The sequence below is a fragment of the Dendrobates tinctorius genome, unplaced genomic scaffold (genome assembly GCF_039654945.1).
Source record: "Dendrobates tinctorius isolate UK_male_01 unplaced genomic scaffold, ASM3965494v1 ptg000107l, whole genome shotgun sequence".
NCBI lineage: Eukaryota > Metazoa > Chordata > Amphibia > Anura > Dendrobatidae > Dendrobates > Dendrobates tinctorius.
Genome location: NW_027361775.1, coordinates 26,945,470 through 27,089,648, shown reverse-complemented (window position 1 = coordinate 27,089,648; position 144,179 = coordinate 26,945,470).

The window sequence follows — 144,179 nt, the reverse complement described above, 5'->3', positions numbered from 1 at the left end:
ATTCGGCGCACACAGGCGCACCTTCAAAAGTGCGCAGCGCACGCTAAAATCCTACTAGCGCACAGTCTGCGCACGGTCTGCGCACCCTATGCTAAAGATAGGGTGCGTAGATCGCATGCAGCCGTGTGCGATAGTAGGCGGCGATGACCGGATGGGGCGGGCAGGGAGCCAGCAAGGGGCGGGGCTTAGCGGCACCGAGCGCTGCGTGGAAAATAAGCTAGTGTTAAACTAGCCTAAGGGCTATCTTGAGTAACCAACAAACTTACAGCAGGGATCAAAACAAGAATACACTGGTAACACGAACACGACTACCCGCTCGAGATCGGTAACTATAGGGCCATGGTATGGCCGACTACAGGTCCAGAGAAACTGTAGGGTATTAATGACAACGTGTCACTTATCCTCCTCTGACGTCCGGCAGAGTGGTGGTCGGTGCTGCTTCGGCGTTTCAGCTGCTGGGCCCAGCCGGCGAGGATCTGGTGGAGACTTCGGGTGTCCTTACGCCCAGGCGAAGCGGGGGCACAGCAGGTCCCTGAAGAGTTCCTCTGCATTGCGCCTCCTGGCGGAGGCTGGACGGCATTGCCCGGGGACCGGGGGGGGTGTAGGCCACAGCCACAAGCTGGGGACGCGAGTGGCAGCGAACAAGCCGCGGGCCGGAGCCAAGCCGCGGGGGCTGCGGGCGTCAGCGGGCAGGCCGCATCCATGGACCGGAGTCGGGCTGTGGCAGCCGCAAGAAGCGCGGTCGGTGTCTCTATGCTGGACGGCCCGGTGCCATCTCTCTCCTGTCTGCGGTGAGTCTCTCTCCTGTCCCTCCAGTCGCTGCTCTCTTCTTCTCGTTCTGGCTCTGACTCTCACTCTGGCGCCCTCTAGCCTTCCTGATCCTTCAATTCTGCTCGGTCGAGTGCCCCCTGCTGGCGTCCTCAGCTCCTTTTATACTTGCTCCACCCTCATCCCTTCTAGCACTCGCTCTGATCTGTCACCTAATTATGTCCCCCGGTAACAGTCCCCCTAGGAACCTTGGTGACAGTCCCCTTGGTTCCGGCCCGGCCACACAGCGGGGATTCCTCCTCCTACAACAGCCCCGATAGTTCCTGCCCAGGCACGCAAGAAGCTGCCCTAGCCTGGTCCATCCTCCTACATACCATCGTTGTCAATTGAACATAGAGTGCAGGTAGAACTACCTATTAATGAGCAACTGAAAGGGGCATTTAATTTTTTTTCTTTTTTGTTGCAGTCACAGTGTTAAGGGCTGCATACATCTCCTCCAAACTTTTGCGGTATATGTATGACAAAGGTCAGAACAATTAAATTGATTGCAGCACTGGGTCCTTTACATATCCAACGCAGCAGTACATAATGAATGAAATACTGCATATCTAGCAGTTCTCTGAATGCTGAGCTCTGTATAACCCCACCCACGCTAGTGACTGACAGCTTTCTATGAGCTCTGTAGGTAGGCAGAATCAGTGGTGGAGGCGGGATTATACAGAGCTAATGAATATGGCGGACTCCGGCTGATAAAACATTGGTTTGATAAAAACCGCTTCAAACAGCCCAGTAAATGACACATTGCTGAAATCAGGGTCTTTGTCTCTACATTATCCTGCTCACAGATTAGGTGGCAAAAACCTGATGACAGATTCCCTTTACTGTATACACAAATACTTATGCACCTTGTTCTACTGCTCTTGTGAAATTGATTATGTGACGCTCCTTTGTGTCTAAAGCATGCATATGCCCTTTTTACTGATAAGTTAAAGCCCAATCCTGTCTAGGAGTGGCACTGATTGAAAGGAAGAAATGAAGTGCATAGGTGACCAGTCACACAGTCCAAGCTATGAGAGTCAGATACAATTCTATTATTGGATATCATCACATGAACGTGTCATGCTCATTGAGAATTAAATTACAACCACAAAGAAAAACGACATGCAAAGACCTTTGAAAGAATGCATATTATTTGCCTTCGGTGTGGCTTTAGGTCATTTTGCTTGGCCTGAGTTCTATGTACCTTTCCAACATATTTGGAGCTTTAACACTTTTAATGCCATGTGCCCACGTTAGCGTTTTTAAACGCTCAGAAAACCGGACTCCTACCCAGAAACCGCGCGTTTTATTTCCGGGCGTTTTTTGCACGAAAAAGCGCGCTTTTGATGCATTTTTTTCCGCGCGGTTTCTGGGAACATTGGAAATGGCTAAAAACGCACGGCTATGCAGAAAATAATGAGCATGCTGCGTTTTTAGCCGCTAAGCGTTTTCTAAGCGTTTAAAAACGCATGCATTGGCACAAAAAAGCCAAAAATGCATTAAATTTAATAGGAAGCTTCTTTTAAGCATTTCTGCAGCATCTGATCCGGCTAAAACGCTGCGGAAACGCTTACAAAAACGCAACGTGTGCAGCCTAAAGGTTACATGTGTATTAAAGACATTTCTGGCACAGTTAACCTATAAAATTCAGTACAAAAACTGATACGTATATTTCCAGTGTGATTTTCAACTAGGATTAGTGTTTATGCTGTACAGCCTTAAAGGGAACCTGTCACCAGATTTTCCCATTATAAACTAAAGTCACCACCGTTCACTCGCCTATTGCAGCAGTCAAACAACTTGTCTATAAGTCCCCAAGCAAATCGACATATTGCAAACAAAATATTTTATAAGTCTTCAAATTATATTCTAATCATCACAGTCCGGTCTGATGGGCAACGTTGGTCTGGGGTCCTCTATCTGCAAGTTTACCATCCTCCTGAGTTCTGCCTTGATTGATATGGATGATGTATCCTATGTCATCCACAGATCCCTGCGTTGTTGAAGTGCCAGATTGTTCAGGTGCTCTTTGCTCTGCCCTACTAATAGAGGAGGCTCAGACCGCAGAGCATTGGGAGCAGGAAACTTATAAAAGCTATTTTTTAAGCGCAGGGAGTTTCTTATTGAAAGAACAGTGCAAATTGTACTCAAAGTTAGCATTCTTTTTAACCCTAAAAGGAACCTGTCACCATGAAAATGTCACTCAATCATCAGGCATCTTGATATCGAGTAGCAAAAGCTGCTAGATTTTTCAGTCCTGTGGACAGTCCTATTAGGGACTGACAGCTTTCTTTGTATAAGGTCTCCTTCATACATCCATATAAAACACATACATAAAAAACGGTACTGGTGTCATCAGTGTTTTTCATCAGTTTGTCATCAATATGTCCATTTTTACTATCAGAAAGTCATCAGTGTTTTTCCATAGGAAAGAGCACAATAGGGTCTTTTACGATGATAAAGAACAATATGGTGCAGGGAATTGCTCACCTGGTATACTAGTATATCACGCAACAAAGATCATACTTAAATTTGTCAGCTACTGGTCGCCTGCGCTGCTGTTGGAAATTCGAAAGACAGGTCCAGGATACAAAGTAGACGTGATGTGGTTATATTATTTATTATTTTGAAATCTTCAGACTTCTTCACCAGTAAATAGCCACATAAATTAGTGTTTTTCTAGTATGGGTAAAGAAAGAAAAAACATTGCAAAGCTTCTCCTATGCTTTGCAATCTGTGTGCTGTACATGTTATTCACTGAACCATAGTATTGGCCATTGTATTGGCCCTTGTCATTTGTGCTGCTGGAAAAAACAGATACCACACGTACTGGAAACACGGACGAGTTAAGGAGGCCTTAATGTGCATGTAGGGGAATTGGACTGACCCATGGACCTGTCTGCAGCAGGAGGGCAAGTGTACAATGTGCTTGACATGGACTGCTGTATATGAAGGTAGGAGACAGCTGGAAACAGTAAGGGATGGTGGAGTACTGGGTTTGGCCACTAGGGGCAGACCAAGGACAGCAGAAACAGATGAAGGTGTAGTACTGTAGGTTGGCCACAAGATGGAAGCAGGGAGCAGTGAGGAAAGGGCTTAACATCAGCTTAAGGCTACGAAACCGCAGAGTCATGGGGGGCAGAGTTACAGGAGCTCTAGAGGGGAATTCCCGGAGAGAAGCATATAAGAAGGGGTAGAGAGTTCCAGAAGCAAGCCAGTCCAGGAAGAGGAGCTTAAGAGAAGAAGAGACTGAAAGGAGGAGATGGACAGAGAAGAAGCTCCAGCAGGGACTGAGGAGGAAGACAGTCGGGGGGGTGGCCCTGACAGGAGAGCCGCAGGACAGAGAAGGCACGGGGTACCAGACGGACGGACTCAGACAGGTGAAGCGCTGTGGTGGTAGGCCTAGGGCAGCCACAGTGAAAGAGCCACGAGGGACGTCAATTAGGAAAAACTAAGAAAGTGAAGGTAACCCGGGTGTGTGTGCGGAAGTTGTCGTGCAGCTGCTGTGTGGTGCTGCGGTCGTCGAGAGGACGGCCAATAAAGAGGACCTGTTGAACGCACATCGGTGTCTGTCTCAAGTCTGTTCGCAGCGGGAAAAAGGACCACCCCCCCAGTCAGCGCACGTACCTACATTTGGTGTAGTCGGCAGGATCATCACCGCCAATACTCCAACTTCAGCGGTAAGCCTGCACCGAAGATCCAAAGGACCCAAGCTGAATGGGTGGAAGATTTTCCCTTGTGGATTACAAAATTCGACTGTGTTCCGGATTGCTGGCTTTCATCAGGTGGATCCGGAGAGGAAAAGGACTTTGCAGGATGGCTGTGGCGTACAAGCGCCTGAAAGAATCACAGGAGTTTGCTGCCAAATTGGACTGTCAGGGGCAGCTAAGCCGAGCTTGCCCCTGGAACACTGCTGGGAAAGCTGGGTGCTGCTGCTGGAAAGCTGGGTACCCTCCCACGTTAATGGACTACAGCAAGAGCTGGGAGCAGTTGCCAGCACAGCAAGCCCTCACCTGTCCTGGAGATCTGCAGCAGATGGATTCCCGGACCCGCGGAGCTGGAGCCGGAGGAGAAAACAGAGGAGCGCTCGCCCATGGCTCAGGCTGTGTCGGAAGAGCCGCTGGAGGAACTGTTGCTGATCCTCCCTGCAGAACCATCGGGCCTGGAGGCTGGCCTTGCCGGATGGCAGGGTGAAGAACATCGGCTGCTGGAGGAGCTGCGGGATGGCCTGACGGGAGCCGCGGAGTCGGGGAAGGTGAGCGTTCCCCTGGCCAAGCCGGCAGCACCGCAGGCAGTTCCCACCCCCACTGTCACGGCCACGCGCGACTGGACACAGCGCCTCCAGCAGGGCGGATTTAGATGACACACGTGACCCTGGATACACCGCCTCCAGTTGGGCAAATTTAAATAATAAAACGTGCAGCTGGATACGCCGCCTCCAACAGGCGAATTTCGGAAATACACGTATGTCTGGAAACCCCGCCTCCAGTAAGGCAAATTTAAACAATAAAAGGGAAAACCTGGGTAACAATAACAATGGTGGCCCTGCGATAGGGAAACAGGGAAGTGAAGACCTCCTGCACTCCCCTGAGTCAGTGTCTCTACACTCCTAACGTTCCCTAGGCCGGTTCCGCACCGGGCGATGATCAGGAACCTAAAAACCCTGACTCGCCCTGCACCTAAACCCTCACTAGTGAAGTGGAAGGTGCGGAAACTAATCCCACCACTGCACTAAAACACACATAAGGAAAAGAGACAAAACAGGGGAGCACCACTTAGCTTTGCTCTGTTGCTTACGCTCGCAGCAACAGAGCCCACCACCTGCGTGCATCTTTTCCTCCGATCGGATCCAACACCATAGTGCAGCCTTGGAGCAAACAGAGTCACCACCTGCATGCAGCTGTTCAGAAACAGAGTCCAGCATATGAGTCCAGCTTACCAGAAAAAGAGTCCAGCATCTTGAGTCCAGCTTTCCAGTAACCGAGTCCAGCATCATGAGTGCAGCTCTACACCATAGCTGCCACTCCACCATGCCATGCAAGAACTCCTTGCTGACACCATAGCTGCAACTCCACCAAGCCATGCCAGCCCTCGCAGACACCATAGCTGCCACTCCAGGACTCTCACTGAGCTGCCCGGGTCTCTCCTTCAGCTCCATCCTTCACCCAGGCTTGCTTGTAACTGAGGACTATCACCAACAGTGATTACCACACCTGACACACTTTTATAGAGCAATCACACCTGTTTTATAATTACGTGCACAAAACTAAAGTAACCCAAGTGAAATGACCCTAATGGCCACCGGGGGGGAAACTGGAACTGAAACCACCACAGTGCAATGACCCTAATGGCCACCGGGGGAAACTAGAACTGAAACACACAGCCAAAGGAAAAAAGGTTACTTGTGCATTTTCTCTGTCATATCCAACCTGGATCATGACACCCACGCTCTGTCTGAGGCCCCTGTTCATGTGACCACCTGACTCACCTCCTGTGACCTGATCACAGGTCCTGTGCACACAGCCCTCAGTGTGCAGGACTCTGCTGTGCTGGTTGTCATGGTGCACTGCTGGATGAGGATAAGAGTATGTGTGGGGTGAGGGGTTTACAGGGTGGATGTAGCAGAGCCGTGTGTGTATGATGTGTGGGGAGCAGTGTGTATGAAGTGTATGGAGCGCAGCTGTGTGTGTACGAGGTGTATGGAGCAGAGCCGTGTGTGTATGGAGCGCAGCCGAGGGTGTATGGAGCGCAGCCGTGTGTGTACGAGGTGTAAGGAGCGGAGCCGTGTGTGTACGAGGTGAGCAGAGCCGTGTGTGTACGAGGTGTACGGAGCAGAGCCGGGTGTGTACGTTGTGCAGCCGTGTCTGTACGAGGTGTGCAGAGCGCAGCCGTGTGTGTACGAGGTGTACGGAGTGGAGCCGTTTGTGTATGGAGTGCAGCTGTGTGTGTACGAAGTAGAGCCGTGTGTGTACGAAGTGTAAGGAGCGGAGCCGTGTGTGTACGAGGTGAGCGGAGCGGTGTGTGTACGAGGTGTACGGAGCAGAGCCATGTGTGTATGTTGTGCAGCCGTGTCTGTACGAGGTGTGCAGAGCGCAGCCGTGTGTGTACGAGGTGTACGGAGCGGAGCCGTGTGTGTACGGAGTGCAGCTGTGTGTGTACGGAGCGAAGCCGTGTGTGTACGAGGTGAGCAGAGCGTGTACGAGGTGTATGGAGCCGCGCATGTACTAGGTGTACAGAGTGGAGATGTGCGTGTATTTTGGCATTGGGGGGGCCCATTTGAAAGTTCGCACCGGGGCCCATAACTTTGTAGTTATGTCACTGCTGCCAGCTCTAGTAACATAAGATGTGTCACTGTTTACATCTGGTAGTTCTTCTGATTCTGGTAATATGCCTTCTGATATTGCGGGTCTCTGGCCAGAATCCTCACCCTGATGGTCAGCTGTCACTGTTGGTACTTGACTTGTACTTGCTGCCTCATTGTCTTGGGTATCAGGATACTGTTCAAAAGGCCATGAATCATCTCTTTCTTGCGTTTTCCTCAGATATCTCCGATTTCTTCTTAGTCTTCTTCCTTCCTCTGTTAGAATTTCGTAGGACCGAGGTCCTAGTTTCTTGACAACCTTTGCCTTTTGCCTGTGTTTGCCAATTATGCTGCTTGGCTGCAGCCGAATGTTGTCATTTCTCTGCAGTTCAGGCAGATCCTTTGCAGATTTATTGTGATAGAAAGGTTGCCTATCTTGATTCTTCTGTAATTTAGCTTTGATGTTTCCCAGAAACTTTGAATTTAACAGATGACTAGCAGTTGGTAAGAGTGCCTTTGTACGCCTACTCATGAACCTCTGTGCCGGACTGCTGTCTAGGCCTTGGGTGGGTGTGTTTCTGTATTAAACGTGCAGGTACTGGTAAGTCACCATGGAACCGAGACAGATCAAAAGTTAAAGGGTTTTATTTACAGGGATATGATACTCCTCGCAGGGAGAAAGCAGTGGGGGTTAAACTGGTTTTAAAGTAGTATATCAAAGAGTCAAAAGAAAAGAACAGTTAGGAACGGGTGTTCTTGGAACTTATCAGTCTGATGAGAACTTGCTTGTAGGGTCGTATTCTCCCGCGTCGGTGCCGACAGCAGCGGCACTTGTCGTATCTATAGTTGCTGTAGGCTCTGCAGGCTCTATGGACCCACAACAGGGGTCTCGGGGGTTAATGAGGACAGGCAGGGGGAACACAAGGCATTCAGAGTGTCCCCTGCTCCGAGTGTATGCTCCAAAACTTAACAGTTCTCTCCGCAGGAATTAAGAACTCTGTGTCTCTATATGTCTCTCAGCAGGAATCAGGGGCTATGTGTCTCTCAGCAGAAATCAGGGGCTCTGTGTCTCTATAAGTCTCTGCACGGTCTGCAGGACACACTTCACTACTCACTGAAGACCCCGCTTTCAGGTACTCACAGGCGACAATATCTGTGTCCCGTCTGCCTCTCTTAGATCTCTGGCTGTGAGCTCTCTCTCCTCTGTGGCGTGCAGCTGCATCCTGCTCTCCCCTGCACAAGCTGATCTGAGCCCTGCGCGCCCATCTTTCCCGCCCTCAGCCTGTACTGTTTCCTGTCTCCCACTGAAAAAGTGTCCCCCCCGGGGAACCTGATGTACAGCTCAATGGTTCCAGACATGGAGCAGAGGAGGCAACCCCCCTCATACTCTTCCTGTGCTTCACCTCCTTATATTCCCCCTCTCTTTTCGCTCACCATTCCACAGGCGAGAATTTCTGAAGTTCCCGTTGACAATCTTCCAATCCCTGCACAATCTGCTGCCAGATTAACTCATCCTGACTGTATCAAACGGGGGGTACACCAGCCGTAGAACGTTCAGAGCATCTCAATTCAGCAGGGGCCGTGGTGTCAGCTGCTGTGGGAGGAATGGGAGTCAGGGCCACTCCCGGCACATTGGTAGTTTCAGGCACCAGCCCTGTTTCTGGATTCCCTGGGGGAAATTGGATATCTTCCTCGTCTTCAACATCAACATTAACCACTGATACGGCTGGTGGAAGCACTGGAGCCAATTGAACTGATTCAGGATCTCGAGACAAACAAGGACGCAGCATATTCCGATGCAGCGTGCGAGTGGGGGCCCCTTCGTCTGTTTCTGGCTGGACCTCGTAGACGGGACCCTTGTTGCCAAGTCTCCGCCTCACCCTGTAGGGTCTTTTCTCCCACCAGCACTCCAATTTGTTGTGTGGACGCTTTTCCCTCACCAGGACTCGATCTCCAGGACACAGAGCTGTCCCCCTTTGAGGAGTGACTTGAGAATGCTCCAACTCCCGCAGCCGATTCTGCACTAGCCGATGGAAAGTCCATAGCCAACGACAGTGTTCTTGGACCCAGGAGTACACCCCCATCCATGGGCAGTCCTCTGCCAACTCCTTCCCGGACCGCCCAAAGAACAAAGAGTAGGGTGTGAAGCCAGTCGTGCTGTGTTTTCGATTGTTATATAACCACACCAATTCAGGGATGTACTCGGTCCATCAGGCCTTCTGGTCCTCTTCCAGAGTCCTCAGCATTTGGATCAGGGTGCGGATAAATCTCTCACAAGCTCCGTTTCCCTGTGGATGATAGAGAGTTGTCCGGGAATTATTGATCTTGTACAGCTAGTGTATCTCCTCCATCACCTTTCAAAGGAAGCAGGCTCCCTGATGGGAATGGTTACGTTTGGGGCACCCGTACACCTGAATGAAGTGTTTGCAGATTGCATGAGCAGCAGACTCTGCAGTCTGGTCCTGTGTAGGTATCACTACAGCAAACTTGGAAAAAGTGGTCTATCATCACTAAACAGTGCTCATAGCCTTAGTGCACGGGTCCAATTGTCAGGTAATCTATGGCCAGCAGGTGCATAGGGTCAGAGGACTTCGTCTCTGTGGGGGCCCATTGTTCCGGTGGTTTGACCAGTTCACAACTCCGGCATTGTTGGCAGACCCTTTCCACGACGTTCCTCAGATTGGGATGATAAAACAGGTGCTGCAACCACTGGAAGGTTTTTTCGAGCCCAAAGTGCGCTCCTTTTTCATGCGCTTCTGTAGCCACCTGGTCTACCAGGGACGAGGGAATAACCGTCTGCCAGGCAAGGCAGAGTTCTGACTGGAGGAACATTTTTCTGTACAGGATACCATCCCGCAACCGTAGTCTTTCCCACTGATGCAGCATCTTCAGCATCTCAGGTGAGGCAGACCTTCTCTCGCTTTGGCTAGGCCCCTGTCTAGACACAACCCACCGTCTTAACTGGGCTATCTCCTGATCCTCCTGCTGTATTCAGACCCATTCATCGTGGGGCTGTTCCAGCAAATTCACACGGACTTCTTCCTGACCAGTTTCCCACGTAACTGCCACCGTCCTGGCAGGCTCTCCAAAATCCAGGACTTCCACAGCCTCCAGCTCTTCATCCCGACTGGGCGCTGGTTTGCGATAATTCACTCGAGAAAGGGCATCAGCATGAACATTCTCTGATCCTCTCTTGTAGGAGATTCTGTATCAGAACTTGGCCATCCGGGCTAACCAACGTTGTTCTAGAGCCCCTAACTTGGCGGTCTCTAGATGAGCCAACGTATTGTTATCCGTACGTACATGAACTTCTGAGCCAGCCAGATACTCCGCAAACTTCTCAGTCATTGCCCACACCAGTGCCAACAGCTCCAGCTTGAACGAACTGTAGTTTTCTGGATTTTTCGCCGAGCCATGTAAAGACCGACTGGCATAGGCTATGACACGCTCTTTTCCGTCATGCATCTGGGATAGCACTGCGCCGAGCCCTGTAAACTCCTATCAGTGTGTAAGATGAACGGCTGCGAAAAGTTAGCATAAGCCAGCACAGGGGCCTCCGTCAAAGCCTTCTTCAGGGCTAGGAATGCTTCTTCCTGATGCTTTCCCCACTGCATGTTCCTGCTTTTGGCACACGAGGGTACTCCCCTCAACAGCTCCAGAAGGGGATTTGCAATGTGGGTAAAGTCTTTTACGAAGCGTCGAAAGTATCCAGTGAGTCCCAAGAATGCACGCACATCTTTCACAGTTTTTGGGGTCGGCCACTCTTGTACCGCAGAAATATTCTCCTGAGAAGGCCTCACTCCCTCAGCGGAAACAACGTGCCCCAAGTATTCAATCTCAGTCTGGAAGAGGTGACACTTTTGAGGTCTCACTTTCAACCCGTACCTCTGTAGCCGACTCAGGACCTGCTCCAGCCTCTGCAGATGTTCTTCAAAGGTGGGGGCAAAGACGATGATATTGTCCAAGTAGATCAAAGTGGCTTCAAAGTTCAGGTCTCCCAGACATCTCTCCATGAGGCGTTGAAACGCTCCTGAGACACTGGCTAGGCCGAAGGGCATGCGGTCGAACTCATACAATCCCATCGGAAGGATGAAAGCTGTCTTAGCTCGATCTCGTTCGGATAATGGTACTTGCCAGTAACCGCTGGCCAGATCTAATGTGGAAAAGTACCTTGCATTCCCTAGCACCGACAGGGACTTCTCTACCCATGGCAGTGGATACGAGTCTCGCACTGTCCAAGAGTTGAGCCGGCGGCAGTCCACACAGCGTATGGACCCGTCCTTCTTCCTCACCAAGACTATGGGGGCAGCCCACGGGCTCTGACTCTCACGTATAACCCCTTTCTTCAACATCTGCGACAGCATCCCCATTACCTCTTGGTACACCTGTGGAAGTATCTGGCGGTACCGCTCCCGGATTGGTGCCGCATCCCCAGTGGGTATCTCATGGGTGATGGCCATGGTGTGCCCGAAGTCATCTTCGTTCTTCGTGAACACTTCCTGGTATTTTCCCAACAAGGCTTCCACCTGGGGAACCTGCTGAGGAGTCAGTTCTGTGAGCTCTGCCCTCATGTGTTCCAGTATCTGTCACCCCTCCTGCAGTAATCTGCGGTCTGGGGCTGCCTCCGCCTTGACGGTCACTAGCCACGGATCTTCTGACCTTGTAGTCAGCTGTACTGTCTCAGTCGGGATCAGCTCGTCTGGGAGACCCAGGATGTGGGCGACTTCACTCTTGGGGGGTAAAGTTACATCACGTTAGCCAGTGTCCGTGCGACCATTACTCCTGACGGCAACTGGTCGACTCCACTGGGTTCAATTTGAACCTCCACCTCCTCCAGAGGAATACCAGCTCAAATAGGCAGGGGCATCACAGTCTGTCCAGGGGGCAACACTGGACAACACACGATTAACGGAGGTGGGTGCGATGACTTTGCCGAGTTCCTTTCCGTCACCCTATGCTTCCAGGACCTGAGCTGTCCGTATCAATTGCTGAAAGACCCTCCTCTGAGGGGTTTGGTCACTCAATTGCTGCAGGAACTGCTCTGGGGACTCGTTAAACAGGAGTGTTATGAATGAGTCACCGTAGGAGGCAAAAACAGAAATACTAGCTAAGTCGAGAAAACCAGAGAAGTTGGCAGCTATCGGATTGCAGACCCCTGAACCTATCAACAACAACTAGCAGTAGCCGTGGGGGGTTCCTACGGTGCCCTAGACCCCTCGATCACAGCCGGAGAACTACATAGCCTAAAGACAGAAAGGGAAATGTAAACTGCCCCAGAGCAGACCCCAAAGCAATAGGCAGCCCCCAACATATAATGACGGTGAAGCAAGATGAAAAAACACTCACACAGATAGAAAGATAGGCTGAGCAAATTATGGGGCCCAAGCTAACTAAATAGGACAGGATAGGAAAGCTGCTGTCTGCAATCCTCCAAAAACCCTATCAAAACAAGGGCCAACAGGCTGATAGGGAAAAAGGCCCTGAAGACGCTAGGCTTCAAAAAGACTATATCAGCACTCAGGTATTTTCTGAAGACAGAGCAAAAAGGAATTCAACTCACCCCAGCAGGGAATGGCAGAAATTCAGAAAAACAAGGCAAAACAAACAAAACACAAATGCAAAAAGCAGTGCAGAAAACTTAGCTTTTGAGGAGCAGGAATCAGACTGGTCTCCTAGAATCCCTCAGAGAGATCACCAGCAAGGCAGAAGGGCGTCGGCTGCCTTATATCCAGTCAGCAATTCCCATCACCCAGTCATCATCATCATACCCAGGTGCTTGGTAATCAGCCTCACTACCTTCCTTCACCAGAAGAGGGAGTTCATCAGACCTCAATGGTGAAGGGGAAAATGAACTCACAACAGTACCTCCCCCTTGAGGAGGGGTCACCGAACCCTCATCCACGCCACCAGGGCGATCAGGGTGAGCCCGATGAAAGGCACGCACCAATCTTTTGGCATGAATATCAGAGGCAGAGACCCAGGAATTATCCTCCTGGCCATAACCCTTCCACTTAACCAAATACTGGAGTCTCCGTCTAGCCAGACGGGAATCCAGTATCTTCTCTACCTCATATTCCATGTTACCTTCAACCAATACAGGGTCCGGAGGTGCCACCCCAGGAACTACTGGTTCAACAAACCTCTTCAACAAGGACTTATGAAACACATTATGGATTTTAAATGTGACAGGAAGAGCCAAACGAAAAGAGACCGGATTAATAATCTCCAAAATCTTGTAAGGTCCAATAAATCTAGGCTTAAACTTAGGAGAAGCCACCTTCATAGCGATATCTTTTGATGATAACCAAACCATATCACCAACCATAAACTGGGGACCAATGGTCCTATGTCGGTTGGAAAACCGCTGGGCCTTTTCCTGGGAGAGAGAACTTATCCACCACTTGGTCCCAGATCTGGTGCATTCTCTCCACCACAGTGTCAACACCTGGGCAGGCAGAAGGCTCCACCTGCCCTGAAGAAAATCGAGGATGAAACGCAAAGTTACAAAAAAAAGGTGACATCAAAGTGGCAGAACTAGCTCTATTATTTAAAGCAAATTCGGCCAAGGGCAAAAATGAAACCCAATCATCCTGATCAGCGGAAATAAAACATCTCAAATACGACTCCAAGGTCTGGTTTGTTCTCTCCTTCCGCCCATTGGTCTGAGGGTGAAAAGCAGAGGAGAAGGACAACTGAATTCCCAGCTTGGAACAGAAAGTCCTCCAAAATCTAGACACAAACTGAATTCCTCTGTCAGATAAAATGTTCTCAGGAATCCCGTGCAAGCGAACCACCTGTTGCAAAAACAGGGGCACCAACTCAGAGGAAGATGGCAACTTAGGGAGTGGTACAAGATGAACCATCTTAGAGAACCTATCACAAATCACCCAAATAACAGTCATTCTCTGAGAGACAGGCATATCAGAGATGAAATCCATTAAAATATGGGTCTATGGCCTCCTGGAGACCGGCAAAGGCATCAACAACCCACTAGAGCGAGAACAAGGTTTAGACCGGGAGCAAGTCCCACAGGACTGCACAAAATTCCTGACATCACGAGACAAGGCGGGCCACCAAAAAGACCGACTCACCAGATCTCTAGTACCAAAAATACCTGGATGACCAGCCAATGCAGAGCAATGAACTTCAGACATCACCCTCTTCTTCCACTGGTCAGGAACATACAACGTTCCCCTGAGACAACGCTCAGGTTTGTCCTCCTGGAACTCTTCCAGAGCACGTCTCAAATCGGGCGAGATGGCAGAAAGAACTACCCCTCCACCTAAGATGGTAGCAGGCTTGGTCACCACAGGAGAATCAGCAAAGAAGCTCCTAGAGAGAGCGTCAGCCTTGACATTCTTAGTGCCAGGAAGAAAAGAGACCACAAAATCAAAACGTGTAAAAAAACAAGGCCCACCTAGCCTGTCTAGGGTTCAAGTGTTTGGCCGACTCCAGGTAAATCAAATTCTTGTGGTCAGTGAGGAACACGACTTGATGTTTAGCTCCCTCCAACCAATGTCTCCACTCCTCAAATGCCCATTTCATGGCTAACAGTTCCCGATTCCCCACATCATAGTTACGTTCAGATGGAGAGAACTTTCGGGAAAAGAAAGCACAGGGATTCATTTTAGATGTTACAGGATCCTTTTGGGACAAAACAGCTCCTGCACCAATCTCAGAAGCGTCCACCTCTACCTGGAACGGGAGTGAGACATCAGGTTGCCGCAAAACCGGGGCAGAAGTGAATCTTCGCTTAAGCTCCTGAAAGGAAGAAACAGCCTCCGGAGACCAATTTAACACATCAGCACCCTTCTTAGTCAGATCAGTCAATGGCTTGGCAATACTAGAAAATCTTGCTATAAATTTCTGATAAAAATTAGCAAAACCCAAAAACTTCTGGAGGGCCTTCAAAGAAGTGGGCTGAACCCAATCATAAATGGCCTGTACCTTGGCCGGGTCCATTTCAATAGTTGACGGAGACAAAATAAATCCCAAAAAAGAAATCCTCTGTACCCCAAAAAGGCATTTCGATCCTTTGACATACAGGGAATTCTCCCTCAAGATCCGGAACACAGACCGAACATGTTCCACATGAGAATCCCAATCCTTGGAGAAGATGAAAATATCATCCAGATAGATAATCAAAAATTTATCCACAAAGTCTCGGAAAATGTCGTTCATGAAGCACTGGAAGACAGAAGGGGCATTAGTGAGCCCAAAAGGCATCACGAGGTACTCAAAATGTCCCTCCGGTGTATTAAACACCGTCTTCCATTTATCCCCATGCTTAATGCGGATAAGATTATACGCCCCCCTGAGGTCAAGCTTGGTAAACCAGCAAGCACCTTTAACTCTGGAGAATAGATCCGAAATCAGGGGTAACGGATACTGATATTTAATAGTAATTTTGTTGAGGGCACGATAATCAATACAAGTCCTTAATGAACCATCCTTTTTGGCCACGAAAAAAAACCCAGCACCTAAGGGTGAAGAGGATGGTCTAATATGACCCTTTTCCAACGCCTCCTTAATATAGGATCGCATAGCCTCGTGCTCGGGTACAGATAAATTGAAGAGCCGACCCTTGGAAAATTTACACCCCGGGCTCAGTTCAATTGCACAGTCATATCTCCTATGAGGAGGCAAAGACGCAGACTCATTCTCACTAAATACATCATAAAAGTCCGCCAATAGTCAGGAACATCATGCGACTGAGGAGAGGTGGAAAAAACCGGAGCCTCACTAAGGGCACACCGACAACCCCAACTCACCACAGACACAGATTTCCAATCCAAAACTGGATTATGAATTTGCAACCAGGGAAACCCCAGAACAATGGTATCATGCAAATTATGCAACGCCAAAAATTGCAATTTTCTTGATGGTCTGGGGCGACCCGCATTACCACCTGGGTCCAAAACCGAGGTTTATTTTTCGCCAAAGGAGTGGCATCAATCCCCCTCAAAGGGATAGGCATCTGCAGAGGTGTCATCGGAAATCCACAACGTTTAGCAAAATCCAAGTCCATTAGGTTCAGGGCTGCTCCCGAATCCACAAAAGCCTTGGCGGAAAATGTGGACAGGGAGCAGATCAGAGTAATTGCCAGAAGAAACTTAGGTTAAACACCATCCACAGAAAACGTGTGTGCAAAACGTTTCTCTCGTTTAGGACAGACAGAAATAATATGCGAGGCATCGCAACAAAAAAAAACACAGCTTATTAAGCCTTCTGAACTCCTGACATTGCTCCCTGGACAAAACTCTATCACATTGCATAGGTTCAGATACTTGTTCAACAGGTGGCAACACCTCTCGTGTAGTCCTGCGTTCACGTAAACGCCGATCAACCTGAATGGCTAATGACATAGAATCGTCAAGACCAGAGGGAACAGGAAATCCCACCATAGTATCTTTTACGGCTTCTGACAAACCCTTCCGAAAGAGAGCTGCCAAGGCATTATCATTCCAGGTAGTAAGGACCGCCCACTTTTGGAATTTTTAACAGTACAATTCTGCAGAATCTCGACCCTGGCTCAATGCCAACAGGGTCTTTTCAGCCTGATCAATAGCATTAGGTTCGTCATACAACAACCCCAAGGCTTGAAAAAATGCGTTCACATTAGTCAGAATAGGATCATCTGGTTTCAAAGAAAACGCCCAATCCTGGGGATCGCCACGCAGCAAAGAGATGACAATTTTAACCTGCTGCGCGGAGCTCCCTGACGAGTTAGGCTTCAAGGCAAAAAATAATTTGCAATTATTTTTGAAATTTAAAAATTTAGACCGATCCCCAAAAAACACATCAGGAGTAGGAATCTTTGGTTCAGCAGCATGTGAATGAGCAAGGTAGGCGGAAATTCCCCGCACTTCCGCAGCAAGCTGCTCCACACGATCAGACAATTGCTTTATCTCCATTGAGAGAAAAAAAAAATTCCCCCTACGGCCTCAGAGATATAGAGGAAAAAATATACACACTTTTTTTTTTCTTTTTTTCTACAATTCTTTCCTGCTATTGAGTACCCTAGGATCTGCAGTATGGCTGGTGATTCTGTTATGAATGAGTCACCGTAGAAGGCAAAAACAGAAATACTAGCTAAGTCGAGAAAATCGGAGAAGTTGGCAGCTATCGGATTGCAGACTCCTGAACCTATCAACAACAACTAGCAGTAGCCGTGGGGGGTTCCTACGGTGCCCTAGACCCCTCGATCACAGCCGGAGAACTACATAGCCTAAAGACAGAAAGGGAAATCTAAACTGCCCCAGAGCAGACCCCAAAGCAATAGGCAGCCCCCAACATATAATGACGGTGAAGCAAGATGAAAAAACACTCACACAGATATTAAGATAGGCTGAGCAAATGATGGGGCCCAAGCTAACTAAATAGGACAGGATAGGAAAGCTGCTGTCTGCAATCCTCCAAAAACCCTATCAAAACAATGGCCAACAGGCTGATAGGGAAAAAGGCCCTGAAGATGTTAGGCTTCAAAAAGACTATATCAGCACTCAGGTATTTTCTGAAGACAGCAAAAAGGAATTCAACTCACCCCAGCAGGGAATGGCAGAAATTCAGAAAAACAAGGCAAAACAAACCACAAATGCAAAAAGCAGTGCAGAAAACTTAGCTTTTGAGGAGCAGGAATCAGACTGGTCTCCTAGAATCCCTGAGAGATCACCAGCAAGGCAGAAGGGCGTCGGCTGCCTTATATCCAGTCAGCAATTCCCGTCACCCAGTCATCATCATCATTCCTAGGTGCTTGGTAATCAGCCTCACTACCTTCCTTCACCAGAAGAGGGAGTTCATCAGACCTCAATGCTGAAGGGGAAAATGAACTCACAACACAGGAGGTTCCTGAGATCTTTAAGCACATTCATGCCCAGGGTCACGGTATGGTCCTTAGCTGCTTCTCCATCCACCAGTACTATGCCTCTTCTCCCTACATCCTTACTGCAGACTTCTATGTTCATCCATACCACCCCTGCTACTGGGATGGGTAAGTGATTAGCTGCCATAAGTTTGATCACTGGGCCCCATTCTGGCCGTAGTGACTCCGTGAAATGACGGTGAAAATATCCTTCAGGCATGATGGTCACTTGTGAGCCAGTGTTTACCAGGCACCGCACTGCTTTTCCATTGATTTCTCCCCAGACCAGGGGGTACGTGGAAACAAGGCTAGTGGGACTTCTGCTACTCTACCTTCAATCTTCACGCTCTGGGCGGCGTCCCTTGGGCTCGGAGACACCTAGTTTAATGGATGGGGCGGGGATGGTCGGCTCCACTGGGGACACTACCGGGCGATGTGGCCGGGCTCTCCACAGGTATTAAACGTTCAAGGGCTTCTTCTCCGGGTAGTATCAATCTCTCGTCGGGGGGCAGATTCTCTGTCCCGTACCAAAGGGAAGGGTTTTATCACCTGACTTCTTCTTGAGGCCGTCATTTCTGCATGAACCTGTCTAATCTCCGTCTTCAGGTCTAATACCCATTGAGGGATAGTGTCCGTGAGGGTGGTTACCTCCCCGCTCCACATCTTCCCCACTAGACCTGTCACTCCCTGCTCTTGCTCTCCCACACGTGCCTCACTGCCAATTTCAGAGAAAGTTATTTCTGGCTTTACCCGCATGCGCTCTCGCAGGGCCTATTTCATCAATATGTCGTTCAAACTCATCACCAGCTGGTCCCGGAGCACAACGTCAACTGACCCTACACCTACACCGTCCTTCCGTTTGATGGTAATATGGAGCTCTTGCAGGGCGTTCATAAATTGTGTCACAGTCTCCCCCTCTCTTTGCACCCGGTGAAACAGTCACATGCACAGTTCTCCTACGTCAGTGCGATCCCCATACTTCTCCTCAAGTATGCGCAGCACTTTGTCCAGGGTATCTCTTTCTCGGGGGGACCTAAGCATAACAGAATCCCATGCCTAACCCTCCAGGGCCATTAATGCAATCTCTGCCTCCAGGGCCGGCATCATGGGATGCATCCGCATCAGTCACCGGATGTGCTCTGTCCAACTCCACAACATCACATTACTCCCAATAAACTTTGGCAGATTATTCAACATGGCTCCCAGGGAAATGCTAGACCTGGGGCTTCCCCCTACTGCTTGATCTGCCCCGTCCACGCTACCGTGTGACATCCTGCCGACTACGCCAAATGAAATAAACGTGCAGGCAATGGTATGTCACCACGGAACCGAAACAGATCAAAAGTTAAAGGGTTTTATTTACAGGGATATGATACTCCTCACAGGGAGAAAGCAGTGGGGGGTTAAACTGGTTTTAAAGCAGTATATCAAATAGTCAGAAAGAAGAACAGTTAGGAACGGGTGTTCTTGGAACTTATCAGTCTGATGAGAACTTGCTTGTAGGGTCGTCTTCTCCCGCGTTGGTGCCGTCAGCTGTAGGCTCTGCAGTCTCTATTGACCCACAACAGAGGTCTCGGGGGTTAATGAGGACAGGCAGGGGGAACACAAGGAATTCCGGGTGTCCCCTGTTCTGAGTCTGTGCTCCAAAACTAAACAGTCTCTCAGCAGGAATCAAGAGCTCTGTGTCTCTATAAGTCTCTCAGCAGGAATCAGGGGCTCTGTATCTATAAGAATCTCAGCAGGAATCAGGGGCTCTGAGTCTCTATAAGTCTCTGCACGGTCTGCAGGACGCTCTTCGCTATTCACTGAAGACCCCGCTTTCAGGTACTCACAGGCGGCAATATCTGTGTCCTGTCCTCCTGTCTTAGCTCTCTGGCCATGAGCTCTCTCTCCTGTGCGGTGTGCAGCTGCGTCCTACTCTCTCCCCTGCACAAGCTGATCTGAGCCCTGCGCGCCCATCTTTCCCGCCCTCAGCCCGTACTGTTTTCTGTCTCACACTGAAGTCTCCCCCCCCTCCCCCGGGGAACCTGCTGTACAGCTCAATGCTTCCAGACGGAGCAGAGGAGGCAACCCCCCCCCCCTCCGACTCTTCCTGTGCTTCACCCTCTTACATTTCTATGATCCACTAAAGACAGATATACATCAGTACCCGCCTGTTTTGCTTTCTGCATGAGTCTTTTGGCCATTTTTACTGCTGACTCTGCTTTCCCATTACTCTGAGGATATCTTGGAGAAGACGTCTGGTGTTCAAATTCCCATTTCTTGCTGAAGGCTTAGAACTTTCTGAAGTAAACTACGCCGCATTGTCAGAGAAAATGATATCTGGAATGCCATACCTGGGAAAATGGACCTTGAGTTTTTTAATCACTGTTCTTGCCCTTGAGTCCTGCAACAAATCAACCTCCCAGAAGTTAGAGAAATAGTCCACTGTAATCAGGTATTCTTTGTCATTAAAGGTAAAAAAGTCTGTTCCTATTTTTGACCATGGCCTATATGGAATTTCATGAGGTTGCAATGTCTCCTTTGGTTGCTTATCACTACAGGATGCACATATTTCACGTTGTGCTACATAATTTTTTTATGTAGTCATTCATTCCTGGCCAATAAACCGATTCTCGTGCTCGACGTAGTCATCCTTCCATGCCTAAGTGAGTGGAGTGCAATGTTTTCAGTATGTCTCTTCTGAGAACTTCTGGTAAAACAGCCCTGTCTCCTTTAACCCCTTTACCCCCGAGGGTGGTTTGCACATTCATGACTGGGCCAATTTTTACAACTGACCATTGTCCCTTTATGAGGTAATAACTCTGGAACGCTTCCATGGATACTGGTAATTCTGACATCGTTTTCTCGTGACATATTGTACTTCATGTTAGTGGTAAAATTTCATTGATATAACTTGCGTTTATCTGTGAAAAAATGGAAATTTGGCGAAAATTTAGAAAATTTCACAATTTTCCAAATTTGAATTTTTTTGCCCTTAATTCACAGAGATATGGCACACAAAAAACTTAATAAATAACATTTCCCACATGTTTACTTTACATAAGCACAATTTGGGAACCAAATTTTTTTTCGTTAGGAAGTTAATAAGGGTTAAAAGTTGACCAGCGATTTATCATTTTTACAACACCATTTTATTTTTAGGGACCACATCACATTTGAAGTCACTTTGAGGGGTTTATATAATAGAAAATAAGTAATAAGTGACACCATTCTAAAAACTGCACCCCTCAAGGTGCTCAAAACCACATTCAAGAAGCTTATTAACTCTTCAGGTGCTTCACAGGAATTTTTTTAATGTTTAAAAATGAACATTTAACTTTTTTTCACAAAAAAATTACTTCAGGTCCAATTTTTATTTTACCAAGGGTAACAGGAGAAATTGAACTGCAAAAGTTATTGTGCAATTTGTCATGAGTACACTGATACCTGATATGTGGGGGGAACCACTGTTTCGGCGCATGGCAGAGCTCAGAAGGGAACGTGCGCCGTATGACTTTTTCACTGCAAAATTGGCTGGAATTCAGATCAGATGCCATGTCACGTTTGGAGAGCCCCTGATGTGCTAAAACAGTGGAAACCCCCCACAATGACCCCATTTTGGAAACTAGACTCCCCAAGGAACTTATCTAGATATGTGGTGAGAACTTTGAACCCCCATGGGCTTCAAAGAAGTTTATAATGTACAATTAAAAATCATATTTTTTCCACAAAAATGATCTTTTCACCCCCAATTTTTATTCTCCCAAGGGTAACAGGACCCCAAAAGTTATTGTGCAATTTGTCCTGAGTACGCTGGTACCCCATATGTGGGGGTAAACGACTATTTGGGCGCATGGCAGAGCTTGAAAGGTAAGCAGTTCCATTTGACTTTTTTGGCTGGAATTGAGATCGGACGCTGTTATGAATGAGTCACCGAGGAGGAAAAAACAAAAAGTAAGCTAAGCCCAGAAAACCGGAGAGGTTGGTAACTAGCAGATTGCAGACCCCTGATCCTATCCACAACAACTAGCAGTAGCCGTGGAGCGTGCCTACGGTGGTCCTAGATACCTCGTCACGGCTGGAGAACTAAATAAGCCTAAAGAAAGGGAAAATCTAAACTGCCCCAGAGCAGACACCAAAGCAATAGACAGCCCCCAACATGTATTGTCGGTGAAACAAGATGAAAACACAGACACAGGTAGAAAGATAGGCTGAGCAAATAATGGGGCCCTCGCTAACTACAAAGGACAGGAAAGAAAAGCTACTGTCTGCAATCACGCAAAAAACCCTGCCAAAAAGAATTTCCAAAACGTCTAACAGAAAAAGGCCCAGAAGACTTCAAATCACTATATCAGCACTCAGGTATATTCTGAAGACAGAGCAAAAGCGATCAACTGATCAGAGACAAAAATGGGGATTCAGCCCAGTCCCAGCCAGGGCTGGCTGAACGCAAAAACTAAGTAAACCAGACAAAAACTCATATGAACAATAGCAGAGAAAACTTAGCTTTAGGAAGGCAGGAACCCAACTAGAAACCAGGAGCCACAGTCAGGAAAAATCACCAGAAAGAAACTAGGGAGTCGGCTGCCTTAAATCCAATCAGAAACTCCTGATGTCCAATCGCAGTCCTCTTCCTCAGGTGGCCGGTCTCTGCCATTTAGATCAGCTTCATTACCTCCCTTCACCAACAGAGGGAGTCCAGATAGAGAACTCACTACTCCTCTGTCAGCACAGCCAGCTCCATAACCCTCACCAGAAGCAAACCTGAAAATGAGTTCACAACAGTACCTCCCCTTGAGGAGGGGTCACTGAACCCTCATCCACGCCACCGGGCTGATCAGGATGGGCCCGATGAAAAGCATGAACCAATCTATCGGCATGAATATCAGAGGCAGAGACCCAAGAATTGTCCTCCTGGCCATAACCCTTCCACTTGACCAAATACTGGAGTCTCCGTCTAGCCAGATGAGAATCCAGTATTTTCTCTACCTCATATTCCACATTACCTTCAACCAATACAGGGTCAGAAGGTGCAGCCATAGGAACTACTGGCTCAACATATCTCTTCAACAGCAACTTATGAAACACATTATGGATCTTAAACGTAACAGGAAGAGCCAATCGAAAAGAAACCGGATTAAGAATCTCCAAAATCTTGTAAGGTCCAATAAATCTTGGCTTGAACTTTGGAGAAGCCACCTTCATAGAGATATTCTTTGATGGCAACCAAACCATATCACCCACTTTAAACAGGGGACCAATGGTCCTATGCCGGTTAGAAAACCACTGGCCTTGTCCTGGGAGAGAGACAACTTATCCACTACTTGGTCCCAAATCTGCTGCATTCTCTCCACCACAGTGTCAACACCTGGGCAGGCTGAAGATTCCACTTGCCCTGAAGAAAATAGAGGATGAAACCCAAAGCTACAGAAAAAGGGCGACATCAAGGTGGCAGAACTAGCTCTATTATTAGAAGTGAATTCGGCCAAGGGCAAAAATGAAACCCAATCATCCTGATCAGCAGATATAAAACATCTCAAATAGGACTCCAAAGTCTGGTTTGTTCTCTCCGTCTGCCCATTGGTCTGAGGGTGAAACGCAGAGGAGAAGGACAACTGAATTCCCAGCTTAGAACAAAAGGATTTCCAGAATCTGGAAACAAACTGAACTCCTCTGTCCGATACAATGTTCTCAGGAATCCCATGCAACCAAACCACCTGTTGTAAAAACAAGGGTACCAACTCTGAGGAAGATGGCAACTTTGGGAGTGGTACAAGATGGACCATCTTAGAGAATCTATCACAAATCACCCAGATAACAGTCATTCTCTGAGAGACAGGAAGATCAGAAATAAAATCCATTGAAATATGGGTCCATGGCCTCTTAGGCACCGGCAAGGCATCAACAACCCACTAGAGCAAGAACAGGGTTTAGACCGGGAACAAGTCCCACAGGACTGCACAAAATTCCTGACATCACGAGATAAGTCGGGCCACCAAAAAGACCGACTCACCAAATCTCTGGTACCAAAAATACCTTGATGACCAGCCAATGAGGAGCAATGAACTTCAGACATCACTCTCTTCCTCCACTGGTCAGGAACATACAATTTTCCCATAGGACAACGCTCAGGTTTGTCCTCCTGGAATTCTTCCAGAGCATGTCTCAAATCGGGTGAGATGGCAGAAAACACTACCCCCTCATCTAGGATGGTAGTAGGCTTGGTCACAATAGGAGAATCAGCAAAGAAACTCCTAGAAAGGGCGTCTGCCTTAACATTCTTAGTGCCTGGAAGAAAGGAGACCACAAAATCAAAACGCGTAAAAAACAAGGCCCACCTAGCCTGTCTACGATTCAAGCATTTGGCCGACTCAAGGTAAATCAAATTCATGTGGTCAGTGAGGACCACAACTTGATGTCTAGCTCCCTCCAACCAATGTCTAAACTCCTCAAATGGCCATTTCATGGCTAACAATTCCCGATTCCCCACATCATAGTTGCGTTCAGATGGGGAGAACTTTCGGGAAAAGAAGGCACAGGGATTCATTTTAGACGTCACCGGATCTTTTTGGGACAAAACAGCTCCTGCACCAATCTCTGAAGCGTCTACCTCCACCTGAAAAGGAAATGAGACATCAGGTTGCCGCAAAACCGGAGCAGAAGTGAACCTCCGCTTCAGCTCCTGAAAGGCTGAAACAGCCTCTGAAGACCAATTCAGCACATCAGCACACTTCTTAGTTAAATCAGTCAGTGGTTTAGCAATACCAGAAAAATTAGCTATAAATTTACGATAAAAATTAGCAAAACCCAAAAACTTCTGGAGAGCCTTCAAAGAAGTGGGTTGAACCCAATCAAAAATGGCCTGTACCTTGGCCGGGTCCATTTCAATAGTTGACGGAGACAAAACAAATCCCAAAAATGAAATCCTCTATACACCAAAAAGGCACTTCGATCCCTTAACATACAAGGAATTCTCCCTCAAAATCCGGAACACAGTCCGAACATGTTCCACATGAGAATCCCAATCCCTGGAAAAGATCAAAATATCATCCAGATAGATGATCAAAAACTTATCCACAAAGTCCCAGAAAATATCATTCATGAAGGATTGGAAGACAGAAGGGGCATTAGTGAGCCCAAAAGGCATCACCAGGTACTCAAAATGTCCCTCCGGAGTATTAAACGCTGTCTTCCATTCATCCCCATGCTTGATGCGAATAAGATTATACGCCCCCCTGAGGTCAAGCTTAGTAAACCAGCAAGCACCTTTAACTCTGGAGCATAAATCAGAAACCAGGGGTAATGGATACTGAAATTTAACCGTAATTTTGTTGAGGGAACGATAGTCAATACAAGGCCTTAATGAACCATCCTTCTTGGCCACGAAAAAAAAACCCAGCACCTAATGGCGAAGAGGATGGTCTAATATGACCCTTCTCCAACGACTCCTTAATATAAGAACGCATAGCCTCATGTTCGGGTACAGATAAATTGAAAAGTCGACCCTTAGGAAATTTACACACAGGTCTCAACTCAATTGCACAGTCAAAACTCCTATGAGGAGGCAAAGACGCAGACTTGCTCTCACTAAATACATCATAAAAATCAGCCAAATAGTCAGGAACATCATGCGACTGGGGAGAGGTGGAGAAAACAGGAGTGTCACCAAGAGCACACCGACAACCCCAACTCACCACAGACACAGATTTACAATCCAAAACCGGATTATGGATTTGCAACCAGGGACAACCCAGAACAATGGTATCATGTAAATTATGCAACACCAAAAATTGCAATATTCTTGGTGGTCTGGGGTGACCCGCATTATCACCTGGGTCCAAAACTGAGGTTTATTCTTCGCCAAAGGAGTAGCATCAATACCCCTCAAAGGAATAGGCGTCCGCAGAGGTGTCATAGGAGAACCACAATGTTTAGCAAAATCAAAGTCCATTAGATTCAAGGCCGCTCCTGAATCCACAAAAGCCTTCGCGGAAAATGTGTTTAAGGAGCAGATCAGAGTAATTGCCAAAATAAACTTAGGTTGTACACCACCCACAGCAAATGTGTGTGCAAAACGTTTCTCTCGTTTAGGGCAGAGAGAAATAACATGAGAGGCATCTCCACAGAAAAAACACAGCTTTTACGCCTTCTAAACTCCTGACGTTGCGCCCTAGACAAAACTCCATCACATTGCATAGGTTCAGACATCTCTTCAACATGTGGCAGCGCCTTCCGTGTAGTCTTGCGTTCACGTAAACGCTGATCAACTTGAATGGCTAATGACATAGAATCATCAAGACCAGAGGGAACAGGAAATCCCACCATAGTATCTTTTAAAGTCTCAGACAAACCCTTCCGAAAGAGAGCTGCCAATGCACTATCATTCCATGTAGTAAGGACCGCCCACTTTCGGAATTTCTGACAGTATAACTCTGCAGGATTCCGACCCTGGTTCAATGCCAATAGGGCTCTCTCAGCTTGATCAATAGCATTAGGTTCATCATATAACCCCAAGGCTTGAAAAAAATGCATCCACATTAGTCAAAACAGGATCTTCAGGTGTCAAAGAAAACGCCCAATCCTGGGGATCGGCGCGCAGCAAGGAGATGACAATTTTAACCTGCAGTGCAGAGCTCCGCGATGAGTTAGGCTTCAAGGCAAGAAATAATTTACAATAGACAGCCCCCAACATGTATTGTCGGTAGTGTTGAGCTTTCAGATACCGCAAGTATCGGGTATCGGCCGATATTAGCTGTATCGGAATTCCGATACTGACTTCCGATACTTTTTTCGTATCAGATACCGGAATCTGAAGTTCCCATAAAGCTCGATTTGATTCAGCCAATGGGAATCCTCAGAAGTGTGGGCACATCCTGTTAGGCATGTTAACTACTGGCATGACTGTGATTGTCTGCTGAAATGACGTCATCATGATGCGCGGTCTGTGCGCATCATGATGCGCGGTCTGTGCCGACTGCGGGGGGCCTGTGCCGACTGCCGGTGGTCTGTACGGGCCTGTTGGGGGCCTGTGCCGGCTGCCGGTGGTCTGTACGGGCCTGTTGGGGGCCTGTGCCGGCTGCCGGTGGTCTGTACGGGCCAGCCGGGTGCCTGTGCTGGCTGTCGGCAGTCTGTGCGGGCCTGCCGGGGGTCTTGTGTGTGTGCAGGCATCGTCCGATGGGACTACAAGTCCCATCGGGCGATGCCTGCTACACTGACAGTGATTGACACATTAGCCAATGATGGGACAGTAGTAGTCCCATCATCCGGCTAATGTGTTGAATGTAAAAAAAAAGAAAACCATACTACATACATACTACATATACATGCTACATACATGCTACATATACTGTATACTACATTCATACAGCATACATACATATATACTACATACATGCTACATATATACTACATTCATACAGCATACATACTACATATATACTACATTCATACAACATACATACATACTACATTCATACATACACACTACATACATGCTACATATATACTACATTCATACAACATACATACATACTACATACATGCTACATATATACTACATTCATACAACATACATGTTGCATATATACTACATTCATACATACAAACTACATATATACTACATTCATACAACATACAGTCATGGCCAAAAGTTTTGAGAATGACACAAATATTAATTTTTACAAAGTCTACTGCTTCATTTTTTCTAATGGCAATTTGCATATACTCCAGAATGTTATAAAGAGTGATCAGCTTAACAGCAATTACTTGCAAAGTCAATATTTGCCTAGAAAATTAACTTTATCCCCCAAAACACATTTCAACATCATTGCAACCCTGCCTTAAAAGGACCAGCTAACATCGTTTCAGTGATTGCTCCATTAACACAGGTGTGGGTGTTGATGAGGACAGGGCTGGAGATCAATCTGTCATGATTAAGTAAGAATGACACCACTGGACACTTTAAAAGGAGGCTGGTGCTTGGCATCATTGTTTCTCTTCTGTTAACCATGGTTATCTCTAAAGAAACACGTGCAGTCATCATTGCACTGCACAAAAATGGCCTAACAGGGAAGAGTATCGCAGCTAGAAAGATGGCACCTCAGTCAACAATCTATCGCATCATCAAGAACTTCAAGGAGAGAGGTTCCCTTGTTGCCAAAAAGGCTCCAGGGCGCCCAAGAAAGACCAGCAAGCGCCAGGACCCTCTCTTAAAAGTGTTTCAGCTGCGGGATCGGGCTACCAGCAGTGCAGAGCTTGCTCAGGAATGGTAGCAGGCAGGTGTGAGTGCATCTGCACGCACTGTGAGGCGGAGACTCTTGGAGCAAGGCCTGGTCTCAAGGAGGGCAGCAAAGAAGCCACTTCTCTCCAGAAAAAACATCATGGACAGACTGATATTCTGCAAGAGGTACAGGGAGTGGACTGCTGAGGACTGGGGTAAAGTCATTTTCTCTGATGAATCCCCTTTTCGATTGTTTGGGACATCTGGAAAACGGCTTATTCGGAGAAGACCAGGTGAGCGCTACCACCAGTCTTGTCTCATGCCAACTGTCAAGCATCCTGAAACCATTCATGTGTGGGGTTGCTTCTCAGCCAAGGGAATGGGCTCTCTCTCAGTCTTGCCTAAAAACACAGCCATGAATACAGAATGGTACCAGAATGTCCTCCAAGAGCAACTTCTCCCAACCGTCCAAGAGCAGTTTGGAGATCAACAATGCCTTTTTCAACATGATGGAACACCTTGCCATAAAGCAAAGGTGATAACTAAATGGCTCAGGGAACAAAACATAGAGATTTTGGGACCATGGCCTGGAAACTCCCCAGATCTTAATCCCATTGAGAACTTGTGGTCAATCATCAAGAGACGGGTGGACAAACAAAAACCTTCAAATTCAGACAAAATAAAAGCTTTGATTTTGCAAGAATGGACTGCTATCAGTCAGGATTTGATCCAGAAGTTGATTGAGAGCATGCCAGGGAGAATTGCTGAGGTCCTGAAGAAGAAGGGTCAACACTGCAAATATTGACTTGCTGCATTAACTCATTCTAACTGTCAATATAACCTTTTGTTACTCATAATATGATTGCAATTATATTTCTGTATGTGATAAAAACATCTGACAAACACACATAAAAACCAGAGGCCTGCAGATCATGTGAAAATATAATATTTGTGTCATTCTCAAGACTTTTGGCCATGACTGTACATACTACATACATGCTACATTCATACAACATACATACATATATACTACATACGTGCTACATATATACTACATTCATACATACTACATAGATACTACATTCATACAACATACATACTACATATATACTACATTCATACAACATACATGCTACATATATACTACATTCATACAACATACATACTACATGTTTACTACATACATGCTACATATATACTACATTCATACAACAAACATACTACATACATGCTACATATATACTACATTCATACAACATACATAGATACTACATACATGCTATATATATACTACATTCATACAACATACATATATACTACATACATGCTACATACATACTACATACATACAACATGCTACAGACATACAACATACTACATACATACTACATACATTCATACAATACATACAGTACATATAACAGAGTACATACTCACCAATACTTGTCACATTGTTCCCCAAAGCCAGTGTCATCTAAGGAAAAATATGAAAATAGCAAACAAGCCATATACTCCCTGATCCACAGAAATCCACGCGTGTCCCACGCCGATCTCCCGTGGAGAGCAGCAGCATCAGCTGATGCAACCGCTCTCTAGGGGCTCAAGGAATCCAGTGTCGGGAGGTAGGTATCCTTCCGCACTGTATTCCTCCGCCACTGTAAAAAAAAATAGTCCCTAGTCTCACTTTTGGCATTGCTGTGTGAAAAAGTTCCCACGCAGCATTTGCCATAAAGTGAGACCAGGGACTTTTTTTTTACAGTGGCGGAGGAATACAGTGCGGAAGGATACCTACCTCCCGACACTGGATTCCTGAGCCCCATAGAGAGCGGTCGCATCAGCTGATGCTCTCCACGGGAGATCAGCGTGGGACACTCACTCGTGGATTTCTGCAGATCAGGGAGTATTTGGTGGTTTGTTATTTTCATATTTTTCCTTAGATGACACTGGCTTCGGGGATCAAAGTGACAAGTATTGGTGAGTATGTACTCTGTGTTATATGTTCTGTATGTCTATATGTATGTATTGTATGAATGTATTGTATGCATGTTGTATGTCTGTAGCATGTTGTATGTATGTATGTATGTAGTATATATGTATGTTGTATGAATGTAGCATATATGTAGCATGTATGTAGTATATATGTATGTTGTATGAATGTAGTATATATGTAGTATGTATGTACTATGTATGTATGTTGTATGTAGTATGTATGTATGTTGCATGTAGTATATATGTAGTGTATATGTATGTTGTATGAATGTAGTATATATGTAGCATGTACTATGTATGAATGTAGTATGTATGTACTATGTATGTATGTAGTATGTACTATGTATGTAGTATGTATGTTGTATGAATGTAGTAAATATGAAACATGTATGTAGTATGTATGTATGTAGTATATATGAAGCATGTATGTAGTATGTATGTTGTATGTAGTATATATGTAGTATACATGCATGTTGTATGAATGTAGTATATATGTAGTATGTAGTATATATGTATGTTGTATATATGTAGCATGTATGTATGTTGTATATATGTATGTTGTATGAATGTAGTATATATGTAGCATGTATGTAGTATATATGTATGTTGTATGAATGTAGTATATATGAAGCATGTATGTAGTATATATGCAGTATATATGTATGTTGTATGAATGTAGTATATATGTAGTATGTATGTATGCATGTTGTATATATGTATGTTGTATGAATGTAGTATATATGTAGCATGTATGTAGTATATATGCATGTTGTATGAATGTAGTATATATGAAGCATGTAGTATGTATGTTGTATGTAGTATATATGGATGTTGTATGAATGTAGTATATGTAGTATGTAGTATATATGTATGCTGTATATATGTAGCATGTATATATTGTAAGGTAGCGCTGTCCTTCAGGGTTAGGGGACACTCGCTTGGCAGCGAATAAGTCACATACGGCACGGGTTTTCATAAAGCAGTATAATCCATGCGGTGTATTTCAGCTTCATAAACCGTCACAGCAACAGAAAACAGCATATAGCCAGCATTGCGTCCATTACAGAGTTCAGCTGTTATCCTTGCATCACCCAAGATATGCACTGTTAAATGCGCAGGCTTTCTAGCCACCAAGTTATCTCACCCACATCAGGGTTGCCTCGTGCTGTTTCACCATGCTGCACGTTCATTCCCTCCAGGGAACTAACAGGCACACACCGCCATTACACACAGCGTCCAGACGTGCTGTTAGTGAGGAGCTCCTTCTCCTCTCGGGACCTTCCAAACTGGACCAATCAGGTCCCAGCATTCACCCCTTGTGACCAGACCTCAGGTACCTTATATGGTCCATAACCACACCCACAGGTGATCACATGACTATGACCTCACACAAGGTCCTATTGCATACAGCCCCACACAGGCTTCCCTGACACATTGTAACAGAGCGTACTACTCAGCTGTACCTCTGCTGATCATTATGATCTTTCAGTATCCTACACCTATCAGGGTAATGGAAATGCTTATACTGCTGTCCTGGGACACCCACACAGCGCCCCCTAGCGGACACAGCGGTCACTGCACCACATACCTCCCCCCTATGTTCAAACCTGTGGGGTTGAACACACAGCATAACCCCCGGCTCTCGAGACTGGGCACTCACTACACCTTGCCCACCAGGTCGAGAGAACCGTCTCCATTTGTCATACGGCCTCATCTCTAGGTTAGGCCTCCCCCGCTCCCAGCGGTCATGATACCGGTCATTGTCTTTGACCCCCCCGTCATGGTTTGTCTGCGTCATCAGACACTCTCTAGTCTCCACCTGTCTGCATTACGCTTCGTCACCTGATCTTTCTCTCCCTGACCGTCTCTCTCGGTTGGTGCGGTGAAAAGTCTTAGTAGAGCCTGCTGTCTGGTCTGAGTCTGACTCAGTCAGCATCTCACAGGAACTATGGTCTTTCAACGTCATCCTGCCAGTCGAACTACCCCTTGCTGACACTCTTCTGCCACCTGCCATGTCACTTCATGGAGGAACTGTTCGGGTCCTTACATTCTGGGTTGGAGGCGGCCGCCACCTGGTATTCTGTATTTCTTTATTAATTCGCTGATGGTCCAGCCTCAACTGCTCAATTTCTTGCAGGTACTCCACTCGATACTCCACGAGCATCCGAAAGTCTCTCAGGCTTTCCACGGAGCCAACCACCATGATGGAAATCCTATCCACTTCCCTGGATACCTGGTCTTCATCATCAGGAGGGATCCTCACCCTCACCACACCGGAGATATTCACAAGGTCTTGCATTACCTTCCCGGACCTTCCAATGATTCTCCCAATCAGAGCTTTGGGTACCGAACCACATCTTTCCTCAAACCCAACCGATCCATAGCCTCTCTTGCTATCTCTAGGCGTCGAGCAGCCTTCATATTACTCTGCCTAACCAATTGTTTGACACGTAGACACTGCAAATGCATCTCTTTCAGGACAGCTACTCGGTTTGATGTATCTTCCCTGGCTGATACTATCACAAACTGCTGAGTCTCAGGTGCCCAGTGCACCTCACACGCTTTGACCGCCTCTTTGAAAGCCTCATGTACACCTTCCTCCGCACAGGCTTCTTGCCTGTCTTCGGGTACTTCGATCACAGATTTGAAGGTCGTGGTCTTGCTCTCTTCCTGGACAGAAGACTCTCGCTTTACCACGGACACTTCCCTCACCACAGTTGACCTGACCGGGTGACTGTCTTCTTCGGCTCTTTGCTCACCAACTTCAGGAGATTTTATCTCCTCGTGAGCCTTTGCCAAGATAGGTACCGGCAGTTCCGTCTTGTTATCACTCAGACCCAGCTGTTGCACATCTCCATCCAAGCTCTTCTCCCGCAGAAGACGTTCTATTACTCCTCTGAGTTCCTCCATCTCTTCCTTAAGGCTCTTGTTCACACTTTGCCAGGTGGACAGGTGACCTCTGAGCTCCAAGACTTCTTTCTCAAGCCCCTCCACCTTGTGCTCGGCCAATTGTCTCAAGATTCTCTCTTGTTTGACATGTTCTTCCACTGTCTCTTTTATTAGTTGTATCTCCTGATCTTGTTCTCTTTTGGCCAGCACGTGTCGCACCACTAATTCTTTAATTTTATCGTCAAAGGGTACCACTGAGTCAGTCCTATCAGTCGAGTGAACCCCCCGGTTACCCTCTGACTGTGTTTCTATTCCCGTTATCTTCTCGATCAGGTTACCACCAGTCCTGTCACGAGTTTCAGTCAGCACAGCATTAGATTTTGTCCTAGTGGTGGCTACTGGCAATAACACGTCACAGTCACACCACACCGTATGGTGAACCCCCAAGACACTCTCTATCCGTGTGTCAGCTCCGCTCTTTTTGTTTACTACACTATTCTCATTCACACTGTGGTACGCTTCAGGTGACGTCAGGTCAGTAAATTCGTCTGACGCAATTCTTTCTCTGGTCGCCCTTACGTCTGGCCTGTCCACGTTAGGAGGCGTCAGCGTCTCAGTGTCTGCTAGCCCTACAGTAGAAACGTCTCTATCCTCCTGCCCCACATCTTTAAATATGACAAAGTCCCGGCGCCTCTCAAAGGTATGCACTAAGTTTGGTGGCATACTACCACCTTGGCACTCCCCCTTTGTCATCTCAATCAGGACTCTGTCTACCTTATAATTCACAACGACCCCGTGGACGCAGCGAACTCTGACGTTTTTCTCGGTCAGAGCTAAAACGAGCGGAGTTCCTGTGAGAGTCACCTGACTCTTTGAGTCCAGCCTACCAGGGACTCCTTCCCGATGCAGCATCACGGTACACACCTGCGGCCCATCATCACTATCCGGAAAGGATATCCCACTTTCTGACCAAGTCATACACACACACTGCGGTACTCCAGACATACCCACTGAGTCATCTAGTGCTGTCATTTCTTCAAACTTGGCCCTTTTCTGGACCACTACCCCACTTTGGGTTGCCGCCCCCTCCCAGGACTCCACCCCTTTTTGGGTTACCGTGCCAATTTGGGACTCCACCCCCTTTTGGGTTACCACCCCGATTTGGGTCACCGCCCCCTTGCGAGATTTCCCCATGTCCGTTCTGCAGAACTTCTTATGCCACAGTTCACACAGTACAGTTTGTCCTTTTTTTTTTTTTTTTTTTTACGATACCACACAAGTCTGTTGGCACCACCACAGCTCCTGCTGTCACTGATCACCAGCACCACCGGCTGCTGTTCACACACACACAGCGGCTGGTGTCACTGCAGCTCCTGCTGCGCCATCTTCTTGGACCTGCCGATCCACCGGAAGCCGCTTGTCCCCTTCGTAACCCCGCCGGGTTACCGGAAGCATCTTGTCACCCTCGAAGATAAAAGAAACCACAAAAGCGCGCCCATAGGGCCTTACCAGTGCAGGTATAATGGGTATAACGACATAATACAGGGTACTCACCCTTAATAGTTGTGTAAAGCCACAACTATTGTATCCGCTTAGACATATGTAATAAAGCTGCAGCAGGACGGTGTAGACAGACAGCGTCTGCTACCAATGCTCAAAGAGGAAAAATACCAGGTTCCTGTGCTGCGAGACCTTCGTGACCCCACTGAGCCACAGCAAGCACCTTCAGGTTTTGCAGAGGAAAAAAGAAAAAACATGCACGAAAAACTCCAAAAAACTCACGTATCTTGTCTGTGCGCTATTCAGGATGTACCGTCTCCACCTGAGACCATCCAACACACAGGGCACACCAGGTGCAATTCAGGGAGCCGACCCTCCTCCCAGGGTCTCCCAACACACCGGCCTCACCAGGTCCAAGGTCATATCACGTGTTCCAGGGATCTGATTCCTCTCCCAGAACCTCCCAACACTGACCCTCCAGGACCTTGCTCACTGATCCAGGTCAGTACAACAACGAACACCTGTCGTTACTTGTGTCGGCCACACAGGTCCTCGGGTACCTCTTATCCGCAGAGGCACCCTAGCAATCACCAGTCTCTTTCACTGAGCTGCTGTCAGTATACGGCTTTCACAACAGTCAGCCCTTCTGGCTCAGCGTTGCCAGCACTGCAACATGTGCTGTTGGAACCGCAGCCCTTAGCAACAAAGTTTTTTTTTTTTTTTGGCAGTCCTTTTCCGTTGCCCCCAGCAACAAGGCTACTATATTGCCCTTAGCAATTTCCACCATTTGTGAGGTAGCGCTGTCCTTCAGGGTTAGGGGACACTCGCTTGGCAGCGAATAAATCACATCCGGCACGGGTTTTCATAAAGCAGTATAATCCATGCGGTTTATTTCAGCTTCATAAACCGTCACAGCAACAGAAAACAGCATATAGCCAGCATTGCGTCCATTACAGAGTTCAGCTGTTATCCTTGCATCACCCAAGATATGCACTGTTAAATGCGCAGGCTTTCTAGCCACCAAGTTATCTCGCCCACGTCAGGGTTGCCTCGTGCTGTTTCACCATGCTGCACGTTCATTCCCTCCAGGGAACTAACAGGCACACACCGCCATTACACACAGCGTCCAGACGTGCTGTTAGTGAGGAGCTCCTTCTCCTCACGGGACCTTCCAAACTGGACCAATCAGGTCCCAGCATTCACCCCTTGTGACCAGACCTCAGGTACCTTATATGGTCCATAACCACACCCACAGGTGATCACATGACTATGACCTCACACAAGGTCCTATTGCATACAGCCCCACACAGGCTTCCCTGACACATTGTAACGGAACGTACTACTCAGCAGTACCTCTGCTGATCATTATGATCTTTCAGTATCCTACACCTATCCGGGTAATGGAAATGCTTATACTGCTGTCCTGGGACACCCACACAGCGCCCCCTAGCCGACACAGCGGTCACTGCACCACAGTATGTATGTTGTATGAATGTTGTATATATGTAGTATGTATGTAGCATGTATGTAGTATGTATATATGTAGTATGTATGTAGTATGTATGTTGTATGAATGTAGTATATATGTAGTATGTAGTATATATGTATGTTGCATATATGTAGCATGTATGTATGTATGTTGTATGAATGTTGTATATATGTAGTATGTATGTAGTATGTATATATGTAGTATGTATATAGTATGTATGTAGTATGTATATATGCTGTATGAATGTAGTATGTATGTTTTTTTTTTTTACATTCAACACATTAGCTGGATGATGGGACTACTACTGTCCCATCATTGGCTAATGTGTCAATCACTGTCAGTGTAGCAGGCATCGCTCGATGGGACTTGTAGTCCCATCGGACGATGCCTGCACACACACAAGACCCCCGGCAGGCCCGTACAGACCACCGACAGCTGGCACCGGCCCCCTGCAGGCCGGCACAGGCCCCCGAGAGGCCCATACAGACCACCGACAGCCGGCACAGGCCCCCGGCAGGCCGGATCAGGCCCCCGAGAGGCCCATACAGACCACAGACAGCTGCTCAGGCCCCCGACAGGCCAGCACAGGCCCCCGAGAGGCCCATACAGACCCCGCCTGCACACACAGACACGCACAGTGTCTGCCCACGCACCGCCCACACTCTTCCCCCCTCCCGAACAGGCTGTACAAGACAAGAAAGGGGTTTTTTCAATTCCGATATTTCTGTCCCATTGACTTGAATGGGACTTCGGGATCGGAATCGGCGATACCCGATACTTTTTTTTAGATCGGCCGATCCATTCCAATCCGATATTTTTCTGTATCGGGTGGTATCGTTCAACACTAATTGTCGGTGAAACAAGATGAAAACACAGACACAGGTAGAAAGATAGGCTGAGCAAACGATGGGGCCCTCGCTAACTAGAAAGGACAGGAAAGAAAAGCTGCTGTCTGCAAGCACGCAAAAAACCCTGGCAAAAAGAATGTCCAACACGTCTGATAGAAAAAGGCCCTGAAGTCGCTAGACTTCAAATCACTATATCAGCACTGAGGTATATTCTGAAGACAGAGCAAAAGAGATCAACTGATCAGAGACAAAATGGGGATTCAGCTCAGTCCCAGCCAGGGCTGGCTGAACACAAAAACTAAGTAAACCAGACAAAAACTCATATGAACAATAGCAGAGAAAACTTAGCTTTAGGAAGGCAGGAACCTAACTGGAAACCAGGAGCCACAGTCAGGAAAAATCACCAGCAAGAAACTAGGGAGTCGGCTGCCTGAAATTCAATCAGAAACTCCTGATGTCCAATCGCAGTCCTCTTCCTCAGGTGGCCGGTCTCTGCCATTTAGATCAGCTTCATTACCTCCCTTCACCAACAGAGGGAGTCCAGATAGAGAACTCACTACTCCTCTGTCAGCACAGCCAGCTCCATAACCCTCACCAGAAGCCAGAGGCAAACCCGAAAATGAGCTCACAACACCTGGGGGTCCAGAGGCCCCCCGTTGAGAGGGGGGTACTGTCATGATCCCAGTGCAGGTTTTTGAGCTGCACACCTAGGGTTAATGTCTGCAGCTCGGTGCAGGTTTTGACCTGCACTCCTGGGGTTAATGATTGTGGCCTCTTTCTGGTTCTGGGAGAGCTTCTTAAACCCCTGGGAAGCTTCAATCCCTGCCAGTTATACTTTTGCCTTTGGCCTAGTGTGCTGTCCCCTGTGTGCCTGTTTGTTGCTATAGCTTGTTTATATGGTTCTGACCCAGTTCTGTTTCCCGTTGTGAGTTTGCCTGTTGATTTTGTACTGTGTACTGCGTTATTATCTCTGTGTATGATTCATTGCCTGTGACCTGACTACTCTCTGCTCGCCCCTCTTGTACCTTTGCAGCTATCTCTGTGTATGACTCATTGGCTACGTCTTGACTATTCTCCCTGTCTATGCCCCCTGGTAACTTTATCTCGCAGTTACCCTGCTAGGAGTTATCTTGCAGCTCCTAGCTCTGTGGAGTTTAGGCCACGCCCCTAGCAGTCACATGCTTCAGGTCCTGCGGCTCTGAAGTACGCATCTACTTGGCTGCTGCCTGCTCCACAGGTATCTTTGAGCACTGTTCTCTTTACTCAGGACACGCGCACTGGCTCAGTGAGCAAATTCAGTGCGGTGTTCCTGACACTTGCCTTGTTTAGTCAATCTTATTTTTGAAGTGTGTGGCAAAGTCCTCAGCATAGATGAGGGAGGTTGGAGGGGGCAGTGGTGGGTGGAGGAGGGAGTTGACAGGAGGGGATGGAGGAAGCAAGCTTGAGTGTTACCTCACCACCAACACACCATGGACTTGGACCTCATATAAGCACCTGACACTTGAGCGCCTTCTTGCTGCACTATCTGCAACATGATGCTCATATTGTTAGGATTAGAAATAGTGCTGTCTACTGAGTTGCCAATCTATTAGATCCATGGTGCAAGAGTAAATTTTGCCAGATCCTCCCTTCCCTGGAAAAGGATGCGCACATGCTGGAGTATCGAAACATGCTTGTAGACAATCTTAAGAGTGGTTTTCCCCAAGACAGCAGTGAGGCACACAGCGTGCATCACAATTATAGACTTCCAACCCTGGGAACATCAAGTCATCAACGCAAAAACATTAGCAGGAGCAGCAGTGTAAGTAGCAGAAGCAATTTCTGTGAGTCATTTCACACACTTTTTAGGGCAGTCCGTGCACTAGCAGAACATAGTACAAGTCTGACTGGTTGTGAGCGACTAGTGAGCATGGTGCAGGAGTATTTCAAGCTCAATATCAAAGCCACAACGTTTGGACACTTTTACAGTTTGGTCTTCAAAAATGGAAGAGTGGCCAGAGTTTGCCTGTCATGCCTTGGAGGTTTTTTCATGCCCGGCAGCCAGAGTTCTCTCAGACTGTGTCTTCAGCGCTGCTGATGGTGTTCTTATGAATAAGCACATCTGGCTGTCCCCTGAAAGTGTAGACTGCCTAACTTTCATCAAGATGAACAAGTCATCATGGCAGATTGGGCAGACTAGTCAATGGTGTAGTTGTTAGTGTGCTGCATTAATCTCATGTTATTTCAGTCTGTGACATCTTTGTCGTGGCTTCTGTGCCTGCTGATGCTACTGCTGCTGATGTTACAAACAATGTTTTGAAATGTGGAGACTACAAATTGAATCTCCATCTGGTGGGTTGCCTGTAGTGGAAGGTGTGACAAAGCCCCATTATACTAGTTCTACTCTGGAGAAATTGATGCCACTTTAGTGATGTGTGGCAATAATTTTTGGAAATGTGGAGACTCCAAGTTGTGTCTCCATCTGGTGGGTTGCCTGTAGTAGAAGGGATATCAGAGCCCCATGATACTATTTCTGCTCTGGGGAAATCTATGCCATTTTAGTGGAGTCTGCCCCTAATATTTGAAAATGCTTGGACTCAACATTGGGTCTCCTTCATGTGTGTTGCCTGAATTTGGCAGGGCTCTCAGAGCACCAGGCATACACCTGTCACTCATCCACCTGTTTCTGATCAATGTTTAAGCTAGAAATGCTGATCCAAGCCCTGTCCCATGCATCCATGCAGCACAATTATACTATTTGTACTCTGGGTCAGTTGGGCGGTTGGAGAGTTGTGACACGGGCAAAACAAGGGTAATTGGGGTGCCACCTCTGAGGACTGTACTATGTGTGATGTTAAGGTGAAGAAAGAGGAGGAGAGGCCATTTTATGCAGCGTCTGCCATCCACTCGAGCACATGCTATTTATGGCCCTCATTTACAAGGCATACCACTGTGTGACTGACAAAGAAAGATAGTCGAGTTGCCCATCCAGTAACAGAAGTCATCAGTTGTCTTTGGATAGGATGAGCCGATGTTTGTTCAGTAGAGCTTTCAGGTACATTACCACCGACCTCATGTACACCTCAAACACCAAGCCTATTCCCCCTTCCACCACGACCTTGCTTTTTTCCCCTCATGTTGGATGTACCCTTACACTCTTAACCAGGTGTTTCACAATCCTAGGCACACACCTGTCAGTAAAATAACAAACTGCATTTATTTCCTGTGATGGTGTGGCTTGTGGACAGAATTAGCACAAAGGATTTAGATGCTGAAATGTATACTGCAGGCTGGACCACACAATTTGCAGAAAGGATTTAGATTCTGAAATGTGGACTCCTGGCTGGACCACAATATTAGCACAAACAATTTAGATTAGGAAATGTGGCCTTCTGCTTACACCATGATATTAGCACAAACGAGTTAGATTAGGAATTGTGGCCTGGGTCCTGTACCACAATATAAGCCCAAACAATTGTGATCATAAAATGTGGACTGGTGCCTGCACTATAGTATTAGCCCAAACAATTTTGATTATGAAATGTGGCCTGGTTCCTGCACCAGAGTATTAGCCCAAACAATTTTGATTATGAAATGTGGCCTGGTGCCTGCACCACAGTATTAGCCAAGACGATTTTGATTATGAAATGTGGCCTGCTGCTTGCACCAGGGTATTAGCCCAAACGATTTTGATTATGAAATGTGGCCTGGTGCCTGATCAACAGTATTAGCCCAGATGATTTTGATTATAAAGTATGGTGTAATGCCTGCACCAGAGTATTAGCCCAAATGGCTTTGATTATGAAATGTGTCCTGGAGCCTGCACCACTGTATTAGCACAATGGATTTATATTATGAAATGTAGCCTGGTGCCTGCACTAGAGTATTAGCCCAAATGATTTAGATTATGAAATGTGGCCTGGTGCCTCCACCACAATATTGCCACAAACTATTTTGATTAGGAAATGCAGCCTCCTGGCTGCAACACACTAGGTCGATTTCACACAGGATCCTATTTAGCTGAACTAACTGCCTATCTAATTATTATCTGACTACTTGCAGGAGCAGCTTCTCTGCGCTGTTACACTGATAAAATGGCACAGAAACAACATGCTTGCTTCTTATATGGAGAGGGATATGTGATTTTGGCAGCCAATGACAGAAGCTCTTGTGTCTGGACATTGTGGATGGTTTCTGCGCCCTGATTGGCTGTTGAAATCTCCACACATTAAATTAACAAAATAAAATAAAGTCTGCAGCTCCCCTCATCAAACACATCCTCCCACTCATCATACAGCACCACTATCCTAGCCAAAGTGCTAACAAAATCATTAGTGGAAACGCGATTATTTACCGAACTGCACCCTAATTTTACCGATTTTGAGGAAAAATGCTCGGGATTATGAACACGAATCCAAATGAGCTACATTCATGCCAAATTTGAGATTGGCGAATATTTTTCGAACAAGTACGCTCATCTGTATTAACCAGTTAAATAAAAAGAAAACAATACGTGTTTAGTATCTGCAAAATCATAATGAGCTAGAGAATTATATTGCCTGGTCAGTTTTACCGTATAGTGAACATGGTAAATAAAAAAAATGAAAAAAAAAACAATTGTGAAATTGAACTTTTATGCAATTTCAACACACTTGGATTTTTTTTCCCGCATTCCAATACATCACATGATAAAATAAATGATATCATTCAAACATACAACTTGTCTCGCAAGAGACATGCAATCATATGATTATATGGATGGGAAAATAAAAAAGTTAAGGCTCTTGGACGAAGGGGAGGAAAAAACAAAAATGACAAAACGGAAAATAACATGGTGGTGAAGAGGTTAAAAGAACTAGCTAAACCAGAGATTCACGCTAGATTAGGAGTCTGAGTTTCATCAGCATTGGTCATTCTGTCCAACCAGTCTTTATATAGTCATTTGCTTTCTAAATGTCTCAAACTAAATAAACACATGCCTGTCAAAAAGACAGCTATTCACACTGTGATAATACTTTTATTTGCTTTCTCATTTTTTATTTTCAAACACTTGCCTGGAATTTGTTAACTAGTTCTTAAAATGTTTGGAACGCCAGTAAATCATCCAGGATACTTTGATTTAGAAAATGCAGATGAATATTATCTCATAATTAGGAGTTTGAGCCAGATAAATATTCAGGAGTAATTTAGATATTTATTCCTGTTGTTTATTCCCTAAAGTTTCCATCAAGTCTAAATTAAAAAGATAAAGATCCTTAATTAAGTTCGTCAGTCTTGTGGTGACTTGCCGATTTAGCGGTCACAAGTTGTACAAGTTGTTTTGGGTGCCATTTTTATTTCAGTCCAACATTTTTATATGATTATTATTTTTGTGTATTTTTAAGTCCTAAAGAGAAGCATAAACCACAATTCCACCTACTATGGAGGTGATAGTGGACTCCTTTATCTCTTGGGAAAATTGTCTGCCCCTAGAGATAGCGTGGAGCTGTGCCCTGGCAGAGCTTACGTGAACGCTCCAGTAAGTCAGTGAGTGTGCAGAGCGCCGCACGCCTGGCTAAGCAGAGTTCAGTGCTCGCACGGAGGAGTGGGTGCCAGGTACAGGACCCTGAGGTGCGTTCCCCATTGATGACAAATGCGCAGCAGCACACGTGTTGGATAGACTCCTGCTGCGATCACCACTTTTGCTGCACAGAGTTATGGACTAGGGGCTCAGGAGGCAAAACCGGTGACCGCCCGTTACCGGCAGAAGCCGGACTGCGATTTGTGGATTTCACCTGAGGACACCGCGCCAGCAGTTGCCAGTATTCCAACTCCCATCAGACTGTATGTGGATGAGGACCATAGAAGACTATGATAAGTGCCCTTTAAATATCAGACTGTTGCATTAACCCTTTACTCTCCTTTTTTTATTGTTCATTGGTTATTGTTTATTAACTCCCTGCTATGAGATGACTGCCATCCTTTTTGTTAACAAATTAAATAACATTGTTATACAGCTTTGTTCTGCAATCCCTGCGTTACTGCATTCCCGCACCTGCTTACATATCAACACTATGTTATGGTTACCATATGTACTCGAGTATAAGCCGAGATTTTCAGCCCATTTTTTTAAGGCTAAAAGTGCCCCTCTCGGCTTATACTTGAGTCATATATGCCAGGGGGTCGGCGGGGGAGGGGAAGCGGGGGTGTCAGATAATACTTACCGCTCCTGCTTCTCCCAAGGTCTCCAGCGCCTGTGTTCAGCGGTCACGTGGTACCGCTCATTAAAGTCATGAATATGCGCATATTCATGACTTTAATGAGTGGTACCACGTGACCGCTGAAGGAAGGAAGAGCTGCCGGAGACCGTGGGAGAAGCAGGGGCTACAGAGACCGCACCAGGAGGAGGTAAGAATATGCGATATTCACATTTTCCTGTTCTACCGCCGCGCGCTGCTCTGTCCTCCGCATCCTCCGGCTGTAACATTCAGGTCAGAGGGAGCGATGACGTGGTTAGTGCGTGTCCTCTGTCTGAACAGTCACTGGCAGAGGACCCGGAAGACAGAGCGGCACACGGCATTATATCGATAATTCACAGTGTCCCTCACGAGATGACCCCAACTTTGACCGTCTGTTCAAAGTTCGGCCGGTCATTGAACACTTCAACAAAAAGTTTGCTGAAGTGTACGTGCCCCAAAGGGTCATCTGCGTGGATGAGTCCTTAATTCATTTTAAGCGGAGGCTCAAATTCCATCAGTAGCTGCCCAGTAAGAGGACCTGGTACGGAATTAAACTCTATAAGCTGTGTGAGAGTACCTCAGGACACACCCACAGGTTTAGAGTTTATGAAGTGAAGGACACCCGAATTGAACCCCCTGAATGCCCCCCTATCTTGGGAGTGAGTGGAAAAATTGTGTGGCATTTGGTTCACCCACTGCTGGATAAAGGTTATCACCTCTACACGGATAACTTTTTTATACCAGTATCTCACTCTTCAAAGCCCTCTATGCGTGAGGTACCACAGCCTGTGGTACTGTCTGCAAAAATCAGAGAGGTCTCCCGAAAATGCTAATTGAGCAGATACTCAGAAGGGGTGACAGCAGGGCCCAATGTAGCGTCCACCTACTGATGGCCAAGTACAAGGACAAGAATGATGTATTTTTCTTGACCACCATACATGGTGATGGCAGCACCCTCGGCACTGTACAAGGTTCCTCTGCATAGGTCAGCAAACCGGACTGTGTACTGGGGTACAACAAAAACATCGGGGGCGTTGATCTCTCTGATCAACTCCAGTCGTACAGTGCTTTGATAAAGGCCAAAGTGTGGTAAAAGAAGCTGGCCGTGCACATCGTACAGATGTGCTCAACGCTTTCTTGCTGTCATGATGTGCAGGCCACACTGATATGTCGTACCTTCAGTTCCAGGAGGTAGTGATCAATGCTCTGATATTTGGCACTCAGGAAGGAGCGGGTCCCAGTACTTCCGGAATTGAAGGTGCTCGTATCGTAGCAGGTAAACATTTCCCGGGGGAGGTCCCTCAAAGTGGAAAAAAGGGTAAGTCGCAAAAGAGGTGCCCAGTGTGTTACAAAAGGGGAATACGCAAGGACGCCATTTATCAGTGCGACACCTGTTTCAAAAATGGGGTCACTTGTGCTGGGTTTCAACTATTTAGGCACATCAGGGGCTCTGCAAACACAATATGACGCCCGCAGACCATTCCCTCAAAGTCTGCATTCCAAAATGTCACTACTTGCCTTCCGAGCCCCGACGTGTGCTCAAACAGTAGTTTTCTCCCACATATGGGTACCAGCGTACTCAGGAAAAATTGGACAATAACTTTTGGGGCCTAATTTCTCTTGTTACCCTTGTGAAAATAATAGAAAAAAAATCTACAATTAAGTTTTAGTGAAAAAAGTTAAATGTTCATTTTTTCCTTTCACATTCCATTTATTTTTATGTGAAGCACCTGAAGGGTTAATAAGCTTTTTGAATGTGGTTTTGATCAGCTTGAAAGGTGCAGTTTTTAGAATGGTGTCACTTTTGGGTATTTTCTGTCATATAGATCCCTCAAAGTGACTTCATATGTGAGGTGGTCCCTAAAAAAACGGTTTTGTAAATTTTGCTGTAAAAATGAGAAATCGCTGGTCAACTTTTAACCCTTATAACTTCATAACGAAAAAAACTTTGCATCAAAAATTGTGCTGATGTAAAATAGACATGTGGGAAATGTTATTTATTAACTATTTTGTGTGATGTATTACTCTGATTTAAGGTCATAAATATTCAAAGTTAGAAAATTGCAAAATTTTCCAAATTTTTGCCAAATTTCCATTTTTTTACACAAATAAACACAAGCTATATCAAAAACATTTTACCACTAGCGTGAAGTACAATATGTCACGAAAAAACTTTCTCAGAATCGCCAAGATCCATTGAAGCGTTCCAGAGTTATTACCTCATAAAGGGACAGTGGTCAGAATTGTAAAAATTGGCCCGATTATTAACATGCAAACCACCCTCTGGGGTAAAGGGGTTGTTCTGTCTCCGACATAATCAATGACTCGTAACTGCCTGTTCTGTTAACATATAATTATTGCTGTATGTTTAGAATGCTCAGTTTTCCATACAGTTTAATGTTTATTGTTCTCTTAGTTCCATCTAGTGGCCAAAAGATATAACTGCAGTGTTATTTTAGTTTCATTTTCGTTCCTGTATTTTCCCTCCAATCCACAATGTATTCTGGGTAACTTTGCAAGGGATCATGGTCTATGCCAGCCCCCTTCCTCTCTTGAGTCGGCCATTTCTTTCAAGTCTGCTTATTGGAAGCACCTCATCGCTTGTTTCCCCTTGTGTTAGCATCGGTGGTATGTAATCATTCCCTCTGTATATTCTGCCTTGTATTAGCTAGCTTAGTTACATCCCCTGCTCAGCTAGTAGTTCAGATTGTATGTTATATACACTCACTGGCCACTTTATTAGGTACACCATGCTAGTAACGGGTTGGACCCCCTTTTGCCTTCAGAACTGCCTCAATTCTTCGTGGCAGAGATTCAACAAGGTGCTGGAAGCATTCCTCAGAGATTTTGGACCATATTGACATGATGGCATCACACAGTTGGCGCAGATTTGTCGGCTGCACATCCCTGATGCGAATCTCCCGTTCCACCACATCCCAAAGATGCTCTATTGGATTGAGATCTGGTGACTGAGGAGGCCATTTGAGTACAGTGAACTCATTGTCATGTTCAAGAAACCAATCTGAGATGATTCGAGCTTTATGACATGGCGCATTATCCTGCTGAAAGTAGCCATCAGATGTTGGGTACATTGTGGTCATAAAGGGATGGACATGGTCAGCAACAATACTCAGGTAGGCTGTGGCGTTGCAACGATGCTCAATTGGTACCAAGGGGCCCAAAGAGTGCCAAGAAAAAATTCCCCACACCATGACACCACCACCACCAGCCTGAACCGTTGATACAAGGCAGGATGGATCCATGCTTTCATGTTGTTTACGCCAAATTCTGACCCTACCATCCGAATGTCGCAGCAGAAATCGAGACTCATCAGACCAGGCAACGTTTTTCCAATCTTCTACTGTCCAATTTCGATGAGCTTGTGCAAATTGTAGCCTCAGTTTCCTGTTCTTAGCTGAGAGGAGTGGTACCCGGTGTGGTCTTCTGCTGCTGTAGCCCATCTGCCTCAAAGTTCGACGCACTGTGCGTTCAGAGATGCTCTTCTGCCTACCTTGGTTGTAACGGGTGGCAATTTGAGTCACTGTTGCCTTTTTATCAGCTCGAACCAGTCTGCCCATTCCTCTGGCATCAACAAGGCATTTCCGGCCACAGAACTGCCGCTCACTGGATTTTTTTTCTTTTTCGGACCATTCTCTGTAAACCCTAGAGATGGTTGTGCGTGAAAATCCCAGTAGATCAGCAGTTTCTGAAATACTCAGACCAGCCCTTCTGGCACCAACAATCATGCCACGTTCAAAGGCACTCAAATCACCTTTCTTCCCCATACTGATGCTCGGTTTGAACTGCAGGAGATTGTCTTGACCATGTCTACATGCCTAAATGCACTGAGTTGCTGCCATGTGATTGGCTGATTAGAAATTAAGTCTTAACACACAGTTGGACAGGTGTACCTAATAAAGTGGCCAGTGAGTGTATAATGTATATTTCCATGAATCCTATACTGATCCTATGTATCTGTTTCTATTTGTAGTTTTACCATACACATCTATATCAACGTTCAATAAACCACAGATTCAACTACAGTCTCCTTATTGGACCCTGGTATAGCGGTTTAGCTGCTTGTTAAGCTATATGAATCCCGTTCATTTAGTGAGTACATGATAGTAAAACACCGGCTCTCCAGCTAGTGGGAATACAGAGAACAGCCTTCCATCCTGCAGAGGCCAGTTACACAGCGCTATCCAGCTAGTGCAATTCAGGGAAAAGACACCCTTCATCCAGCTTGCAGAAACTAGTGATGCTGCAGAAATTCATCTAGGGAGATTTAAGTCACCGGCTACACAGAGACTGATACAGCTACAGCAATCTCTACACAGCCAAACATCCCTCTAAGACACCATGTCCCACAAATGACACAGGACAAAATCTGCTACAGCCGTCTCCTCAAAGACTGTATCTATCAGCAGCGCAGTCGCCATTGCCCGCACAAATGCTGAGGCCGCCAAAATGTGAGCAAGGTATGCTGAAGAAGAGATGCAACTTAAACTAGAGAAAGCACGCATAGATAATGAGAAGGTGCGTGTAGATGCCGCCTTAGAGAGCCTAGATGCAAAAAAGGAAGCGGCTGCAGCACTCGCAGAGGTAGAAGCACTGGAAGCCGCACACAACCCTGAACTGCATAGTCGCAGCAGTGCGTCAAGTCTGAAGTTGCCGCTGCAAGATTCACCACAACGCACATCTCAATATGATAATGAACTTCCTGATCCAAACTATAACTAAGATCATGACACATCCAGTGAAACGAGTGAGAGTCATCATGAGACTCAGCTCCAGGAAAACATGAAGCAAAGCAACTCTCCTGTCTTCCTTGCCCCTCACCAAGTAACCAACGTGAATCACCTTGCTGACACACCGCATGTCAGACCGAAGCAATATGACACCGGCTGGCGCCACCCTGAGGATACTAACAGGTATGAACGCACCTCACATCACTATCAGGGTGACACATCACCAGCATACTCTGCTGACAACCAGTTCACATCAGAACTTGCTAGGATCTTCACACGACGTGATCTAGTTGCCAAGGGACTCATGAAATTTACTGACCACGCTGAAGGTTACAGAGCTTGGAAAGCTTCCTTCCAAAATGTTACCAGAGACTTGGGGTTAAAAAACAGGGAAGAGATAGACCTCTTAGTCAAATACCTGGGAGAAGAGTCAGTCAAACACGCAGTAAGGATCAGAGACATTAATATACACTACCCTCAAATAGGCCTTAAAGAGATCTGGAAGAGGCTAGATGAGTGTTACGGCTCTGCAGAGAGAGCCTTGTTCAAAAGAATCGATGACTTTCCTAAAATATCTAACAAAGGTCTCCCAAAACTTAGAGAGCTAGGTGACTTGCTACAAGAGGTCCTAGTTGCCAAATGTGAAGGAGACCTACCGGGACATGCAAACCTCGACACAGCCAAAGGTGTTAACCCTATAGTCCAAAAGTTGCCCTACAATGTACAGGAGAGGTGGCTCACACGTGGCTCCACGTACAAATACAAACACAGTATTTCATTCCCTCCCTTCTCCGTTTTTGTAGACTTTATACACGAACAAGCGGCAATCAGAAATGATCCCAGCTTTGACTTTGCAATGTCATATGCCGCACCACCACCAGCTGCAAACCCACGCAGAACATCTGTGGCAGTGCACAAGACTAATGTTTCTTCTCCAAGTTCCAATTACAGGTCTGCTGGCTGCTCTCAATCAGAGACAAAGGTACAAGAACCTGACAAGCAGTGCCCGCTTCATCAGAAGCCTCATCCTCTCCTGAAATGCAGAGCCTTCAGAGGAAAATCTATGCCGGATCGCAGAAGCTTCCTGAAAGAGAACGGTATCTGCTACAAGTGCTGCTCATCCACCACTCATCTCGCCAAGGATTGTAAGGTCAGTGTAAAATGCACAGAATGTGGTACCACGGATCATAACACTGCCCTACACCCTGGCCCAGCTCCATGAAGTGCACAGAACACACCAGCTGATAGTGAGCATGGCGGGGAGGAAAAGAGCACCGATGCAGCTACGCCAGAGATCACTACACAATGTACTGAAGTCTGTAAAGGGACAATAGACAGTAGGTCTTGTTAAAAAATATGCCTCGTCAGGAGTGTACCCAAAGGGCCATAGAGACAAAGCTGTGAGACTGTATGCTATCTTGGATGATCAAATTAATCGATCCCTGGCCAGATCAACATTCTTTGACCTATTCAACATTAAAGGACCAAGCACTCCTTACTCATTAAAGACATGTGCAGGTACTGTGACAACAGTGGGCAGGAAAGGCACTGACTACCAAATTGAGTCCTTAGATGGACAATTCTGCCTGCCACTACCTACAATCATCGAGTGTAGTCAGATCCCAGACAACAGGTCTGAAATCCCTACACTAGATGTGGCAATCCATCATGCTCACTTAAAACGCATAGCACACCTCATACCGGAACTCGACCCTCAGGCACAGATAATACTGCTATTGGGAAGAGATATCCTGCAGGTTCATAAAGTGAGAAGTCATATCAATGGACTCAACAATGCTCCCTATGCCCAAAAGCTAGACCTAGGATGGGTCATAATAGGAAATGTATGCTTGGGACACATGCACGCCCCATCTTCTGTGACAAGCATATTAACAAATACGCTGGAGAAAGGGCGCCCATCTCTGTTTCAACCTTGCAACAATGAGTTCCATGTCAAGGAACTACCACACAGCATCCAACTACCCAATCACTAAATAGACTTTACTCATGACAGCAGTATGGTGTCAGGAAGCTATGAGGATCAGCTGGGGTGCACAGTCTTCCAGAGAACTAAGCAAGACAACCAAGTAGCAATGTCGGTAGAGGATAAGCTGTTCTTAGAGGTAATGGACAAAGGGCTCATAAAAGATGAGACCAACAGCTGGGTCGCACCTCTTCCCTTCAGAACCCACAGACCACGTCTACCAAACAACAGAGATCAGGCATTCAAATGTTTCTCCTCTCTCAAACACAATCTGCAAAAGAAGCCAGAGATGAGAGATCACTTCTTCTCCTTCATGTCAAAGATATTTGAGAACTGCCATGCAGAACTAGCTCCCACTCTCAAAGACTCTGAAGAATGCTGGTTCCTACCCATGTTTGGAGTATACCACCCTAAGAAACCAGGCCAGATTAGAGTGGTGTTCGACTCCAGTGCTAAGTTTGATGATGTCTCCCTGAATGATGTTCTACTGACAGGACCAGATCTCAATAACAAACTACTGGGAGTACTTATGCGCTTCCGTAAGGATTCCGTTGCCTTCATCGCTGACATCCAGCAAATGTTCCATTGTTTCCTTGTGAGAGAGAGAGACAGGAACTTCCTAAGATTCTTCTGGTACAGAGACAATGATCCTACTAAAGAAGTCACAGAGTACCGCATGAGAGTGCACATCTTTGGCAATAGCCCTTCTCCTGCAGTCGCCATCTATGGACTCAAAAGGTCAGCTCTAGAAGGAGAAACAGAATATGGGTCAGATGTCAGACAATTCATAGAGAAAGACTTTTATGTTGATGACTGTCTGAAAGCCATGCCTTAAAATGAGACTGCCATCAGTCTTCTCAGGTGAGCACAGGAGATGCTTGCTTGCTCTAATCTCAGGCTTCACAAAATAGCCTCAAACAGCCAAGAACTCATGAAAGCATTCCCTTCACAAGACTTGTGTAATGGTCTCAGAGACCTGGACCTAGGGTCAGACTCCACACCAAAGCAACACAGCCTAGGGCTTCTCTGGAATCTACAGTCAGACACTTTTACCTTTCAGGTCAGGCAGGAAGAAAAGCCTTTCACACGCAGAGGTGTCCTGTCTACCATCAACAGCCTGTACGATCCCTTAGGTTTCGCGCAGCTCCTGTTACTATACAAGGCAAAGCCATACTAAGAGACTTAACCAAGGAGACATCTGACTGGGATGCACCTCTGCCACCTGACAAGAGAATACATTGGGAAGCATGGAAGAACTCTTTAGCAGCTCTCTCCAATCTAAATGTGCCAAGGCCATACACCCATGTGCCGTCTACAGAGATACAGAGCCAAAGACTGTATGTATTTGCAGATGCTTCTGTCAAAGCAATTGCTGCTGTTGCCTATCTCAAAACGGTGGACTCCAAATGTCAGAGCCACATTGGATTCGTCATGGGGAAAGCCAAACTTGCTCCACAACCAGAGCACACCATACCAAGGTTAGAACTTTGTGCTGCAGTCTTAGCCGTCGAGTTAGCAGAGTTCATCACATCCGAGATGGATATCGACCTGACACAAGCTAAGTACTATTCAGACAGCAAAGTAGTCTTGGGATACATCCACCATCCAAAACAATGGCATTACATCCCCACGGACCAAAACACTGCAGATCATGCAACTAGAGCAGTTGACGCAAGTCGACTAGAGAGCACAACATGGCTCTCAGGACCAAAACTATTGTACACTGAGGAACGTTGTCCAGACACCTTTGAACTTGTGAGAGAGGTCTCAAGTGCTTAAATCCACCCTCAGGTATCTACACTTCATACATTGACTCCAGCTACTCTCCTAACCCAGAAAACAGGACTATCCAGTGCCCCTCCAGGAGGATTCGATGCTAAGGACCTCTACAAGCGCCAATAGAGGCAGGTAAAAAGTCTTGCCAATACATTCTGGGACAGGTGGCGCAAACAATATTTGTCTACCTTGCAGCCACGGACAAAGTGGCAATCTACCAGGCCTAATCTTTGGATTGGTGACCTCGTCCTTGTTAAAGACTGCCAGGCCCATCGGAACCAGTGGTCACTTGGACTGGTTACTGCTACGTTCCCGAGTAAAGATGGCCATGTCTGCAAAGTCGAACTCAGGATGGCTAAAGGAGATGGACCTAAGACATTCTCCAGACCAGTGACTGAGCTGGTCCTATTGTTGTTTTCAGAGGATAGTAATGGAGGCATCCGTTCTGTCCCCGACATAATCAATGACTCGTAACTGATTGTTCTGATAACATATAATTATTGCTGTATGTTTAGAATGCTCAGTTTTCCATACAGTTTAATGTTTATTGTTCTCTTAGCTCCATCTAGTGGCCAAAAGATATAACTGCAATGTTATCTTAGTTTCATTTTCGTTCCTGTATTTTCCCTCCAATCCACAATGTATTCTGGGTAACTTTGCAAGGGATCATGGTCTATCCCAGCCCCCTTCTTCTCTTCAGTCAGCCATTTCTTTCAAGTCTGCTTATTGGAAGCACCTCATCGCTTGTTTCCCCTTGTGTTAGCATCGGTGGTATGTAATCATTCCCTCTGTATATTCTGCCTTGTATTAGCTAGCTTAGTTACATCGCCTGCTCAGCTAGTAGTTCAGATTGTATGTTATGTATAATGTATATTTCCATGACTCCTATACTGATCCTATGTATCTGTTTCTATTTGTAGTTTTACCATATACATCTATATCTACGTTCAATAAACCACAGATTCAACTACAGTCTCCTTATTGGACCCCGGTATAGCGGTTTAGCTGCTTGTTAAGCTATATGAATCCCGTTCATTTAGTGAGGACATGACAGGGGTTAAGACAGCTAGTACACTTCATTGTCTGATTACACTGATCGACTGTAATACCATCAGCAAGTTGCTTTTATTTTTACTAACATTCTTATTGCGTCTGGGTCTCCATGTGCAAGACACCTGTGCCATATATGGATACAATTCTTGTGCTGTTCATGTTTAGCAGTGTATACACTTTACTTGAATCTTACCTGGCACAACTCAGCTTTTTTTTATTTCCTTCTGAATTAATATAATGATCATAGGCTAAGATCACTTAATCTTACTTACTTTGGCCTAGATTAGAGAAGCCTCTGTCCTTAGTCATATGACTAGTTGCCAAAGAGTTTATACACCATGCATGCTTTGATGTACTTGCATTAACAATAAACGTAGCTTCAGTACTTGAAATGTCAAATTCTTCAGCAATGGCACTTTTAACCTTTTGATGATTATTTTGCTTTTTCAGCTGATTCATTTTAGCTTTCCACACTCTGCAGTCAGCCTTTAGGTGCCCTGATTTCTTGTAAACAAAACACTCACGTATTTCCTTGAAATTACTTTTATTTTTGGTAAGATCTTGGGTTTTTAAAGTGGATTCTGCTTTGGATATCTCACCGCTTCTTACACTTTCTGTCTTTCACTTATACTCATCTACAAGCTTCCTCTGACATACTCCAATAGTCTAGGCGCACATCTAGTGCAGTTAAAAGTGTGTCATTACTTTCTAGTAGACTGCTTAGTAGTAGAGCAGCAAAATGGAAAGCATGATGGAATTCCTTTATATCTTCGCCAAAGCACCGTGGTGCTCCACAATTTCCAGAGACTTTCTTAATATATACAATAATAAGCATTAGTCCAACATTTAACAAAACATCTATCCCATGCATGATTGCTATTCTTATGAGTACTAACCCAACATGGCTTCCAGAGTCTTGACAAATGAAATAGAAAGAATAGGTGACCACTCAAGGAAAATCCTTATTAGTAGTGTACACAACTTTGTTCTTAATATATTCAAATATTATTTCTATATTTAATAGAAATATTTATTTAGAATAGCGGCCCCATTGTGGAGATGACACTTTACGACATAAGTGGGAAATTCCAGAAAGTCTATTAACAAATGGAATTTCTACTTCCTTCTGTAAACCTGAGACACAGAAATAAACAATAGATCCATTGTTGTTACCATAGTTGCTGGAAAATCCAGTTTCTGTTTATTACCTTCCTAAACAATAAACATTCAACAATTTTTACAGAAACAAGCAAATTACAAAAATTCTGATGTGGTTGGATTTATTGTAACTTGCTAGTCACCGTAAGAGTAAACTAGGGGCAGAGCCGGACTGGGATAAAAATACAGCCCTGGCACACAAACCTCAACAGCTCACAAATAATATTGCATAACCATTTCTTCTATCAAGGAAAATTAGTTACAACAAATCTACTTGGTCATTCCCCTCATCACTCACTTCAAAAGTCTGAGTGAAAATAAATGTAAATATAGAACCAATAAAAACGTCAACTCGTCTTGCAAAAAACAAACCATCACATGACTCTGTCTGCTGAAATATGGAAAATTATAGCTGCTTAAATATGGGATGCAAAAACTAGTTTTTGCAATAAAAAAAGCACATTTTATTGTGTGACAGCAGCCAAACATAAAAACCCAATATAAATCTGATATCGATGTAATCGCACCGACCCAAAGAATAAAGTCGCCATATCACTTATACCGCATGAGGAACGGCATAAAAAATAAATAAAACCAATTCTTCACCTGCTGTTTTTTCATTCTGCCTCCCAAACATCGCAGTAAGGCTCGGCTCACATTTATCCTGTGTACTACGCTGAGCGCTTACATCGGGGTTTCCATGTAAATCTCTGAAATACATGATTCAGATGGAACCTCCAGCAGATTTCCTGTAATGTGGCAGATGGAGACATTGTGGATGCCATAGGACCTGTTATCCGGTGGTGTCCGTCTTTAAAGGAGTGCATAAAAAGCGTGGTCAACCACAGTTTTGTGCACTTGTGAAAAGAAGGACACCACTGAACAAAGGCCAGACAGACAATTCCAAAGCGAAGGAAAAAGCGATCGGCACTAGGTAGCACAAATCACCACTTGACAGACACGGATCCACATAGGGTGAACACCGTGATAAAAATAGCTGGTATTGGTGCTTAACTGAAATCAGACAAATCCAGGGAACAATGAAAAAAACATAGCACTCACCAGCAGGAATACAATCCATAAGTCCTTTATTCACATAAGTGCCATGGACAGCAAGTGGACAAGCAGGACATGAGAGACGTGCGGGGAAGAGGGGAGGACGATGGTCGTTTCCACGGGTCCAGGTGCAATAATCAAGCAAAGGTCAATTCCTTTATAGGGAGCAAGACCGTCACAAATTAAAACAAGCTGTGCAAAAATACACCATTCAAATATATAAAAAGCATATCATAATTATTACCATATATAGAGTACAAGAATTATCAGAATATATAACATTTAAATAATATATCAGCAAAGCTAAATAGCATATTCACAGAAAAACCGAGAGATCAATTCTGTCATTCAGACCTAGTGGACCTTGTGCATTAGCTTTTAAAATCCAGCGTGCTTCCTGTCTCAATAAAATGTTATCACAATTACCTCCTTGCGGTGGATAATCAATTTTCTCAAAACCTGCAAAACTTAAAGTTTCAGGATTAGCATTATGCTTTTCATGAATGTGTTTAATGAGACGTAGTGACCCTTTACCTGTACTAATGGAGCGATAATGTTCACTTAATCGAATGGTCAACGGTCGAATTGTCTTACCAAAATAGAAATAGCGGCATGGACAGAATAAAATATAAACTATTTCTTCTGCACTGGTGTACCACACGGCCAATCCCTGATTGTAGGCTGGCTGTTTCATTTGGTATTTATGCATCTGTGCAGCTTCCATTTTACTTGGGTCCGCTGCACCCTGTGTTAGTGCAGATGCATTTAGGCCTGTCTGGTTTGTATCTGAATTTTTTGGAGGATTTTTTCCTCTTTTTGAGGTTTTCATGTTAGAGTAGGACTGGCAAGTGTAAGGAACTTTGACGCAGTTTGCCAGCTTTCATATTAAGGCCTTAATATCAACCAATACCTTACATATATTGATATGTTTTTTGTGCACTTTTATATTTCTTTTGGGGTGCAGTTGGGCTCAAATGGTTCTGCAAACTTGTGGCTTCTGTTCACACGGGATGTATTCTAGTTGGCACTGGACAGCCCCCCTATATGGTGTTACTAAGAGGCTGTGAACCAGAAGCCCTGCATTCCCTGTGTGAACACTGCCACATGCGGAAAATTTTTCTGCACTGGTGTGCCACACGGCCAATCCCTGATTGTAGGCTGGCTGTTTCATTTGATGTTATTGCATCTGTGCAGCTGCCATTTTACTTGGGTCCGCTGCACCCTGGTGAGTGCAGATGTATTTAGGCCTGTCTGGTTTGTATCTGAATTTTTTGGAGGATTTTTTCCTCTTTTTGAGGTTTTCATGTTAGAGTAAGACTGGCAAGTGTAAGGAACATTGACGCAGTTTGCCAGCTTCTGTATTAAGGCCTTAATATCAACCAATACCTTACATATATTGATATGTTTTTTGTGCACTTTTTATATTTCTTTTGGGGTGCAGTTGGGCCCAAATGGTTCTGCAAACTTGTGGCCTCTGTTCACACGGGATGCATTCTAGTTGGCACTGGGCAGCCCCCCTAAATGGTGTTACTAAGAGGTTGTGAACCAGAAGCCCTGCATTCCCTGTGTGAACACTGCCACATGCGGATTATTTCTTCTGCACTGGTGTACCACACGGCCAATCCCTGATTGTAGGCTGGCTGGTTCATTTGGTACTTATGCACCTGTGCAGCTGCCATTTTACTTGGGTCCGCTGCACCTTGTATTAGTGCAGATGCATTTAGGACTGTCTGGTTTGTATCTGAGGTTTTTATGTTTGGCAGCTGTCATACGCTAAAAGACACTTTTCATTGTAAAAATAGTTTTTACATCACCACATTTTGAGATCTATAATTTTTCCAGATTTTGTCCCACCGAGTCATATGAGGTCTTTTTTTTTTGCGTGACGAGTTGACGTTTTTATTGGTACCATTTTCGGGCACGTGACATTTTTTGATTGCTTTTTATTCCGATTTTTGGTACTCAGAATGAACAAAAACCAGCATTTCATGAATTTCTTTTGGGGGGTGCGTTTACACCGTTCCGCGTGTGGTAAAATTGATAAAGATAAAGCGGTTTTAGTCTTCGGGTCAGTACGATTACAGCGATACCTCTTTATGTCTTTTTTTATGTTCTTCCGCTTTTATGCAATGAAAACAATTTTATATAAAAAATAATTATTTTTGCATTGCTTTATTCTGCAAGCTATAAGTTTTTTATTTTTTTGCTGATGATGCTGCATTGTGGCTCGTTTTTTGCGGGACAAGAAGACGTTTTCATCGGTACCATGATTATTTATATACATATTTTTGATCGCATGTTATTGCACTTTTTGTTCGGTGGTATAATGAGCATTGTATTTTGCTTTGTTTTTTATCTTTATTTTTTAAGGGGTTCACTAAAGGGGTTAACTAGTGGGACAGTTTTATAGGGCGGGTCGTTACGGATGCGGCGATACTAAATATGTGTACTTTTATTGTTTGGGGGTTTTTTTATTTCCAAAAAACAAATTTATTAGGGAATATTTTTATTATTTTTAAAATTTACTTAGGGAGTTTTTATACATTTTTACACTTTTTTTTACTTTATTTTATTGTCCCGGGGGGGCATCACTGTCTAGTGTCATATCACTGATCTGACATTTTGCACAGTGCTGTGTCAGATCAGCGATCTGACAGGCGCTGCTGCAGGCTTTTCCAGAGCCTGCTCTCAGCAGGCACTGAGAAAGACGCCTCCCTGCAGGCCCCCAAAGGCCCCCGCGGCCATCTTGGATCCGGGGGTCTTCAGGGAAGGAGACCCTTGGAGCAGCGCAGCACTTCGCCCTGCTCCGGGGATCTCAGAGAAGCTCACAGGGAGCCCCCTCCCTGCGCAATGCTTCCCTATGCCCCCGGTACACTGAGATCATGTTTGATCGCAGCATGCCAGAGGTTAATGTGCCGGGGACGGTCTGTGACCGCCCCTGACACATAGTGCCGGGTGTCAGCTGTGATAATCAACTGACATCTGGCCGAGATCAGCGGCACTCCCCCACGGGGGCGCCGATGATCGCTCTGACGTACTATCCCGTCCCCGGTCATACGGGCCCGGGTACCGTGGATGGGATAGTACGTCTGATGTCAGAAAGGGGTTAATGTAGATAAGCGGGCACTACTAAAATGAAAAAGACAGGGATCTACCATGTGTATAGGACCATGGAATGCAAAGACTTAAGAGAAAATTATACACAGTACATGGGATCAACCTGTGCAAAAATATTTATTCAAAAGATATATAATACAATGTTAATTCACACATAGGCATGGACAAAACAAGTAAAAACATTTAAAAAGCCAAACAGGCAAAAAGAAAAACACAAGCACTGACCAATAGGATATATACCCGGGACATAAAGGCACAAAAAGCACTTAGAAGATATAAAGTATGTATTCCTTGTCAAAATCCAGGTCACAAATCGATAATAAATTTAAACAGATATTTAATAGGCATGTAGACATATACCTAAAATAGAGAACAGCAGGGAATAACACCAAAAACTTTTAAATAAGGTGATTACTGACAGAACCAAGTTCAAGAAAAATATATAGAAAGGCATAGGCATAGCTACTACATAGCACCTAAATTATGCATAGAAAATACAAAAGGTCATGATACCACATGAGCAGCAGTAGTCACATATGAAGCCCTGCCAACAATTGTGAGCCTGGAATGTCCAAATGGTCCAACGGACATAAAGATAAGAAGTGCTAAGTGCAGTCCCTGGGAGAGGTCAGACCCCACGAGTATCGGCAACAAGTGTCTTCATCAGGGGCATAAGTAGTGTGGAAGTTTAGACATATGGATCACCCCCAGGGCTGTGGGATTATTCGGTACCGGGCCGGTGTCTTAAAAGGATGTGTCGTGGTGGCGGTGACCCAGTCCGTGTCCCTGGGTTTCCATGTAAAATAGGTGGAATGAAGCTGAATAAAGTTTATAGGTAGATAGTTCGTGACGCCACCTGTGGAACTCGGCAATGAAGATGTTAAGCTGACGCTGCGGTGCAGATCCTCTGGGACAGGTGGTGTAAGGCAGCAAAGATGGAATAGCTCTCCACAGGTAGAGCTGTGGTCCCAGGGCAGTAGTAGTAGGTGTTGAGGTAGATGACGTAGTGTTTAGACACAGAGATGTAGCAGTGCTTAAGCAGTTTCGGGAAGGATTCAAAGAACACGTCAGAGTGCAGTTTCTTTTATCTTTTACTGTAGGTACAGTCCAGGATTCAGATCACAGATGGTACAGGAGTTGGTCATCCTGGAAGCAACTTGGGAATCTCTTTATGCAGATGAGTTGTGTAGTCTCCTTCCTAGCGCTAATCTGAAGTACTTGTAGTTATGGATTACACTCAAGTTCCTCTTGCTCTCATTTAGAACTCCACTCGCATGGCAGGCAGCTGTAGCCTTCTCTCTCTAGCTCACACACGTTGCTGCTGTGACTTCGAGTCTTAGGTGGGAACAGAGCATTTACAGCCTCTTGTTCCTCCGGTTTCTGCTGCGGGACCTTTAGTATCCACACAGCCTCAGACGCTGGGGCCCGGTCAATGCGTTTCAGCTAGGGGTGAGCTTAACTCCAGCTCAGTCCTCCCCAGCTTGTCTCCACATGTCCACACTCTTTCTTCTCTCTGCACAAACTAACTTCCTTCCTCCCGACAACAGAAAGCAGCTCCTCAGCAGTTAGTTTCAGAGCTACTTCTGCTTGCCCGAAGTAGGAACTGTGCTGTGTGCTGGAATTACCTGATAGAAAGACCCTTTCATTGATTCCAAGCATGACATCACACTCCCTAGGAGGGAGGTAATGCCACTGTGGCGACCGTACTCCTGGGGGCGCCACACATACCTATATATGGTGAGGCAAATTGATGAGACCAGTAACAGCTGTTAGGGAGCAGGGACAGAATGCATTGTTGCAGTGTTCATCACACTTATGGTCCAATGATGTCAGAACAGGGGAGCTAATACCTGCCCCCAATCATGTAGTGCTCTTGTGCTGAGGTATCCAGGCTACCAAGGATGCTGTGAGCATACCACCCAATCAAGAAAGCGCTCTAGTAACTATTTCTGTGCCTGGCGCTGTCATCACATATGGAGACTAAAAACCGCCCCTATTAGCATAGAGCGCATGCGCTGTAGTGTCAAGGCAACCAAAAGATGCTATAGTCACGCTACATTGTCAGGTTTGCAAGTAAGATATCCGGCGTGGGAGGAGGTGCCCACCCATAGTCACATAGTACGCATGAGCTGTATAGTACATTGCAGATAAAGACCGTTGTTAGAATTAACTGGAAGCAAACGGTATGCGCAGCATACAGTTAATCATCATCTGTTAACAGAAATATAGCAGGCTTCCACATTACTGGTAGCACTAGACCCTCAAAAGAAATTCAGCAAATTCTGCACTCCAAAATCCAAACGCATCCTCCATTCTGAGCCCCAGTGTGCCTAAACCACATTTAGAGCCCACGTTTGACATTTCTGTATTGATGGGAGCCCACCTAACTTATGGATGCATGTCTCAGAAGCATGAGCTGGGCATAATGTTCTGGTCACTGCAACATACTGGTCACTACAGCATACTGGTCACTACAACAGCTGTTTGCAATTTTCACTCAGCAACATCCACTACCGCTTGTTTCTGGAAAACACCCATGGAGTCAAAATTGTTAAAACATTTGTGGATAAATTCCCAAAGGGGTATAATTTCCAAAACGGGGTCAAGTAAAGGGGAAATCTGTTTTTCTAGCACTTATGGGCTTTGTATATGGAGTCCGCAAACTATTCTAGGAAAATCTGCACTCCAGGAAGCAAAGAGAGTCTCGCCGTGTGGTTAAGCAGTACTGTACAGCCACATATGGGTTATTGCCATGTTCACAATCTGAAATATAATCCTTAAAGGGTTCTCAAATCAAACTCATATATTAAATCCCTAAAACGATACTTTATTGTTTAAAAACCACAAATGTGGTACACACCAGAAAAAATGTGACAGAAAATGAAAAAAAAAAAAAAAGAAGTGTTCAAAAATAGCCCACACTAGGGTAAACCCTGTGAGTCCCTAATTGTTTACTGAGCTGTACCCTGCCTGGCTGCGGAGGTTGGCACCCTAAGGGGGGAACGTTGTGGCGCCCCCGCTCACGATGGCTATCCCTGGGGGCCCTGACAGACCCTACAGCCACTAGTGGTCCCTTCTACCCGATATAAGGGAACCCCTAGTTCTAGACAGAGATCAAGCCTGCTCTATAGAGGACCCTGTGTCCCAAGAAAAGAGGTTAAAAACAATTTAGAACACACATGGCATGGGGTGGCATGTTAAAGTCCCACAAAAAAATATAGAGACAACTTCAAGGCAGCCCAGTGGGATAACTCAGTTCAGATCATGCCTAAATCTTATACACAAGATAAGGAGAGGCATCTTTTACTCAATTGAAAGCCATAGCTCAAAAAATGATTGAGAAATGGCTAAAAAATGCCATCAATAGTCTCCCACTAATAGAAATATATGGGGAACGCAGAGCTGCAACAGCGGTACTTATCTGCGTTTTTCGCCACCTGCCATCAAATCATGAATGCCTCAACGCGTTTCGCCTTCCAGGGCTCATCAGGAGGCCCGATGCTACGATAATTCGTGTCCCATAAAGGTGCAAATAGCTTACCGATGTTCCATACTTCTCCACTCTTATAATCTGCCTCGCAGAGCCTAAGCTCCGCCCACTCCAATCCCATTGCCTCTCTCAGCACCACCCATTTGCTGCTGCCCCAATCGGTTAACAGATCTCTGATGCACCGTCATACTGACCAATCACGTGTCCTCACACACAGGGTTCCCCATAGCTCCCCTGTCATCCTGGCTTAGATTGGTTACTGCACCTAGCCTGCATGCAGCGTCACTGCTGACTCACCGGTCACATGTCCTTAGACGGAGAGTCTCACAGCAATCACCAATCACTGCGCCCCAGGCATATTGTCATCTCTGCGATTTAACCCCATATGTGCAGTAAACGCTCCACAAACCAGGCGTATATACCCACATCGCTACATTTAACCCAAAGAGCTCATGTCTGACGATCTCATTTAATATGTTACCTACATTATATTGATAATGATAATTAGCGTTTTGCTCGATAAATACAAAACCGCATCATCGCCTACAACAGTGTGAGCAGGCGTCTACAGTTACCTATCTCAATATATGTAATCAACATATGACACTCATACTTCGCAAAAAGATAGATATAAATCGCGTCACAACCTTTAATAATGTGAACAGGCGTCGATATGCAACTACCCCATCAAGTTCAAGGTATCTGCTCTCCCAAGATAGTCACTGTGAGGCAAATATGTACAGATATCTTACTTCTTTCTATCTTCAGACAGTCTACGCATTCTAAAGATGATCCACACCATGGATCACTTAAATATTATGCAACTGCCCCGTCAAAGTAATATAGTGAGAGCCTTATTAAGAGGCAACAAGGGTTCAGATTCAAAATGCTCCTAGATCCTATAGGGATATACGTCTGCGGCAGTAAAGAGGGACTTTCTATATATGCAATATTCCACGCCAATACATGGAGATTCCACTATAACAGGGAACCAACAGAACAAAATCAAGGAGGCTGGTATCCTCTAGAAAAGGAACATATAATTCAATTGTGGCTCATAAGAAGCAGGCATATGACAATTGCTCATTCAGCCCTCTCGGTTCGAGTGACTCCATCCTGAATATCCATTCACACTCTCTCCTAAGCATCACCTTATCCACATTTCCTCCTCTTGGGTTTACATGGACTACCTCTACAGCACAGAATTTTATGTCACCGAGATCACCATTATGATACATCCACATGTGCTTTGCAAGCGGGGTTTCTCTTTTATGTCTGATGTCTCCAAGATGTTCTCCTACTCTTCTTCTGAATTCTCTCCTGGTCTTTCCTACATAATTTTTTGGGCATGAGCATGTAGCCATATAGATGACCCCTGTGGTTTTACAGTTTGAGAAGTCACGATGAAAAAACATCCTACCAGTGCTCGCACTGCAGAAAGACTTCCCCGGTCTCATATATTTGCAAAAACTGCAGTCCCCACATTTAAAAAAACCACAGGGTCGCCTATCCAGCCAGGTACCACCAGCCAATGGTCTCCTATATTGGCTGTGGACCAACATGTCCCTAATAGATCTACCCTTTCTAAAGGTAATGTTGGGACGCTCGCCAATTATATTCTTCAAATCTGGATCCAACCTGAGAACATCCCAATGCTTAGATAGGACCTTTCTGACCTCCTGATGGTTAACGTCAAATGTCCCAATTACTCTTATTAATTCTGTCGAGTCTTCAATCTCACGTTTCTGCAGCAATTTAGCCCTATCTGCTTTTCTTGCAAAATCATATGCAGTGTCTAGAACATGTTGCGGATATCCCTTGTTCTTAAACCGACAAAACATATCCCCAGCTTGCCTTTGGAACAGGTCATTCCTGGAGCAATTCCTCCTCAACCGTAGGAATTGTCCCTTCGGAATACCTCTCTTAAGAGGGACTGGATGGTGGCTCTGCCAATGTAGCAAGCTATTCGTACTCGTAGGTTTCCGAAATATACTTGTAGAAATGCCTCCCATCCTATCTTTTTGGATTTTAATGTCCAGGAATGGTATTTCCGTTTTCTGAATTTCTGAGGTAAATCTCAAGTTAACACTATTTTGATTCAACTCTCTCACAAATTCTTCAAATTGGTCTTTATCCCCTGTCCATACCATAAAGACATCATCTATGAACCTATACCACAAAGAAATCAAGCAGTGCCACCACTTCTCCTCTCCTCCAAAAACAATAGTCTCCTCCCACCAGCCCAGAAACAAATTTGCATACGAAGGGGCACAGGGGCACCCCATCGCGGTGCCCCTGAGCTGGTGGTAGAATTTGCCATCAAAACAGAATGCATTGTGGGTCAATATATACTGCAAAAGGGAGGTCAAAAAACTATTGTGCCCTCTACAAGCTATTGACCTCTGACTAAGAAAATGTCCCACGCCTTTAATGCCTACATCATGTGGTATGTTACTGTAGAGTGCTTCTATATCAATGGAGGCCAACCAAGCATTCCCTTCCAGATGAACGCCCTCCAATTTTAGCAGTAGATCTGAAGTATCCCTCAAATATGACGGCATACAAACCACAAAGGGACGTAATATCTGGTCAATATACAGGCCACTATTCTGTGTCAACGAGTCCACACCTGATACAATCGGCCTCCCCTTCAGGGGATTCAGGCCCTTATGTATCTTTGGTAATGCATAAAACGTGGCCACCAGCGGGAACTTAGGAAGAATAAAGTCAAATTCTGTCTTTGAGACCACACCCTCTGCTAAGGCCCCACTGAGGATCAGCTGCAGTTCCTCTTTATAAGAGGCCATGGGGTTCTCTTTTAGCACCTCATATGTTGAATTGTCCTGCAGAATAGCATAGCACATTTCACGATATTCAATGTGGTTCAGAATTACCATATTGCCCCCTTTGTCGGAGGGTTTTACCACTATTTGATCATTTTTCTTTAAAGCCTCAAGTGCTAATCGCTCACTGGCCAACAAATTATCCTTATTTTCCCACTCTGGTCCTGCTAATTTCTTCAGGTCCCTCTCCACCAAGCTGGCAAATATATCGATATTTCCCATATCACCTACAGGCGGCATCCTTTCACTTTTATTTCTCAAGGTAGTAAAGGGGCCCTTCCCAGCAGTGGGAACTCTATCATTTTCATTCAAAAGTCCAATGAGCGCCTCATATCCTTCAATATCCTCCTCATTGAGGCCCTGTTGTTTACAAGCCTCACGGCTATTGTGTCTAAAAAACTTTTTCCACTTGAGTTTTCTACAAAACAAATTCAAATCTTTAACCCATTCAAAACAGTTGAACCTGTTCACTGGCACAAAGTTTAGGCCTCTAGAGAGGACACTCAGCTCATCCGTAGTGAGGACGTGCGAGGACAGGTTCACAATCTGACCTTTTATTGGTTGAACCGAGTTCTTAATTGGTAACCCGTTCTCGCACCTTGTTCCAAAAAAGAGGTAGAGGAGACAGTAGGAGTATACGGCTGAGCAGAACCAGAACCAGATATCGAATTGGGGCCTGAGAAGGGAGTTAACACTCGTGTACCTCCCCTGTGTGGCCCTCTTCCCTTTCTCATGGATCTGCCTCTCCCACCTTGCCATCTCTGTTTCGACAGCGTATCTCTATACTGATGTATACCCCCTGGTGCCCTCTCCGTCCTTTCAGTGTCGGAGGTATCGATATCAGATGACGAAGCCTCAGATATGTTTTGTCGGTTTAAGAACAAGGGATATCCGCAACATGTTCTAGACACTGCATATGATTTTGCAAGAAAAGCAGATAGGGCTAAATTGCTGCAGAAACGTGAGATTGAAGACTCGACAGAATTAATAAGAGTAATTGGGACATTTGACGTTAACCATCAGGAGGTCAGAAAGGTCCTATCTAAGCATTGGGATGTTCTCAGGTTGGATCCAGATTTGAAGAATATAATTGGCGAGCGTCCCAACATTACCTTTAGAAAGGGTAGATCTATTAGGGACATGTTGGTCCACAGCCAATATAGGAGACCATTGGCTGGTGGTACCTGGCTGGATAGGCGACCCTGTGGTTTTTTTAAATGTGGGGACTGCAGTTTTTGCAAATATATGAGACCGGGGAAGTCTTTCTGCAGTGCGAGCACTGGTAGGATGTTTTTTCATCGTGACTTCTCAAACTGTAAAACCACAGGGGTCATCTATATGGCTACATGCTCATGCCCAAAAAATTATGTAGGAAAGACCAGGAGAGAATTCAGAAGAAGAGTAGGAGAACATCTTGGAGACATCAGACATAAAAGAGAAACCCCGCTTGCAAAGCACATGTGGATGTATCATAATGGTGATCTCGGTGACATAAAATTCTGTGCTGTAGAGGTAGTCCATGTAAACCCAAGAGGAGGAAATGTGGATAAGGTGATGCTTAGGAGAGAGTGTGAATGGATATTCAGGATGGAGTCACTCGAACCGAGAGGGCTGAATGAGCAATTGTCATATGCCTGCTTCTTATGAGCCACAATTGAATTATATGTTCCTTTTCTAGAGGATACCAGCCTCCTTGATTTTGCTCTGTTGGTTCCCTGTTATAGTGGAATCTCCATGTATTGGCGTGGAATATTGCATATATAGAAAGTCCCTCTTTACTGCCGCAGACGTATATCCCTATAGGATCTAGGAGCATTTTGAATCTGAACCCTTGTTGCCTCTTAATAAGGCTCTCACTATATTACTTTGACGGGGCAGTTGCATAATATTTAAGTGATCCATGGTGTGGATCATCTTTAGAATGCGTAGACTGTCTGAAGATAGAAAGAAGTAAGATATCTGTACATATTTGCCTCACAGTGACTATCTTGGGAGAGCAGATACCTTGAACTTGATGGGGTAGTTGCATATCGACGCCTGTTCACATTATTAAAGGTTGTGACGCGATTTATATCTATCTTTTTGCGAAGTATGAGTGTCATATGTTGATTACATATATTGAGATAGGTAACTGTAGACGCCTGCTCACACTGTTGTAGGCGATGATGCGGTTTTGTATTTATCGAGCAAAACGCTAATTATCATTATCAATATAATGTAGGTAACATATTAAATGAGATCGTCAGACATGAGCTCTTTGGGTTAAATGTAGCGATGTGGGTATATACGCCTGGTTTGTGGAGCGTTTACTGCACATATGGGGTTAAATCGCAGAGATGACAATATGCCTGGGGCGCAGTGATTGGTGATTGCTGTGAGACTCTCCGTCTAAGGACATGTGACCGGTGAGTCAGCAGTGACGCTGCATGCAGGCTAGGTGCAGTAACCAATCTAAGCCAGGATGACAGGGGAGCTATGGGGAACCTTGTGTGTGAGGACACGTGATTGGTCAGTATGACGGTGCATCAGAGATCTGTTAACCGATTGGGGCAGCAGCAAATGGGTGGTGCTGAGAGAGGCAATGGGATTGGAGTGGGCGGAGCTTAGGCTCTGCGAGGCAGATTATAAGAGTGGAGAAGTATGGAACATCGGTAAGCTATTTGCACCTTTATGGGACACGAATTATCGTAGCATCGGGCCTCCTGATGAGCCTTGGAAGGCGAAACGTGTTGAGGCATTCATGATTTGATGGCAGGTGGCGAAAAACGCAGATAAGTACCGCTGTTGCAGCTCTGCGTTCCCCATATATTTCTATTAGTGGGAGACTATTGATGGCATTTTTTAGCCATTTCTCAATCATTTTTTGAGCTATGGCTTTCAATTGAGTAAAAGATGCCTCTCCTTATCTTGTGTATAAGATTTAGGCATGATCTGAACTGAGTTATCCCACTGGGCTGCCTTGAAGTTGTCTCTATATTTTTTTGTGGGACTTTAACATGCCACCCCATGCCATGTGTGTTCTAAATTGTTTTTAACCTCTTTTCTTGGGACACAGGGTCCTCTATAGAGCAGGCTTGATCTCTGTCTAGAACTAGGGGTTCCCTTATATCGGGTAGAAGGGACCACTAGTGGCTGTAGGGTCTGTCAGGGCCCCCAGGGATAGCCATCGTGAGCGGGGGCGCCACAACGTTCCCCCCTTAGGGTGCCAACCTCCGCAGCCAGGCAGGGTACAGCTCAGTAAACAATTAGGGACTCACAGGGGTTACCCTAGTGTGGGCTATTTTTGAACACTTCTTTTTTTTTTTTTTTTTCATTTTCTGTCACATTTTTATTGCCATGTTCAGTAGAAATTGTGGGACAAATTTTGGTGCCATTTTTACCCACTTGTTGTATAAAAATGTAAAATCTGGGACTAAAGCTTAATTTTTGTGGTAAAAATATAATTATTTTTTCTTCACTGCACAATGGTATAAAATTCTGTGACACACCCGTGGTGTCAATATGCTCATTGCATACCTAGATGAATTTGTTGAGAGGTGCAGTTTGTAAAATGGGGTCACTTATGGGGGGTTCTGCTGTTCTTGCACCTCAGGGCCTCTGCCAATGTGACTTGACACCCTCAAACTAATGCAGCAAAATCTGCACTGCAATATGGCGCTCCTTCCCTTTTTAGCTTTGCTCTGTGCCTCAAAAGTAGTTTTCGACCACATATAGGGTATCAGTAAACTCAGGAGAAATTGCACAACAAATTTTGGGGTCCTTTTACAGGGTTACCGCCACAGTGTGGAGCCAGAAGACTGCAGCATCTGATTGCTCCTACTCCAGCGCTGAGAAGAAGCACTTCTCCTTAATTTTAATGGTGTTTATTCCTTCCGGCAGAACAGGGGTTACCGGCCATGATGGAAATCTCTGAGCTCACAGCTGAGCTCAGCAACTCCTTTCTCCTTTATAATCTGGGCTCTGATACAAATCTTTATAAGAGCTATCATTTGCTGCATGGCTTCAGGAGGAGGGATAGGTGTTCATTTGAGAGGGAGTGTTGAGGAATGTATTGTGACTGTTGCTTGCTTTGTGAGTGTGGTAATTCCTTATCCTTCTCTATTTTGGTTTATTCCCCTACCTCCACTCTCTGGTGCATTTCTCTGTTATATGTGAGTGAATATTTCGTATGCCTGGAGTTTTCTAACCCTTGTTTGTGATGCCTTGTTTGTAGAGTTGGCATACTACGCTGCACAGTTGCACCCCTCTTCCCTGGTGGGAGAAGAGAACAGACGGTGGGCTAACTCAGGAGATAAGGCAAGGGTGGAGGATCCGGCATCTTTACCTTCATAAGTATCCCGGGGAGTAGGGTGAGCTAGGGTGCCCCCTAGCGTTAGGGACAGCGAACGAGCCTCTGGTCCTGGGTCACCTGACAGCTGGGTCGTGACATTACCTCTGACAACAACCATTTTTTTCTGATCCATTATAAATCCAATCACTGCTCTGACAGGGCAACTGCAGCAGTTCAGTCTGGACGTGGCGGATTTACGCACGGCTGTCTGGAGGTGGCAGTTTACGCACTTTTTTTGCAGCACCCTAATACATCTGTTGTGGGAATCTCGTCTTTCAGGCAAATCAAGTTACAAGGTGCTACTAGATGCATGGAAAAAAGCTGCAAAACTCATACGAAAAAAAGGCCATGACATATGACTAGTGGACACTTACAGTATATGTCCATAATGATAATACTTTATTAACATCACAGAAAACACACACAAAGTTAAAGATAAAACTAATTGTCCGTACTCATGTCCAAATGGGGACAACCACAAGTTGTTGAATTATGTGCATCGACAAAAATATAAATATACAATGATCGGGTAAGCACAGTAATATATCCTGACCAATGACTCCAACCTTATGGGATAATACCTAAAACATGATTAACCCCAATGGAAGGGGACCATAAAAGGGTTAATATCAATAGAAAAAATGCATCAGTCACTAGTCCAAAACCCAAAAGATTACATATGTATATGCCTCTTAATCAACCTAAAATACGTCTGTCAAGGGCGTCCCCATAGACAGCAATCAACCAACTTAAGAGGAAAACCATGTCTAATGAAGCACCAAGTTGTCCACCTCCCTGACTCTCAACTAAGCAATAAGTAGATGTAAAAAGGGCTGTTGTGACCAAAGATAGTCTATGTAATGTGATAGAAATCCTAAATCCGCAAGGGGAGAGGTAAATAAAGCAAGATATAATCAGTCAGCCCAAACTGTACTCCATAGATGGCAAAGATGATCACTTCATTTAACACTAGAACTACCGCATTTTTCATAATACCTATAACTACCATTAGGGGTCATTTTGACCCCCATTCAAAAGTACTGACTCTGGAGTAAAAATAACTTTTTTGTTGCCAACAAATTAAAGAACATTTATTTTAACTTAGTAGGAACAGTGTGAAGATCAAGTACAGCACGCATTTTCCTTTTACATAGTCATAGCATGCGGTGTCCAACAGTTAACACAAACAGTACTTTCTTCCACTTTCCCAGTGCATTTTCCACAAACTGGTTTGTTACAGCTTGCGCAAGTTTTAGTTGTTTTGTTTTCGTTGCATCTTCCAACTCCATATTTTCGACGCTTGCAGATTTCTTGTCCTTTTGTTTGTGGTTCAGACATTGCGGATGATGGGCCACTTCTTCTGACTCATTTTCAGATAAATTCCGAAGACATTTCAAAATTTCATCATTTGTCAGACCCCTCTGCTTACTCATGCTTCATATATACGTCACAAAAAGGGACTTGTAAGATCGCAGAAGTAATAAAACGACACTGTACAAACATGCAGAGTTGTAGCTTCAGCTGTAATGTTTGCTACTGAAGTGCAGACAGAAATCGCTACAAGAGACATGGATCAAACATGTTCAGACAAGTTTAGACAAAACAAAATGCTGAATCATCCCTGATATGCAAAGATACAATTACACTCTACAACTAGGGAGAAGCACTGTCATTTTCTGTACTTTATAATATTAGGTGACTTGTCTACTACTACTTTTATGTATGGGGTCAAATTGACCCCTTCAGTACTTATAGGTATGAATTGTAAAATCCGGGCCCCTGAAAAAGTTACAATTCATTTTTGTGTCCTAAAATATACACTACCATGAATAAATAAAAGTCACAAAAAGTCAGAACTCATTTGTTAAAATTTTAGAAATTATAGGAAAAAAAATAGCAAAAGGGTCAAAATGACCCCTCCGGTAGTTCTAGTGATAAATAAAGTACCCAAATCTAAGATTTCCAAAAGGAAACACCAGTGAGAGATCACCCATAATACAGAGACGAGAGGCTTTGGAACAGGGCACATGAAAGCCCCACGAATATCGCTGCCACACTGCAGCTTCATCAAGGGAAGTGTGGGTGTGTGGAATATGTGACTCTTAAATAATGGGGTAATTAGTCCAAATATCGCTCACCGGTGTGAATCCTGGCACTGAGACCGGCGCCATCCCTTAGAAGTAGCGTGCTGCCTAGGCACACTGAATAAATCTATGAGCTCGGCGCCTGCTCAATGGCAGCGGCCAACAGCATCCCTGATCTGCGCAGGCGCAAGGCAGTGAGTCTCAAAGCCAACAGTGTAAGTAATCTGGCGCATGCCCAGTGGTTGAAATCCACGTCATGTTTGATTCACCCAAATGCAGGATAGTCAGGCCAAAGGCAGAGCATATAAAAAGCTGACATATGCTCAATGGCAACCTTCAAACTATGTCTAGTTCACACAAATAACAAGAAGACATAAATATGTCAAGAGAAAAGGTAATCATAAGCGCATGCGCGATGTGCGGCCGCACAAAGAGAGGGAAAGAACATCCTAATAAAGTGCCTATATATGAGGAAAGCAAAGAAATTTCTTGTATCCAAATACGTGGGGCTGAGCAAAAACAACCCACCGCTACCCAGGTAACACATGGCCAGCGAAGGACACCGAAATGCTAGAGTGCATTCGTTTGTAGAAAAATGACACCAGCTTATTTCCAAATAAATATTTTGGCAAAAGAGTATACACGGCTAAATGAATGATAGACATGACGGATCAAAACCAAATAATTAGTAGAAATAAACAAAATGATAGAAAATAAAAATTAAAAATGAAAAAATGAGAATGAAGAGTAAAATGTAGAAAATAATAAAAAATATTAAAAATAGAAACAATATATAATATATATACAAAATGAATGGATTATGTACATATGTACTTTATGTACATAATGTAAAGTACTGCAGTGCGCAGGCGCCGGACCTCTCTGACCTTTCCCGGCGCCTGCACATTGCAGTAATCTGCTCTGCCCTCAACAGGGCAGACCAGTGTGCCTGCGTCAGAGCCGCGATGGGAAGAAAAGAAGAGGACGTCATCGCTAGAAGATGGGAGGTGCCAGACCGGACCGCGACACCCATCAGACCCGGACCGTCCCTGGGTGAGTATAATATAACTCGTTTTTTTTTTTCTCTTTCAGGTTACATTGGGGGCTTATCTACAGCATTACAGAATACATCTTATATACAAAAAAAATAGGTGACAGAGGTCAGGTCACAATTGGAGTTAAGCCCTGTGTAGCACAGGAACCTAAAGAGAACAAATAGGGTGCCAGGGTGAAGGTTTGCATATGCATCCCTGGAGTGAAGGAGCATCCCACAGCTGGCACCAGCCCATCCCGCATTTGCCAGAATTGCCAAATGGCCAGTCCAGCCCTTCAAAGGGGGTCACAAAGTTATCCCATTCACTTGTATTGCACTACATTGTAGCAGGGACACCTAGCAAACTTTCGTCAGACAACAAGTGTTGTGAATAAAAATGCTGTGTAACCTCGGCCTTAAGTAAGGCATCAACAGATATCTTACCAAAACCTACAAGTGGTGAATACCATGTGCAAGGACAGACTATTATAACTGGTGAACATCATTGTTCATTTGTTTACAAGAACTGACATTTTTTTAATGTCTTTTTTTAATAAGCACCAGTTATTTCTCCTACCGTATATTTTTCATTTTGCTTACATTTGCCTGTGTCTTATGTGATTTTAATGTCAAGTATACATTTATTATATCTGATCAATAAAGGCTGGAGATTCATCCTTGTGGAATAGTTTGGTTCACTAGCTGTGATTCAATGTTGCTGAAATGAAAAGAAGGAAATCAGGTTAGGACCTTATTGAGCCATGTAGGATAGACAAGCAACAGTGCGTAGAAATGCGAGGTATTTCTTTATTGCCTGAATGGAATTCTACTGTAAAAATGATCACAGTATGTAATGAATGGAAGCGGAGGCACAGATGTTGCTATTTTTGTGGAACCCCGGGACCACGGACTGGGGGGCTCCGAAGGGGGTGTGACTATGCGAACCCCAGACACCTGTAGTAAGACCCCTCAAACAGGATCAGATTGGAGTGTTCAGGGGACGCAGGTGCTACCTCCAGTTAGACCCCAGACACATGGAAGCTGGCACAGTGGAACAGGGGATTAGGCAGGGACAACAGGTAGCGTTGAACTTGACAGGCGGGAAGCGGCAGCACGGGATGGAGCTGGCACAGGCAGTACTGACGTCATCCAGGAAAACGGAGTGACGGTTGGCTGAGCGGAATGGCATTTGCACATGCAGCACTGGTATCGTCCCAGGTTCGGAGTAGAGAGCCGCTGGTAGTCTGAGAAGACAAACAATATTAGCTAGGTACTGGCAGGACACAAGCGGTACTCCGACAGAATACAGGCACAACAGTACAGGAACCGGATACTAGCTACAGGAAACACTTGTTGCTCCAGTGCCCTCTCAATGGCAGAGGGGCCAGAAATAGTACACACTATAACACCTTTGGTTAGAAGCATATTCAAAAAATGCGCGCTTACTCTAAGAGACCCAGCGCACGCGCACAACCTCAGTGTCATCCCTGGAGATCTGCTGGCCACGCGCCAGGAAGCAGGAGCAGGAGAGTTACCAGGAGCTGGGGCTGAGCAGCAGGAAGCAGAATGAGAAGCGGGAACCCCACGGAGGTACGGGTACAGATGTTACACAGTAATTATGTCTTTCCCATAGAGGTGGAATTCTTGGTTACATACGATAAAACAGACCACATTAAAGGGAATTTGTAACCAGGTTTATGCCTTTCAATAATATTAATAAAAATTTTATTTCTATAGCGCCCACATATTCCGCAGCACTTTACATTTTAGAGGGGACTTGTACAGACAATAGACATTAAGCATGACAATAAACACATACATCAACAGATACCAAAAGGAATGAGGGCCCTGATTGCAAGCTTACAATCTATGAGGAAATAGGGGAGACATGAAAGGTGGATGGTAACAATTGCTTTCGTTGTTTGGACTAGCCATAATGTAGGAAATTGGGTGTTCATGAAATGCTGCAAGAACCGGTTACCAACCAGAATGTGTAAAAGTACAGACACAGAGAGCTAATTAAATGCATGAAGGGTATGAGAACATGATACGAGGAACCTGGTCAAGGTAAAAATTTTCTTTGGGCAACACAGGGATAGCTAAATTAATGTGTTGAGGCAGTAGGCCAGTCTGAAAAAATTTGTTTTTAGTGAATGCTTAAAACTGTGGGTATTGGGGATTAATTGAATTAACCGGGGTAGTGCACTCCAAAAAATTGGCGCAACACGTGAAAAGTCTTGGAGAAGGGAGTGGAAGGTTCTGATTATTGAGGATGTTAATATCAGGTCAATAGCAGAACGGAGGGCACGGGTAGAGTGGTAGACTGAGATGGGGAAGGATTTGTATGTAGAGTGATGCTGAGCCATGGAGTGCTTTGTGGGTGAGGGTAATAAGTTCAAGTCCGCAATCAGGGTATTACTACCCTGACTGGCGTATGGGGCCCGATGAACAGAGGGGGCGGGCCCCCTCTCCTCTGCTCAACGGGCCCTAGCAGCAGGATTCTGCCTGTGCAGTAACTGAACCTGTGTCTGAGACGCAGATTCAGTTAAACTATTGCCGTGCGGGCCCGGGTCTGCACAGCAATAGTTAAAAGCCACCAGCCAATCGGAGACTGGCAGTTGATGTCAGCATGCACATCGCTGGAGTATAACGTTATTGTCATTCACCAGCGAGTGCGTGCTGAAATGCCTGGGATGGATGTCGGTGCTGGACCGAGGCCAGGTAAGGAGAAAGTGTGGGTTTTTTTTTTTTATTGAAAGCGGCAAGCCCGGGGCAGGATGGGAGAAACGATGGCACGATGAGAGATACACGGGGCAGGATGGTAGACACGGTGGCAGGATGGGAGACACGGGGGCAGGATGGGAGACAAGCTTGCAGGATGGGAGACACGGTGTCAGGATTGAAGACACGGTGGCATGATGGGAGACATGGCAGAATGGGAGACACGGTGGCATGATGGGAGACATGGTGGCAGAATGGGAGACATGGTGGCAGGATGGGAGACACGGGGCAGGATGGGAGACACGGAGCATGATGGGAGATACGGTGGCAGGATGGAAGACACAATGGCAGCAGGATGGGAGACACAGTGGCAGGATGGGAGATACAGGTGGCAGGATGAGAGACACGGGGCAGGATGGGAGACACAGGGGGCAGGATGGAGATGGGTCGCCCTCCGGTCCCAGGGAAGTGGGGTACTCGGTATTGGGCCGGTGTCAGGGGGAAAATATCACGGCAGCTGTGACCCGGTCCGTGGCCCTGGGCACCCAATATCAATGGTGGTGTGTGGTTAATGGAATTGAATAGTTCGTGACGCCACCTGTGGTGTTCGGCAAGGGAGATGTTAAGCCGACGTTGCAGTCAGATCCTCTGGGACAGATGGTGGGAAGCAGCAATGGTGGTATAGCCCTCCACAGGCAGGGCTGTTGTCCCAGGGCAGTGTAGATGTGGGGACACCTTGATGGTGTAGTGTCCAGCACAGGGAATGTAGCAGTGCTGGCAGACGCAAGAAGGAATGGTGGACACCAGGGCTTGCAGTTTCAACGCTTTACTCCCAGTTCTTGGTAACCACTGGTGCCCGCTTCCATGCTGTGTCCTCCGGGGCAGAGACTCAACCAACCTCCCGGGCAAGTTAGGCTTCTCCTCTCCAACACTCCGCCAACATGTACCTTTCCTGAACGACTCCTATATTGCGCCTTTAGTGTGAAGAGCTCCAGCACTGTGGTTCTCTGAAGTTCCTCCTGTCAGATGTTCCTAACAACTCTACTTGTATGACAGACAGCTGTAGCCTGATCAGGGACCTCCTGGATCCCGGCTCTCTATCCGTGTTGCTGTTGTGTCCCAAGTCTTAGATGGGAGTAGTGCATTTACAGCCAACTACTCCACCGGTGTCTGCTGCAGAACCATAAGTGTCCATACAACCTCGGGGACCGGGCCCCGGCCTTGCGCTGAGAACCTATAGGCAGGGTTCCTCTTCCAACCCACAACTCCTCTCTGTTCTCCTACTCCTTCATTCCGCGCTGTTCCTTCTCTCTCTTATGGAAGCTTAGGTTGCAGTCCTACGTCTCTCTCCTCTTCTCTTTCCCGTGCCAGCTGGTTCAGATCACTGAGGCAGCTGCAGCACTCCTTCTTTCCCGGACCCGTCCTCAGACTCTCCTGACTGACTGTCCTCCTTCTCTGGGACTCACCCCAGACTGACCTGTAATTCTAAACTTTCCCACTCTTTTATATCTAACTCCACCCACCTCCCAGCACATCACGTGTTATGAAGCAAGGACCCACGAAAGATGCTCTGCTATCCTCTAAGCATCGAGCCACAATCGGGCTCATTGCTGAACTATCCTGTGTGTGGGTGCAGGTGTTGGAGTGCGGAAAGGAGTTCCCAACTTACCTAGTTGGTGGGGCACCACACCTTAGGAGAAGGTGCAGTACCTCTGTGGCGACTGAGCCTCAGGGGCGCCACAGAGACAGATGGAGCAGGATAGACACAGATGGGGCAGGATCATTGGGCAGGATGGAGACAGATGGGGCAGGATCATGGGGCAGGATGGAGACAGATGGGGCAGGGTGGAGACAGATGGTGCAAGATCATGGGGAAGAATGGAGACATGGGGCAGGATGGATACTCTTGAGGGCAGGATGGGAGAACATGTGGGATCAGGCTGGGAAAACATATGGCTGGAGGCAAGAATGAGACACACAGGGGCCAGGAAGGCAGATATTATTACCATAAGGGCTAATTAAGGGATATTATTACTGCAGTGATATATTTATTTTATTTTTTGAGCATATTGTTTTAAATGGGGGAGGCGGTCCTGTTACTGTGCAGAGCAACACTATGTCGCCTTTTTTTCTTCATCTGGTGTAGTTCAGAAGTTGGGAAAAAATTAAGTAATGTGTTCTGCAAGCGGTGCTCTAGATAACTGTGTTATTTCCTGCGTTCGTGTGTTACCTGTACACTGAAACTATACACTGTATACTATATACAGCGGTCCTGGGTAAAATATCACCAGTGATCACTGTATTACCTTTACACTGACACTATATACAGAGCTCCTGTGTATAATGTCATTGATCACAGTTAGTGTTGAGCATTCCAATACCGCAAGTATCGGGTATCGGCCGATACTTGCTGTATCGGAATTCCGATACAGACTTCCGATATTTTTTCAATATCGGAAGTCGGAATCGGAAGTTCAAAGTTGATTGACAGCCTGACGTCATCATGATGCGCGGTCATTTCGGGCCTTCCGGGGGTCTCTGCTGGCCTGCCGGGGGGCTGTGTGGACTGCCCGGGGTCTGTACCGGCCTGCCGGAAATTCCCACACAGCAATGGCATAAAGTGAGACTAGGGACTTTTTTTTTTTTAAGTGGCGGAGGAATACAGTGCGGAAGGATACCTACCTTCCGTCATTGGATTCCTGCAGCCCGTAGAGAACGGCGGCATCAGCTGATGCTGCAGTTCTCTACCCAAGATCGTCGTGGGACACACTCGTGGACTGCTTCGGATCGTGGGTGAGTATTTTTGTGGTTTGTTATGTTAATATTTATTCCTTTAAAAGACAATGGCTTCGGGGAACAATGTGACAAGTATTGGTAAGTATGTTACTCTATGTTATATGTACTGTATGTCTATGTATGTATTGTATGAATGTATTGTATGTAGTATGTATGTAGTATATATGTGGTATGTATGTAGCATGTAGTATGTATGTAGTATGTATGTAGCATGCATGTAGCATGCAGTATGTATGTAGCATGCATGTAGTATATATGTAGTATGTATGTGATATGTATGTAGCATGTAGTATGTATGTAGCATGCATGTAGTATATATGTAGTATGTATGTGGTATGTATGTAGTATGTATGTAGCATGCATGTAGTATGTATGTAGTATGTATGTAGCATGCATGTAGTATGTATGTAGCATGTAGTATGTATGTAGCATGTAGTATGTATGTAGCATGCATGTAGTATATATGTAGCATGTAGTATGTATGTAGTATGTATGTGGTATGTATGTAGCATGTAGCATGCATGTAGTATGTATGTAGTATATAAGTAGTATGTATGTAGTATATATGTAGTATGTATGTAGCATGCAGTATGTATGTAGCATGCATGTAGTATATATGTAGCATATATGTAGTATGTATGTAGCATGTAGTATATATGTAGTATGCATGTTGCATGCATGTAGTATATATGTAGTATGCATGTTGCATGCATGTAGTATATATGTAGTATGTATGTTGCATGTAGTATATATGTAGTATGAATGTAGCATGTATGTAGTATGAATGTAGCATGTATGTAGCATGTAATTTTTTTTTTTTTTTTTTACATTCAACACATTAGCCGGATGATGGGACTACTACTGTCCCATCATTGGCTAATGTGTCAATCACTGTCATGGTAGCAGGCATCGCCCGATGGGACTTGTAGTCCCATCGGACGATGCCTGCACAGACCCCCGAAGCCTGTACAGCCCCCCGGCAGGCCGGCACAGCCCCCCGGCAGGCCGGCACAGCCCACCGGAGCCTGCACAGACCACCGGCAGGCCGGCACAGCCCCCCGGCAGGCCGGCACAGCCCACCGGAGCCTGCACAGCCCCCCGGCAGGCCAGCACAGCCCACCGGAGCCTGCACAGCCCCCCCGGCAGGCCGGCACAGCCCCCCCGGCAGGCCGGCACAGCCCCCCGGCAGGCCGGCACAGACCACCGGAGCCTGCACAGACCCCCTGGCAGGCTGGCACAGCCCCCCGAAAGGCCCGTACAGACCCCAGAGAGGCTGTACAAGGGAAAAACAGGGTTTTTCTTATTCCGATACCGGAAGTCCCATAGACTTGAATGGGACTTCCGGTATCGGAATCGGCGATACCGATACTTTTTTTTAAGATCGGCCGATCCATTCCGATCCGATACTTTGAAGTATCGGACGGTATCGCTCAACTCTAATCACAGTATAACCTGTACAATATGTACAACACTGGTGTGTATAATGTCACTGTTGATCACTGTATTACTTGTACACTGAAACTGTATACAGAGCTCCTGTTTATAATGACACTGGTAATCACTGTATTACCTGTACACAGGCACAGCATACTAAGTACAGATCTCCTGTGTATAATGGCACTTATGGTGATATTAGTATTATGATTTTTTTTATTAGTGATTAGAGTTGAGCGATACCAGCCGATACTTGAAAATATCGGATCGGAATGGATCGGCCGATCTTAAAAAAAAGTATCGGTATCGCCGATTCCGATACCGGGAACCAATGCAAGTCAATGGGGCCAAAATATCGGAATTAAAAAAAAACCTTTCTTTCCTTGTAGGTTAATTCTACATGAAGAAAAACAACTAAGAATAATGTAGAATGTATTGTGGGAGGTGGAGGAGACATTAAAGCCATAGAGGTTTAGCCCAATCAAATGGAATAGCAGGAATTAAACTTTTTTTTTAAAGATGTTAGGAGTTACAAAGATATTGACTATGTTAGCCTCATTTATATTTTGCCAGACATGTATGTCTTCTTCTTCTTTCTTCTTTCTTCTTCTTCTTCTTCTACTTCCTTTTTTTACATTCTTCTTCTTCTTCTACTTCCTTTTTTTACATTCTTCTTCTTCTTCTTCTTCTACTTCCTTTTTTTTACATTCTTCTTCTTCTTCTTCTTCTACTTCCTTTTTTTTACATTCTTCTTCTTCTTCTTCTACTTCCTTTTTTTACATTCTTCTTCTTCTTCTTCTACTTCCTTTTTTTACATTCTTCTTCTTATTCCTTTTTTTACATTCTTCTTCTTCTTCTTCTACTTCCTTTTTTTACATTCTTCTTCTTCTTCTTCTTCTTCTTCTTCTTCTTCTTCTTCTTCTTCTTCTTCTTCCTTTTCTTACATTCTTCATATTCTTCTTATTCAACAATTATTATTCTACATATTCAGCTTCTTCATCTTCTTCCTATTCTTCTTCATCATATTCTTGTTTGTGTCAGGCATTCCTGTAGTTGTTATCTAGAAAAGTTAGAAGTTTACACCTTCCGTTCTGCCTGTCACAAAAGATTTACAACAGGATTTGTCCGCGTTCAGTTTGGCCTGCAGCAGCAGGCCTTTTCCAGGGGCACCACGAGGAGGAACGGACTCACCCCCATACACTGCTTAGTCTTCTTCTGCTTATAAATAAGATAATATCATTTGCTCAGAGTATCAGTCTTATGCTTAATGTTCTTCTGCTTTGTTTTTTTTTTGCTTCTTTGTCTTCTCTCTCTTGTTGTTCTGCATCTTGGTGGTTGTCTTCCTGTTCTTTGTCCTCTTGAACCAGCTGACGGTACTGGCACCCGGAGGGGCAACAGAAGGAACAAGAGCCAATGGCACTACCGAGGACCAGCTGACGGTGCTGGAACCCGGTTACTAAGCAGGAGGTACCTGTGCTACAAAGCACTACCAAGGACCAGCAGACGTTGCCGGAACTCGGATACCGAGGTGGAGGCACCTAGGCCAAAGGCTCTGACGAGAACCAGCTGACGGTGCTGGAACCCGGAGGGGTAGCATAAGCTGCAAGAGCAAATGGAAATAGCGAGGACCAGCTGACAGTGCTGGCACCCGGAGGGGCAGCAGAAGGAATAAGAGCCAATGGCACAACCGAGGACCAGCTGACGGTGCTGGAACCCGGTTACTAAGCAGGAGGTACCTGTGCTACAAAGCACTACCAAGGACCAGCAGACGTTGCCGGAACTCGGATACCGAGATGGAGGCTCCTAGGCCAAAGGCTCTGACGAGAACCAGCTGACGGTGCTGGAACCCGGAGGGGTAGCATAAGCTGCAAGAGCAAATGGAAATAGCGAGGACCAGCTGACAGTGCTGGCACCCGGAGGGGCAGCAGAAGGAATAAGAGCCAATGGCACAACCGAGGACCAGCTGACGGTGCTGGAACCCGGTTACTAAGCAGGAGGTACCTGTGCTACAAAGCACTACCAAGGACCAGCAGACGTTGCCGGAACTCGGATACCGAGATGGAGGCACCTAGGCCAAAGGCTCTGATGAGAACCAGCTGACGGTGCTGGAACCCGGAGGGGTATCAGAAGTTACCCCTGAAAAGCAAAGTTGGCATGCCGCAAGCTGGCCGCAGTTACCGAATCACACAGTCCTACAGGGGGTGCTTGTCCTACTGGCACTATGGAACAAACCTTTCTTACCAGAACCCGCAGTCCACATAGGAAGCACCTAAACTGCTGGCACCCTAGCCTCGGCTAACCCAACCGCAACACGACATGGCAGCTTGGGGTGGCAAACTGACATTGACACTTCCCGGAAACAGCAGGCAGGGCTGGAACCAAGCTGGGCAGGAGGGAGTACCCGTGCCAAAGTCAGTTATGAGCAGCAACTGGCGATGTTGGAGCCCAGGACAAGCACTTAGCAGGCTGAGGCCTGATGTGCTGTCAATTGGGAGGCAGCAGGACAGATTGCCATCAAAACAGCAGGGGAACAGCTGACGTTACTGAACCCCACAAACACAGGAGCTAGTGTTTTACTCTGTGAAGACGGCACTTCCGAGCAACAACTGGCTGTGTTGAAGCCCAGGGACAAGCACGGAGCAGGCTGAGGCTGCATTGAAGAAATTTTAAGATCGGTTGTAGACTACTAATTTGAACCAAGCTCCACTTAGGCCTGTGGCTTCACTGATTTTCGTATTTCCCCTGTCCTCCAACCCCGCCAGTTACAGCTCCGAAGTGGCGTCTGCACAATCCACACTTGTTCCTGTGTTACAGGTGTTCAGTCCGGTCAGTTAATCCCCTGATGTGTGTCCGGCAATGTCGCCTGCTCTGTCCACATTCCCATAATGGGAATGTGGACAGAGCAGGCGACATTGCCGGACACACATCAGGGGATTAACTGACCGGACTGAACACCTGTAACACAGGAACAAGTGTGGATTGTGCAGACGCCACTTCGGAGCTGTAACTGGCAGGGTTGGAGGACAGGGGAAATACGAGAGACAGTGGAGCCACAGGCCTAATTGGAGCACGGTTAAAAATCAGTAGTGGTACGACTGTGTAGGCAGCAGGAGACTTTGCCATCCACACAGCAGGGGATCAGCTGACATTACTGAACCCCACTGAGACACGGGAGCAAGTATCTCTTTCCGTGTGGACGGCACTTCCGAACTACAACTGGCTGTGTTGAAGCCCAGGAAATAGGAGGGTGTAGGCAGAGGCCTACTGTATTTTGAATGAGGTGACAGCAGGAGAGACTGCCATCCACACAGCAGGGGATCAGCTGACATTACTGAACCCCACTGAGACACGGGAGCAAGTATCTCTTTCCGTGTGGACGGCACTTCCGAACTAGAACTGGCTGTGTTGAAGCCCAGGAAATAGGAGGGTGTAGGCAGAGGCCTACTGTATTTTGAATGAGGTGACAGCAGGAGAGACTGCCATCCACACAGCAGGGGATCAGCTGACATTACTGAACCCCACTGAGACACGGGAGCAAGTATCTCCGTGTGGACGGCACTTCTGAACTACAACTGGCTGTGTTGAAGCCCAGGAAATAGGAGGGTGTAGGCAGAGGCCTACTGTATTTTGAATGAGTTTACAGCAGGAGAGACTGCCATCCACACAGCAGGGGATCAGCTGACATTACTGAACCCCACTGAGACACGGGAGCAAGTATCTCTTTCCGTGTGGACGGCACTTCTGAACTACAACTGGCTGTGTTGAAGCCCAGGAAATAGGAGGGTGTAGGCAGAGGCCTACTGTATTTTGAATGAGTTTACAGCAGGAGAGACTGCCATCCACACAGCAGGGGATCAGCTGACATTACTGAACCCCACTGAGACACGGGAGCAAGTATCTCTTTCCGTGTGGACGGCACTTCCGAACTACAACTGGCTGTGTTGAAGCCCAGGAAATAGGAGGGTGTAGGCAGAGGCCTACTGTATTTTGAATGAGTTTACAGCAGGAGAGACTGCCATCCACACAGCAGGGGATCAGCTGACGTTACTGAACCCCACTGAGACACGGGAGCAAGTATCTCTTTCCGTGTGGACGGCACTTCCGAACTACAACTGGCTGTGTTGAAGCCCAGGAAATAGTAGGGTGTAGGCAGAGGCCTACTGTATTTTGAATGAGTTTACAGCAGGAGAGACTGCCATCCACACAGCAGGGGATCAGCTGACGTTACTGAACCCCACTGAGACACGGGAGCAAGTATCTCTTTCCGTGTGGACGGCACTTCCGAACTACAACTGGCTGTGTTGAAGCCCAGGAAATAGTAGGGTGTAGGCAGAGGCCTACTGTATTTTGAATGAGTTTACAGCAGGAGAGACTGCCATCCACACAGCAGGGGATCAGCTGACGTTACTGAACCCCACTGAGACACGGGAGCAAGTATCTCTTTCCGTGTGGACGGCACTTCCGAACTACAACTGGCTGTGTTGAAGCCCAGGAAATAGGAGGGTGTAGGCAGAGGCCTACTGTATTAAGAATGAGGTGACAGCAGGAGAGACTGCCATCCACACAGCAGGGGATCAGCTGACGTTACTGAACCCCACTGAGACACGGGAGCAAGTATCTCTTTCCGTGTGGACGGCACTTCCGAACTACAACTGGCTGTGTTGAAGCCCAGGAAATAGGAGGGTGTAGGCAGAGGCCTACTGTATTAAGAATGAGGTGACAGCAGGAGAGACTGCCATCCACACAGCAGGGGATCAGCTGACGTTACTGAACCCCACTGAGACACGGGAGCAAGTATCTCTTTCCGTGTGGACGGCACTTCCGAACTACAACTGGCTGTGTTGAAGCCCAGGAAATAGGAGGGTGTAGGTAGAGGCCTACTGTCTTTGTAATGCGGAGACAGCAGGAGAGACTGCCATCTCCACAGCAGGGGATCAGCTGGCAGTGCTGAACCCCACTAACACTCTAACGAAGGTGTTTGGCTCTGTGGAGACGACACTTCTGAACACCAACTGACGCTGTTGGAGCCCAGGATTAGGCGAGGAGCAGGCTGTGGCCTACTGGATTTTGGCAGGTGAAGGCAGCAGGAGACTTGCCATCTCCACAGCAGGGGAACAGCTGGCAGTGCTGAACCCCACTAACACTCTAACGAAGGTGTTTGGCTCTGTGGAGACGACACTTCTGAACACCAACTGACGCTGTTGGAGCCCAGGATTAGGCGAGGAGCAGGTTGGGGCCTACTGGATTTTGGCAGGTGAAGGCAGCAGGAGACTTGCCATCTCCACAGCAGGGGAACAGCTGGCAGTGCTGAACCCCACTAACACTCTAACGAAGGTGTTTGGCTCTGTGGAGACGACACTTCTGAACACCAACTGACGCTGTTGGAGCCCAGGATTAGGCGAGGAGCAGGCTGTGGCCTACTGGATTTTGGCAGGTGAAGGCAGCAGGAGACTTGCCATCTCCACAGCAGGGGAACAGCTGGCAGTGCTGAACCCCACTAACACTCTAACGAAGGTGTTTGGCTCTGTGGAGACGACACTTCTGAACACCAACTGACGCTGTTGGAGCCCAGGATTAGGCGAGGAGCAGGCTGGGGCCTACTGGATTTTGGCAGGTGAAGGCAGCAGGAGACTTGCCATCTCCACAGCAGGGGAACAGCTGGCAGTGCTGAACCCCACTAACACTCTAACGAAGGTGTTTGGCTCTGTGGAGACGACACTTCTGAACACCAAATGACGCTGTTGGAGCCCAGGATTAGGCGAGGAGCAGGCTGTGGCCTACTGGATTTTGGCAGGTGAAGGCAGCAGGAGACTTGCCATCTCCACAGCAGGGGATCAGCTGGCAGTGCTGAACCCCACTAACACTCTAAAGAAGGTGTTTGGCTCTGTGGAGACGACACTTCTGAACACCAACTGACGCTGTTGGAGCCCAGGATTAGGCGAGGAGCAGGCTGGGGCCTACTGGATTTTGGCAGGTGAAGGCAGCAGGAGACTTGCCATCTCCACAGCAGGGGAACAGCTGGCAGTGCTGAACCCCACTAACACTCTAACGAAGGTGTTTGGCTCTGTGGAGACGACACTTCTGAACACCAACTGACGCTGTTGGAGCCCAGGATTAGGCGAGGAGCAGGCTGGGGCCTACTGGATTTTGGCAGGTGAAGGCAGCAGGAGACTTGCCATCTCCACAGCAGGGGAACAGCTGGCAGTGCTGAACCCCACTAACACTCTAACGAAGGTGTTTGGCTCTGTGGAGACGACACTTCTGAACACCAACTGACGCTGTTGGAGCCCAGGATTAGGCGAGGAGCAGGCTGGGGCCTACTGGATTTTGGCAGGTGAAGGCAGCAGGAGACTTGCCATCTCCACAGCAGGGGAACAGCTGGCAGTGCTGAACCCCACTAACACTCTAACGAATGTGTTTGGCTCTGTGGAGACGACACTTCTGAACACCAACTGAAGCTGTTGGAGCCCAGGATTACGCATGCCGCATGCAGAGGCCAATGGGCAGCGGTTTTTATGGAGGTTGTGGACTACTACTGATTCTAACCATGCTCCACTTAGGCCTCTGGCTCCACTGTCTCTACTATTTACCCTGGCCTCCAACCCCGCCAGCTACATCTCTGAAGTGGCGTCAGCACAATCTACACTTGTTCCTGTGTTACTGGTGCTCAGTCCCGTCAGTTGATCCCCTGATGTTTGTCCGGCAAGTTCGCCAGCTCTGTCCTCATTCCCACTACTGGTTATGGGAATGTGGACAGAGCAGGAGACCTTGCCGGACACACATCAGGGGATAAACTGATGGGACTGAGCCACAGGAACACAGGAACAAGTGTAGATTGTGCTGACGCCACTTCAGAGATGTAGATGGCGGGGTTGGAGGTCAGGGGAAATAGTAGAGACAGTGGAGCCAGAGACCTAAGTTGGGCACGGTTAAAAATCAGTAGTGGTTTGAATGTTGATGGAGCTGGTGACTTTGCCGTCCACACAGCAGGGGATCAGCTGGCATTACTGAACCCCACTAACACAGGAGCTAGTGTGTTTCTCTGTGCAGACGACACATCTGAGCGACAACTGGCTGTGTTGAAGCAAAGGGATTATAGTTCAGGTGGTAGAAAAATGAACACACCAGCAGACCTGGATACAGTTGCCAACCACTAATTTAGTCTGTAAGAGGAATGGCAAAGTCTTTGGAGATCCAGGCCTTGTTCATTTTCAGAAAAGTCAGCCGGTCAACATTATCGGAAGATAGTCGCGTGCGACGGTCTGTTAGTACACCACCTGCGGCACTAAAGACACGTTCCGATAATACACTGGCAGCAGGGCAAGCCAGCACCTCCAATGCATACTGGCTAAGCTCTGGCCATGTATCCAGCTTAGAGACCCAAAACTTGAAGGGGGAAGAGCCATCTGGGAGTACAGCGACAGGGCAAGACATGTAGTCTGACACCATCTGACGGAAGCGTTGCCTCCTGCTGACTCGAGGCGTCGCTGATGGTGTAGACAATTGTGGTGGACACACAAAACTTTGCCACATTTGGGCCATAGTGGTCTTGCCTTGTGCTGCGGCGCTGCCTCTGCTCCCTCTTTGTGCAGAGTTTCCTCCACTGCCTCGACGCACAGAGCTGCTTTGTAAAGCACTAGCAACAATGCTGTCGGGTGGAATGGAAAACATTATGGACTGCACCAGTGACTCTTCGTACTCCCGCATTTTACGCTCCCGGTTCAACGTTGGTATGAGCCTTTGTACGCTGTCCCGGTAGCGAGGATCTAGGAGGGTGTACACCCAATAATCAGCCGAGACGAGAATGTGGGCGATGCGGCGGTCGTTTCTCAGGCACTGCAGCATGAAATCAACCATGTGCTGCAGACTCCCAACTGCCAAAGAACCGCTGTCCCCTGTTTGAGGCGTGACCTCGGCCTGCTCTGCATCACCCCACCCTCGCTGTACATACTGAGTAGAGGTTTGTGTACCTCCCTCCTCTGGAGAGATGTCTTCCTCCTCCATCGACTCCTCCTCATCCTCCTCACAAAGTGTCCCCTGCCTAGGCCTTTGTGAGGAAACACGTAGCGCAGACTGTCCAGAAGCAGATGGCATTTGGGACTCCTCATCCTCCACCTCTTCTGAAACCTCATCCCTTAGTGCTTGCAGTGTTTGTTGAAGCAGGCAGATAAGGGGGACAGTCATGCTGACTAGTGCATCATCTGCACTCGCCATCCGCGTGGATTCATCGAAGGCACGCAAAATGAGGCAGATGTCCTTCATAGAGGCCCACTCAATGGTGCTGAAGTGTGAACGGCGCACAGTGCGACTTGTTTGCGCCTGATGCAGCTGGTACTCCATGACTGCTGCCTGCTGCTCACACAACCGCTCCAACATATGTAACGTTGAATTCCACCGGGTGGGTAGGTCACATATGATGCGATGTTCCGGAAGGCCAAATCGTCGCTGCAGAGCAGCGAGGCGCGATCTTGCCGTGCTGGAACGTCGCAAGTGAGCGCACTCTATGCGGACCTTGTGCAACAGTGCAGCAAGATCCGGATAGTCCCTCAGAAAGCTCTGCACGACCAAGTTAAGAACATGTGCCAGACATGGGATGTGTGTGAGGTTGCCTAGGCCAAGAGCTGCCACCAGATTTCGGCCATTGTCACACACTACCAAGCCCGGCTGGAGATTCGCTGGCCCAAACCACACATCGCTCTCCAGCTTGATAGCATTCCAGAGCTCCTGCGCTGTGTGGCTTCGATTCCCCAAAGAAATTAATTTGAGTACAGCCTGTTGACGTTTGGCCACGGCTGTGCTCATATCGGTCGTAACAGGCTCCTGCTCTGCTGTTTCTGAGGAACTTGAGTAGGAGGAGGAGTCTATGTGTACAGACTGGAGTCCTGCAATCCGTGGCGTTGGAAGAACACGTACAGCGCCACTCTCCAGATCCGTACCCGGCTCCACAACATTGACCCAGTGGGCAGTGAGGGAAAGGTATCGTCCCTGTCCATGGTTACTGGTCCACGCATCGGTGGTCAGGTGGACCTTGCTACTAACGGCGTTTAGTAGCGCATGTTTTATTTTGCCCTCAACATGTTTCTGCAGGGCAGGGACGGCTCGCCTGCTGAAATAAAAGCGGCTGGGCACGTTGTATTGGGGGACTGCCAATGCCATTAAGTCCCGGAAGGTGTCAGTGTCCACCAGCCTGAATGACAGCATTTCAACTGCCAGAAGTTTGGCAATGCCAGCATTCAGAGACTGTGCTCGGGGATGGTTTGCCGAGTAAGGGCGCCTTTTATCCCATGCCTGTGCTACCGATGGCTGTGATGGATGGGAACGTGCTGCTATGGGTGTAATCTGACAGGGTCTCCGGACAACAGTGGCAGAGGTTCTTCCTTGGCGATCCTGTGAGGAAGCCGAACCAGCAGTGTGTGAGCTGGAGGAAGAGGGCCCAACACGAACTGAAGAGGTGGTAGGTGGTGCTGTACGTTGGCCTACGTCTTCAGGGTGTCTCTGCAACTCCAACTCGTGCTTGGTGCGCACATGTTTCCACATATTTGTGGTATTGAGGTTGCTGACATTTCTCCCTCTTTTGACTCTCTGATGGCACAGCTTGCATTTGACAAAGCAAATGTCATCTGCAACTGTGTCAAAAAAGGACCACGCACTGCAACTCTTGTGAGCGCCCGGTTTGCCTTTGGAAGGAGGAATGCTCCTAACGGGTTCCGAAGTGGAGGGTACAGGCAACCAAGTCTTCCCCCTCCCTCTGCCTCCTGTTTTGGCCGGTAGGGGAATCTCTTCCTCCGAGCTGCTCCCACCACCTTCCTGTTGCTCACGCCATGATGGGTCAAGGACCTCATCATCTTCCCTCCCGTCTTCAAACAGCTGCTTCTCCGGGGTTGTCTCGCCAGCACCGTACGCACCAGAAAGTGGCAACTGAGTCTCGTCATCATCTGATGCGTACTGAGGTGTGCTGACCATAGGCACTGGCCCACTCGCCTCTTCAGATTCAGAGGGACAAAGAAGTTGCGCATCACTGCATACTCCCTCTTCTTCACATTCAGGAATGCTGCTTGGCTGGCCCCCTCTTTCCAAGCCAACAGATTCCGAGAACAGAAGTAGAGACTGTGATGGCTCCTGTCCATGTCTCTCTGACTGCCTGGGCACTTTGGCAGGTGGTGAAGAGACAGATGGTTGCTCTTCGGTGCTCTGACCCTGAGAGGATGCGGAAGTAATTGAAGTCGATGCGTTAGCTGCCATCCATCCGACAACGGCTTCAATTTGTTCCTCCCGCAGCAGTGGGGTACGTTGAGGTCCTACAAAGCTGCGCATAAAGGACTGTTGCCTGCTAAAACTGGGGGATGCTGATCCACTGGTGCCCGCAGCAGGCCCAGAATCCCCACGTCCTCTACCTGTAGAATCCCCACGTCCTCTCCCTGCAGAATCCCCACGTCCTCTCCCTGCTGAAACTCCACGCCCACGCCCACGCCCACGCGCCTTACTCCCTGCCTTCTTCATCTTGCAAGACTGCTTAAGATAGGCAAAAAAGTACAAAGGGGGGCCTTAGTGTGCTTATTCCTGAACAGCTGGTTACAGGTACAAGAAACACTAATTTTATGAAGTGTGTGTGTGTGTGGACTAGACTTTAATAGAAGCTGATGTGGCCTACACAAGTTCAAAATGTAGTGTTTGGTGAACTTTTTTTGTGGTTTCTTTGTTGGAAACAAACTCAAAGTATGTGAACAAAGAATTGAAACTGATAGTATCACCAACTTTTTGGAGCTATTACAATGCAGGCAGGTAACCTACAATGCAAAAGATGAGGCTCCAAAAAAATTGGGTAATACTAATCTGGCTGCGCCGGCAGGGCACAAGCCAGAAAAAAAGGCTCCTCTATCTACTCCTATATAGTGTTTGCAACCAACCAATGTTGATGGATACGGATGGATGCACACTAATAGGAGAAGAAAAAATGAGCTGCACTCAAAGACAAATATGTGTGAGGCAGTGACGCACGTTGAGCGTCCTACAACCAGACGTAGCTGCAGGACACTCTACTCAGCGTGAGCTGCACTCACACACAGTCAGAGGCCTCTCAGACAGCCATCAACAGTGCAGCTAAGTGGGCACTGGCACTGACAGGCTGCAGAAAGGCTCCGCTGTGTACTCCTTTATAGTGTTTGCAACCACCGTAGATGGAGACGGATGGATGCACACTAATAGAAGAAAAAATGAGCTGCACTCAAATAAAAATATGTGTGAGGCACTGACGCACGCTGAGCGTCCTACAGCCAGACGTAGCTGCAGGACACACTACTCAGCGTGAGCTGCACTCACACACAGTCAGAGACCTCTCAGACAGCCGTGAACAGTGCAGCAAAGTGGACACTAGCACTGAAAGGCTGCAGAAAGGCTCCGCTGTCTACTACTAGTGTTTGCAACCAACGTATATGGATACGGATGGAAGCACACTAGATTGAAATTATGTAAAAAATGCAGCTCAAAAAATAAAAGATGTATGAGGCAGCAGTGATCACACTGGGTGGCCTACAGCCTGACGTGGCTGCAGGACCCACTCCACAGCGTGAGCTGCACTCACACAGCCCTTGCAGACAGCTGTGAACACTGCTGCTAGGGCAAAGAAGGCTACAGTGGTGGTTTATGTAGCCTGGGTAAAGCACTAGATGTTTGGTGGAATCGCTATTTCTAACTGTCCCTCACAGTCTTCTACAGCAGCCTGTCCCTAACTGAATTCACAGCAGAGTGACCAGAAATGGCGGCTGCGGTGGCTTTTATAGTGCATCATGACATCATTTCGGCAGCCAATCACAGCCATGCCAATAGTTAACATGCCTACATGCCTAACAGGATGTGCCCACACTTCGGAGGATTCCCATTGGCTTAATCAAAGCAAGCAGGCTCATAGCATGATGGGAACTTCCTATTCCGATTCCGATTCCGGAATCCGATATGAAAAAAGTATCGGAACTAAGTATCGGAATTCCGATACCGCTAATATCGGCCGATACCCGATACTTGCGGTATCGGAATGCTCAACACTATTAGTGATCAGTATTGATAGGGAATTTAGATTGTGAGCCCCATCGGGGACAGCGATGATAATGTGTGCAAAACTGTAAAGCGCTGCGGAATATGTTAGCGCTATATAAAATAAAGATTATTATTATTATTGTAGTATTCATTCAATATGTGGTGGTAATATGTTGTCCGGCCATTGTGTGGCGGTATTTCTTCCTTGTATGTGCTATTATTCGGTCACTGTGGTGGTAATATGTGGTCTGGACATGGTGTGGTGTTAGATGTTCCTTGTATGTGGTATTATAGGTCTCTATGTGGTGGTAATATGATGTCTGGTCATGGTGCAGTGGTATTTGTCCCTTGTATGTGATATTATTGGTCATTTTAAAAATTGGAAAATAAAAATATACCTAAATTGTTTTGGATATTTTAACAAATAACTAATAGGATAGAGTAGAGCCAAAAGAGTCTACCTTGTCGTGGTGGACGCTTAAAAAATCTTTAAGCCAAAGCAAAAACTGCTAGCTATATGTGTGATTGGTGAGAAGTAGAGTTTTCCCAAGAGAGAGTTGGGCTCTGGACAGTTCGAGGGGTGGAGCCTGGGCAGAGTCTCAAGGGGGCCCAGAAAATTTTTCCAGTTTGGGGCCCTGAAATTCCTAGTGGCAGCCCTGAATAAGTTTGTACTGTATTCATGATCGGAATCCGTAACCAGTATAAGAACTGGCACAAGGTAGAGGCATCAGTGTAACGGTTGGTGAGGAATATGATCCTGGCTGCAGCATTCAAGACAGATTGGAGAGGGGAGCGTTTGGTAAGAGGGAGACCGATTAGCAGAGAATTACAATAGTCCAGATGAGAATGAATAAGAGAAACAGTTAGGCTATGTGCCCACGTTGCGTTTCTTAAGCGTTTCCACCATGCATAGCGGTAAAATCGCAGCATGTCCATTATTTCTGCGGCCAGGATTGGATTGAAACGCTCATTTTACGCATGTGGCTATGATCAGCATGCGTAAAGTGAGCGCTTCATGTGCGGATGGCCCTGGGTACCATATTCCTGTAAAAAATAGAATAAAAACAAAAAATAGCGATATACTCACCTTCTGGCGGCCCCCGGAGTCCTCAGCGACGCTGCCAACAAGTTCCGTTCCTAGGCGTGCTTTGCGAGAATCACTCCAGATGACGTAGCAGTTTACTGCTACGTCATCAAAGCTCCTTCGCGCAAAGCACGCCTGGGATCGGAACTTGCCGGCAGTGTTGCTGAGGAAATCAGGGGCCGCCAGAAGGTGAATATATCCCTATTTTTTATTTTTTATTATTTTTAACATTCTATCTTTTACTATTGATGCTGCAAAGTCATCAATAGTGAGGTGCAGATGATAAATAGTGAGCCAGTGATTGGATGTGGGCGCTGAATGAAAGCTCTGAATCAAGTATGAACCCAAGACAGTGGGCATGTTGCTGGGGAGTAATGGTAGAACCACAGACAGAAATGGCAATGTCAGGCATAGGTAGGTTAGTAGAGGGAGGAAACATGACAGTTTTTGACAGTTTCAGTTTCAGATAGAAGGAGGACATGATGTTGGCGACAGCGGTAAGACAATCACTGGTGTTTTCTAAAAAGGCAGGGGTGATGTCAGGAGAAGAAGCGTATAATTGGGTGCCATCAGCATAGAGATGGTACTGGAAACCAAATCTACTCATTGTTTGTCCAAAAGGGGAAGTATACAAAGAGAAGAGGAGAGGGCCTAGAACCGATCCTTGAGGAACCCCAAGATTAAGGGGAAGATGAGAGGAGGAGGAGCCACTAAAAGATACAGTGGAGCGATCGGAGAGGTAGGAGGAGAACTGGGAGAGAATGCAGTCCATGAGGCCAATGGAGCGAAGCATAGTGAGGAGGAGCTGACGATCTACAGTGTCGAATGCTGCAGAGAGATCCAGGAGAATTAGCATGGAGTAGTGACCATTAGATTTAGCTGTTAGTAGATTATTAGAGACTTTAATGAGGGCAGTTTCAGTAGAGTGTAAAGAGCAGAAAAGGGATTGTAGAGGGTAGAGAAGAGAGTTATCTGAGATAGCGGATAAGACGGGAGTGGACCGGGCGTTCGAGGAGTTTAGAGACGAAGGGAAGATTAGAGAAAGGTCTATAGTTAGCATGTGATGGCAGTGAAAAATAGCAGCACAGACCCTGATTCCAGTGATGAGTTGTTTATTGGACCTCTTGCTGTAATTTTATATTCTGCAGCTCTGCTAGTCTTCTTTATAATGAAACCTGCCCTTGACCAATTTAATCCATGCCACTGATTGACAGTTTTTACCTAGACTGTGCATATCTGAAGCTGTCAATAACAGAAAAAATGATTTATATTTTTTAATTTATATTAAAGATTGTCGTGTGGAAAAAAAAACATTGTCAATGTTTTTTTGTGGCGAAAGACAGAGCTAATGAATATCGAAAACTGCACGGCAGAAACTGTAGGAGATAAAACAGTGTTTTATCAAAACTGCACCAAATTGCAAATAAGCGATCCAATGCTGGAGACTAGAAAACCCCTTTAAGTGTTCAGTTACAGTATAGTTAAAGGGAATCTGCCACACCAAAATGGCAATTAAATTGCCTAAACTTTTATATAGGGGACCTAACCCTTATTTAATTCATAATAGGTATCATCATGAATAGTTTAACTTAACGGTGGTGCAGAAAGCTTAGGACATGCCACGTGTGCGCAGAAAAACCCTAATTTGCATATCAAATAAAAGTAGATTTTTAATTAAATATTAAGTTAAACTATACATGCCAAATACGATTTAAATAGAGGCTATACCCCCTATTTGAATGTTTAGGAAGTTTAAATGCCATTTTCGGGGTGACAGGCTCCCTTTAACACATTATGTTTTAAAGGAATACTGTCAACAGGTTTTTGCCACTTAATTTGAGAGGGGCATAATGTTGAGATAGAGTTTCTGATTCCGGCAATGTGTCACTTACTGGGCTGCTTGCTGTTTGTGTGTTCTGTCATGCATCATTTTCAATCTACTGGACACGGACACCATGATTTCGTCTACTATGTCTAGCTGTCCTCCTCCGATAGGCGTGTACACCAGAAAATGACACAACAGCACACGGTGACTCTGTCTGCACCATTATAGTCAATGGCCCTATCGGCGCACACTCCTGTATCCCATTTTGCTGGGAGTTCTGATGTAAGTCCCAACAGGATTACTGAACATCTATGTAACAACATGCGCATACAGCAGTTCTATGCAAGTCGTGCAACAAAAACATTTGCGGAACTTGTCAGCAACATGATATCATACAACTTTTTTAGAGCCGTGAAGCAGCCAAGTTGCAAATGAAGCAGCCAAGTGGCAAACAAACCTCATGTCGATTGCAACTCGCATTGAAGTCTATGGCAAGTGTGTCGCGTCTAATTTCGACGAACAACATAAAATCCAATACATTTGTAAACATATGCGAGTCTGTGAACAGTCGCAAGAGGTGCAAATCACAACGCGACACCATAAGAAATCATTCCATCTAATGTTTTAATGTATCACTGCGATTTAATGTTTGAGGGACAAACGTTGCCTTGTAGCCCTAGACTAAAATATCTCCTAAAAGTTATTGCGCACTAAAGATCAATTCTATATTTTTATACAATAGTAAGTTGTCTAGTTAAGAATGAACTGTAGATTATAAGCCCGCAAGGGCAGGGTCCTCTCCCCTCTGTATCAGTCTGTCATTGTTAGTTTGTTTACTGTAAGTGATATCTGTAATTTGTACGTTATCCCTTCTCATGTACAGCACCATGGAATCAATGGCACTAAACAATAATAATAACTGTTAATTACAACTTTATTTTATCCCTATACTACTTTTTCTGAGCTGACTAAAACTTACACCTTAGACTTGTAGGGGGTATGCTATATTACGGTTATACCTTTTCCTTTCTCTTTCGGCCCGTTGCCGTATATTATCAGTGAATGTATATTTGTTAATACATAATGGTACTGCTACATGATTAAGTGTATTACCATGTCTATACAATGGTACTGCTACATTGTTATGTGTATTACCGTGTCTTGCTAAATGTATATACAGTGGGGAAAAAAAGTATTTAGTCAGCCACCAATTGTGCAAGTTCTCCCACTTAAGAAGATGAGAGAGGCCTGTAATTGACATCATAGATAGACCACAACTATGAGAGTCCAGAAATTTACCTTGTCTGATTTGGCAACATTTATTTTGAAAATTATGTTGGAAAATAAGTATTTAGTCATTAACAAAAGTTCATCTCATAATTTTGTTATATATCCTTTGTTGGCAATCACAGAGGTTAAACGTTTTCTGTAAGTCTTCGCAGCGGTGTCCGCAGCACTCCTGGCTGTTAACCCCCTAATTGCTGTGATCAAGCGCGATTGCAGTATTCAGGAGGGAGGCAGAGGGACAGGAGCTCCCTCTGCCTTCAGATCGGTGTCTCTGTGACATCATCACAGGGCCCGATCGTTGCCATGGTGATCCAGGGTCATCAAGCGACATAAAGCCTCTGAGACCATGCTCACAGCATGATATCAGAAGCTTTCAGCATAGGCATAATGCACTGCAATGCTGGTGGGACAGAGCATTTTTTAAGTAAAATTGTAAGTTGGTTACCAGTCAGTGATTCAAACCAGTTTTAACTGCTTTGAACAGGTGTGAGTACCTGTTCAAAGCAGTTAAAACTGGTTTGAATCACTGACTGGTAACAAACTTACAATTTTAGTTAAAAAAATGCTTTGTCCCAATTAATTTGCACAGCACTGTATATTCAGCATATATTGTACAACACATTCTGGTGCCAATTTTACCAACTTCGTGAAAAAGTTAAATCTTGGGCTAAAATAATATTTTTGTGGTAAAAATGTAATTATCTTTTCTTCACTGACCAATGGTATAAAATTCTGTGACACACCCTTGGTATTAATGTAAGGTTCTAGCAGGACTGCGGATGCAGTGACAAGCAGGAGGCAGAACAAGAGTTAACGGGTATTTTATAACGAGTTGTTATAACAGTAAATACTCCATGCAGGGAGAGAGATAATGTAGATGGACAAGGGGTATTCCACAATGGAGCAATAGTATGAGTTCAAATAAAGGGTTAACTTATCAGTCTGTGATTCCCGGACGGCTGAGGCTTGAAAATACCAGGATGGCATCGTAGGTGACACGTGAAGTTCCCGAACTGGTCCTGGAGAAAGGTGAAGCACTGTCTCTCAACGAAAGTGACGTATCCTGGTCTTCTCATGCGTAGTCTTGTGGTCCTGGAACAAGGTGCTTCTCAAGTGGTTATCTGATATGAGAGGGACACCACCAGCCCGGTCCATCTCCCTACATTCCCCCACCGCTTTTGCTCACCATTCCACGGGCGAGGATTCTTGTGAAACACATGGCCATCTTCCTTTTTCTTGAACAGTTTGCTGCCAATGAACTGATCCTGGTCATAACTATTGGAAGGTTTGCCGGCCGTTGTTCCTTCGAAGCGTCGTAAATTGGAAGGAGTAGTTGAGTCCCCTTGGGTGGTAGAGTCAGGTTGCAGAGGGGATAGCGATGGTTATCAGTTCCCTCTGGGGCAGATTCTTCAGGGACCCCGAGGACAGTTGTTCATAACTTTCTTCTTCTTCCTCTTCTACTACTGTGGGAGCTTTTTCGAGAGTTTCCAGTGACTCTCCCAATTGAACAGGATCTTTTGATAGACAAGGCCGAAGCATATTTCGGTGAACAATCCGAGTAGGAGAGCTTCCTCCTTCCTCAGGTTGAATCTCATACACAGCCCCTACGGAGCTAACTCGTCGCTTTACACGATACGGGTCCTTTTCCCACTGATTTTCCAGCTTCCCGAGGATGTCTATCTTGCACTGAGACACGGTCCCTGGCCTTGAAATCTTCCCCGTGGCGGAGTTTTCTCTGCTTTCTCCAACTCCCGAAGCCTGGTCTGTACCAGGCGATGTAAGGTCTGCAAACGATGGCGATGTTCTCGAACCCCGGAGGACACCCCAGTCCGCGGGTAGTCCTCTTCTGGATCCAACTCCAGTTCAGTGATACATTTTCCTGCACGGCCGAATAAGAGGGTATAGGGAATATAGCCAGTGGTTCGTTGCACTCGATTGTTGTATACCCATACCAATTCTGATACATACTCAGGCCATCGGGCTTTCCGTTCCTCTTCCAGGGTCCTCAGCATTTGGATTAGTGTTGAATCGTTCACAGGCACCATTACCCTGAGGGTGATACGGTGTGGTGCGGGACCTCTCAATTTGGTACATACGATGCAACGCCTCCATCACTTTTCCTAAAAACAGGCTCCCTGTTCAGAATGGATTTGCTTCGCTCAACCATAAACTTGAATGAAATATTTGCAGATGGCATGTGCAGCTAACTACACGGTCTGATCTCGGGTTGGAGTCACGACGGCAAAGTTCGCAAAGTGATGTATCATTACAAAACAATATTCATACCCCTGATGGGCCGGCCCAATGGACAGATAGTCTATCATTAACAGTTTCAGGGGGGCGGACATCACAATAGTTTGTGTGGGGGCTCTCTGCTCCGGTGATTTAGTCAATTCACATGTCCGGCATAGCCTACAAGCCTCTTCCACTACAGCCTTCAGTCGAGGATGAAAGCCAAAACACCGTAATTACTGAAAAGTCTTTTCCTGACCGAAGTGAGCTCCTTTTGTATGTACCTCAGTGGCTATCTTGAGCAACAGCGTTTCTGGAACTAAGACGTGCCAGGTGGCACCCAGGTCTTTCTGAAGCTGCACTTTTCGATACAGCAATCCATTCTTCATCTGAAGGCGTTCCCACTGTCGAAGAATCCGCAGAGTTTCCAGAGATAGAGTATCTCTCTCTCTCTCTCTCTCTCAAACTAGGAAGTCTCTTTGATGTCACCCACTGCCTCAGTAGTGCAAGTTCACTATCTTCTTGCTGTAACCAGACCCATTCATCCCAGGATCGCCCCAAGATGCCTTCCCAAGTCAAAGTTTGCACCTGGTCCTGTGTAGCCACCACCATCCTGGCGGGGTCTAGGAATGTGGGGATCTCCTCATCTTCTAACTCTTCATCTCTATTTCGCCTGGGATTAGCATGTTTCAACCTGGATAAGGCACCAGCATGAGTATTTTCAGCTCCTCTTTTATAACAATCTTATACCGAAATTTTGCCATTCTGGCCACCCATTGTTGCTCCAGAGCTCCCAGCTTTCCCAGGTGAGCCAACAGATTGTTGTCAGTGTGCAGTTATACTTCTGACCCAGACAAATATTCCGCAAACCTCTCCGTCATAACCCACAGCAACGCCAGCAGCTCTAACTTGAAGGAACTGTAATTGTCCGGATTACGTTGGAAATCATGAAGGGACTGACTTGCATAATCGATCACCTTCTCTCTCCCGTCCTGTATCTGCGACAACACAGCCCCAAGTCCATGCAAACTCCCGTTAATGTGGAGAATAAACGGTTGAGAAAAGTCCGCATAAGCCAACACAGGAGCTTCCGTCAATGCCTTCTTCAGGTCCTGAAAAGCTTTTTCTTGATGCTCCTTCCACCGAATAGTCTAGATCGTTGCACCTGATGGCACTCCCTTCAGCAGTTCTGACAGCGGTTTCGCTATGCGTGCAAAATTCTTCACAAAACTGCGGTAATACCCGGTCAGTCCCAGGAATGCTCAAAGATCTTTCACCATCTCTGGAGTGGGCCAATCTTGTATCACAGCAATTTTCTCTCACAATGGTTTCACTCCTTCCACAGAGACCACATGACCCAAGTACTCAATCTGGGTGTGGAACAAATGGCATTTTTGGGGCCTCCTTGAAGGCGACTTAACACCTGCTCTAATCTTTGGAGATGATCCTAAAATGAAGCAGCATAGACTATGATATCGTCTAAATAGATGAGCGTAGCTTCAAAGCTCAAATCACCTAAACACCCATAAGACGCTGAAAAGTTCCAGGAGCATTGGCTAAGCCAAACGGCATTCGATTGAATTTAAACTGGCCCATGGGCAGTATAAAGGCGGTCTTTGCACGGTCCTGTTCCGACATTGGAAATTGCCAATAGCCACTGGCGATGTCTAATGTTGAGAAGAATTTAGCATTTCCTAGTGCAGACAAGGATTCTTCGATCCTGGGTAATGGATATGAATGTCTCACGATACAGGCATTGAGTTTACAATAGTCCACACAAAAACGCAGAGTGCTGTCCTTCTTTTGCACTAGGACTATAGGGGCAGCCCATGAACTCTGGCTCTAATGACACCTTTCTGTAACATCTGACTTAACATACTCTTCACTTCTTGCTACAGCTGTGGGGGAATTTGCCGACAGCGCTTTCTTATGGGTGCGGTATTTTCAGTTGGTATCTCGTGTGTGATGGTCGTAGTGCAGCCGAAATCATCCTCATGACGGGCAAATACGTCTGCATAACGTCCCAACAGAGCTTCTACCTGCTGCACCTTTGCCTGAGTGAGTTCGGTTATCTCGGCCCGCATCTGCTCCAAAATACATCATCCTTCCTGGATATGCTGGGGCTCCGGCGTCAAAGAGGATCTTACCATCACGGTCCAGGGTCTTCCTGCTGTACTTTCAGCTGCTCAGCTTGAAGTGGTATTGCTTCTTCAGGCATTGCCCATAATCGGCGCTATTTCACTTTTGGGAGAAACTGTGATGTCCTGATCTTCCAAATTGACACAACGCACAGGAATTGTTCCATCATGCACAATGGCTAACTTACGTGCCACCAGGAGTTCCGTGGGAAGTTGGTCTGAAAAAGATGGCTCAATTTAGATCTCTACTCCTTCTATCTGGGTTCAAATCACCCACCTATCACCCCATTCAAAGTAAAACAATATAAAACAAACATATATATATATTTGGTATCTCCACCTTCAGAATCACCCAATCTATCAAAATGACTGCCCACCCCCCAAGGAAGCAAAAGTGAAACGTGCATTGGGGCTTTGGCGTAACATACAGGCATCTTAAAAATGGTTAAGAGGGTTTTCTTTCATCTTTTATGAGCATTGGCTAATTTCCTGCAAATACAGTTATCTCTGGCTGCACAATAGGGTGTGTTATGGTGTTACTATAGGTAGATTTGTTACTTATGATTACACCTGTGCCTGCCTTTGATTAACTGTAAATTGCATACCAGTGTAGGTAGGGGTGCCGACTGGGGGGTGACCCCTTTCTTTGCCGTGAACAGACTTGAGACAGAGTCCAAGGTGCGTCCAACAGGTCCTCTTTATTGGTCGTACTCTCACAACCTGCAGCACCACACAGCAGCTGCACGGCAAACTCCGCAGCACCACACAGCAGCTGCTCGACTCCGCACACATGCCCGGATACCTTCACTTGCCTCCTTTCCTCTATGACGTCCCTCACGGCTCTTTCACTGTGGCTGCCCTAGGCCTACCACCACAGTGCTTCGCCTGCCCGAGTCCATCCGTCTTGCGGTACCCCCAGGCTCTCTCTCTGTCTGCGGCTTCTCCTGTCAGGGCCACCCCCCTGACTGTCTCCGTAGTCAGTCCTTCCTGGAGCTTCTTCTGTCTCTTCCTTTAGTCTTCTCTTCTGAGCTCCCCTCTCTGGAGGGGACTCTCTGGACTGACTGTTCTGGAATTCTCTCTCCCCTCTTATATCCCCTCTCTCACTGGGAATTCCCCTCTAGAGTTCCTGTAACCCCGCCCCCCATGACTGTGCGTTTTCGTAGCCATAAGCTGATGTTAAGCCCAACTCTCACTGCTCCCTGCTCCAATCTTGTGGCAAAACTGCAGTACTACACCCATCTTTCCTTTCTCCAGCTCTCCCATCTATAAATGCTACAGTCCACCTAAAGCACACTACACCTTTACCTTCCCACTGCAGACAGGTCCGTACGTCAGTCCACTTCCCCTACACCAGTATAGTGGGTATCCTGTTGGTCCTTTTATTGCCTCTTCCCCTATCCATTTAAATGTAACATATTTATCTGGCAACTTTTATATTATGGTTGTTCCAGCCTAATTAAGACATGCCTGTATGATTGTACAATCATGGTTGTATCGTTGCCCGCCTGTTTTTACAAGGTTTATGTTAAGTGTTGAGTAACTTATATTAATATGCCCTGTTTATGTGACTTTCAATAAAGGTTTTTTTGTATTTTGTTATAAACAAGCCTGAGGTTGAATTTGTGACCCTACCCACACACATTTACTTCTTTGTGTTAGGGTTTGCGGATCGCACCAAATATAAATAAACATAAGGTGCAATCGCAACCCAGGGTCCACGGCGCGGTGATGGAGAAACCACAGCTAGTAGACAATGGTGGAGCGAAGTGGCAAGTAAGCACCGTAAACACACTGAGTTAAATGTCACTCGGTGTGAACAGAGTGCAAAGTACTTGACTCTGTTACTTCACAGAGCAGTACCAAACTGTTGAAATAATGCATATTGATCTGTATGTATTGCAACAACTACTACTGTACTGTTTTATATATTGTGCATATTGTGAGATTGTTAACAAAGTTCAGTGACCAAAAAAAAAAAACAGACAGGATGCCCCTTCCTTCTCTTCCCTTCTTGTTGTTGTAATGCTCCCATGCTGCAAGCCACAGCAGATACCAGACTGATCACATTTCATGCTGTAAGCTGTTCAACCTGGATATGAATAAATCTACATTCTGTGTTGCTGACTCTGGATGTTACGCTGATTAATCCGCTGCTAACAGGTTATGGGCCCAGAGTCCTAGAGTCCCAGATCCCCAGAGCACAGAGAAAAGAAAAGAAAGGAAGACAGCAAAGATGGCCACCAGCAGCAGCAACTCCATGAAGTTTACAGTACCAAGTCTCACTAACCAGAATTATCAATCCTGGAAATTGAAAGTGAAAATACCTGCTGATAAGAGAAGGTACGTGGAAATACACACAGGAGCCTAAACCTGACCCAGTATCACAGGAGTGGATAGAGATGGATCAGAAAGCACAAAGTACCATATCACTCAGTATAGATGATGATCAGATTGTGCATGTGTGTAAAAGTGAAACTGCAAGAGAAATGTGGGAGCAGCTGCAAAAGGTGCATGAGAGGATAAATTTAAGCAATAAACTTTATCTCATGAGAAAATTGTACCAGTCTAAACTACAGAATGGCTAGGATATGCAGGACTACATAACAAGCATTCTAGAGATTGTAGAACGCCTGAGAGGCATTAGGGAAGATTTGAAGGGCTTTCATGTAGCCGCATTACTACTTAGTGGTCTTCCAGAAAACTATGACACGCTTGTAACCGCACTAGATGCGCGCCCAGATGATGAGCTTACATTGGAGTATGTCAGAGGGAAGCTCATAGATGAATATAAGCGGAAAGCGGAAGGTGTAAACAGCAGGATATGCGATGCAGAATCTCCTTTACAGACACAAAATCTAAATGATAACAGAAAGCACCTAAAAGAAACACGTGAATGTTTTGTTTGCAAGAAATCAGGACATTTGAAAGCCAACTGCAGAGTCTGGAAAGATAGAATGAATCAGCTGAAAAAGCAAAGCAGTCTTCAAAGGGTTAAAGTGCTGTGTCTGCAGAAAATGATTCTGTGAATACTGAAACTGCATTTACTGTCAGTGTAAATACATCAAAGCATGCATGGTGTATAGACTCTGGAGCAACTAGTCACATTACTAATAACAGGGACTTCTTTTCTAAGCTTAACCAAAGTAAGTCAGAGAAAGTGATTATGGCTAATGGTCAGTACATGACTTAACAAGGTATAGGAGATGGTTATATTGATTGTCAAATCTCACCAACACAAAGCAAGAAGATCCCAGTAAAAGATGTGCTCTATGTGCCTAGTCTTGAGAGTAATTTACTATCTGTGAAGAAACTCACAAAACAAGGAAATGAAGTTACATTTAAGCATGATAGCTGCATCATCTCAAAAGAGGGCCACACACCAGCAGAAGGAAAAATCACAAATGAACTTTACCAGCTTAAATGCAAAGAGTGTGTGTATACTGCTCAGGAAGAAAGGCACAATAACTGCATTCATGTATGGCATAGGCACCTAGCACACAGAGACCCAGAAGCAATAAGGAAGTTAGTTCAAAAGCAACTAGCTGAGGACATTACAATTGATCTATGTAACCAGATAATGAAATGTACTAGCTGCATCAAAGGGAAAATGTCTAGAAAAGCTTTTCCTAAGAGAAGTACTACAAGAACAGAACAGACACTAGATTTAATACATACAGATGTCTGTGGTCCAATGAGCACTCAGACTCCTGGGAAGAAGAGATATTTTCTCACATTTATAGATGATCATTCAAGATATACAGTTGTCCATCTGCTTCACAGCAAGAAAGAAGTTCCAGAGAAACTTGAAGTATATCTAGCTGAGGTATATAATAAATTTGTGAGAATGCCAAAGATTCTACGTGCAGATAATGGGACTGAATACACAAGTAATGTGACACAGAGCATTTTAAAGAAAAATGGAATCCTATTTCAGACCACTGTACCGTACAATCCTGAGCAAAATGGTGTCGCGGAAAGAAGGAACCGAACACTCGGTGAAAGTGGAAGAAGTATGTTGTTTGATGCAAATCTGCCCACAGCATATTGGGGTGAAGCAATCATGATGACAGCTTGCTATCTTCAGAACAGACTACCAGGTAAAGCTACAGAGAAAACTCCGTTTGAGCAATGGAACAGCAGAAAGCCAAAACTACTTCATATAAGAATATTCGGAAGTAAAGCGCTTGCACATGTTCCCAAAGAAAGGTGAACTAAGTGGGAATCTCACGCTAAGGAAGGGATCCTGGTAGGCTACAGTGAAACCCAGAAAGGTTATAGGATTCTACACCCAGAAACAAACAAGGTCACAATAAATAGAGATGTAGTGATTGATGTGAACTTTGTGTCCCCCAAGTTTTGTGACATCACGCCAGTAGTCCAACTGAAGTCACAATTACAAGACAATAACAAGGAGGATGTAGAGGTCTGGCTGGATTCTTCAACCACTGAAGGAACAACAGAAAAATCAGGTGAATCTGAAATCAGGAGATCTTCAAGATCAAACAGAGGCGTACCAACTAAACGTCTATCCTACATAGTCAAGACACTACCTGAATCAGAGCCGCAGTCATGGGATGAAATGCAAGAACTACCTGTCCATGAAAGAACAAAGTGGATCAATGCTGCTAATGAGGAAATCAAATTGCTTCATCAACTTAAAACTTGGAAACTCACCAAGCTGCCACAGGTCAAAAAGGCAATCAAGTGAAAGTGGGTCTTCAAAACCAAATATGACTCTGAAGGTAAAGTCCACAGATTTAAAGCAAGGTTGGTGGCAAAAGGATATTCTCAAAAGTATGGCAAAGATTATGATGCTACGTTTGCTCCAGTCGCCAAACAGACCACGTTCAGAGCTTTGTTAGCTGTAGCTGCTGTACAAAAGATGAATGTCAGACATTTGGATATAAAAACTGCCTTTTTAAATTGTGACATTGAGGAGGACTTATACATGACTCAACCTGAAGGTTATGTAAAAGGGGGTGAAGAGAATCTTGTTTGCAAACTACAAAAATCCCTTTATGGTCTTAAGCAATCAGCAAGAGCATGGAATACCAAGATGAATAAGGTCTTGTTGGAAGAAGGTTTTAAAAGAGGTCAAGCGGATCCATGCTTATACACAAAATATACAGATGGAAAGTGGATGCATATTCTCTTATATGTGGACGATGTGATTGTAGTTCATCAGGAAGACGCAGAAATTGGAAAAATGGATGAAATTCTGAACCAGAATTTTGAAAAGAAAGACGTTGGAAATGTGACATATTATCGAGGAATCCAAATCTAGAGAGAGGAAGATGGAAGTTTTCTTCTAAACCAAAGTGAAAAAATTAATTCGATTCTGAATCAGTTTGGAATATCAGAAGCCAAAGGTATATCAACCCCAATGGAACCATCCTACCTGAAGCTGGAAAGAGAAGATGACCCGTTGCCAAACAATGAGAAATATCGTCAGGCAGTGGGGGCATTTCTATACATATCAACTATGACTCGACCGGATATCACAACAACAGTTGGAATCCTTTGCAGATATGTGGAAAAACCACGCCAAAGAGACTGGAATGCTGTTAAGAGACTTCTCCGATATTTAAAAGAAACGCAACATGTAAATTTATTGCTGTCTGCAATGGGAGATCTAGAACTCACCGGCTATGTAGATGTAGATTGGGCTGGTGATTCGCATGATCGTAAATCCACAAGCGGATACTTGTTTAAATTTGGAGGAAGTTTAATCTCCTGGTCTAGTAGGAAACAAGTGTCTGTTGCCTTGTCATCTACAGAAGCGGAGTATGTGTCCGCAGCCTATGCAAGCCAGGAGGTCATTTGGCTAAGACAATTGATGGATGATCTTGGCACACCGTCAACTCAGCCAACGGTGATTTATGAGGACAACCAAGGATGCATTAAACTTGCATGCAGTGAAAAGATCAGTGCTAGAACCAAGCTCATTGACGTCAGACATCATCATTTACGTGATTTGATAGATCGTGGCATAATTCAGTTCGTCTATTGTGAAACTGATAAGATGGCAGCTGACATTATGACAAAGCCATTGCCACGAGCCAGGTTCCAAGAATTGAGGACCACACTGGGACTAAGAGGATAAGTAGTTGTTGAGTGGGGGTATTGGAATAATGTATATTGATCTGTATGTATTCCAACAACAACTACTGTACTGTTTTATATATTGTGCATATTGTGAGCTTGTTAACAAAGTTCAGTGACAAAAAAAAAACAGACAGGATGCCCCCTCCTTCTCTTCCCTTCTTGTTGTTGTAATGCTCCCATGCTGCAAGCCACAGCAGATACCAGACTGATCACATTTCATGCTGTAAGCTGTTCAACCTGGATATGAATAAATCTACATTCTATGTTGCTGACTCTGGATGTTACGCTGATTAATCCGCTGCTAACACAAACTGAGAGCACTCTAGGCTGTGCCCTGTTAGACATCACAGGTGCACAGTAGTAATGTCGCTAGCTGAGGTCCCTATGGCTTAACCACCCCCAGGGAAGACTATGCTGGTGGTTGAACCTGCTCTGACATATGGTTTGTGCAAATGGCACATGCGACACCAGCCACCCGCTACAGATGCTAGGTTCAAGCAAGAGTTCCCACCCTACACTGCCTGTCTAAGCATACACTTGCAGTGCTGGTAGCATCACACGTGCACACAGGGTGGTAACGCTTCCACAAACACATGTTAGCTTAGCACACCAATGCATGCTCCAGAGGACCTTTTATACCATCCTGTTCAAGTCCAGTCTGTCAGGACCTTGCTCCTGAGCCAATCCAGAACTGCCACGTCACCCGAGCAGCTGATGGCCGACTACCAATGAGAGGTCACCTCACAAGCATGCTCAGTAGAGAGATTTCTAGACTTAGGCTCAGAACCGTCTGTTTGCCGCTGCCCATTCCTAGCTACTATAGCTTTGGCTGGAGAAGCAGCAGTAACCAAGTGAACAGCATGAGTCTGAGCAAGACACTGGGACCGCAGAGGGTGACAGAGCTTGGCATCCATCCTGTGCAGCGGGAGAATCCCTGCACCAACACTTTGTCTAGGGATTTAACCCCTTTCTGCCATATAACATACTATCCCGTCCATGTACCCTGGGACTTAGTTCCCAAGGACAGGATAGTACGTCATCATGGATCAGTGGTGCTTACAGGGAGAGTGCCGCTAATTGTGACTGGGTGTGTGTGAGCTGATTATCACAGCTGACACCCGGCACTATGTGCCAGGAGCGGTCATGGACTGGTCCTGGCACGCTATGATCACAGGGGGCATAAGGAAGATTTGCACAGAGATGGGGCTCTCTGCATGCTTCCCTAAGACCCTCGGAGCAACGCGATGTGCTCACGTTGCTCCGAGGGCCTCCTCCCTGCAGCCCCCAGATCCAATATGGTTGCAGGGTCCTGCAGGGAGGCGGCTTTCTCAGTCCCCGCTGAAAGCAGGCTCTGAGAAAGCCTCCTGCGATACCTCATTTATTGTATTTTTTTATGTTTTGCTGCTTTTATACAATACAAAAAAATTTTATTTAAAAAATAATTATTTTTGCATCGCCTTATTCTGCGGGCTATAACTTTTTTTATTTTTTTGCTGTTGATGCTGTATGGCAGCTCTTTTTTTTGCGGGACAAGATGCTGTTTTCAGCGGTATAATGTTTATTTATATATGTCTTTTTGATTGCATGTTATTGCACTTTTTGTTCGGCGGTATGATGATAAAGCATTATTTTTTGCCTTGTTTTTTTTTTTTTTTAAGGGATTCACCAAAGGGGTTGACTAGTGGGACAGCTTTATAGGGCGCGTCGTTACGGATGCGGTGATACCAAATGTGTATTTTTGTTGTTTTTTTTATTTACAAGAAAAAAAGTTAAGGATTTTTTTAAATTTATTTAGGAATTTAAAAACAAATATTTTTACATATGATTTTTTTTTTTTACTATATTGTCCCAAGGCAGGGGGGGACATTACTACATAGTGTCAGATCGCTGATCTGACACTTTGCAGTGCACTGTGTCAGATCAGCGATCTGACTCTATGTAGTAATGTCCCCCCCTGCCTTGGGACAATATAGTAAAAAAAAAAAATCATATGTAAAAATATTTGTTTTTAAATTCCTAAATAAATTTAAAAAAATCCTTAACTTTTTTCTTGTAAATAAAAAAAACAACAAAAATACACATTTGGTATCACCGCATCCGTAACGACGCGCCCTATAAAGCTGTCCCACTAGTCAACCCCTTTGGTGAATCCCTTCAAAAAAAAAAAAAACAAGGCAAAAAATAATGCTTTATCATCATACCGCCGAACAAAAAGTGCAATAACATGCAATCAAAAAGACATATATAAATAAACATTATACCGCTGAAAACAGCATCTTGTCCTGCAAAAAAAAGAGCTGCCATACAGCATCAACAGCAAAAAAATAAAAAAAGTTATAGCCCGCAGAATAAGGCGATGCAAAAATAATTATTTTTTAAATAAAATTTTTTTGTATTGTATAAAAGCAGCAAAACATAAAAAAATACAATAAATGAGGTATCGCTGTAATCGTACTGACTAATAAATAAAACTGCTTTATCAATTTTACTACATGCGGAACGGTGTAAACTCCCCCCCCAAAAAAAGAAATTCATGAAATGCTGATTTTTGTTCATTCTGTGTCCCAAAAATCGGAATAGAAAGCAATAAGACCTCACATTACTCTGTGGGTCAAAATATGGAAAAATTATAACTCTCAAAATGTGGTGATGCAGAAACTATTTTTACAATAAAAAGCGTCTTTTAGCGTGTGACAGCTGCCAAACATAAAAACCCGCCATAAATAGTAAATTAAACCCCCCTTTATCACCCCCTTAGTTAGGGAAAAATAATAAAATAAAAAAAAATGTATTTATTTTCATTTTCCCATTAGGGTTAGGGCTAGGGTTAGGGCTGAGATTAGGGTTAGGGGTGTGATGGGGTTAAGGATGGAGTTAGAATTGGGGGGTTTCCACTGTTTAGGCATATTAGGGGCTCTCCAAACGCAACATGGGGTCTGATCTCAATTCCAGCCAATTCTGCGTTGAAAAAGTCAAACGGAGCTCCTTCCCTTCCAAGCTCTACCATGTGCCCAAACAGTAGTTTACCCCCACATATGGGGTATCAGCCTACTCAGGATAAATTGCACAACAACTTTAGGGGTCCAATTTCTCCTGTTACCCTTGTAAAAATAAAAACTGGGGGCAAAAAGTTCATTTTTGTGGAAAAAAACATGATTTTTTTTATTTTTATGGCTCTAAATCCTTGGGGGTTCTAGTTTCCAAAATGGGGTTACTTGTGGGGGGTTTCCATTGTTTAGGCACATCAGGGGCTCTCTAAATGCGACATGACACCCGCAGACCATTCCATCAAAGTCTGCATTCCAAAACATCACTACTTCCTTTCCGAGCCCCGACGTGGCCCATACAGTAGTTTTCTCCCACATATGGGGTATCAGTGTACTCAGGACAAATTGGACAACAACATTTGGGGTCCAATTTCTCCTTTTACCCTTGGGAAAATAAAAAATTGGGGACTAAAAGATCATGTTTGTGCTCTGCCATGCGCCCAAACTGTGGTTTACCCCGATATGTGGGGTATCAGCCTACTCAGGACAAATTGCACAATAACTTTTGAGGTCCTGTTACTCTTGGGAAAATAAATATTGGAGGTGAAAAGATTATTTTTGTGGAAAAAATATGATTTTTTAATTGTACCGCTGTACGTTATAAACGTCTGTAAAGTCTTTGGGGGTTCAAAGTTCTCACCACATATCTAGATAAGTTCCTTGGGGGCTCTAGTTTCCAAAATTGGGTCACTTGTGGGGGGGTTTCCACTGTTTAGGCACATCAAGGGCTCTCCAAATGTGACATGGTGTCCGATCTCAATTCCAGTCAATTTTGCGTTGAAAAAGCCAAACGGCGTGTCTTCCCTTCCAAGCCCTGCCATGCGCCGAAACAGTGGTTCCCCCCCCACATATTAGGTATCAGCGTACTCAGGAAATATTGCACAATAACTTTTGCAGTCCAATTTCTCCTGTTCTCCTGTTAAATGTTCATTTTTTTTAAACATTCAAAAAATTCCTGTGAAGCACCTGAAGGGTTAATTAACTTCTTGAATGTGGTTTTGAGCACCATGAGGGGTGAAGTTTTTAGAATGGTGTCACTTTGGGTATTTTCTATCATATAGACCCCTCAAAGTGAAATGTGATGTGGTCCCTAAAAAAATAGTGTAAAAATGAGAAATCGCTGGCCAACTTTTAACCATTATAACTTCCTAAAAAAAAAAAATTTTGGTTCCGAAATTGTGCTGATGTAAAGTAAACATGTAGGAAATGTTACTTATTAAGTTTTTTTGTGTGCCATATCTCTGTGATTTAAGGGCATAAAAATTCAAAGTTGGAAAATTTTCAAAATTGTCACCAAATTTCCATTTTTTTCACAAATAGACGCAAACTATATGAATGAAATTTTATCACTAACATGAAGTACAATATGTCACGAGAAAACAATGCTCCCAAATGTTCTTTATTGTCGCCAATAGTGTCCTTTCTGTTCTTTCTTTGTATTCTTACCCAGTTTCTGCAGAGCTACCATTCTCTGAAGTTTGGATCTCTGTAGAGATATACATTTTCCTAACATACTGTACAATGCAACCTGTCTTCCCCTCTTGCTATTCCTGTTTCTAATAAATAAGTTGTAGCCTTCAAGGTTTGAATTCCAATCATGTGTATCATCCCACCAGTTTCAGTGATGCCTATGACACCATATCTCTCTTCTTGTGTTAGCAGCTTCAATTTCCTTGTTTGTTTGCCATGCTCTGTGCATTTGTATAGACACATTTTAATTTGTAGTCAGTTGCTCCTCTATTTTCATTCAGAATTTGTTGTTTCTCTTCTTTATTTCCACTTCTAATAGAAGGGTTCGCAAAAGAATTCATTAGCTGTATATTTTTTTCCTGGCCATACATTTCTCACCCCATATCTCTAGTTTAAAGTTCTCCTGATGAGTGTAGCAAGGCGTCCACCATATACCGTATATACTCGTGTATTAGCCGACCCGAGTATAAGCTGAGGCGCCTAATTTTTCCACGAAAAACTTATTGACTCAAGTATAAGCCGGGTATGCATTGTCCCCTCATTCCTATCCTGGTATGCATGGTTCCTCATTCCCATCCTTGTCTGCATGGCTCCTCATTCCCATCCTTGTCTGCATGGCTCCTCATTCCCATCCTTGTCTGCATGGCTCCTTATTCCCATCCTTTTCTGCATGACTCCTCATTCCCATCTTTGTCTACAAGGCTTCTTATTCTCATCCTCATTTGCATGGCTCCTTATTCCCATCCTTGTCTGAATGGCTCCTTATTCCCATCCTTGTCTTCATGGCTTTTTATTCTCATCCTTGTCTGCATGGCCCCTTATTCCTATCCTTGTCTGCCTGGCTCCTCATTCCCATCCATGTCTGCATGGATCCTTATTCCCATCCTTGTCTGTATGGCTCCTTATATCCATCATTGCATGCATGGCTCCTCATTCCCATCCTTGTCTGCATGGCTCCTTATTCCCATCCTTGTCTGCATGGTCCCTTATTCCCATCCATATGTGCATGGTTCCTCATCCTTATCCTTGTATGCATGGCCCCCATGAGAAAAGCATTAAAAAATCCTACTTACCTTCCATGCACGCCCTCACAGCATCTTGTTCCCGTACCAGCAGCTCCTGCAGCCGGTCGATCATGTGTCCCCGCTCATTAAGGGAATGAATATTCACTCCACGCCTATGGGAGTAGAGAGAGGTGACATGTGATCAGCCGGCCACAGGAGCTGCTGGAAGTCAGCGGCTGCGGCTGTAACTGTGTGCGCTATAAGAGAAATGAATATTCATTGTCAGTGCAGTGAATATTTATTTCTTGTTAACAGCGGGCAGAGTTACAGAAGCAGCCGCCGGCTCCTGCCTCCTGTGACCCGCTGCTTCGCCGCTCCCTCTCCCCCACCGTATTCTGTCACAATGACTCGTATATAAGCCTAGGGGGCATTTTCAGCACAAAAAAAGTGCTGAAAAACTCGGCTTATACACGAGTATATACGTTGTGTGTTTTCCTGTTTTCGTAAGATGCAACCCATCTCTAGCAAGGAGTCCATCATACAGGTAATACATTCCAAGGTCAAGAAAGCCAAAACGTTGCTCACGGCACCATCAACATTGCCAGTTGTTCACCTGTAGGATCAAGTTCAATCCCCTAGGTCAATGTCTACCCACTGGGAGGATGGATGAAAAGGCGACCTGCGCTCCCAGTTCCTTCAGTTTTCGCCCTAGGTCTTCAAAGTCTTTGCATATAGTTTCCAGTTCTTTTTTCGCAGTGTCATTAGTTCCTATGTGTATTTGTAGAGACTGTAGTCGTCTGTAGAACTGAAGAGTCTTGATAACCTATCAGACACATGTTTGATTTGGGCACCTTGAAGACTGCACACTTTTCATGAGGTAATGACTGTTCGGCAGGTGTCGGATTCTGTTCCTCCTCTCATTAGGGAATTCCCCACGATAACCACTCTCCTTTTCTTCTTCACCACAGCGCTTCTTTTTCTCCCTTCAAGAGGCTTCTGATTTCTTACTGGAGTGTTCTTCGTAGGCAAAGCACTTTTTTGATTAACATCTTCATGATTGTCCTGCGTGAGAGCCTGTTAGAGGTTCTTCAGCGGCATGGGTGCTGACTGCTTCCTCATCCTCCTGCTTCTTTGGGGCACATGCTTCCATTTCTCTTCTGCAGGTATGCTCATCGTCGGACTGGCCCACCGGAGAACCGGAGGATTCTCCAGTGGGCCCTGGCATCCAGTGGGCCCTGGCACCTGCTGGCATACAGGGCCAGCAGTTGCCTAGGGCCCCTGCTGCTCCAGGGGCCCCTGCCAGCGGAGCAGCAGCGGGTGACAGGGGGCAGGAGCCCCTGTCCCCGCTGCTAAAGAGAAATGAATATTCACTGCTTCCCATGCCCACATGGGCGTGGGAAGCAGTGAATATCATTTCACGGTCTCCACTCCCCCAGGGTCCCCGCCCCCCAGCCCAGTAAGCCGCTATGCGACTGTAAATCAGGGCCGGCGCCTCCCTGAATTGTAATGGGAGAGAGCGTCAGATGACGCTCTCTCCCATCAGTCCCCTTTGCTTCTTCTGACTCACAGCCGGTGTGCGATAACGTCACTTCATCGCGCACCAGCTGTGTGTCTGGCAGACGGGGCAGCTCCTGAGACTGAAGCAGGCATCAGCATGGGAGCGAGGAGGAGAGGTGAGTATTGTGGTTTGTTTTTTTTATATCTCTATATCTCTATCTATCACTCTATATATCTATCTCTCTCTATATCTATCTATCTATCTATCTATCTATCTATCTATCTATCTATCGATCTCTATAGCTATCTATCTATCTCTATATCTATCTATCTATCTCTATATCTATCTCTATATCTAAATATATTTATATCTATTTATCTCTATTTCTATTTATTTCTCTATCTATCTGTCCATCTCTATAGCTATCTATCTATCTGTTTCTATATCTATCTATCTCTACATCTATCTCTATCTATCTATCTCTATATCTATCTCTATCTATCTATCTCTATATCTATCTATCATTTATCTATCTATCTATCTCTATATCTATCTCTATCTAGCTATCTCTATATCTACTGTATCTATCTATTTATCCATTATCTATCTTCTATCTATCACTCTATCCATAGATCTATCTATTTATCCCATATCTATCTATCTCTATATCTATCTATCTCTATATGTATCGCTATCTCTGTCTATTATCTATATATATATATATATTTATCAATCTATCTATCTATCTCTATATCTACTGTATCTATCTATTTATTCATTATCTATCTTCTATCTATCACTCTATCCATAGATCTATCTATTTATCCCATATATATCTATCTCTCTATCTATCTCTATATGTATCTCTATCTCTATTATCTATATATAGCTATTTATCTATCAATATTTCTATCGATCTATCTACAGTATTTCTATATCTATCTATCTGTCTCTATATCTATCTATCTATCTATCTCTACATCTATCTCTATATCTATCTCTCTATCTCTATATCTATCCCTATATCTATCTATCTATCTATCTATCTATCTATCTCTATATCTATCTATATCTGTCTATCTATCTATCTATCTATCTATCTCTAAATCTATCTATCATCTATCTATCTCTATATCTATCTATCTCTATATCTATCTATCCATCTATCTATCTCTATATATCTTTATCTATCTATCTATCTCTATATCTGTCTATCTATCTCTATATCTACTGTATCTATCTATTTATCCATTATCTATCTTCTATCTATCACTATATCCATAGATCTATCTATTTATCCCATATCTATCTATCTCTATATGTATCTCTATCTCTATCTATTATCTATCTATATATATATCTATTTATCAATCTATCTATCTAATCTATCATCTATCTATCAATCTATCTATATATCTATCTATCTTTCTATCTATAGCTATCTATATATCTATCCATCCATTATCTATCTTCTATCTATCCCTATATCTATCTATCTATCTATCTATCTCTATATCTATCTATATCTGTCTATCTATCTATCTATCTATCTATCTATTTATCTCTAAATCTATCTATCATCTATCTATCTCTATATCTATCTATCTCTATATCTATCTATCCATCTATCTATCTCTATATATCTTTATCTATCTATCTATCTCTATATCTGTCTATCTATCTCTATATCTACTGTATCTATCTATTTATCCATTATCTATCTTCTATCTATCACTATATCCATAGATCTATCTATTTATCCCATATCTATCTATCTCTATATGTATCTCTATCTCTATCTATTATCTATCTATATATATATCTATTTATCAATCTATCTATCTAATCTATCATCTATCTATCAATCTATCTATATATCTATCTATCTTTCTATCTATAGCTATCTATATATCTATCCATCCATTATCTATCTTCTATCTATCTATATATCTATCTATCCATAGATCTATCTATCCCATATCTATCTATCTCTATATCTATCTATATATATAGCATTATACCCTATGAGGGGAGGCAGCATTATACCCTATGAGGGGGGGCAGCATTATACCCTATGAGGGGGGGCAGCATTATACCCTATGAGGGGGGGCAGCATTATACCCTATGAGGGGGGGAGCATTATACCCTATGAGGGGGGCAGCATTACATTCTATCAGAGGGTGCATTATACCCTATAAGGGGGGCAGCATTATACTCTATGAGGGGGTGCATTATACCTTATGCGGAGGCAGCATTATACCCTATGAGGGGGCAGCACTATACCCTATGAGGGGGTGCATTATACCCTATGAGGGGGTGCATTATACCCTATGAGGGGGGCATCATTATACCCTATGAGGGGGGGCAGCATTATACCCTATGAGGGGGGGCAGCATTATACCCTATGAGGGGGCAGCATTATACCCTATGAGGGGGGGAGCATTATACCCTATGAGGGGGGCAGCATTACATTCTATGAGAGGGTGCATTATACCCTATAAGGGGGCAGCATTATACTCTATGAGGGGGTGCATTATACCTTATGCGGAGGCAGCATTATACCCTATGAGGGGGCAGCACTATACCCTATGAGGGGGTGCATTATACCCTATGAGGGGGGCAGCATTATACCCTATGAGGGGGCAGAATTATATCCTAGGAGGGGAGCAGCATTATATTCTGTGAGATGGCTGCATTATATTCTATGAGATGGATGCATTATATTCTATGAGGGGGCTACATTATATTATATGAGGAGGCTGCATTATACCATATGAGGGGGCTGCTTTATAGTCTATGATGGAGGCTACCCCAACTCCTGCTACATAATTAAGATTTGTACTACCTTATATTATACCCGGATATTAGCGTGTTTTACCACACAATTAGTGGTCTTGTACTGTATTTATCTCTATGTAGCTACATAGTGGGCCCCAAGAATGATTTTCTCTGGTGGGCCCAAGGTGTTCCAGTCCGACGCTAGGTACGCTGAAAGGTGCTTCTCATTCTCAACAGTTATTTTTACTTTGTCATTAGCTTCTGCTATCTTGCAACATTCTGAAGAGATTATTCTGCTCTGTCAAGGAAATCCTCATCTTCTCTGATGAGCTTCAGATTAGGTATTCTCTCCTAAAGACTTTGCACCATTTCCTCTAACAAAGTCACAAACTTGCATTTCTAGCATGTAAAGTTTGGTATCAGGACCCTGACAGCGCCAGCGTACAGCCTCCGCTGAGCAGGGACTCACCTGCACTGTAGGGACCCCTGGGGACAGGAACAGCTAGAAAGTACAGATGCACAGGACCTGAACTCTGAAGGTTAGCAAGCTGGCACAGAACCTACATTCATGTGACTGCAAGGGGGCGGGGCTTAGCATCCAGCTTTCAGAGAAGATAGAAAACTCAGAGTCGGGCAAAACGGAGTTCATACACAGTACAGGCAAATGAGGTACAGGAGGGATAAACAGACGGGAGGTCAGACAAAGCCAAAGGTCATACACAAGAGGGCGGTGCGGTACCAAAGGGGCGAGCAGAGAGTAGTCGAGTCACAAGCAGAGAGTCATACACAAGAGAGTGGAGCGGTACAAGAGGGGCAGGCAGAACTTGTAACAGGGACAGAACCGGATCCCAACCAAACAAGCAACAAGTCATCAGGCACAAGGCACACGTGCACAAGAGGTCAACTAACTCAGCCGAGGGCAGGAGTATAACTGACCCCCTTCGCCGAGGGGACCTTGAGCCTTATATTCTTGGTGGACAACCATACCTTATCCCCAATCTGAAACACTGGTCCCGTCTGCCCATTAGTCTCTGGATGATAAGCGGATGAAAAGGACAGACCAATACCTAACCTCTTACAAAAAGCTCTCCAAAATCTGCAAACAAATTGCACTCCCCTATCAGACACCACATTCAGGGGTACCCCATGCAACCGCACCACATGCTCAACAAACAATCTGGACAATGTTTCCGCATTAGGTAGAGCTGCCAAAGGTACAAAATGTGCCTGCTTACTAAACCTGTCCACCACAACCCAGACGACGGTATTACCCTTGGAGGGGGGAAGGTTGGTGATGAAATCCATGGACAGATGAGTCCATGGTCACTCAGGAATTGGCAATGGTACCAATTCCCCGGCCGGCCGGTTATGGGGGTTTTTTGCACGAGCACAAACATCACATGCAGATACATATTCCCCAACATCAGAGGCTAAAGAAGACCACCAGAATACTCTAGCAATGGCCTTCCGTGTGGCCGAGATCCCTGGATGTCCACCCAGAACTGAGTCATGGTACTCCCGGAGGACCTTGAGACGAAACTGAGCTGGCACAAAAAGTTTATCCAGCGGCTTAGCCGGAGGTGCAAGAGACTGGGCTTCCCGAATCTCCCGTTCCAACATATTAGAAATACCTGCCACCACCACCCCAGGCTGAAGGATGGAGGATGGAGGTTCCGGGGGGGACACCGGATCTAGACTGCGTGACAAGGCATCCGCTCTGACATTTTTGGATCCTGGCTGAAAAGAGATCAAGAAGTTGAATCGGGAAAAAAAAGTGACCATCTAGCCTGTCTGGGAGTCAACCTTTTAGCTGACTCAATGTGAGCTAGGTTTTTGTGGTCCGTAATTACGGTTATAGGATGGACAGCCCCCTCCAAAAAATGCCTCCATTCTTCAAAGGCCAACTTTACGGCCAGAAGTTCTCGATTCCCCACATCATAGTTTCTCTCCGCAGGGGAGAATTTCTTTGAGAAAAAGGCGCAAGATCTCAAATTGGTCAAAGTGGCGGGTCCCTGGGACAATACCGCCCCCACCCCCACTTCTGAGGCGTCCACCTCAACAATAAATGGTTCAGACGGGTCCGGTTGAATCAGGACCGGGGCAGACATGAAACACTTTTTCAAAAACTGAAATGCCGCTACCACTGCAGTTGACCAATTCTTGATATCGGCCCCCTTTTGAGTCATGTCTGTGAGGGGTTTAACCACCTGTGAGAACCACCTTATAAATTTATGATAATAATTGGCGAATCCTAAGAATCGCTTGCAGAGCCTTCAAATTACAAGGTTGAACCCTCTCGACAATGGCCTGCACCTTATTAGGATCCATGCGATACCCTTCAGCAGACGCGATGAACCCCAAAAAAGACAGTTCCTGGACAAAAAATAAACATTTTTCTAGTTTAGCAAAGAGACAGTTCTCCTGGAGCCTTTGGAGAACTGCCCGAACAAGACCAATGTGAGCCTGTTTATCAGGAGAGTAGATCAATATGTCATCCATATATACCACCATAAAACGTCCAATAAAATCAGAGAACACATGATTTATGAAATTTTGGAAGACCGCTGGAGCATTGGTCAGGCCGAAAGGCATGACCAAATTTTCAAACAACCCTTCAATAGTGAGAAAAGCGGTTTTCCACTCATCCCCGTCCCGGACTCGGATAAGGTTATAAGCTCCCCGTAGATCTAATTTCGAAAACCACTTAGCTCCGGATAACTGGTTGTATAAATCTGGAATAAGTGGAAGGGGATACGTATTCCTCACAGTTATCTTTTTTAACTCACGAAAATCGAGGCAAGGGCATAAACCACCGTCTTTTTTCTTTACAAAAAAGAACCCCGCCACCACGGGAGAAACAGAAGGACGAATGTGTCCTGTTGTGAGTTCATTTTCCCCTTCGTCACTGAGGTCTGGTGAACTCCCTATTCTGGTAAAGGAAGGTAATGAGCCTGATTATCAGGCACCTGAGCCTAATGAGGATGACTGGCTGAGTGGAGTCACGGACTGGATATAAGGCTGCTGACGCCCTTCTGCCCTGCGGGTGATTTCTCTGTGGACTTCTAGGACACCAGTCTGATTCCTGCTCCTCTAAAGCTAAGTTTTCTGTTTTGCCTGTTAGCATTTTTGTTTTGTTTTTTGCTTTTCTGTATTCTGCCATTCCCTGCTGGGGTGAGCTGAATCTCCTTTTGCCTGTAGCTCTGTCTTCAGAATATTCCTGAGTACTGACATAGCTTTTTTGAAGCCTAGCGTCTTCAGGGCCTTTTTCACTGTCAGTCTGTTGGCTCTTATTTTCATAGGGTTTTTCACGGATTGCAGACAGCAGCCTTCCTGTCCTTTTCTATCTAGTTAGCTTGGGCCCCGTCTTTGCTCAGTCTATCTTTCTGTCTGTGTTAGTATTTTCATCTTGCTTCACCGTCATTATATGTTGGGGGCTGCCTATTGCTTTGGGGTCTGCTCTGGGGCAGTTTAGATTTCCCCTTTCTTTCTTTAGGCCTATTTAATTTTCCGACTGTGATCGAGGGGTCTAGGGCATCGTAGGAACCCCCCACGGCTACTGCTAGTTGTGTTGATAGGTTCAGGGGTCTGCAATCCGATAGCTGCCAACTTCTCTGGTTTTCTGGACTTAGCTAGCATTTCTGTTTTTGCCTCCTATGGTGACTCAATCATAACAGAATCACCCGCCATACCGCAGATCCTAGGGTACTCAATAGCAGGAAAGAATTGTGTTTAAAAAAAAAAAAAGGTGTGTATATTCTTTCCTCTATATCGCTGAGGCCGTAGGGGGAATTTTTTTTTTCTCTATCAATGGAGATAAAGCAATTGTCTGATCGTGTGGAGCAGCTCGCTGCGGAAGTGCGGGGAATTTCCGCCTACCTTGCTCGTTCGCATGCTGTTGAACCAAAGATCCCTACACCTGATGTATTTTTTGGGGATCGATCTAAATTTTTGAGTTTCAAAAATAATTGTAAATTATTTTTTGCCTTGAAGCCTAACTCGTCAGGGAGCTCCGTGCAGCAGGTTAAAATTGTCATCTCTTTGCTGCGTGGCGATCCCCAGGATTGGGAGTTTTCTTTGAAACCAGATGATCCTATTCTGACTAATGTGAACGCATTCTTTCAAGCTTTGGGGTTGTTGTATGACGAACCTAATGCTATTGATCAGGCTGAAAATACCCTGTTGGCATTGAACCAGGGTCGAGATTCTGCAGAGTTGTACTGTCAAAAGTTCCGAAAGTGGGCGGTCCTTACTACCTGGAATGATAATGCCTTGGCTGCTCTCTTTCGGAAGGGTTTGTCAGAAGCCGTAAAAGATACTATGGTGGGATTTCCTGTTCCCTCTGGTCTTGACGATTCTATGTCATTAGCCATTCAGGTTGATCGGCGTTTACGTGAACGCAGGATTGCACGAGAGGTGTTGCCACCGGTTGAACAGACATCTGAACCTATGCAATGTGATAGAGTTTTGTCTAAGGCGCAACGTCAGGAGTTCAGAAGGCATAATAAGCTGTGTTTTTTCTGTGGAGATGCCTCGCATATTATTTCTGTTTGTCCTAAACGAGAGAAACGCTTTGCACACACGTTTTCTGTTGGTGGTGTGCAACCTAAGTTTCTTCTGGCAATTACTCTGATCTGCTCCCTGTCCACATTTTCCGCCAAGGCTTTTGTGGATTCGGGAGCAGCGCTAAACCTAATGGACTTGGATTTTGCTAAACGTTGTGGATTTCCGATGACACCTCTGCAGACGCCTATCCCTTTGAGGGGGATAGATGCTACTCCTTTGGCTAAAAATAAACCTCAGTTTTGGACCCAGGTGGTCATGCGGGTCGCCCCAGACCATCAAGAAAATTGCAGATTTTTGGTATTGCATGGTCTGCATGATGCCGTTGTTCTGGGGTTTCCCTGGTTGCAAATTCATAATCCAGTTTTGGATTGGAAATCTGTGTCTGTGGTGAGTTGGGGTTGTCGGTGTGCCTTTAGTGAGGCTCCGGTTTTTTCCACCTCTCCTCAGTCGCATGATGTTCCTGACTATTTGGCGGACTTTTATGATGTATTTAGTGAGAATGAGTCTGCGTCCTTGCCTCCTCATAGGAGTTATGACTGTGCAATTGAACTAAGCCCGGGGCGTAAATTTCCCAAGGGTCGGCTCTTCAATTTATCTGTACCCGAACACAAGGCTATGCGGTCCTATATTAAGGAGGCGTTGGAGAAGGGTCATATTAGACCATCCTCTTCACCCTTAGGTGCCGTTTTTTTTTTTTGTGGCCAAAAAGGATGGTTCTTTAAGGCCTTGTATTGATTATCGTGCCCTCAATAAAATTACTATTAAATATCAGTATCCGTTACCCCTGATTTCGGATCTATTCTCTAGAGTTAGAGGTGCTTGCTGGTTTACCAAGCTTGACCTCAGGGAGGCATATAATCTTATCCGCATTAAGCAGGGGGATGAATGGAAGACGGCGTTTAATACTCCGGAGGGACATTTTGAGTACCTGGTGATGCCTTTTGGGCTCACTAATGCCGCTTCTGTCTTCCAGTGCTTCATGAACGATATTTTCCGAGACTTTGTCGATAAATTTTTGATTATCTATCTGGATGATATTTTGATCTCCTCCAAGGATTGGGATTCTCATGTGGAACATATTCGGACTGTGTTCCAGATCTTGAGGGAGAATTCCCTGTATGTCAAAGGATCGAAATGCCTTTTTGGAGTACAGAGGATTTCATTTTTGGGATTTATTTTGTCTCCGTCAACTATTGAAATGGACCCGGCCAAGGTACAGGCCATTTATGATTGGGTTCAGCCCACTTCTTTGAAGGCCCTCCAGAAGTTTTTGGGTTATGCTAATTTTTATCGGAAATTTATAGCAAAATTTTCTAGTATTGCCAAGCCATTGACTGATCTGACTAAGAAGGGTGCTGATGTGTTGAATTGGTCTCCTGAGGCTGTTGCTTCCTTTCAGGAGCTGAAGCGAAGATTTACCTCCGCCCCGGTTTTGCGGCAACCTGATGTCTCACTCCCATTCCAGGTAGAGGTGGATGCTTCTGAGACTGGTGCAGGAGCTGTTTTGTCCCAAAAGGATCCTGTAATATCTAAAAATGAATCCCTGTGCTTTCTTTTCCCGAAAGTTCTCTCCATCTGAACATAACTATGATGTGGGGAATCGGGAACTGTTGGCCATGAAATGGGCATTTGAGGAGTGGAGACATTGGTTGGAGGGAGCTAAACATCAAGTTGTGGTCCTCACTGACCACAAGAATTTGATTTACCTAGAGTCGGCTAAACGCTTGAACCCTAGACAGGCTAGGTGGGCCTTGTTTTTTACACGTTTTGATTTTGTGGTCTCCTTTCTTCCTGGAACTAAGAATGTCAAGGCAGACGCCCTCTCTAGGAGTTTCTTTGCTGATTCTCCTGTGGTGACCAAGCCTGCTACCATCTTAGGCGAAGGGGTAGTTCTTTCTGCCATCTCGCCTGATTTGAGACTTGCTCTGCAAGAGTTCCAGGAGGACAAACCTGAGCGTTGTCCCAGTGGAAAGTTGTATGTTCCTGACCAGTGGAAGAAGAGAGTGATGTCTGAAGTTCATTGCTCTGCATTGGCTGGTCATCCAGGTATTTTTGGTACTAGAGATCTGGTGAGTCGCTCTTTTTGGTGGCCCACCTTGTCTCATGATGTCAGGAATTTTGTGCAGTCCTGTGGGACTTGCTCCCGGTCTAAATCTTGTTCTCGCTCTAGTGGGTTGTTGATGCCTTTGCCGGTCCCCAGGAGGCCATGGACCCATATTTCAATGGATTTCATCTCTGATATGCCGGTCTCTCAAAGAATGACTGTTATTTGGGTGATTGGTGATAGGTTCTCTAAGATGGTTCATCTTGTACCACTCCCTAAGTTGCCATCTTCCTCTGAGTTGGTGCCCCTGTTTTTGCAACAGGTGGTTCGCTTACACGGGATTCCTGAGAACATTGTATCTGACAGAGGAGTTCAGTTTGTGTCTAGATTTTGGAGGACTTTCTGTTCCAAGCTGGGAATTCAGTTGTCCTTCTCCTCTGCTTTTCACCCTCAGACCAATGGGCAGACAGAGAGAACAAACCAGACCTTGGAGTCGTATTTGAGATGTTTTATTTCCACTGATCAGGATGATTGGGTTTCATTTTTGCCCTTGGCCGAATTTGCTTTAAATAATAGAGCTAGTTCTGCCACTTTGATGTCACCTTTTTTTTGTAACTTTGGGTTTCATCCTCGATTTTCTTCAGGGCAGGTGGAGCCTTCTGCCTGCCCAGGTATTGACACTGTGGTGGAGAGAATGCACCAGATCTGGGACCAAGTGGTGGATAAGTTATCTCTCTCCCAGGAAAAGGCCCAGCGGTTTTCCAATCGACATAGGACCATTGGTCCCCAGTTTAAGATTGGTGATATGGTGTGGTTATCATCAAAATATATTGCTATGAAGGTGGCTTCTCCTAAGTTTAAGCCTAGATTTATTGGACCTTACAAAATTTTGGAGATTATTAATCCGGTCTCTTTTCGTTTGGCTCTTCCTGTCACATTTAAAATCCATAATGTGTTCCATAAGTCCTTGTTGAAGAGGTTTGTTGAACCAGTTGTTCCTGGGGTGGCACCTCCAGACCCTGTATTGGTTGAAGGTAACATGGAATATGAGTTAGAGAAAATACTGGATTCCTGTCTGGCTAGACGGAGACTCCAGTATTTGGTTAAGTGGAAGGGTTATGGTCAGGAGGATAATTCCTGGGTCTCTGCCTCTGATATTCATGCCAAAAGATTGGTGCGTGCATTTCATCGGGCTCACCCTGATCGCCCTGGTGGCGTGGTTGAGGGTTCGGTGACCCCTCCTCAAGGGGGAGGTACTGTTGTGAGTTCATTTTCCCCTTCGTCACTGAGGTCTGGTGAACTCCCTATTCTGGTAAAGGAAGGTAATGAGCCTGATTATCAGGCACCTGAGCCTAATGAGGATGACTGGTTGAGTGGAGTCACAGACTGGATATAAGGCTGCCGACGCCCTTCTGCCCTGCGGGTGATTTCTCTGTGGACTTCTAGGACACCAGTCTGATTCCTGCTCCTCTAAAGCTAAGTTTTCTGTTTTAGCATTTTTGTTTTGTTTTTTGCTTTTCTGTATTCTGCCATTCCCTGCTGGGGTGAGCTGAATCTCCTTTTTCCTGTAGCTCTGTCTTCAGAATATTCCTGAGTACTGACATAGCTTTTTTGAAGCCTAGCGTCTTCAGGGCCTTTTTCACTGTCAGTCTGTTGGCTCTTATTTTCATAGCAATAAATAATAATAATAATAATAATAGGGTTTTTCACGGATTGCAGACAGCAGCCTTCCTGTCCTTTTCTATCTAGTTAGCTTGGGCCCCGTCTTTGCTCAGTCTATCTTTCTGTCTGTGTTAGTATTTTCATCTTGCTTCACCGTCATTATATGTTGGGGCTGCCTATTGCTTTGGGGTCTGCTCTGGGGCAGTTTAGATTTCCCCTTTCTTTCTTTAGGCCTATTTAATTCTCCGGCTGTGATCGAGGGGTCTAGGGCATCGTAGGAACCCCCCACGGCTACTGCTAGTTGTGTTGATAGGTTCAGGGGTCTGCAATCCGATAGCAGCCAACTTCTCTGGTTTTCTGGACTTAGCTAGCATTTCTGTTTTTGCCTCCTATGGTGACTCAATCATAACAGTGTCCCTTACGGAGACTCTCGGAAATATATTCCTTCATCGCAGCCCGTTCTGGACCCAAAAGGTTATACAAGCGGGCTTTGGGCAATTTAGCATCTGGAACTAGGTCAATGGCACAATCAAATGGGCGGTGTGGTGGTAAAACCTCAGCCTCTTTTTCGGAGAAAATGTCCGTGTAGTCTTTCAGGCACTCCGGAATACCTTCCAGACCGACGGACGACACAGACACAGTAACCAGACATTTTTCAGAACAATAGGGACCCCACTTAACAATGTCCCGAGATTCCCAATTAATCACAGGATTATGCAATTGTAGCCAGGGGAAACCCAACACCAGTCCCGCAGGCAGGTTGTCCATCACAAAACATGAAATATGTTCCTGGTGCAAGGAACTCACTTTAAGGAGAAACTCTTCAGTACGAAACATAGCGTTGTTCTTAATCAGTGGTGTTTTGTCAATGGCAACAATGTGAATAGGAGTCGCCAACCTAACTGTCCCTAACTTACACCTGGACACCAAGTCAGAGTCAATAAAGTTCAATGACGATCCGCAATCCACGAAGGCAGAAGTGGATGTGGAGACACTCCCAGAACAAAGTTCCACTTGCAACAACATTTTAGAAAAGGCAGAAAAGGGTACCTGAGAGCCTGGGTGACCTCCATGACAATCACCTTGGCTCAGTCGCTTGTTGGTTAGTGGACAGGAGTGGCAATCCTTTTTCCAATGGCCAGAATCGCCAGTGTGAGAACAGCATTTTCCCACGCGCCGTTGTCTCCTTTCATTCTCTTTGAGGTCGATGGTTCCTATCTCCGTTATTTCCAATGTAGGACTGGCTCCCTTCCTTGGGAAAATAACGGTGTCTCAATTTGCATCACTCCCCTCGCCCGTAGCCTGCGATCCATTCGGACAGCCTGTGTCATAGCCTCCTCCAGGGAATCAGGTGGAGGGTGAAGAGCCAAGGCATCTTTCAGATGTTCAGACAGGCCTCTACGGAACAAACCCCGGAGAGTGGCATCATTCCAGCAGACCTCAGCAGCCCAGCGTCTGAACTCTGAGCAAAACCACTCAGCTGAGTGCTTCCCCTGACACATAGTCATCACCATGTCCTCAGCCATACGCATCCGATCGGGCTCATCATAAATATGCCTCAAGGCCTTAAAAAATGCATCCACAGTCATACGCTATGGGGCCGTGGTCGGAAGGGAGAAAGCCCAGGCTTGGGGGGCTCCCCTTAACAGAGACATAATGACCCCCACTCTCTGACTTTCATCCCCAGAAGAGTGTGGTCTTATTGAAAAAAAAGCTTACAGCCCTCCTTGAAAACTATTAATTCTTTTTTATCTCCAGAAAAGGTATCAGGTAACTTAACCAGAGACTCAGGGGAAACTAATGTAACATCCCGAGCCCCTAATGAAAAAGCCCCCTGCACAGTGTCAGCAATCAGCTGCTGAGACTGAGCCAGGACTCGTTGTTCTCCAAGGAGATTCTGAGACATCTGAGTCAGATGCTTTACCTGCTCAGAAAGAGCGTGCATAGGAGCTATCACAACACACAGGAAAAGGGGAGCAGAGAAAAAAAATGGTATGGGTCAGTTATAATATCAGGATCCTGACAGCGCCGGCGTACAGCCTCCGCTGAGCAGGGACTCACCCGCACTGTAGGGACCCCTGGGGACAGGAACAGCCAGAAAGTACAGATGCAAAGGACCTGAACGCTGAAGGTTAGCAAGCCGGCACAGGAACTACGGTCATGTGACTGCAAAGGGGGTGGGGCTTAATGTCCAGCTTTCAGAGAAGATAGAAAACTCAGAGTCAGGCAAAACGGAGGTCATACACAGTACGGGCAAATGAGGTACAGGAGGGATAAACAGACGGGAGGTCAGACAAAGCCAAAGGTCATACACAAGAGGGCGGTGCGGTACCAAAGGGGCGAGCAGAGAGTAGTCGAGTCACAAGCAGAGAGTCATACACGAGAGAGCGGTGCGGTACAAGAGGGGCAGGCAGAACTCATAACAGGGACAGAACCGGATCCCAACCAAACAAGCAACAAGTTATCAGGCACAAGGCACACGTACACAAGAGGTCAACTAACTCAGCCGAGGGCAGGAGTATAACTGACAGCGGACCTAAGTCCAGTGAGCATTAAATAGCCGCACTCTGCCAGAGAGAGGCAGAACAATTAACCCCCAGTCTGACCAGGACGGGTCAAAGCGAAACCCCGTCCTGGATCATGACATTTGGCTTTTCCTCTGGCAAGTCTGTAAACATATAGCAAACAGTACAGCACACCATATGGGTAATTTCCTTTTCCATGTTTAATAAAACTAATTTCTTCGGAATTGAGTAAAGATTCAGCCTCACAGCAAATCTTCACTCTTACCAGTATGCAGTAGGAACATGCAAATTACGTCCCTCGAGCTTCAATTCCTGGTTTGACGATTTTCTTCAAGCAGCTCCATCTAGCTACAGCCAAAGTTCTTCAGACTTGCAGCAAATCTTCACTCTTTCTAGAATACACCAGGAACATGCAAATTACCTTACTCGAGCTTCAATTCCTGGTGTAAAAAAGCAAAACATTTAAAACATTATATAAATGTGTTATCACTGTAATCATACTGACCCAAAGAATACACCTGTGTTCTCAATTTTGCCACATGGTGAACGACATAAAATACTGTTACTGGTAACACAAAGCCTGTGGAAAAGTAAAATGGCTCCCTCCCCCCAAAAAATCCAGCAAATTCTGTGTTCCTAAATCCAAATGCCCCCTCCATTCTGAGCCCCACAATGTGCCTAAACCACATTTAGCATCCACGTTTGTCATTACTATAGTGATGCGAGCCTACTTAATTTACAAGGTGCGTATCTTCAGAAGTATGAGCTGGGCACAATGTATGGGCACTACAATGTACTGGGCACTAACAAAACAGATTTTCAATTTTCATTCAGCAACATCCACTGCGTGTGTGTTCCTGGAAAACACCTAAGGAGTCAAAATTGTGACTAAATATGTACAGTATATAAATTCCCAGAGGGATGTAATTTAATTTTCAAAATGGGATCACTTGAGGGAGATTCTGCTCTCCTGACACTTAGGGGCTCTGTAATTGGAGTTTGCAAACTATTAGGCCGGGGTCACACTAACCTGCTCAAAATACCGTCCGCAGTTTACATGTGTAATACGGATGAATGACCCCTAAATAGTGCTCCGTAGGTCATCTGTAAGCCAGGTGCGGTCGCATATTTTGCGCATGTCAGCATCCGTATGTAATCCGTATGGCATCTGTATGCAATCCGTGTGGCGAGATTTTCTCGCAGCCTTGCAAAATGGACATTTAACGGTTTTGAGGCCTACTAACTATTTACAACATTAGGCTGCACTGTATTTATTGGCTCAGGAACAGGTGGCAGCCTCCATTCTGTCCATTTGTCACCTTGCCTTCACTAGGTGTGTTGCTGTGGTATGTGCAGCATGTCAGACAGTCTGACTTTCACCACAACTGAGCAGGTTCTCTTCAACTGGCTTTTGTCATGGTGCTTTGGCCAACCATACCCAGTGATAGTGGATCCGCAGAGGAGGAGACGCATGTGGGTACATCCACTTTTGAGGCAACGAATCACAAGAGGTCATTTTCACCGCCTCTATTATTCTCTGTGGGAGCATCCTGTCAAATTCTACCAATACTGTCGCATGAGCCTTGCAACATTTGCTACACTCTTGTAGACACTGCGCCCTTGGATAACCTTTCAGGATACAAGGATGCGTAAAGCTATATCTGCAGAGGAGCGACTTGTACTCACAATACGGTATGTACTACACAACCACATTCTCTATGTTCATGATGTGTTGGGCAAACTTTGAATTTTTGCCTTCATGGAGTAAGTTTTAGGCCCTCATCTTAGACCACATATGTTTCAACTTACAGACACGAATGTTGGGTGGAATATGGACTGAATATCACTTACTCATTGTGCAAAGCAAGATGTGTGTGTTCTGGCATAGTCAGGTCAATATATATTGAAATATGGACAAGACTATATCAAGTCGTCATGCCCGAAGTCAGGATGGAAGACTGGTTGAGGATATCAAGGGACTTTGAGGAAGAATGCCAGTTTCCAAATGGTATTGGGGCCCTTGATGGCAAACATATCCAGGGGCGTAATCCGCTGAACTCTGGCTCCCAATTCTTCAATTCTAAACAATACTTTTCTGTTGTACTGTTGGCTCTGGCCGACCCTCAATACAAGTTTATAATTGTTGACATTGTGGCCTATGAAAGGACGGGAGACTCTAGAGTCTTCAATACTTCCATTATGGCTCGGCGGCTACGCACCAACCATTTGGATCTACCACCACGACACTACCAGGCTCCACTCAAGAATCTGTCCCTTATGTTCTTGTGGCAGATGATGCCTTTCAGTTAACGTGCAATGCCATGAGGCCATAACCCCGGCGCAACCTTCACCACAGGCGCAGGATATGTACCTTGCGCCTATCACGTGCTTGGCGACTGGTGGAGTGTTCATTTGGCATTCTTTGTGCCAAATGGCGGCTACTCCAGTCTGCCATTCAGCTGAGTAAACCAAATGTTAATGAAGTAGTGAAAGCCTGTGTTTTACTTCATAACTTCACCAGGATACATGATTGTTCCTCCTCTGCAGGTGTTGTGCGTAGGCCGGACAATGTGTGTAGGGTGAGACCACCTATCAACCATCAACGTAGACCGATCTCTGGCCTCAATGTGCGTGATCATTTCACTAATTACTTTATGGCACCTCAGGGGGAACCTTCTTGGCAAGAGCATGCTGGATCTATGTTGGCAATGTTGCTTTGGTGTGTGTCAAAATATATATATTTCTACCCCTTGTGAATCTCTGACTGTTGCTTTGATTTGTTACTCGTATTTTGATATGGGTTTGGACAATTAAGACAGAGACGTAAAGTGTAGTTGGCCAATTTTTACTTTTGCCTTTTTTGTGGGTTTTTTTTAAGTTTGTAAGGCAAACATATTCTTGCCCTATGAAAAACTTGGGCAATGGCCCAAATTGGGCTTTTGGCATATTTCAACATTGTTGTGAAAAACAAAATTACTAACATATCCTACAACATACATAGTGCAATAACAACATTGCAACTGTACACATTTGGAATACAAAGTAAAAAAGAGGAGTTATCCATCATCAAAATGAGCTACATAAGATAATACTAACATTTATTATGAATGTTTTCAAACCAGATTAATAAGCCACCATGACAGGCAAGGCTAGCTTACGCGTTTCTGACACATATTACATGTCTGTAATAAACACAATATTTCAACGCACAAAAATACTGGGAAAGTCAAAGGATCAAATTAGAAGACTGACTTGATAATACATAGAGAGAGCGTGATGGTCTTGAGGCTGTTTGCCTTGATTTTGGAATATAGTTAGCTGGCCTAAATTGGACTAAGAGAATATGGTCAGCACGCCTTTTCTATGTATTTTCAAGTGAGTACTCTATTTTGATCCTTTGACTTTGCCAGTATAGCCCCGTTAAATATTGTATTTTTGACAGACATGTAATATGTATCAGAAAAACATAAGGTAGCCTTGCCTGTCATGGTGTCTTAATCATATGAATTGAAAACAGTCATAAGAAATGTTATTAGTATCTGTATTAGCTCATGTTGCTGCTGGCTAAAACCTCTTTTGGACTTTGCCTTGGAATTTTAAACACCAGTTCAAACACACTGGACATCTCCTCCCATCAAAACAATTAACAACACTCATATACAGTATGGGTTTACTAAGTCACTTATAAATTGTGGAATGTTGGGGAAGGAGAAGGCGGAGGAGCAGCCTGTGCTTGCTGCTGACTACTTTGAGCAACATCGCCCTGTGTGGGTGCATACTGTTGCCCATGCTGTTGGTAGTGACCTTCCTCCTGTGATTGTTGGGGGTAGTGGCCATAGTAATACTGCTGAGGGGCATCTTGTTGGGGCGGGTAGGCCCGTGGCTCAACCCACCAATATAGCCATGTCGGCCCCAACCAGGTTGGGACCAGCCTCCAACACTGGGTGGGACTAAGTGGCCATATTGGTGGGGTTGGCTAGAGCCAGAAATCTGTTGCTGGTGTTGGGAAGGTTGGGTAGGGGGAGGAAGGGGGTGAGGTGTAGGCCCATGTATTAGAGGATGTTTGGACCCTGCTTGAGCAAGCATCTGTGTGGATGGTCTCATGCGCATTAGATTTCTGGGGGAAAGCTGCCACCTCTCCAGATATTCGAAAAGCTCATATGGGGTATTGGGGGGGGTGCTTGCATCAAGCAGGATCTGAAAACATCCCCTAATATGGAGCCTGACCTCACGGGTAAGGGCACGGAGATAAAGGGTGAGGCTACGTGAGTAGGCCTCCTCCCCATCATCTGTAGTTACTCTTGATAAATAATTTAGCACCCCTGTGTCCACATTGGTCCTGCTCTCTTGAACAGTGACCTGGCGCCTTCTTCGTGTTCGCCGGGATGTAACAGCAGCCTGTGGGGATCCCCTGATATGGCCAGTTGGGCTGCTGCTCAAGTTGCCCGGCTCTTCCAGGATGAGTGATGGGGCAGCAGCAGACCGTCCTGGTGGTGTTGTGTGTTGGGAAGCCAATGGGTTGTCCTGTGATGCCTCATCTTCTGCCATCCTTCTTGTAGGGGGAGAAGATGGGCCAGCCACCTCATCCCCTACAGGATCTATTATGGGCTCTGTTTCTGAGGCCGTTCCTCGATCCGTAAGGTTGGATTGAGTTCTGTTATGAAATAGAACAGAGGCAAAAATACATCAATATTTTTGGCCCTGTAAAGTATTTGTGTAATGTGGTGTGAGGTATCTACTTACGGTCTCAGATCCAGAATTGGGGCGAGGAAGGAGAGCCGGTCGTAATAAATATATTTCCTTTTGCCGTATCCCGCATCCCCACTCAAGGACCGCTGCTGGCGTTCCCGGCGGTACTGGTCCCGGATGCTTCGCCAGCGTTTCATCACATCTTCCACTGCAATGTGACAGGAAATATTGTCAAATTCACATATTTGATAGGTCACATTTGCTACCAGTAGTCTAGGCATGGGGCCTTCTGGGGTGTGCTTTCTACCCATGGTGGCATATCTAATTGGGCAGATACACAGGGTCTCTTTATCTACACTTAATAATTGGTTTGTCTAGGAGGATGAGGAGCTTGTGGCCTAAACCCAAATTATGGCTGTGTGAATCCACATGTCACATCCAAATCTAACGGCCTCATGAGGCAAAAAGTACATGCACAGGAAGGGGGGTGCTGATTCTATATTCCTTTTTTGTTGTGCGCTAAGGCTACTCATGTTTTGCCTTGTACTTACGAATTTTATGCTGCTCCTCACGTGGTCGGTCACCAAAGTCATGGTACATCTGGCGACAGATGCGCCTCCATGATGCCTCCTTTCTTGCCCGGTTTGCATAATTGGCATCGCGTTGGTCCCAGATTTCGGGACACTCCTGCACCAGGACAATGAGCATCTCCACATTTATGTAAGTGGACGCCATGCTGCTGCTGTACTCCGTGGAGGCGTACTTCCGGGATGTCTGGAGCGCTTTTTGAGCTCATTTGCATGTCTAGGCTTCCTGATGATGGATTGGCCCATTTCCTGTCACCAGCCAAAAGACCTGCGTATTGCTCGCAGGTCACACGTCTGGTCCGTGTGTAATCCGTATTTTTAGCGCACCCATAGACTTGCATTGGCGTACTACGGGCGTAGTACGCTGACAATCGCAGCATGCTGCGATTGGCACGGAGCGTAGAATACGGATGAGAAATATACGCCTGGTGCGAGTGACCCCATAGAGAATCATTTGTCTGTGTCTAATGCGTGCTTTTAGCGCCTCTCACTCGGCCGTATTCCTCGCCAGTGTGACCCCGGCCTTATAGGAAAATCTGTGCTCCAAAAGTCAAATAGCGCTCCGTCCCTCCCGAGTCTCGCCTTATGGCTAATCAGTACTGTACAGACACATGTTGGTTATTACCACATTCAGTAGAAATTGTGTAACAAATTTTAAGCACCATTTTTATCCATTTCCATGTGTAAAAATGTAAAATCTGGGGCTAGAACAACATTTTTATTGTAAAAATGGAATTATTTTTACTTCATCATGCAATGGTATAAAACTCTGTGACACACACGTGTTGTCAATGTTGTCAATATGATCACTGAACCCTAAGATGAATTCATTAAGAGGTGTAGTTTGTGAAATGGGGTCACTTGTGGGGGGTTCTGGTGCCTCAGGGACTCTGCCAATGCCACGGGTCACTCGCAAACCGTAACAGGTGTTAGGCCGGAGTCACACTAGCGAATAAATCGGACGAATGCAATGCGATAAAAAATCACATTGCTTTCGTCCCAATATTATTCTATGGTTTAGCTCCCATTATCCGATTTTTTTATCGGATCTGATCCTCGGACCGAGACAATCGCAGCATGCTGCGATTGTCAGCGATTTTCGGATCGGATTCGCCAATGCAAGTCTATGGGTGCAATTAGAAATCGCATTAAAAACGGACCACACATGTGACTTGCGACTAAATCGCAACACTTCTCCTGGTCAACAGGAAATAGCATCAGGCATTGGCAGGAAGCTTTGGGATGCAAATTTCACTTGCAGCATAAAAAAAACCCAGGAAGAACGTCTGCACTGAGTCCTCCATCATGTCCATGCCAGTCAATGTGGAAATGCTGATAGTTCTGGTCCAGGAGAGGCCAGAACTATGGGACCAGAGAGATCCCCACTATGCTGACTGGACACGCAAGGAGGCAGCGTGGAGAAGAATTTGTGCCCAGATGTACAGTGGCTATGCGGCAAGACCTCGGGAGGAGCAGGAGCAAATTAGTAAGTTAAATAATGTGTACACATAATCAAAAACCCTAATGTAATATGCTCAATGTAAGTTACAAGATGTGGCGTCATTGCTCACATATCTGTACCAAATTCCTACGCCATTTAATGTGTGCATATTTTCAACATCTAAATTACTCCTCCCTGACTGGTGGCCCCATGATGATTTTTGGTCCAAAAAATTTAAATACTTAGCTAATTGTTCTGCCACCAAATGCAGTGCTCTCCTTGTTTTTTTGTCCGTATCTTAGCCAGTATATATCTTTTGTTTTTTGACTCAAAATATAATAGATGTTCGCATCATTACCTCAGGTTTTTAGAAATTTTCTTTGAAATTCCGTTGTTTAGAAGGTCCTTTGAAGTAGGCCTCAACCTGTTACTTATTTTGGTAGTATTGGTGTCGACCCATCAGAAATATTCATATTAGTTTCAAAATGTGTGCCTAAGCATATGTAAACCATTGATAACATAGCCATATGTGTGGTCTTAGGAAATCCTGTGTTTTGTTTCACATTGTAGTGACTGATGTGACAAGGTGTTGGCACAGCTGTAGGGACACATATAGGAGGGAGAGACAGCTGAGGGCCCGTAGTAGAGTGGCCGGAACCACAAAGAGGAAATACCTCTACTTCGACCGCCTACATTTCCTTGCTCCTGTGATGGATCTGAGACCGTAAGTGCAGGGTTTTATGTAGTACTTTGTATTTTCGCTATGCAAACTCTAAACCTCACTGAGAGGGAGACGGGTTCCGACTCTGAGGTGGTTGTTGATCCAGAGTCGGATGCTGCTGCAGGGTCAGGCCAATCTGCAGGACTTCCCAGAGCCACACCACCACCACCAAGGTCACCACCACCAGAATCTGGTAGCCAGCCAGCACAGCATGATGACCAGGGCAACAGTTGCAGCCCCACCATGCCTCTTGATCCCTCTCCACAGCCTTCTGCCCTACCATGATGAGGCAGGCGCAGGAGGGAAGGAGCACCTTTGGGAACAAGGATGCAGGTTGACTGAGGTGTCTTGGACTACTTGTCCACAGCTGCTCATGATGATGGGGAGGAGGCTTATGGGCGCAGTCTGGCACAGTACTTGAGGCCAATTCCCTGTGGGTACAGGCTGCTTACCAGAGGGGCTCTCCAAATCGTTTTGGATGCCAGCACACCACCCAATAATCCCCGCACTGTGTTTCAGTTTCTGGAAAGGTGGCAGCTGTCAGATGAAAATCAAATTGATAGGCTGGTTGGACTTGATGTGACAAGTCAACCATCCTTGGAACCTGATCCTCCTCCGCCACGGGTGCCAACACCTCCGCCTCAGCCTGCACACATCCCCAATGTGGCTCCACAGGTCCAATATATGGGCCAGGGCGCACATGCCCAATATGGCCACTTTAACGTACCCAATGTTGGAGGGTGGCCCCAACATGGGTATGTTAGACATGGCCATATTGGGGGATATGGGCAATTAGGGCAGCCCTACCATGACTAACCCCACCAATTTCAAAATTACCCCCACCCAACCCCCCAAATAGATCCTGTACAGGATGCAACAGATGGCACAGCCAACTGGCAGCGCACAGGGGGACAGAGATGTGGCCCCAAAACCAAGGGCAAATGTCCAAACAGGACCCCCAACTTCACTACCCCCAACCTATCACGACTTGTAGGTTTTCCTTTTGGTCTTTTTTTGAGGTTGTCTGTTTTATATATGATGTTTTTTTTGTGTGTGTTAATGTTAACTACTAATGTGCTGCAAACATTATGCCATATGGCATTAATATGGTTATTTGCTTTCGGCATTCCCAAAAAAAAAAAAAAAACAAGTAATAAACTTGTTAACATTCACAATGTGTGCCTGTTCCTGTTCGTACATGTTCTGTAATGTGTTGGATAGATCTACTAAAAATTACTCAGAAAAAAACACAAAAGGGCAAGCAAAAAATCTTTATGAGAACACAACACAACCAAAACACTACATAGATAAGGCATCATCTTGCCAGGGAGTAGCGCCCTGAGGTGTTAGAAAATAAGTACTGAACACATCATGTACTTTGAGTCCTGAAATTGGACGACGGGGTGGGATTACATGTGTCCTAGGCCTAGACACATTTGCAGACTCAACATCAGCATCATCATGTGAGGAGCAAGTCATGAATTCTTGTGAAGTTATGTAGGACCACACAGGCTTTAATAACTTCATTGACATTTGCTTCACTCAGCTGAATTGCGGACTGTAGGACCCTCCATTTTGCCGAAAGAATACCAAAGGCGCACTCCACCAGTCGCCGAGCACGTGATAGGCGCAAGTTAAATATTCGACGCCTACGGTCAAGGGTTCGTCGTGGATATGGCCTCATGACATGTCTGGTCAATTGAAACGCCTCATCTGCTACAAGAACATAAGGCACCGGTTCCAGATTTGAGTCTGGAAGCTGACGTGGTGGTGGTAGGTCAAGCTCATTATTACGCAGCCGCTGACCTATAATGGAAGAATTGAAGACTCTGGAGTCTCCAGTTCTTCCATAGGCCCCAATATCTACAATTACAAACCTGTAGTGAGTGTCGACCAGAGCCAATAATACTACAGAAAAATATTGTTTATAATTATAGAATTGGGACCCTGAGTTCGGCGGCTTACGCACACGGATGTGCTTCCCATCCAGGGCTCCAATACATTGTGGAAACTGGCACGTGGCCTCAAATCCACGGGAGATACGCAACCAGTCTGCCATTTTTGGCTCCGACATTACCACATGATGGAGTCTGGACTAGATTTCGGAGCATGTAGACCGGACAATGCCAGAGATTGTTGATTTCCCAATTAAAAATTCTAAATGCAGACCAGCATATGAAAGGCCAGTTGAAAAGAAGCTAAAAAAAACCCCAAAAAAACATGAGTACACATCCCAACAAACAACAGATAAAGCTTAAATCACATTTAAAGTCTAGGACTTCTAAAATAGGCGTGATCAACATTAAATTACATGCCATGGCTTGGTTAAGTAATACACAAGCATATAATGTTTATTTGTAAATGTGCTAGAAAAAATGTGATCAAAAATGGCAATAATAAATAAGGTTCAAGGTCTGGTAAGGAAAAATGCTGCTTCACACATCATCAACATATTGCTTTAAGACATACCGTAAGGTGAGAAGCCGCTCCTCTGCAGAAATAGCTTTGCGCATCCTCGTGTCCTGAAACGTGATACCAGGGCGCACAATCTCAAGCAAAAGATCAAATGTAGCAAGGCTCATCCGACAATATTGAAAGAACTTCTCCGGATGGCTACGCAGAGATGTATAGAGACGATGGAAATGGCCTTTAGATATCCTGTGTACTAAAAGCGGATGGACCCACATTCGTCTACGCCTTCTCGGATCCACAATCACAGGATATTGCTCCCCAAAACGTCGGGATATAACCCAATAGAAAAGAACACGCTCAGTGGTGTTAAAAGTCAGCCTGTCTGTCATGTTTAGCACAAAGCAGAGACAGCAAAATCCAAGCACTGACTGTATGGCAAAGGTAGAAGGCTCACACCTGTTGTAGAGCCCACAAATATAGGGCGGGATGATTTTTTAAATTAATTTCTGGCCTAAAAACCGTTATTTGTCCATTTTGTAAGGCTCCGAAAAAAAATCGCAAGACGAATGTCAAACGGATGCTTACATGCGAATAAAATCGGATCAACGATGAAAAATCGGATCACAGACGGATAACTGGTCAAGAAACCTTGGTGCGATTTTGGAACGTAAAAATCGGACCAAATTTTTAATGGTTGTGTGTGACTCCAGCCTTATAGTTTATACCTTCAATGGGTTTTTTAATTGCTTTTAACATGTGGTCTGTACCTTGTTTGTGCTATCCTGTGTAATTATGCTTTAATAAAATGTATTGTTTCTAATATTTGACATTTATTCATGGTGATCCTGGCCATTTTTTGTACACACTTCTTTTTTCTTGAGTATTAACAGTCATGTTTTAAACGTGGGGCTAGTGATCCCTAGTTTTATATTGTGGTGCCCTCAGACTTCTTTTATGCAATTTGGCTCATAGTAGGTCTATCTTTCTCTTTTTTCCCTGAGTGGTGGCACACATCTACTTATTTTTAATATGGATTTTGAAGCTTTGAAGGCTTCCTGGATTAATCAGGCTTCAAGCATTTTTGGCACATCCCCAGTACCTGATAAAGCTGATGATACTTTCAATAAGCTCACATCTGAATTAATTCATCTAAACAAATCAGCAGTCAAAACCTGGTGGAACATCAAGAGTCTTGAAGAGTACCTTAACCCCTTAACCCCCAAGGGTGGTTTGCACGTTCATGACCGGGCCAATTTTTACAATTCTGACCACTGTCCCTTTATGAGGTAATAACTTTGAAACGCTTCCATGGATCCTGGTGATTCTGACAATGTTTTCTCGTGACATATTGTACTTCATGGTAGTGGTAAAATTTCATTCAAATAACTTGCGTTTATTAGTGAAAAAAATGGAAATTTGGCGAAAATGTTTAATATTTTGCAATTTTCCAACTTTGAATTTTTATGCCCTTAAATCACAGAGATACAGCACACAAAAAACTTAATAAGTAACATTTCCCACATGTTTAATTTACATCAGCACAATTTTATAACCAAAATTTTTTTTTGTTAGGAAGTTATAAGGGTTAAAAGTTGACCAGCAATTTCTCATTTTTGCAACACTATATTATTTTTACGGACCACATCACATTTGAAGCCACTTTGAGGGGTCTATATGATAGAAAATACCCAAAATTGACACCATTCTAAAAACTGCACCCCTTAAGGTGCTCAAAACCACATTCAAGAAGTTTATTAACCCTTCAGGTGCGTCAAAGGAATTTTTTGAATATTTACAAAAAAAATGAACATTTCAGGTTCATTTTTTTTTATTTTACCAAGGGTAACAGGAGAGATTGGACTGCAAAAGTTATTGTGCAGTTTGTCCTGAGTATGCTGATACCTGATATGTGGGGGGTAACCACAGAAGGGAAGGAGCGTTGTTTGACTTTCTCAATGCAAAATTGGCTGGAATTCAGATCGGACGCCATGTCACGTTTGGAGAGCCCCTGATGTACCTAAACAGTGGAAACCCCCCACAAGTGACCCCATTTTGGAAACTAGACCCCCCAAGGAACTTACCTAGATATGTGGTGAGAACTTTGAACCCACAAGGGCTTCACAGAAGTTTATAACGTACAGCGGTACAATTAAAAAATCATATTTTTTCCACAAAAATGATCTTTTCACCCCCAATTTTTATTTTTCCAAGGGTAACAAGATCCTAAAAGTTATTGTGCAATTTGTCCTGAGTACGTTGATACCCCATATGTGGGTGTAAACGACTATTTGGGTGCATGGCAGAGCTCAGAAGGGAAGCAGCGCCATTTGACTTTTTTGGCTGGAATTGAGATCGGACACCATGTCGCGTTTGGAAAGCCCCTGACGTACCAAAACAGTGGAAACCCCCCACAAATGACACCATTTTGGAAACTAGACCCCCCAATGAACTTATCTAGATGTGTGGTGAGCACTTTGAACCCCCCCCCCGTGCTTCACAGAAGTTTATAACGCCCGGGCATGAAAATAAAAAAATCGTATTTTTTCCACAAACATGATCTTTTAGTCACCAATTTTTTTATTTTCCCAAGGATACCAGGAGAAATTGGACCCCAAAAGTTGTTGTCCAATTTGTCCTGAGTACACCGATACCCCATATGTGGGAGAAAACTACTGTATGGGCACACGTCAGGGTCCAGAAGGGAAGTAGTGACGTTTTGGAATGCAGACTTTGATGGAATGGTCTGCGGGTGTCATGTTGCTTTTGGAGAGCCCCTGATGTACCTAAACAGTGGAAACCCCCCACAAGTGACCCCATTTTGGAAACTAGACCCCCTAAGGAACTTATCTAGATGGGTGGTGAGCACTTTGAACCCCCCAGTGCTTCACAGAAATTTATAACGACCGGGCGTGAAAATAAAAAAATCGTATTTTTTCAACAAACATGATCAATTAGTCCCCAATTTTTTTTATTTTCCCAAGGGTAACAGGAGAAATTGGACCCCAAAAGTTGTTGTCCAATTTGTCCTGAGTATACTTATACCCCATATGTGGGAGATAACTACTGTATGGGCACATGTCGGGGTTCGGAAGGGAAGTACTGACGTTTTGGAATGCAGACTTTGATGGAATGGTCTGCAGGTGTCATGTTGCTTTTGGAGAGCCCCTGATGTACCTAAACTATTGAAACTCCCCACAAGTGACCCCATTTTGGAAACTACACCCCCACGGAACTTATCTGGATGTGTGGTGAGCACTTTGAACCCCCCAGTGCTTCACAGAAGTTTATAACACCCGGGCGTGAAAATAAAAAAATCATTTTTTTCCACAAAAATGATATTTTTGCCCCCAATTTTTTATTTTCCTAAGGGTAACAGGAGAATTTGGACCCCAAAAGTTGTTTTGCAATTTGTCCTGAGTAGGCTGATACCCTATATGTGGGGGTAAAACATTGTTTGGGTGCATGGCAGAGCTTGGAAGGGAAGGAATACCATTTGACTTTTTCAACGCAGAATTGGCTGGAATTGAGATCAGATGCCATGTTGCATTTCGAGAGCACCTGATGTGCCCAAACAGTGGAAACCCCCCAATTATAACTCCAACCCTAACCCCAACACACCCCTAGCCCTAATCTCAGCCCTAACTCTAGCCCTAACCCTAGCCCTAACCCTAACCCTAGCCCTAACCCTAGCCATAACCCTAGCCCTAACCCTAGCCCTAATGGGAAAATGGAAATAAATACATTTTCTTTTAATTTTATTATTTTTCCCTAACTAAGGGGGTGATAAAGGGGGGTTTGATTTACTATTTATGGCGGTTTTTATTTTTGGCAGCTGTCATACGCTAAAAGACACTTTTTATTGTAAAAATAGTTTTTGCATCACCACATATTGAGAGCTATAATTTTTCCATATTTTGGCCTACCGAGTCATGTGAGGTCTTATTTTTTGCCGGACGAGCTGACGTTTTCATTGGTATCATTTTCGGGCACATGACATTTTTGATAGCTTTGTATTCCGATTTTTGGGACGCAGAATGAACAAAAACCAGCGTTTCATGAATTTCTTTTGGGGGGTGCGTTTACACCGTTCCGCCTGCGGTAAAATTGATAAAGCGGTTTTATTCTTCGGGTCAGTACGGTTACAGCAATACCTCATTTATGTCTTTTTTTATGTTTTGGCGCTTTTATGCAATGAAAACAATTTTATATAAAAAATAATTATTTTTGCATCGCTTTATTCTGCGAGCTATAACTTTTTTATTTTTTTGCTCATAATGCTGTGTGGCAGCTTATTTTATGCGGGACAAGATGACATTTTCAGCGGTACCATGGATATTTATATGTGTCTTTTTGATCGCGCTGTGATAAAACACTCCAGGATCGGCTTTGCTGGGGTCAAAGGTCACGTGCGTTCAGCATGAAACTCAGGCGCAGAGCTGGGATTCGGGTGAAACTGACCCTGGGTCAGGTTTATTAACGGTGAAAGCAATGCAAAAAAGGAAATAAAACATAAAACAAATCCTTGCCTGTCCGGCACTAACTAAACAATGGACAACCTAACTACCAACTGGCGGGCTTCTCCCGTCCAGCCAAACCACAGTTGCAGTGGGCACTGCTTCCACTCACGTGTGTCTCTCACACAGACAAGCTCTCTGTGTTCCCAGGCTGAGACACTCACACAACCACCTGGCATCCTTTTATATCCACCTCCCATTATTCATTAGCGAGCAGGTGCGATACTGACCAGACTAGGCCACATAGGAAAGGAATCTGGGCGAGATATACCTGCCCTCATCCACTATTCCCACATGATTCTCACATATCCCCCCCTCTGCTCAGACCACTCCGGTCGAGCAATGACACCCGCCAAACAGTGCACTCGGGACAGGGCATCTGCATTTCCCATCTGTACCCCTGGGCGGTGCTCCACCGTAAAAGTGTAGGCCTGCAGGGCAAGGAACCACCGGGTCACCCGGCTATTCCGTTCCTTGTTCAAGTGCATCCACTTGAGAGGGGCATGGTCAGTGATCAGCCTGAACTTTCTGGCCACCAGGTAATATTTGAGGGCCTCTAGAGCCCACTTAATGGCGAGGCACTCTTTTTCTACAACTGCATACCTTTGCTCGTGTTTATTCAGCTTCCTGCTGAGATAGAGGACTGGGTGTTCCACTCCGTCCCTCACTTGTGAGAGTACGGCCCCGATACCGGTATCAGAGGCATCCGTTTGTACCACAAACTCGCTGCGGAAGTCCGGAGTCACCAGTACGGGCTGAGAGCAAAGTGCCCGTTTTAGGCTATGGAAGGCTTCTTCAGCCGCTAAACTCCATTTAATCATGACGGAGTCTTTCCCTTTTGTAAGATCCGTCAGGGGGGTAGCGATGGCTGCAAAATTGGGTATGAACCGGCGATAATAGCCGGCGATCTCCAGAAAGGCTTGCACCTGCTTCTTGTTGACAGGTTGCAGCCAGTCCTGAACCGCCTGAATCTTATCGAGCTGGGGTTTAACAACACCCCTCCCAATTACATACCCCAAATACCGGGCTTCTTCCAGCCCGATATGACATTTCTTGGGGTTCGCGGTTAGACCTGCCTCCCACAGATCGTCAATCACAGCTTGTACTTTCTGGAGATGAGTCTCCCAGTCGAAGCTGTAAATGACAATGTCATCCAAATAGGCCGAAGCGTACTGCCTATGTGGCCTCAGGACTCGATCCATCAGTCTCTGGAAGGTTGCCGGTGCTCCGTGCAGTCCAAACAGCATATACACATACTGAAATAGACCTTCTGGGGTAGCAAATGCCGTCTTTTCTCTAGCAGCCTCCGCCAGAGGGATCTGCCAATACCCCTTTGTTAGGTCTAGGGTCGTAATATACCTGGCTTTTCCTGACCGATCTATTAACTCGTCGACCCGGGGCATAGGGTAGGCATCAAATTTTGAGACCGCATTCAGTTTCCTGAAGTCATTGCAGAACCGGATAGTGCCGTCCGGTTTAGGAATTAGCACAATCGGGCTGGACCAAGCACTGTGCGATTCCTCAATGACACCTAACTCTAACATTGCCTTCACTTCTCGGGAAACGGCTTCACGGCGCGCTTCCGGGATTCGGTAGGGCTTTACGTGAACTGTGACACCAGGTTCTGTTACAATGTCATGTTTCATTAGCGTAGTCTGCCCTGGTTTTTCTGAGAAAAACTTTTGGTTGTGAAGTAGAAACTGCCTGACCTCAGTCTTTTGCCGCTCCGAGAGAGTCTCTGCAACCCGTACCTCCGGTACGGTATGCGAGCAGACGGGACGGGCCAGCTCCGCAGACAAGGCAGACCGATCTTTCCAGGGTTTTATCAGATTTACATGATAAATCTGTTCAGGTTTCCGTTTACCTGCCTGGTATACTTTGTAGTTTACTTCACCAACTCTTTCCTTAATCTCAAAGGGGTCCTGCCACTTTGCCAGGAACTTACTGTCCACCGTGGGGACCAGGATCAACACCCTATCTCCGGGTGCAAACGTACGGATCTTGGCGCCCCTATCATAGATTCTTTTTTGGGCTCCTTGAGCCTGCATCATGTGTTCTTTGACTATAGGCATAACAGCCGCAATACGGTCCTGCATTTGTGTGACGTGATCTATCACCGTTTTAAACGGTGTGACCTGACCCTCCCAGGTTTCTTTTGCAACGTCTAACAGTCCGCGAGGACGTCGGGCGTACAATAACTCGAACGGCGAGAATCCCGTGGAAGACTGGGGTACTTCCCTGATGGCAAAAAGCAAATACAGAAGTAAATAGTCCCAGTTCTTCCCATCCTTGTCTATCACCTTTCTTAGCATCTGCTTCAGAGTTTTATTGAACCGTTCGACCAACCCGTCTGTTTGAGGGTGATACACGGATGTGCGTAACGGTTCGATTTGTAACAATCGGCAGAGCTCCTTCATTACCCTGGACATAAAGGGGGTCCCCTTGTCGGTGAGTATCTGTTTTGGTATACCGACCCGACTAAACACATGCACCAGTTCCTTGGCAATCGTCTTGGTGGCCGTGTTACGCAAAGGGATGGCCTCCGGGTAACGAGTGGCATAATCCAAGATGACCAGGATATGTTGGTGTCCACGTGCAGACCGTGGAAGGGGCCCAACTAAATCCATCCCAATCCTCTCAAACGGGACTTCAATAATAGGTAGGGGTACCAAAGGGCTACAGAACCGGGGCTTAGGTGCAGAGGCTTGGCAGTCAGGACAAGACTCACAATATATACGAATATCGTGATGCATGCCTGGCCAAACAAAACAGTGTAATATCCTTTCGGTGGTTTTCTGGACTCCCAGATGACCTCCCATCACATGTCCGTGGGCCAGTTCCAGCGCCTGCCGCCGGTAGGGTTTTGGCACGACTAATAGTTGCACCGTATCTTCCCCCTTTTTCTCTATCTGATAGAGTAAATCATTCTCCAGAACCATGTAAGGATATGCCAGCCTAGATCCAGGTTCTACGGGTACCCCATTTATCACTTTTACATTTGTCCTAGCCTGAGAAAGGGTAGGATCCTTTATTTGCTCGCTTTGGAAGTCATCTTTCTGAACTTCTAAATCCGGCAAACGGGGAGGTGGATGGCTGTCGGCCTCCTCCTCTTCCCTGGTCTCCTCCGTATCACCAGCCATGACTGAAAACGGGAACTGCAGGTCATTTCCCGCAGGCTCTTCCCCCGAGTCTTTCGGGGAGACCTCTTCCAGGGGTTCGGGACCCACACGCACCCTGGGAGAAGAATCATGTACCCGATTACCCGAGGGCATCAGCTGATTCTCCCACAATTGCCAGAAGTGGGGAAAATCCCGGCCCAGGATAACATCATGCAATAACGCCGGGACGCGTTCCACTTTATGTTGCACAGACCCATAGGAAGTAGTAATGCATATGACCGTGGTGAGGTACGAACAGGTGTCTCCATGCACACACGTTACAGAAAATTTGTCTGATGGTCCAGTCGGGGCTGACACCAGACTGGCCTTCACCAGAGTCACCACACTTCCTGAGTCTAACAATGCCACCACATTTTTGCCATCAACAGTTAGATCACACAGGTGTTTTTCCACATCCTTTTGACCGGCATTCACACTCACTACCCGTGCAACCATAGACATGCGGTTTTTAGAGTCTGTGACGTCGCACTGCATGGGTTCAGTAGTGACCGGACAGTTCGCAGCAATATGTCCCATCTCTTGGCAGCGGAAACACCTAACGGGCCCCTTGCTTAGACCATAGTTCGTTACTCTCGGCCTCGCAGTGCGGGCAGTCCCGTTTTCCTCCCCCACTGTCTTAGGGATTTTTCCATCTCC